General features: G+C 40.2%; 1 protein-coding gene across 1 annotated transcript; it reads right to left on the bottom strand.

Annotated features, from left to right (window-relative positions):
* Nucleotides 1–10,599: 10,599 nt before the first annotated feature.
* On the bottom strand, nt 10,600–93,705 carry FAM171A1 (family with sequence similarity 171 member A1). The gene is made up of 8 exons (XM_075211865.1): nt 93,363–93,705; nt 50,659–50,886; nt 48,414–48,506; nt 39,653–39,811; nt 37,120–37,296; nt 15,688–15,804; nt 15,053–15,167; nt 10,600–13,283 (listed from the first exon to the last, which is right to left on the bottom strand). The coding sequence occupies exons 1-8, from the start codon at nt 93,460–93,462 to the stop codon at nt 11,711–11,713; spliced, it is 2,562 nt and encodes an 853-aa protein (XP_075067966.1). The 5' UTR covers nt 93,463–93,705; the 3' UTR covers nt 10,600–11,710.
* Between the last annotated feature and the right edge of the window lie 28,302 nt (nt 93,706–122,007).

Raw genomic sequence — 122,007 nt, 5'->3', positions numbered from 1 at the left:
AAACCATTATTCATATCTGAGTCAGTTATTTTACAGTGAACCTAAATCCATATATTGCCACTTCCCAATTAAGAAGTTAACAAACATTTCTTAAATATTATACTAGAGTTTTGTTAGAGAAAGTCCTTATGTTGGTTTAAAAAAATAAATACATCACGCCCTACTGAAACTCTAGCCCCTAAGTTGAAAATACGGTCTGCTTTTATGTCCTAGACTTTCTGTGAGAAATAGTGATGTGTTTAAACACAACTAGAAGATGGTCCAATGTTGTCCCTTGTCCTCTCCTCTTCATGTCATCTCCCCTCCAAACAAAATAACTGGTAGGCAAATATTTTCATCTGCGGTATGGAGTGGTGTGGTGTGGATATATATAACTCCACAAGTTAACCCGTGCATGATACTCATGCATTCTAGTAAAATCAAGCTACTTAAGGTGTTAAAAAGGTTCTTGTCATGCATTTGGGCCATAGCCCAGGCCTCAACCACCAACCACTCCCCACTGTCACCCCCGGCAACCACCAACCACTCCCCACTGTCACTTCTCCTTCAAGAAATATATATATATTTTTTAAATCTTTATAAACACTTTTAACAATTAACAAATTAAATGAACAAATTAAAAACATCTTAGTATACCAAATTTCAGCCCTTTCTGATTTTTTTTCCCACACACACTAAGAATTTAGTAGGTCAGTGTATAACTCTGCCCAGCAGGTGGCGCTGCAGCTTGGTTTTATTTTTTCCACACACAGACAGACTAACACACGCCACTAGACATTTATATTATAGATTAGAGAAATAATTGTTTTTCTTTTTACAACCCTCAAAACGCACATAAGAGACAAGTGGAAAATCTGAGCACAGTGCATTGGTCCTTGAAAAGAGAAAGCCTCAGAAGATGACATTTTAGTGGGGAACACTTGGGTAAAGGGACCGACACCAGAACACTCACCAACGAATGATAGTGACAACACCTTGTTGATCATTCGTTATCTTTCTGCCATTTTTGAGAGAGAGATATTTCCCACGGTTAAGCTCTAGGTTATGGAGATAGTCGTTGCATCACCCACTAGGTACTGAAGAATTTGAAAGATCTCCTGAACCAGATTCGGTCTGTGGATTAACGATTCGGTCTGTGGATTAACGATGAAACCCGCTGAGAAGGTAAGAGCAAGTTAACTGCTTAAGAAATACTATAATAAAGATGGTCTTTTGTAGAGCTAAGCTGGTTGTCCAACCATACTTTAGCCGGACTTCTGGAAGTCTTTCTCGTCTTGTGATAATATCTTGACCCGGAACTTAGTGCCCTCTGGAGCAGGCTGCATTTCTCTCTGAAAAGGTGGTGCCCAGGGTGACCATAACTCTTTTGCAGACACAGTACCAGTGTCAGCATAAAACATGGTTAAACATAAACCATTCATAAGGTATGGTTACAACAGACAATATGCCTAATTTACAATATGTTGGGGAACATATACTGGGGGTATCTAAGGGGAGGGAGTTGCAGCGGGTTTAACCTTTATTGATGGTGCTGGTATTTGACTCTTCTGTAATCTAGGAATCTGGAGGAGAGCAAGGGTTAAAAAGTATAATAAACAGATTTCAAACTGTGGAAACAAGGCACAATACTAGCAATGGTAGATGTATCCCTTATTTTGTCACAGAACTCTTAATCTTCTCCTGAATTTAATGGCTTCCAATGACCCCTCCACTCTCCTCCAATTTACTTATCTTGCTTAGAACTTAGAGCATTCTATCCCCCCATTCATCTTTCATCAAGAGCTAGGAGAGTTCCTCCTATCACAAATCATAGGTTTAATCTTCCTTATCAAAAATGGAGGCCCTTTGAAAGGACTGGTGGATTAAATAAAAACCTCAATTCAGGGTTTTCCTCTAAATTCAACTATGGCAAGGCTAGACAAATATAATAAGCCACCAAGATCACAATCCTGAAATATCAGCACAAAGAAAGAATGACAGACACAGAAAAATATATAGGAAAATCATTTACTTAACTTCGATAATAAGGTTGTCACAAAAAAATAATTTTTCCTGGATATATGCATGGGGACTCAACTTCAAGCCTGCTGTCCTTCCGGTTGAATCGTTCATCCTGGAATCTTCATGAAATAGAAGGGACACACTTTTCTTTGACCCATCAGAAACAAAATAATTTCTCACTTTGCACTTTATATAGAGCTTCTTCAGTCTGAACTGAAATAATTGATTCATGATTGATGCGCAAGTCTCAGAAATCAATATTAACTTTGGACAGTAGATGGCAGTAATACTCTAAGTATAAAATGAGAACTGCTTCATCATCATCATCATCATCATCAGCTATTTATATAGCACCATTAATTCTGCAGCGCTGTACAGAGAACACACTCACATCAGACGCTGCCACATTGGAGCTTACAATCTAAATTCCCTAATATACACACGCACACACTAGGATCAATTTAATAGCAGCCAATAAACCTACTAGTATGATTTTGGAGTGTGGGAGGAAGCTGGAGCACCTGGAAGAAGCCCACGCAAATACAGTGGGAAAATACAAACTATACACAGGTAAGGCCAATCAGTGTTTGTGAATTGAACTCATGACCCCAGTGCTGTGAGGTGGAAGTGCTACTGCTAACCACTAAGCCACCGTGCAGCCCATATGGGCATGTGCTATTTTCTTAGCATTATTTAATAGATTTATAGTGAACTATAACAGAACAAATGACAATGCATAGAATGTTTCAGTCTATTTCTAAGTAGTCCTGTACCATTTTTAATCTGATATACGTCTAACATCGTGGTCTGGGAATGTACAGGCATGGCTCGCTTAGAAGTATAAGTATATCAATGTATATGTACAGTGTTTTATAAGACATGAAAATGTGCACTTTAAAGCTTTCATAACTTTATTACACATATAACTTAATATCACTCCTGTGTTTCATATATAAATTTAATCTCATTTTAGTCAGTCATACATTACTATGAATTTTGACAAGGAAAAGAGAGAATATTGTGCTTGTAGGTCTCACATATACACAGAGATTGTATCGCAGTCCAGAACTCAGGCAAGATCCTAGCTCACAGTGTAGATTAACAGGATAATATAGCAGACTATATTTATTTTGGGTAATCCTTTTAAATATCTGTTCTCTGTTGTCTTGATAACTACATCAATGTGACAGTACAAGCTTACTCTGTCATCCTGTCTGTGTGGAGTTTGTATGTCCCCCCCCGTATTTGCGTGGGTTTCCTCCGGGTGCTCCGGTTTCCTCCCCACATTCCAAAAAAACGTACTAGTAGGTTAATTGGCTGCTATCAAAGTGTGTGTGTGTGTGTGTATTTAGACTGTAGGCCCCAATGGGGCAGCGACTGATGTGAATGAGTTCTCTGTACAGCGCTGCGGAATCAGTGGCACTATATAAATGAATGATGATGATGGAGTTGGTTTATAGATTTGTATTGGGGTTCCTATTATTGGCAGGAACCTGCAGTTACTGACCACTCCCGATAGTGTTACTTGGCCACCAGACCCTCATTATGTCAACTGCACACCAGTTGTAGGGTAGAGTAGTTGACACCACCAGGTTCCTTCACCAATGCCTGGAACTGCTTACTTCTGGATAGTGTATGTAGATGCTGCAGCACCTCTTTGCCAGTGACCGAATACTTAGGATCAGGACTGCAGGGTCCCACTCAGAGTGATGATTCAGGCATTGTGTTCAACATAGGACAGCCAGGGGCAGATTAGTGTTAGCTCTTATCTGTAGGTCACAGGAAATCAGAAGATAGTATTTATTGCTCAAGGAAGAGAGATGCAACGGTGATGCACCTACAGAATGCCCAAAAACTCTCTACTTTATATGGGGCTTTGCTTGTTAAACAGCTTCTACATAAAGGGGGTATTCCAGCTGTTTAGCCAGTCCGTGTGTGTGTGTGTGTAAGTGAGTGTGTGTGTGTGTGAGGTGTTTTCTCCCCCTCCCGTCCAGGCACTGCCAGGGTAAGGGGGGTCTAGGACTGAGGCTGATGCTAGCTGCCACTGCTTTGCATTTCCACTGGACCACCAGTGATGTGGTGAACTCTCAGGCACCACTGCAATCCTGTTCCTGGGAGCAACAGTGCAACACTGCCGGATGTGCTACCATCCCCACTGGACCACCGGCTTAAACAACATTTTTATTAAAATGATTTAAATTGTACGTAATGTTGGAAATATATTTAAATGTGCACATTAGGCACCATGTACAGGGAGTGGAGGCCAGGCCACAATTAGTGTATATAGTTATGTATCTGTACTACGCCTGTTACAATGTCCCACCTCGGTCTGAGTATACAGCAGTGACTGCAGGACCAGGAACTACAATGCAGCACTCTACAACTCCCCCTACTGGGCGTTACATATTCCTGCATCTGCTGTAGTGTATTATACTGTGCACACACAGTCTACTATGCAGCCCGTCCACTAAACCTCCCCGTGAGTTTTCACTGGAGGTCAGAGGCTGAACCCCCAATATGGGAAGAGCTTGATCAGATATCTTGAGTCTTCCCCCAGCTCTGGGAGGGACCTGTCATGTAGGGATGAATTAAAATATGACGAGTTCTCTGACTTTACACGCAGCAATTTGCTATACAAATTCCTTAGGTTGTTTGATATGAATTAAATATCCATCTTCCAATGAATAATAAAATTATTGGCAAATAATGTTTTAAAATAAAACTATAGAAAGGTTTTATTTATAAATATCTCATCTGCTAGATAATCTAATCAACCCTTGTGAAGGTAGATTACACTTTGGTCTGTCCATACTACAAAATAGCACTTTTATAAAAGGCCGCTGTATTTTAGGCAAAAAAAGAAAATCACAAAAAAGATTGACAAGTAGCACAGTCTATCACTTCTCTGTAATGCTCCTCACGTGTCCTCATACTTAGGACATGTCTGCCCAGCTGAAAAGTTTCCTGGAAATTGCATTCAAATGTCAGTAATTATGTCCCTCCTGGAAACAGCAGCGAGCACCTGCAAATCAACTCGTACAGCAAAACTACATTGTATCCATTTATTCTTGTGAGTGTGTGATCAGTAGTGATGGCAACATCATAGTGTTTGCATAGATAATGGTCTTTATTCTTATACTTTGTTTACGCATCCAATATAAAATACTTTTACTAACCTACAAGGCCATCAACAAAGCTGCACCAACATACATCTCCTCTCTTGTCTCAAAATATCTCCCAACTCGGTAACTCCGTTCTACACAAGATCTGCGTCTCTCATCCACACTCATTACATCCTCCCATTCCTGGTTACAGGACTTTTTTCGGGCTGCACCCACTCTGTGGAATTCTCTCCCTCGCACAGTAAGACTCTCCTCTGGTCTACAAACTTTCAAGCGTTCTCTGAAAACCCACTTCAGACAAGCTTATAATATTCCTCAACCACCCTCTTAACCTCACTACATTACCCTATTACCACCCGTTATACAACTACCCCTTGACCAACATTGTTGTGTGCCAGGATCATTTAGATTATGAGTTACTTTTACCTTTGCAGTCTGGCTGGGCCAACTGCAGATGTAGACTTAACCTCATGTGTCAATCTCCCATTGTCCAATAGATTGTAAGCTTGCGAGCAGGGCCTTCTCACCTTTGTCTGTTTTACCCAGTTTGTTTATTAGTTTACTATGTTTGTCCCCAATTGTAAAGCGCTACGGAATATGTTGGCACTATATAAATAAATGATGATGTAAATCATTTTGTATCTTTGCAGGGTCAGTTTTCTCTTGGAAATGAGGTTCATGTTTATTTACGAAGCACAGAACACAAGACAACGTTTCAGGGGCTATCCCCCCTTCTTCAGGTGTTGAAAATTTCTTTCTTGCTTATTTTTAGAGGACATGCAGAAATGTGTGAGAGGTGATCGATGTCAGGGTGATGGAACCTCAGTCATCCTGCTACTAATCCACCTTTCTATACAACCCCCTCATGGACTATATCTCTTACTGACCTCCATATCATCAGAAATTATACCTCCAAGGTCCCTCTCCCCTCTGTTGTTATTATATAAAGTGAATATAAAGACACAGTTCCTTCAAGTTCAACCATTTATCATTTTTTTATTCGTTGATCCAGAGGAAGGCAAAACAAAACCCCAAGGGTGAGAGACTGGGGAAGGAAAAAGGTTTCCCTTCCTGACCCCTAAAATTGCAGCCTGAAACTCCCTGGATCAAAAATATTAAAATTGCCATTACCCTTTCATGTGGTGAGGAATTCCTCATATTAACTACCCTTACAGTAAAGAAGCCTTCCTACGCTCATGGTGCAAAAGTCTTACTTACATTTGCATTGTCCTCTGTAGGATAGTTGGTATGAAAAGTTTGTTAGAAAACATGTGTCTGACCTAAAATGAATTTATACATTTTACCTAAAGTAAACAAACCTAGAAACTAAAAGCCCAAATAGGGATTCACAGCGCATGTGCCAGTGGGGTAGACAGGCAACTGGACCAGCGTCACTAGAGCCCCCTTCCCCACCAAATTTTGTGATAAGGCTTTGTGAGATAGCATTTCGCTCCTGATGGACACCTTGCAACCTGGCCTGTCTACAAGGTCATTAATTGGGGGGTGGGGGGGGGGGAACGGACGGACTAAAATGGATGGGCTCCAATTCTGATCCATACTCATGTACATACTCACTCCCCGAGACCCAGCACTTGACTGTACCAGACACTTCTGTAAGACAGCATCAAATGCTTTTGCAAAATCCAAATCGTTCACATCGATATCATTACCAAGATCCAGTTTGAAATATATTTTGTCATAGAAAAAAAACTAAGTATTTATTATTAAGCACAACTGATCCTCTACGAAAATATACCGACTCTTATCGCATTATTTTCTACAATATATTTCAGACTCACACCCCTTGGAAACCCTTCAAATAATTTACCCATGACAGAAGTCAGACTCACAGGTCTATAATTTCCAGATTCTGATTTTGTTCAGTTATTAAAGACTGGTATCACATCAACTTTCTGTCAATCTGATGGCACTGACCTGGGAATGATGTATTTCATCAATATAAAAAATAATGGTCTATTAATTACAGAACTGGAGTTTTTAATGGGTAGGCCAGGTATGTTATCATCCTAATCTTGTAGAAGCGCAAGTACCTCCCTCCTGAGTTACATATAATGGTGTATATAGCCCAGGCTAGGCTAACCTGTGACACTCCAGGTGTTTGGGAAACTACAAGTCCCAGCATACCCTTCCAGCAATAAGCTGCTATATATTGGCAAAGCATGCTGGGGCTTGTAGTTTCACAACACCTGGAGTGCCACAGGTTAGCCAAGCCTGATAAAGGCTATTGCTACACACTACATTTCCTGGTAATTTTTCATACTTTGTTAATATAGATAGAAAACACACTTTAAATATCTGTTCTGCACAGTTAGTTGTCATTTTAGGCATAAATGCAGATTTTCAGTTTTCTGAATTAATTTATTACAGCATAACATATCAGATACATTGCTAAAATAAATGTATCCACTGACAGATACTGATCTATCACTTTAGTGACAGACATAAAATTACCCACTAGATGATCTTCCAGTCTCAAATCCAGGCTGCCTCGGATCTTGGAATTTGTTTAACCCTAAATAGTTAACACCGGTCATATTTATCCTTACTGGCTTTGTGTAGTGGAATTGTCCAATCACAGTTGAGTGTTAGGAGACCGACCAAACTCCTCTTGGCACAATATTGCTAAATGTAATTTGGATCTTCGGAACTCCCTTATCACACATTACACAGGAACTGACCCACAGCCAAAATGAGTCTGGTGCTTGGCAACAATGACAAAATATAAACTTTGAACATGGGACAAGTTTTTAGTAGAGTTACGAAATATTAGAGCCTCTACCAATATGTGGTGGGTTGAGCCATAATTTGTATGGTAGAGTGTCCCTTCTTCTCTGGAACTCTGGTCCTGGCTCCATTAGACTGTTATCCAGCTTCTGAACCTTTAAGCAGTGATATAAAAAAAGCTTACAGACAGCAAACACGACCTGACCAATGATCTGAGTGCAATTCTATAACTCTTCATAAACACAGGAAACGACCCCTTAACTCTATTACACTCGGAAAAGGTGTAGTAATGTTATGATATATGTCCTATATTTTTCAATCATAGACTAATCACAATACAATTCTCCATGTAGACATAGGACAATATACCTAACAAACATGACCTGATCATAATACAATTACACTGTATACAGACATAGGACACTATACTCCCAACAGGACTTGACCACTGGACATGATCTCAGTAGTTTTATTACGCCCTATAGAGATAGACCCAATATAATTTGACTACTTGACAAGATCTTCACACATTTCTATTCTGTTCTAAATTTTAAATACATTTAAAAATTATACACCATACAGGTACCAGAGACACTTGCAGGGATATCTCATCAAAATCGGTCACTGTCCCTGGAAGTCAGGACCAGATGGCATATTTTTGGTATTTGGAGGTCACCTTAATTCCAAGTTACCTGCACGCTCTGTACGGCGGAGTTTATTGAAGCCAGGATGGGGGAAGATCTGAGCATTACAACCCCCCCTTCTTCTTATTCTCCTTAACATTTTCTATAGTGTAGGGTGTTCTTGTCAGGTCACGTGACAATAACTACTAATGGGGCACCCAATTTGAAGGAAGTGACTCCCCTCTTTCCAACAATGGTGCCCTTATGCCTGTTCGTGTTCTACTTCACCCCCTGGCTCTTCATTATATTTCTGTAGCCAATGGGTGGAGGCATTGGGTGGCATCAGCACATGTTGGCATGATTACATCATTTAGCCCCGCCTCCTCCAAGACAGACAGGGATTAGCTGTAGGGGACAGGTAAATAAATGTAGTTTGAACTTCATTGAAAAGGTCCCTTGTGTGCCAATGAAGGGCCCAACTCATCCTCAGCGCTGAAGGGGTTAAAAGAGAGAACAAATGACAAGGTTTTGTGCATGCAACAGAGGTTTTTCAATGCCCAAGTGTATGAGCCCTAAGGAACTAAACAGATTACCCAGACAACCATTGGATCTTAATCATTTTGCTACATGATTCCCATATGAATTCATGTTGTGTCTCTGTGCAGGCTACGAAGAATCATAGGGAGTGATGTATGTTCCTCTATTTGCTCTACTAAAATGTTGAACCTTTGTGGACCAGGCCGTGGACACTCCATCATTCCCCACCCCTATCTTGCCATGAGGCCACAAAATATTGTATTGAGGGTAGATTACCCTCAATTAGATTGGCAGCAGGGCTTTAGGAGTAGATAAACAATGGCTGTCTAATGAATAGCGAGTTCGACAGGCAGACTAAGGGATCGTACACATGTGGGCTCAATGTGTGCCTAACGCATGCCAACAAGCACGCGCTGACACCCTGGTGTCAAAAAAATAATTTAATCAAGTGGATCTCTACATACAAGTTATCGCATCTGGTCACCGTCAACGTGGCCTTGGCTGTTCACATCATTAAGTCTCAGTAAAATACAACGGTATTCTATGCTCATTTACTGGCTATGAAAGCACATTTGTACACTACATTTTTTAGGAGTAAGGGGAGGAATACTGGGTAACGCTTCCTTTTTGTTGGGAGAGGGAGAGAATGTTTTTGGAGTGTGAGAGGAAACCGGAGCACCCGGAGGTCTGTGTTATATTCTGGTCTGTCTTGAGTTGTTTACGCTGTTACAGACTACCGTTCACCTCAACAAGAACGCAGGCGTGAATGTCCATTTCACACATGACAAATGCACGTTGTCCGCCTGTGTACCCGACTTGTAACAAATGTCCCCAACATTAAAAACATCCTTAAAAATAAAATGGTGAATTAAAAACTATACTTATACTTTGCATACAGGTTTGATTTAAAACTGTGAAGCGCAACAAGGTGAACACTGTTCATGTACATGAATCAATAACTGTGGCCAAACCTCCGTCCCACCACCAGAAGTACAAACAATGGTTTGAAGGATTTCCTCACTAGTGTACAAGATACATTAAGCTGTATCCCACAGCAACCAATCACGTTACAGCTGCCATTTCTCGAGCACAAATTAGAAAACAAAAGCTAGCATCTGATTGGATGCTGTGCGTTACAGCACACTGCACGATATTATTAAATAAGTGCAATAATGAAAATTTCAGGTAGAACAAATGCCTAATTTATTTGCTGGTGTCCCATCCTCATGCATGTAAATATTAAATATTTAGCAAATACATTGCATTATCCGATTGGCTTCCTTTCAGCCATAATACATTTATGTCATCAGGCAGAGTATTTGTAGTTTATTTTTAAAGTCCCTGCTCGGTCATCTACATCGGATGTAATTCATCCAAAGTTTTTTAGGAAACTTGTAACAGGCTACAATTTGGTCTATCTCCATGACGCCTAGGATTTGCTATAGGGTGGTTGTCGAAACTTCAAAGTGCTGACACACGGACATAATCCCAACATACACGCTCACACAAATTCAATAGGCGCCACCATTCCCACTGAAGCGGCCTAAAAATTGGGCACCAACAAGTAACCAAACATTTTTTAAAGGTTTTATTTTAATAATTCTTGTATAACCAAGCAGTTCTTTAAAGAGAATGCACAGAGAAGTAATTCCAGCACTTAATAATATTCTCACATTCTCTGCTCACCAAGTCTACAGGGAGCAGCTGAATCAACTACAAAAGTAACAGAAACCATATTTACATAAATATTATGCTTGTGACACTAAAACGGGGTCTAGATGACTTCTAGTTCAGCTACATTGATCTCTACAGTACACAATGGCATTTAGAGCATACATTATACTGAAATGGCGAAGAGTGAGCAGTAGACTTCTGGTGCATGCAAAAATAAAAATATAAATAAAATGATGGGTCATTCAAATGGATGAAGTAATTTGGGAAGCTATTAAAAAAGGCACTTGGAGAATAGAGATCAAATTCTATGGACACAAAAACGGGCAATGCATTTTTCTTAAAGTTTTGTTTGTTTAGAAAAAAAAAAAAAAAAAAAACCAAAGCAAAACCTTTTAATACCAAAAAGAGATCAATCTCACAGATTTTGTGTAGAAATCCATTACAAAATAATGAAAGTTAAGATGATAAAAGCAGGTTATAATGAAAACCAAAAGTATATATTTTTACAGCCTCGTAATAAAAAAAAAGAAAGAAAAGAAAAAGCAGCGCCTAGGTAAAAATGTCAGTTGGTGTACAAGCAGCAATGCATAGCCTTATTCAATAATGTCTACATGGTGACAATGTCCTTCCTTCTGTAGAATGTTAGATGCACAGTAAACTTTGTGATTCAATTGGTTTCAGAACTACAACTTGTCACATGCTCCCCTTACAAGGAGGTTAGTGGTCAGAACCTAGCAAGAAACAGTCAAGTTATTAAATCCTTAGCAACCAGTAAAAAAAAGGCTGGAATAGTGCTACACTTAATCCATTTCTTACTAACAGTAAAAGATCCCATAAAATCCATTCCAAGTTTCTTTTTACTTTTCCTTAAAACCATTTCTGAGTAAAATGCCGGATAGTTTATCACTGGTCTGTTTATATTTCACAGAGAGACCCCACCCTATAAATGAAATATTCCCGAAGAAAGAATATTTGGCAATTTTGGACTCCACTTTGTGGTACAGCAACTTATTTCATATTGAAAGCCAGGAGCGGTCGCTCCTCTCGTTTTTGCCAAGGACTTTTTTTATTCTCTCCCTGGTCATCAGAACCGTCGTCATGAATGGAGTATTCTCGGTCGGGGCTGTTTAATGGCACTGGTGAGGAATCTTCAGTTCGTTTAAAAGTTTCTTCCTGAAGGCTGGGTAACTGGCCACCGCTCCTCCTTGCCGATACCTCGCTGAAAGGTCTATTATCCTCTGGGCTACACACGGCTGTTCCACACTCACTACCGCTTTGGTCCATATCCTCCAAATAAACAAGCTGTGTGTAGGCCGTGCTGTCCGACACCTTCTGTTCGTGCTGATGGTGCTCCTGTAGAGTTGGACGCTGAAGCATTGAAAATTTTTCACCTCTTCCTTTCCGACCAGATTTTGGTTCATTCATGTCAACGCCAGAATCCAAACTGGCATCGTTGCTCCCGTTTTTTCCTGCTCTTTGGAGATCAATGTACGAATGTCTAATATGTGCGTTTGTCCGGCCATCTAAAGACACAAACCAGGCACGGGGATGGGGCATTGGTCGTCCTCCGCCAAGTTCCATCAAAGCTTTCTCCGTCAGGAGCTGCACTTCACCGTTAATTTGAGCAATGGCAGCATCATTCAGAGAAGCTGGGATAGAAACCGATTCGGACATCACAGTGTTTTGTGCGTTCCATTCAATGCCATCTCCGTCTTGCAAATGTTGCTGCGAAACAGCTTGAGAAGCTAACTGTGAAGACTGCATCTGCTGAGGATGTTGAGGGTGAGATTTGGAAAGCTCGGCTTGGAGCCGTTCCAATTCAAACTGCTGCTCGGCGGACACGATCAGCTGTTGGCTGACGAAAGGATGTTCTCCTTGCAGTTTCATGTAGTGAGCTGGAATTACCAGGGTAGGCAAGACATTTCTGTAAACACTGTCATTCACTTGATCCACAGAATTGTAGCATATAAGTTGACCCGGACGAGGGAAGGAGGTTGGTCTTTCGAGATGATCTACAGACCTAGACATCATACATTCATTGGGCCGTCGGTCTATGACCTGCTCTGGTTCAGGAGCAGAGGGCACTAGGTGACTTTGTTCCTGATTGTTTGGCTTACTTCCTGCCGTGACATGGTTTGTTGATGACTGATCTTTGTTTTCAAATAAAGGCTGACAGATCACCGAGTTGTAACTCCGGCGGTATTCATCATTCATGGGAGACACATAACCATCGGAGATTTCTGTTGACTTCCTTGACTTTAATAGGAATTGATCCAAAGATTTATTGTAGACCTGTCTCAAAGTTCCACTCGGAGTCAGGTTATCCAAAGACATTCGACTCTTCTCGTCTTGATGAGAAAGCAGCTCTTCCCTTGAGCTAAATTCCCGTGAGGTATTATATGAAGGTTTAAGCATTGGTGTATGTATATCTGCCTCACCACTAGAGGACAGCATCTCCATGTGGACAGGGCTGATTAAATTAATGTGTGACATCGACGTTGCCTGATCTTTCTTGGAAGACTCCAGAGCACATGTGAGCTGAAGCTTTCGGTGATGTTGACGCGGCTTTAAACATTTCCTCCTAACAAATCAAAAACAGAGGAAAAGATCTTATTAATGGTATAAAAATGCAACACTTTAGCTCACTGACAAAATGTCTAAACACGCACACTTTAAGGGTACTCAATGCCACTGACTTACAGGAAGAGTCTCTACTAAAAATAAAACCCAAGAGACCTAGAACACTGAATAACTACACAGCAAGAGTTTTAGATCAAGAAGAAAAGCTCTATATAAAACATGTTTTTTTAATTCATATTAAAAAGGAATTTTTGTTTACATTTTGCTTGGACACATTCACGAAATTGCAATGGTTAAGTTCACTTTTTAAGAAAAAGCATAAACTGGTATGGAATTTCTAATTATATTTTAAGGCTTAGTGCCCCAAATCATAGAAAAAGAAACCTTATCTGGAAAATTAAGTCCCAACCATTCTGGATAGCAGATCCCATACCTTTGTATTTGAAATAATTACACACAAAGAATCATTCCAGTAATAGAAATTGTTTTTACAGTTGATGAATTTCTGTTCAGGTGAAATCTTTTAGAGAGTTTAACAGGAAAGGAACCCGTGTCATTTATGTGATGTCACTGGGAGGTTTGAACAGCCAGTTTAAATGAAATCAGGAGAATGACCAGATGCGTTAATTCACTGTTAAACCATCTTTCAGTAGAGACACTCTATTAAAAAGCGTACCTAACCATTATTCACCACAGGTGTCTTTCCATAACAGAAAGGTTTAAAAAGTTTAGACCCTAAGGGTCCTAAAACTTCAACAAAAAAGAAAAGGATGAAAAAGAATGGACATTGTCTAACAGGATTTTTTTAAAAAAAAAACAAAACATTTTGACACTTAGTAATTAGAAACTATGAAAAACATTAAATGAAAAATTGCTGCACTAACATGAGCAGAGATCACCTACTTTACAATCAATGAAGAGAACAGCTCCAAAAGGTACTGAGAGGCAGGGAAGTACAGAAGTATCATCATCTCTAAAGCTGTTTTACCACATTTTATTATCATTTATTTATATAGCGCCACTAATTCCGCAGCGCTGTACAGAGAACTCACATCAGTCCCTGCCCCATTGGAGCTTACAGTCTAAATTCCCTAATATAGACACACACACAGACACAGACTAGGGTCAATTTAATAGCAGCTAATTAACCTACTAGTATGTTTTTGGAGTGTGGCAGGATAGAGGAGCACCTGGAGGAAACCCACGCAAACACGGGGAGAACATACAAACTCCACACAGATAAGGCCATGGTCGGGAATCAAACTCGTGAACCCAGCGCTGTGAGGCAGAAGTGCTAACCACTGAGCCACCGTGCTGCCCAAATTAGACATTGTACTCCAAATTATGGAAACATAAAAACACTGTTCTGGATGGGAAATGTTATAACAGTTTATACTCTGTGCATAGAAATGTAAACACTAATAAAAATCTGATATTTAGCAGGGAATGTCCCTAGACATGATCTCCAAGGTCCGCAATCAAATAATGTAAATCCCTTAAAATGAACAGTGTCTGCACATAACTTACAGAACAAACCCCTAGACAAATATCAAAGTAAAATAAATTAAGGAGAGATCAAAACAGTAGACACACTAATTGCATAGGGAATGATTTAATTAATACAGCAGTTGTTGCCCTAAATAATACAAATCTCTAGTAGAAGAGACACATTGTATATCATCGCACATTGCGAACTATACCGATGTTTCTCCCATCTATACAGTTCTATCGTCAGGATTTAGATTTTTAGAAGGTTACACGTCGTCTTACCTGCAGTAGTAGAGCAGTAGACAGAACAAGACCAGCAGGATGAACATAATCCCTCCTAATATGGCTAAGAGGAACAGGGTGTGATAGCTTGTGATGTCCTGTGTCACTACTGGATCTGAAAACCGAAGAGGAACAGCAGTGAGACGACTGAATTAATCAATATAAACCGCCCAAACATCAAGCTAAGAAAATGATCACCTCCTACGTAAACAAACGCATAACACAGTAGTAGCACTAGTCTGCTTGCAGAATACTTTATCAAGCGTGCGCGGTGGCATGTTCTAAAGCCACAATGTGCACATCTCTGCTCTGGATGATAACTCCAGGGCTACCTGTAAAAGTAATACACCTTAGAGAGGTTTGCAGGATGAGCTGCATGTTTACAAGCGTTGTTTTATTGAACCATTTTTATTACTGTATGGCTAATCACGATCACATGACGCCATGCTGCAAGTGGGCGGGGCCTGCTTATTAAGTGCATACAAGGCGAGTAGAACGGCTGGTTCTTGCCTTAGGTCAAAAAGTACCCACAAACGTTTCACAGTCCTGACAGTCTATTGTTAAAACAGAGTTTGTATTTCAAAGGGCGATTCTATAGGACAGTCAGTGCCACCAACCACCCTACATCTTCATACCTGGGTGTGAAGGAGACATGGCAGCGACCCAGTAGCCCATCTGCGGTGCAATGTACGTCCAGGACAGCTGGCTCCCCTCCTGCTGGATGATCCCAATGCTACTTTTCACCCATGTTCCTGTTATGGGACAGACATGACGGGTTCATGTTAACAGAAGGCAGAGTAGGAGATGGTGAACAGCGAATGGAGAGACTTATGTACAGCACAGACACAGGAGGTAAATTGTCATCACATAAACACTAACATAACAGTTCATCTGATGAAACAGACAGATATCAGATGACACCCTCATCTATGATTACTTTATATTCATTTTTTTATTTTTTGGGGTGGTCAAAAAACGCTATGTTCAAGACAAAAAGCATCACATTATATAGTACAATCCCCACGTGTTACCAATGTAAACCTTTGGGTACAATCATCATCATCACCACCATTTATTTATATAGCGCCACTGATTCCGCAGCGCTGTACAGAGAACTCACTCACATCAGTCCCTGCCCCATTGGGGCCTACAGTCTAAATTTCCTAATATACAAACAGACAGAGAGGGAGAGCCTAGGGTCAATTTTGATAGCAGCCAATTAACCTACCAGTATGTTTTTGGAGTGTGGGAGGAAACCGGAGAGTACAATGACTATTTACTTCATAAAATGATAAATGTATAGGAAAAAGGTTGCAATAAACAAAATAAATATACTGTAACCATTTAGCCATCATCAAATGTCCACAATTAAGAATCAGTATTAATTACTATCCATTAAGAAACCTGCTTTAGTACAATGCTACTATATAGTCTGTTGGCCGTTTTTTGCTCATCTCAAATAATATATGTCTAAGTGTGTTTTGCCTAAACCATTTACTGAACAATCACTCAGTACTAGGCTTTGGACCAAGCTAGAATGTACAATTAGAGCAGTAACTAATATGTTGTATATACACCTACTGACCGCTGGGCGGTACACACTTCACACTTATATTGTTTTGCTTTTTATACCATATTGGAGGAATGTGCGTCAGAGATCATTCTGATTTTTCTACCCTGCTCATTTTCCCTAAGAAAATTTTACTTCTCTAATTAATCCGGGTATATATTTTGTCTCGAGAATCCCTGTCGTGTCAGGCACCACAATATCTTGTGCTCAGTTCCTATGTTTGCTGCAGCCATAGCGAGAAGGAATGTCAGCCCACCCTTTACTCTGAATAATCCACCCAGGATCCCATAATAGTATTATGCAACAACTTTACAAACCCCTCTTGCTCTCTGGGACTTTTGATTTCCCACATGTTGGGGTAAAGGCTGCACAATATTTTCTAAAGCACTGACACTGCATTATTGCATACTAATGACAGCAACAGTCTTCATGTGTCCACTAGGTGGAGCAGTTCGCTTAAAAACCTATAGCACCATGTCTATGCCAAATCATTGGATAAGTATTATATCTTTCCGCCTCATATATTAGTACTAGTGACATAACATTAGGAGGCGGAGAGGGACTGCAAGAATTACAGTTATAAGGAGGCTCCAAAAATGTATAATCATATATTGCCAATCTTCTTTGATCAATATAAGCATATATATATTGAACCCTTCTTTTTACATTACAAGAAATAATGAAATTCATCTCCAATCATGCTGTCCCTACTTGGTTGTATATCTTGCTACCATCAGCCCTATCACTGGCATTATATGCAATAGCACACAGAAACCAATGTAGCATAGAACGAAGTATTAGCAAATTTGGAGGTTAATTATAGCATTGAAGCCATATTTTATCAAGTAAGCTAATTAGTTTTCAATTATGTGTCACGGTGTGCCCACTGCCAACTCAGAGAAGGCCGCCAGTAAGTCAGCTGGACATTCATTATAATGTAGCCTATCAGTTCACTAAGAAGTCAGATCACTGAGGTATGAGGTAAGAACCCATTCACTAGGTCCTAGTGACTGGATAGGCTGCATCCTCAAACACTGGTCCAACCCACAAAATGGCTGCCTTCGTTATGTTAGTCACAGTGTACAAAATGCAGCAATTACAAACAAAACGTATGCACCTATTTACAGCCTAATACTAATGTGCGGTCTTTGTTTAATGAAGACGGATGAACGCCCGATTTAAAAAGCACAACAACATTTTCTACATAACGCTTTTATACATTCTATTTTTTTTCCCTGAATCAAACCAAAATGCTTGTTATGCTGACACGGTCGGTAATCCAACACCAATTTCTGGTCTGCAATTTACATCCTGCGGACTCCAGCATTCCGCAGTATTGTGTCACGGAGAAAATCGTGGCGCCATTAGACGACAGCTCTGCAGAATTACTTTTAACACATGATAATGCTTACATTTTTATTTTTAAAGTAAGAAATCCTAGTCAACAGATTTATACATTAAAGTAGAGGATCTAAATATCCCCATTGCTGGAGTAAAATACAGGACACGGCCCAGAGGAGCCATTAAACACTTCGGCCTCCAAGCAGATGTTTAATCCTCTCCAATGATTTACTCTCCGTATGGATCACATTCATACTGGCCAGAGCCTCTTAACCTACTTGCGTCGTACAGGGAACACTACCGGACACGTCGGCACGCAGTTCAGTGACTATTGTGTGCTTACAGAATAGAATACTGCAGTAGAAATACCCCCATTTCCCCCCCTTGGTTTCCACAACTGCCGCTGAGGTTTCCCGTCCATAATCTATTTATCTGCCTGACAACAGGACAATTCACTACATTAAAAGGCCAAACGTTTGAGGAGTTAAAAGGAAAATGCTGCAAACACATCAGTTAAAAAATTTATTTATTTATTTTATTCGTCTTCTCTCCATACCCATCAAATATAACAAAAGAGGAGTTAATACGAGTTATATTATTTTCACAGAATGGTAACAATATTGTATACCTATACACCCATTTTTGTTTAATCAAAATGCAATATGACAGCGTAAAGCCATAGCCTCGCTTTATTCATACCTATTCTTAAAAATTGCAAGTTTACACTAATTTTACTTAAAAATACGTTGAAGTGCAATCTAATTTTTTTATGATCGAATTCTTAAGATTATTTTTTTTTATTTTAGTTTTTTAAACACCAGTTTTTGTTAATCCCCTTAATACATATCCGCCTATTTAGATGCACAATTCCTGGCAGAATCCATTCGCACAACTGCTCAGTAATTGTGAATATTTAATCATCCTGAGCGAGTTAAATACTCGCTCCTTTGACATGACAACTGTTCCATTGTATAATTCAACTGTCCCTGTATGCCATCTGACATCTAAGGAATTGTCATGTTAATATTCATTCCGGTGTCAGATGGAACAAGAATTCATTTCATCTTTACATTTGGCAAATAACCTGCAAATCTTAGAAAAAAAAAAATGAGCATATCTTACATATCGTAGATTGTTTGCTTTACCCAAGATGTTTAGATTGTCTTGTTGTTTAAATAAAAGAAAAAAAGAAAAACACGACAAGGAAACACTTAGTACCAGCAGGATCACTTTGTAGTGTAAATCCGCAAAAATGCTGAAAAACAGCCTTTCCAAAACTATGACATCCGAGTCGTTTGGAACGTATTAATATTTAATTAGGAATGAATATCTTATTCCGTATAGAAAGCATGAAACTGAAATCATCCCATTCATGCCATACAAAATATGCACAAGTCAGCAACTCTTAAATATCAGCGAGCCCCAAAAGGGTGGGAAGACCTTTTGAATATTTAAAGAGGATGAAGCAGGGAAGAGAAGACGACGCATTTCACGTTGCAAAAGGCAGCAGGTGAGCCAAATTGTCACTGTCGTAGTAATGTTAACCCTTTGTTTGTAACAATAAAGGAGGGGTCCTTTTATAGAAAAAAAAACAAAAACAACAGCAATAACTTTAAGGGGTATATTTACTAAACTCTGGGTTTGAAAAAGAGGAGATGTTGCCTATAGCAACCAATTAGATTCTAGCTATCATTTTATAGAATGTACTAAATAAATAACTAGAATCTGATTGGTTGCTATAGGCAACATCTCCACTTTTTCAAACCCGCATTTTAATAAATATATCCCTAACTCTGGTATAGAACAGCCACTCCCACATTAATTCTGTCAGCCAATCAGACAGTTTTAGAGTTAAACAGTCCGCAACTGGCAGCGTATGAAACTGAAAGGCTGCAAATGTCAGTAGAGATAAGATGAGCATCAGAATAGATCAGTACAGATGATCAATCCAGTTTAACAATGATCTTGATTGTGCTCCAACGATCCCCTGTCGCGTATACCCATTGAATGGCAGGATCCACATGTGTATAGACAAATCTGACAGATGCAGCCGCTCCGCCCTACCACCCGTGTAGGGCGTGTTCTCCTGATCCGCATAGACCCCCGATGCCGTCAATAGCCGCCTGCCTGATTTATTTATCAGCACAGAATAGGAAGCACGCAGGAGAGGGGCATAAACAGCAGTGTGTCAGTCAGGACGATGGTATTAGAGTAGAACAGAGTTGAACAGTTGAAGTCTGATCACGAGAAAGGTGCAACGATTAAGTAAAACTCAGGATCTAATGTTAACAGCCGCTGCATTTATAATGTATCTCAGATTTGAGATTACCTGTACTATTGAAACCTATAATGAACACACTGCTTGAATGTATTATTTACTTTAATACAATACAAAATGCTACAATAGAACACACAATCACTGCGGATAAACCCTGCCCTTATACATCTGGTAAATGTGAAGAAAAATAAGACATGGCAAACGGAGAGGCCTCACTTTGTATAATAAATAGCAGCTAGTGTGACATCTGTTCCAGCATTTAATGAGCTATGGGGGTGAGGCACAGGATTAGCTGATTGACAAGACAAACACTGACAGACTCCAATACGGGTGGAGAAAAAAAAATATGGAATTTTAAATGTGTCAGTTTGAGTTTGATCAGTCACTAGAACAATTTATGTGCCGCTTCTGAACATTAGGGTTGCATATAATGAGGGTATTCTCTAATAAAGTATTATATGAAATATTTGAACCTTTTTTTTATTTTTATTTTTAAGTACTACAGCAGGCTTCTTTCTTAGCTAGATATGTATGTCATAAAAATGTGCCTAATTTAAATGAGACCAATTAACTCATTTAAAATAGTTTCAATTGTCAGACATTTTTGAGGTTGCCAATCAACAGTGGCTCCCTGTTGTGAGGTCACAAGCTCCCCAATGCTGGCCAATACTAGTGGCTCAGCGAGTATAGTCTGGATTGAACACAATGTACTTTTACAAGTAAGCATGCAGAAACCAACCGAAAAAAATAAATAAAAAAAATTGTCCTTTAATATAAAAGGTTTTCACAAAGTCTGGTTACTTTCAGTGGTTAAATGAGCTTGTACAAGACTCCGTCAAATCCCTGATGTTCATACATGTCTGCTGCACATGACTCACCATGAACGTGTTTAACAGGGACATTCACCTGTGTACTTGCTGACCTGTTAAACTATGTGCGAGGTGCATGCTCCAATCACATTGTGCTGTGCAGTGCTTGGGCCCCTTAAGGGAAAGGGCCTTTGCCCTCTGCCACGAGGTTCAAGAGGGCCCCTTTCTCCCCAAGTTCAGCTGAAGCTGACTTGGGGACAGAGCTTCCCTTAAGGGTCACACCTATACCCCTCAAAAACAAACAACTGACCCAATTCTTCGTGCATGAGCTCCAATATCTTATAGCAGAACGAACCGCTGAAGAGAGAGACTAAGGACAGCACGAGTCACCTTTTTTGTTTTTCTATAACTCATGTTGCTATTTTCTAGCGGGTCTTGATGATGTTTGGTTTATGCCCAATACCTGGATTATTGGGAGTTGGTACCTGAATCTGGGTTAATCATCTTAAACAAATTAAATAAAAACAAAATAAAACCAAGGCTTTAACAGCTACAGAGATTTGTAAATGAATCCAATTAGTATCAAATATCTCCCTCAGGATTACTTAGGATTTAGCTAAACAGGAAAAACTCTTTCTAAAACTATATTTGTTTATTTGCAGGACATGGAAGTATATATAGAGAGGAGTATATTGCTGTACCAAATTCAAAATTTGGTCAAATTTAACGTTACACAATAGAGAAGGAGTCTCAGCGGACAGGTAATCACCACGTGGGAACCAGCAGTAACTTTGAAACAACTTCTTTCTTGTAAACTTTTAGAACCGAAAGTGTGGTCAGGACCACAGCCGGACAGGTTAGTACACGGTTTAAAAAGTGTAGAGGAAACAAGTACCACCTAAGACGGCGGTTCCCAAAGTGTGCGCTGCGGCTCCCAGGGGTGCCGCGGGCCAGCCATAGAAAAAACAAACACAAAAACTTACCAATCCATGCGGCGCCGGGACTCAGCATCCTCCTCTCTCACGCAGCTCGTCACTGAATGTCGATATTCAGTGACAAGCTGCGTGAGAGAGCAGGATGCTGGGTCCCCGCGCGGATTGGTACGTTTTTGTGTTTGTTTTTTCTATGGCTGGCACTCGTCAGAGGAGGGGGGACAGCGCGACAGAGGGCATAGTGTCTGGGGGGCAGAGGGGCCAAAGTGTCTGGGGGGCAGAGGGGGCATTTTTGCATACAACTAAGTATTTGTGTCCTGACCTAAATACTTATTACAATTTTTTGACCCAACTACTTCTAAAACAGGACTGCTCAGTAATTATTTTGGAGGGGTGCCATGAAAAAAAATTATGGAGACTCTAAGGGTGCCGCGAACTGCAAAAGTTTGGGAACCACTGACCTAAGATAATACTATGATGCAATGCTAAGCATGGACTATTAAGCTCTATTTATAAGTGTGTTTTTTTGCAGTTTTTTTTAGATTTAAATTTTAAATACTTTCATTTTGGAGTTGAGCAGAACACAAAGCTGGCTTAAAGTTACATATAGATATACATAAACACGTGTATATATATATATATATATATATATATATATATATATATATATATATATATATATATATATATATACATATATATATACATATATACACACATATATACACACACACACACACATATATATACACACATATATATACTAGGGATGTGCACCGGCGACTTTTGAGGTCTCGTGTTTTGGATCCGGATTTTCATTATTTTTGGGGTTCGGATTTGTCTCGCAAAACACTTGAAGAAAGGTCTCGGTTCGGATTTAAGGTTTTGGATTTGGATTTTTTTTGAAAAAAACATAAAAAGTTTAAAAATCAAGTTTTTGGGCTTATTTTCACTCCTACGCTATTAACCTCAATAACATTCAATAACAAGCATTTCCACTAATTTACAGTGTATTCTGAACACCTCAAAATATAGTTATTAGTCCAAAACGTTGCAACGAGGTATCTTTCTGGACTGCGTAGTGGAGTGGTCCCCACAATATATATTAAAAACCCTGAACTTGTATGATTCGCACCAATAAATGTACCTGGACTGCGTAGAGGAGTGGGTCACCACAATATATATTAAAAACCCTGAACTTGTATGATTCGCACCAATAAATGTATCTGGACTGCGAAGAGGAGTGGGTCACCACAATATATATTATTAATAAGAAAAGACTCAAGCTTTCAAGTGTAGTGTTTATAAAATATAAACAACAATACAGTAGTTTTAGTCAGAGCACGTCAATACCTCTTGTTTTAAATTATGACAGGGCATTTTACTTTTGGTTTAATTTCTTGAATTTGTTTAAATTTGGTTTTACTTTTTGAACATGGCAAACGACTGTTGAATGGTCACATAATGCAAAAAAAAAAGTTCCAAGATGGAATTGTCCTTGGGCCCTCACACCCACCCTTATGTTGTTGAAATAGGACATGCACACTTTAACAAACCAATCATTTCAGCGGACAATCTCCTGACCAGCAGGTCTTTGCACCGCTGTAGACTTGTGTCCGCCGGAAACAGAGACACAACATACGCTTTAAACCGAGGATCGAGCACGGTGGCCAGAATGTATTCCTCTGACTTTAAAAGAGTGACCACCCTCTGATCCTGGCAAAGCGTACGAAGGGCTACATCCACAAGAGCTACATGCTTGGTGTAATCGCAATGGCTTACCAGCTCCTCCCTCACTTTCTCCAGCTGCTTCTGCAACAGCCTGATCAGGGGAATGACCTGACTCAAGCTGGCAGTGTCGGAACGGACTTCTCGTGTGGCAAGTTCAAATGGCTGCAGAACCTTGCACAACACGGAAATCAGTCTCCACTGCGCTTGACTGAGGCGCATCCCCACTCCTTTGCCTATGTCGTAGGTGGCTGTGTAGGCCTGAATGGCCTTTTGCTGCTCTTCCATCATCTGCAGCATATAGAGGGTGGAGTTCCAGCGTGTCACAACCTCTTGTTTGAGGTGATGGCAGGGCAGGTTCATGCTTTTTTGATGTGCCTCTAGTCTGCGGTAGGCACTGGCTGAATGCCGAAAGTGTCCAGCAATTTTGCGCGCCACCACAAGCATCTCCTGCACACCCCTATCACTCTTGAGATAATGCTGCACCACCAAATTAATGGTGTAGGCAAAACATGGGACATGCTGGAAATTGCCCATATTTAATGCCTGCACAATGTTACTGGCATTGTCTGACACCACAAATCCCCATGAGAGTCTAAGTGGGGTAAGCCACTGGGAGATAATTTCCCTCAGTTTCTCTAATATGTTGTCAGCGTTGTGCCTCTTATTAAAGCCTGTAATCCACAATGTTGCCTGCCTTTGCACGAGCAGCCATTTTGTAGATGCTGCTACTGATGCAGCTGTTGCTGCGGAAGGGGATGCATCTACCCAGTGGGCTGTCACAGTCATATAGTCCTTCGTTTGCCCAGAACCACTTGTCCACATGTCCGTGGTTAAGTGGACAGTGGGTACAACCGCATTTTTTAGAGCACTGAGGACACTTGATCGTACTTCTCTGTACATTTTTGGTATCGCCTGCCTAGTGAAGTGGAATCTCGACGGGATTTGGTACCGGGGACACAATACCTCCATCAACCCTCTAAATCCCACTCCACTGATGGCGGACACCGGGCGCACGTCTAACACCAACATTGCAGTTACAGCCGCAGTTATACGCTTTGCAATAGGGTGACTACTATCGTATTTGGTGGTCATGGCAAACGACTGTTGGACGGTCAATTGTTTTGTGAAAGACTTAGCAGTCTTACGACTTCCCCTCTGGGAAGATGACCGACTAACAGCAGCAACAGCAGCAGTGGCAGTAGTAGGCGTACCGCTGCAGGATTCCTCGGATGAATCCCATATTGAGGAGGACTCAGTCTGGCTGCTGACTTGGGCTGCAGGACTGAATCTGATGGAGATTGTGGAGGAAGTTGACGAGGAGGGTGTTGCTGGTGTGTATCCAACTGGACCACGGGATTTAGGTGTCCCTGTACCGATGAGGGTCCTAGCCCCAGTTGCTGAACTAACCACTGAACTATGAAGGTTATTCAGGTGACGTATAAGGGAGGATGTTCCTAGGTGGGCAAGATCCTTACCCCTGCTTATTTGAGCTTTACATAAGCTACATATGGCCATACATTGGTTGTCTGGATTTGGATAAAAATAACTCCAGACCGAAGAGGTGCATTTTTTGGTCTTCTAACCAGGCATGACGATGGGCTTTTTCATCCCATGGACATCAGCTGTTTCCCCCCCTGGTGCCTCATTTACAATAACCACATCACCATCCTCATCATCAAGTTCCTCCACAGCGCCAGCTACATCATCAATAGGCTCCTCCCGAGCCACCTCTTCCCGTACAGTGATGGGAAGGTCAGGCTTGACAACCACCAACACCCTTGGACTCGCCTTGAGGATTTGTGATAATTTCTCTTTAGAAGGCAGAGTTGTTCGCTGTTTTGTTGCTGACAGCATAACTCTCTTCAATTCTTTGGAGGGGGGGGGGGGAGGAGGAGGAGGGATAAGATCCGTGGGTGAAGCTGAACCACTAGTCATGAACACGGGCCGGGGCCTAAGCCGTTCCTTGCCACTCCGTGTCGTAAATGGCATATTGGCAACTTTACGTTTCTCCTCAGATGATTTTAAGTTTTTCTTTTTGCTACTTTTTCTTAACTTGGGCTTTTTGGATTTTACATGCCCGGTACTACGAGATTGGGCATCAGGCTTGGAAGACGACGTTGATGGCATTTCATCGTCTATGTCATGACTAGTGGCAGCAGCTTCAGCATTAGGAGGAAGTGGGTCTTGATCTTTCCCTACTTTATCCTCCAAATTTTTGGTCTGCATTATATGTAGCACAAGATACTGCAGAATGTGTAAACTTGGTAATATTGCAGTACCAATGGACTTATACTGCTGGATTGGTTTTGCAAATTTGGTTATAATTACTTTTTTTTTTAATTTTTTATTTTAATATTTTTTTTATAAATTTTTTTTTAATTTTTAAAAACTTGGGAATAATGGGGAAATAACTATGCCCTTAGAAGCACAGAGCACAGGACACAGCACCAATGGACTGATACTGCAGAACACAGCACAGCACAGCACAGCACAGCACAGCACAGAACTAAACAGCACAGCACGAGATCTACCAGGACAGAGGACCACCTAACACACCCTCCCTCTACCCTGATCAATGCCCGAGTGAAGATGGCGGCGACTAGCGGGGAATTTATAGGATCAGAGTATCGCGAGATCCGACAACGGGATTATGAGTCAGAGCCTCAGTTTCAGATTTGAATTTGGCGCCAATACCCGGATCTGTCTCGGATCGGCAACGTTCGGGTGGGCTCTGGATTTCAGAAATCCGAGTGCGCTCATCTCTAATATATACACACACATACATATATATATACACACACACACACACACACACATACATATACACACACACACATATACATATACACACCAATAGTATTAAGAAAACAAAAAAATGCATTATGGTGCTCAGACAAAACTGGAAAAAAAAAAATACAGCTGATGGATTCACACAAAGAGCACAAAAGTCTCGAAAATGGAAGAGATAATGGTATAGTAAATATAACAAAGTCATATAAACCATGTATGACATGCAATAGATATGTAATGTATGCTAAAAACTATATACGAAAATCAATAAAGCAATTAGTAAGATAACATAACTATCAAATAAATCTGAAACTAATAACGAAATCAAGAACATTGAAATAGATCAACTCACTTTTACACCATAAAAATATTCTAGAACAGGTCTGACCAACCTGTGTCTCTCCAGGTGTTGTGAAACTACAAGTCACTAGAATAACACATTAAATAACGAGATATAGAACAAAATGTATTAAAATTTACCCATAACGGACATATTTTAACACCTGCTTGGTGACAGAATCAGCCGATATCCATTGCTCTATTGATCACATAAGGATAAAAAAGGAACAGAATTAACATACAAAGAGTTACCAGTCAAACAACACAAATTCATACAGAGAGGTTTTGGCCTTGAAGATACCGCTCCATTGTCTGGTGCGAACCAAGGCTGCTCGGTACATATTGTGACAGTAAAAGCTAAACGATCTGGAGCCGTCTTGTTAGCAGTGAGTATCAAAGTTAACAAGGTTTACAAATATGATAGCAGAGATCCTACCGGGCAATTAGTGGCTCAGGAGCTTCCTACATCTCAGTGCACCAGCAATTACAGAAGTGTACCGTATGCAGACAATTCACCATCTATTTAAACTAAGCACAACCAATCAAAGATCATCACCAAGGTCATTCATTAAATATGCAAATGTGAAACACTGAAGGGAGTTGATCTACAGCAAGGAGGATATAGAAAAAAAAAAATATATATATATATATATATATATATATATATATATATATATATATATATATATATATATATATATATATATATATATATATATATATACACACATATATACACATATATACACACACACACATATACATATATACACACACACACACACACACACACACACACACACACACACATAAACATATACATACAGGCAAGACGGGGAAAAAGTTGATACAAAATAAAGACAACAGACTGTGTTCGTATCAGGCTCACATCATGTAAATGTGATTTAAATCAAGAAATTCATTTAGTCCATCTGGATAAAGCGACGCAAAATTACAAATCCAGTCTGCCTCTCTCGGATATGGCCTGCTGTACCTACGTCCCCCACAACTAATCGGTGAACTGAATTCTAGTCCCAGTCAATCTGAGACATTCTGGGCTACTTCAAGGATAAGACGAAAAAGTGTTTGGAGAACATAAATTATTAAGAATATCTTTCCTATGTTTGGGAAACATACGTCTAAGAGGACATAAAGTGTAGCCCACATTAGATGCAAGTTCCTTCTTAAAACAGATAGATTACATATGCATACATACGAGTCTAGATGGTAGCCAAGTCTTTGTGTATGTATGTAAAACTACCAACACCACACACACACATATATATATATATATATTTATTTCCAGATTCATAGATTTATTCATACTTGCCGACTTGTCAAACTGGGAGATCATGTGACAAGGGTTAGGAGGCGGCATGGTGATGCCATAGTTTGCCCCTTCTAGGAAATGGCAAAAACCACAGCATTTCATAGAAGGGGCAGGGTTTAATGACGCGGAATCACGTCATTAAGCTACGCCTCCATCAAATGCAGAAGGATGTCTACACTCAGAACAAGGTGCTGTCCCAATCTACAAAAATGTCTCATTCTTGATCAATCTGGAGGACCCACCGAACTTAGAAGATGAAGACCAAGGATCTATCCAGCCCCGAATCATGGTCCTCGAGTTCTTATTTAACATCAAGTCCCTATCCAATTTGAAGCTGTCCACCAAAGCCTCTTTTGGCAACTTAGGGAATTATCCTCTTTGTTGAAACACTTAAAACATCTAATTTGCCTGCTCAAAAAAAAAAAACCCAAAACAAACAAACAAAAAAAAAATAAAAAAAAAATCAGAATTCTTAGAACAATCTCTCCTGATTCTTCTTAACAGACCCTGAGGTACGTTGGAGACCTAGGGGTAGGTTTACTGAACAGAGTTATTGCCTATAGCAATCAGATTCTAACTTTCATTTACTTAGTACATTCTACAAAATGACAACTAGAATCTGATTGGTTGCTATAGGCAACATCTCCACTTTTTCAAACCCACAGTTTAGTAAATATACACCTTTAGGGTCTATGATGCCGGCAGGGACAATGGAAGTAATTGTTAGCATTCACTGACATTCAAAGGCTTTAGTATGGATACTGTTCTCTTAAACTGACAGACCGATGTCCACATAATTTATCTCTTGTGTGTTAAATGTGAAAGTGAATTTCGAAGTAAAGAGTTAAAATAATTCACAATGTGATTATTAAGAGAACCATCAACATTCCATGCAAACAAATGGTCTATGTAATGGCCGTAGAATATACACACACACACCTTTAATTACATCAAAGAATGCTTTGTCTATATGCATGCCATTCACGTGTGCAGAGGGCTATTAAGAGACTATGTGCTCACATGACGAATAACCATTAAACAAAACATTGTACAATGGAGTGCATGAAGGATGTTCCTTCACCTTTGACCCCGACCCTTCAGCCAGCCCCAGGCCCTGAACTGTATTAAAATAATAGGACACAAACCCCTGAATCTGAGCTACAAACTATTTTATCAATCACATCCCATTGATGTATCTAAGAGTCCTCCACCCAGAGACATCTGGGGACCTCCAGCAATAGAATCTGATGCCCACTATAAAGGTAAAGGCGTAATAATGACACTATATAGGTCATTGGTACGACCTCATCTAGAATACTGTGTTCAGTTCTGGAGGCCATATCTCCAGAAGGATATAAATACGTTACAAATGGGCAACTAAAATGGTGCATGGCCTACAGCACAAAACTTACCCAGAAAGACTCAAAAGATCTAAATATGTATAGTTTGGAGCAAAGAAGGGAAAGGGGGGACATGATAGAAACTTTCATATATTACAGTATTAGCTTTATAAAGATCTAAGGATGAAATAAGAGTTTGAGGTTACCATAGGTTAAAAAATGGGCAGACTGGATGGTTCTAAGTGCTTCTCATCTGCCGTCAAATTCTATGTATATTAGTTTTGTTTAAGGTCCTTCCCTCTGACTGAATCTACAGAAGCAGGAGCAGTCTTCTTTATAAACCAGGAGAATACAAACTGGAGAGTTCTCCTTCATCTGGCATCCATTGAAAACCAGCGAGACAAGAAATCATTTTCTTTCACTGAATAGTTACTAAGAAACCATAGTAAAAAATGGTGTTAATGGAAAATCTCTCCTGTGGTGTTGGCGACATGTGTTGACCCCTGTGTAATCTCAATTTAACAGCTTCCTAACTGGTTAGGGTTTTAGAAAGTTGAACTGAACGAAATGGCAACCGAGGCTACGCTACAATTCAGCGCAGGCCATATAAATGTATAAAGGACAGGACAGGTTGAGTATGTAAATATTTTTTTCTAAGTAGCATCCCTAGAAATTGAAAATACAGTAAGTATAAGGTTTTAGGTTAAGTCTATATCTCTTCCTCCTTTTCAGAGCCGCAGCCTATGAAGGAGACCGGTCTCCAGAACTTTAATAACCATGAAAATGGGGACAGAATAGTTAACCAAGCCCAGGTTAACTCTACTTGTGTCTGCATTTTCGTGGTTAGCTAATTGGACATATAGTGTTGGACCAACAACAAAATCAAAGCAATATAGAATGCAGACACTTTGAAGAGAGTCTAATAAGAAAATCTCTTGGTATTTCTGAAATTTAATTTCCCCTCACACATTGTCTATGAATTTCTTACATGTTAAATATTCATGCAAAGGTGAACATTGATTTCTTTAAATTAATTTAAATATCTCGAGACAAGTATTTATGATAAAAGGTTATGGTTAGTGAACTTCAAAACAAACATGGGTTTTCTCCCAAAGGCCTCTGGGACATTAACATAATACTTAGGTTTTAGTGGTCCATTAATTGAGTGGAAGCTGCCATATTGTGTTCTCAAAGGCAAAATATGCTATAACCCATACACTCCAATAGATCTGTGCCCTATGCAGAAATTGCGGGTTATTTACTAAAATTGCTCACCTTTACACAAAAACAAAAAAGCACAGCTAAATCAGACATTTGCTTTCGTTACCCAAGTTGCAATAGTTAGACAATAGCTAATTGCTACGTGATTTTTGAGCACTGGAAATAACTCATTACCGCTAAAGTATTCAACTAGTTTTTGTTTTTTACCACCACGTAACATTTGCTCAAAGCATTTCTCAAATATGCGTGTTACATTAAACGACTCGGTCATATCGGCCAAAACATACTGTTTCCTAAATAATTTATTTTATTACTCTTTAAAACCATCTCAAAACATTAAAACTAATATCTGTATTAGAACAATTTTTTTTTTGTTTGGTCATTGTTTAATACCTCAGAAGGAAACAGTTTGATAAACATTCCTATACTCACAGTATAAAACAAGGGTACACACTTATGCAATAATACTAATACAGGATGCAAATGTCTCTAAATAGTTTCACCAACAATTTAAAGTCCCCATGAGCATGTTGATTCTTGTGTACACACCTACACAATTTGTCTTCAGATCTGTGATCTCTCATACCACCTGCTAAAAAGTCATGGTTCCATTGTTGATCGTAATTTTTAAGAAGTTTTATAAATCCAAATCAACAGATGCGAGGTGTTTTGGTACAATAAAACATAATCACTAGAGTGTACATACTCTTGTGATATCTGACCAAACAATTGTGAATCGTGTGATCTGTACGATATTAGCACAGGTGTGTACCCAACTTAATACAAGTCTATCGCCAGTTATGCTGTGAGTATACAAGTTTTAACCAAACTCTGATTAATATTTTGTTCTTTTGGGATACTAAACCACATTATAAAATATTTATTTTGCTGCAATATGCCATCACTACATTTTAAGGCGTTTTTGAACAGAGTCTGAGCCCCTTATTGTATTTAATATTCATTTCCTGCTGTCTGTGTGTACCCTGTTCATTATCCAATCAGATTGCTGGATTGCTCACAGCAGCATCGGCTGGGAGGCAGTGTCCACTTGTGCGATTGGGTTAGTGAGGACAGGGCTGCATGTGACGGGGGCAGAGTGTCATGATGTGAGGAGGGGAGTACAGGTCAAAGGGACGCTTACAGACAAAGATAGTGGAAGGAGCAGAGTCTCCCAGCAGCACAGAGTAATGACCAGAGGCTCCTTCCACAATGATGCTGGATGATTGTGTTGTGAAACAGCTCTGGAAGAAATAAAGTCTATACATTCTACTAGTTACATTTTGTGACAGTTGTGACATATTTCAGTCCTTGATGTTCAATGTCTTTATCAAAATCAACTACAAAGAAAAACAAACTTTTTTTTTTATATCTTAAAGTCTACTCCTTATAATGTGGATGTTTTGTAACAAGGCAAATCTATAAGTAAAAACGGAACAGAATCATCTTTGTGGAGCAATGTTCATGTGATCTGCACCTCTCGTAGCCTTAAGCGGTTTTTCCCCCCTTCTTAAATTAGAAAGAAATTTGGTCAAGTGAGCTCAGTAATATGCTTGGCTTTGGAAACTTGTAAAGAAAAGAAAAAGGAATCAGACTGTTGCTCAGCTGCAGACCTACAACAAAGCTTTGGTTTGTTTGCAACATTAACTGGAAGATGTGTTTTTCTTGTAAAGGGGAAATAACTCCCAAACGCCCCATAAAAATTACAGATTATGTTCCAGTAAGCGGCTAACCAACCCTATTCTTCCTTCCACTTTGTATAAATACGTCTGAATGCCGATCTTACCGCTAGCTAGAGAGCCGCTGTTTTTCCCCGATCCCATAATCCCTGTATTGCCTCCCTGAGCGCTCCTGTCAATCTTATTCATGTTAAACTGTCTTCATTACCTGTGGCCATGACCTTGTGGCCGGAACCAGGTCTAAAATTGTTAGGTCGGATCAGGCCCGGACACAGCGAAGATGACAAAGTGCAGGCAAAGGGGAAGCAGAAAGACACCCCCATTGTCTCAGCCTGTACAAAGCGATAACAAAGCTACGTCTAGCAAGAATAGTTAATGGAAAAAAGCAAAACAGTGTTATGTGGTCAGGACTACTTGGCTCATTCTTCCATAGGAGTCTATGGCCTACGATGGATTTGATCTCTGCTGAATAAGCATCCTCAGTTCTGCTGCACCGAGAACCGTATCTATCTGCTAACTTGTATTATAGATGCTTTCCTTAAAGCCCAGAATATAACTTTGTGCTGCCTATGGGGAATACATAGTAAAACAGCTTGGAAAATAGTCCATAGGCAGTGTATAATATGTGGGTGTAGGTGGAATACCTCTTTAATAACTGGTGTTCATATGGTTCACCAGCTTATAGAAAATAAAATAACAGAATTATATTATGCTCTGGTCACCAATGAGATAATGATCTATCATGGCTTCAGTACGCTGTCAGTTTAAAATGTACTGTAGTAGTCAAACTGAACGGTGCCTAACCCTATACATTAACTGCATATTCAAATTCTTAGGGGAAGATTTACTAAAAATTTCTAAAAACTAAAAGTGGAGGTGTTGCTTGTAGCAACCAATCAGATTCCAGCTATCATTTATCTGGAAAATGATAGCTAGAATCTGATTGGTTGCTATGGGCAATACCTCCAATTTTCTTTTTAGAAGTTTGAGTAAATCTAACCCTTACAATGACAATATCTAGGGGTATATTTACTAAACTGCGGGTTTGAAAAAGTGGAGATGTTGCCTATAGCAACCAATCAGATTCTAGGTCTCATTTATTTAATACAGTCTACAAAAATGACAGCTAGGGGGGTATTCAATTGTTTCTTTTAACGCGCTAAAACAAAAAAAAACGAGCGCTCTAAAAAAACTTCATATTATACGGTAATTTTGCGCGCGTAAACAGTTAATACGGTACTTACTCGCTGCCAGCGGGCTGAATTTCAGCTCGCTGCTCAGGGAGCTGCGAGATGAAATTTAGCGAGTAATTACCGTATTAACGGTAATATTTTTAGAGTGCTCGTTTTTTTTTGTTTTAGCGCGTTAAAAGAAACAATTGAATACCCCCCCTAGAATCTGATTGGTTGCTATAGGCAACATCTCCAATTTTTCAATCCCGCAGTTTATTAAATATACCCCCTAGGTCTAGGGGGCTATCAAGAATCACATGGGAAACAGACTGACCAGGTCCTTCTCTCCTAAAAACCCTGTGTACTCATTAAGCATAAACAAAAGCATAGTCTTCATTTCCTCCTAGCAAGAGGTTTTGTCCAGGCTCCATCACAGCAGAAGGTGGCTAAGAGCCAATAGTATTAGCCAAGGGTCATTCCTGCAAAATATGAAAGTTTATTCTGCAAATCTTAAGCTGTTTTGCACATCAATTTCCAGAGCTATTCATCTGGAGAGGTTTTCAAATGTCAAACAGAGGTGAGGAGCGCTCTTCCAAAGAGTACATTAAATGGAACGATATATGGGACAGCATTTTAAAAAAATAATATATGTCTTTTATAGCGCTTTATATCCGCAGAAAGAAGATCATGAAAGGTTTTCTTAAAATCATTATTAATATCCCGAAATACTCTACTGCTACCTATCGCTATAAACAGCATTAGTCTTCATATCAGCTGGCATAGGACATGCGCTTAGACTTCACTTTAGGATACAACAGTGCGTTTACCTGTGGTAAATACAAACAGATAGAATATAGTGCGTTCCAAAAAACAGACCGCTACTGCAATGTTTGTAGAAATGGAAAAGCGTATAGCGATACTAGAAACAATGGTTTCTAGCGTCAGACCTGTTTACATGCAATAAACATCAGCAGATATGAGCCCTTAAATATACAGCATAAGTATTCTTCTGGGCTCTGAAACAAGGACATCTTTACCGATTTAGTGCATATATTAACCTACATACAGACCTGCACAACAGGGAAGGGTTCTGCAAATTCAATTTGTCTAGGATTAGCACAGCCTTTTCCCCTTTGCATTGTCAAAAGGAGAATGGTAATATCACTTGTGGTAAGACAGGAACCAAAGTCAGGGTGATGGCATCAGTAATGGAATTAATACACTTTAATACAAGCTTGCCAAATAAACACGGCTGCAAATCAGCAAGGGTGGCGTTAAACGTGGCATTATAAACGTGGCAGTATAAAGAGGGAGCACTGTACGCCTCTATTAAACACTTCACCTGACCTCAGTTGTTTATCAGCGTCTGTCTGGTTTGCTCGGCACACACACACACACACACACACACACACACCATGTTATTAATGATCTATCACCGGTACAGTTTCCTTAGTGACCGACTAAATAAACACAGTTTGAAGGTGACCGGTGTAGGACGCAGAAATCTGAATGGACGGTGTTGACATAGTGTATAATAACTGGAGATTGTTGGTTACGGTTACTTTATCCATTAACGGGCGTGTGGTAAAACACACACAAGTAATCTACATCTGTCACGTTATCGCAGAGCATTATGTAAACACACATGTGATGGACTATACGTATTAAGCTGGGTACACACTACAGAAAAGTACAGCAGGTGCGATTTCTAACGCTTTTACCAACAACCGAAAGTCCCGATGAGCGTGCAGGTTTAGGTCTACACACCTACACGATTTACCTTTCTCATAACCATCAGCTAAAAAGATTGTGGGGTAAATGTGTTAAAGAGCGACTTTTAAACTAAATTTAAAAGGGCAATGTGTTTAAAGGCAAATCTTGCCTTTATTCACTTTGCAGTTTTAAATTTAGCTGTCAAAGTTGCAGAACGACGGTGATTTACAAAAATCACTAACATATTTAACCTTGTGACTAGAAACTCTACGGAGATCGGCCTACATTGGTTGGGAGTACATACACACTTCTGAACTTGCCCGACATCGTTCATATTGATATTTAGTCAGTTTCTAAAACCAAACTATACAACATACTCTCCCTAAATGTCAGGGAGACTCCCTGAAATAGGGGTGATCTCCCTCACTCCCTGAAGAGTCTGGCATTCTCCCTGATGCTGAGCCAGTACAGGACGTGGTTGGCTTCTCCATCTATGGCATGATGACACTGTTCAGAAATTGAGTCCTATGTCCATGTATTGATGCCTATGGAGGTGGCCATTTTCATGGAGACCAAGTTTTAACCAAAGACTGACAGGTAAGACAACATGACTTTACTAATGGAGACAGAAAAGTAAAAGACACTTCAGTCTCTAGAGATCCATTAGCTGCTTTTCTTTAACGCATAGTTGCCTACGCTCATGGAATGTCTGGGAGACTCCCGCATTTCCGGGAGACCTCCCGGGAGAGCAGGGCAACCTCCTGGTTCTCGCCCCCGCAATAGATAAGTGGCAGACGGGGTTTAATGACGCAAATACTGTGTCATCTTCGCCCCACCCCTACTGTAATTAGCCAAAATTGTGATAATTGTTTAGGGGCGGGGCCAAAATGATGCTATTCGTCAAGCCCCGGCCCCCCACCGGGATCTCCCAGAAGCCAACAAGGAACAAGTTGTCAACTATGCTATACAATGTGCATTGGAACAATAAAACATGATCGTGAGGCAGAACAGTCGTGAATTGTGTGATTGGCTCTATAATCGATTGAAAAACCTGTAGTTTGTACCCAGCTATAATTATACTTTTACTACAGCAATTTCAGTTGTAACATTATACAATATTTAGACATCATAAGCATTTAATGAGTATTCCTCACACATCGGAGGCAGTGGTTTTGTGGGCTGAACCAATTTGAAGCCTAATAATTTCTTTTGTGCCTCGGTGTTGTCACCAACTCCAACTTAACTTATAGGCTGCACCCATGTGACTATTGGTATGGCCCACAAAATGGTGACCTTCACTGTGAGTAGGTGACTGGTACCTTTTAAGTGTTTTAAAAAAAAATGCTAAAGAATTAAAACTAAATAATTAAACTGTGTTAATACAAAACAAAGGGAGGATATAGACAGGGAGGGCTGTCCAATTCAAAAAGTATAAACTGTGAAATAAAGGAAAACCTTTTATAAACACAACTAACTTTGCTCTGTTGTCAACGACACAAAACCAGTTTGAAAAAACAAAGAGGATTAAGGTCACGACTGAAGGGATAGATTTCCTGTAGGAAAAAGTAATGCTTGAATTATTTTTCAACAACTAAGTTCTAGGTAAACCATATCCTGTCATGTGACAGGAATTACCACTATTACTGTATAATCACTACATACATATAATGTCCTGGGTTCCCTTGGCATACAGACAAATAGAGATGGTTGGTATGGTTAGGATCCAAGAGGATAAGATAGGGAGCTTAGCCCAGTGCTGAACATAAACGATGCAATAAAAACAATAAGCGATATATTCTACAAAGCAGGCAATAGACCTTCTTACCATGATTTTGGTCGAATCTCCAGGCAGGCACATGTGCATTATGCTTCAGGTTGCTATGGCCTGCCAGCGGCACAGTCACATAGATTGGTCCTTGAACCAAGATGTCCGTCTTATCGCTACTGAGTAAATGAATGCTGACTGCAGTGACCGGGGTGAGGTCAAATCTACTGCTGTTCCCTGTGAAATATACAGGACCATAAAATACCATAATTACATTTTTATTTTTTTGAAAATAAACAGTTTTCTACACCTTTCCCTGTTACACATTTGCTCTTTTACAGAACGTCCAAACAAACCAGATGTACGATTCAAAAGTCGCAGTACACCCTTTTATTTCAAAAACTCTACAGGAATTGGGCCGATTTTCCGATTTCAAGATGGCGCACATGTTTGGTACATACCGTAACAATTCCGGGAGGCTCCCAAACTTCGAGGAGTCCTCCAGGAAGAGTAGGCACCCTCCCAGTTGTGTTGGAGGTGGGGATTAATTATGCGATTTCACATAAAGCCCTGCCCTTGCTATGAAATGCTTTGAATTTTGCCATTTCCTAGCAGGGGGCAGAGCTACGATTACATAATGACATCACAACGTCCCCTCCTACCTCCTGTCACATGACTTCTCTTCCGGGATCTTCCAGAGAAGTTTGAAAAGTAGGCAATCATGCTTTATAAAGGGACCCCACGTACGGTGGTCACAATAATAAGAATCTGCCAGCAGAGCGCCTGCTCCTGGACAGACTTCCTAGCATTCCCTGTTGTGCCAGGCCAGACGAGAGCATAGCACAAAGTGTGGCATTAGTGGCGGAACTAACGCCGCTACAGGGCTACCGCTGCTACTGAGCCCGGCACTACCAGACCACCCTCCCAGAGCCTACACGATGCAACATCCGAAATAACAAAAATCCTCTTACAGGAAGAAGTTCTATTTACTATTTTTATGTCCAGGTGAATAATCTCTCTATCTGCTGCTAATCTATGACTGGGGAGGATAGGGAGTATATAGTAGCATAAATATTCATAGGTCTGTGGGGTCTCTATGCAGTCTCCTAGGTAATGGAAGTGCTACGTGTAATACAATGACAGTCTGGTATTTTTCATCCCCATCATCAGTCTTTTGATCATCGCCTGTTTGACGAGGGAAGTTTCACTTTTCAACTACTGAGCTATTCTATAAAAGTACCCGAAGTAAAAATAAAACCCCACAAGTGTAAGAACCGGAAACCGCTCTTCGAACTGTATTACATGAACAGCCATACAATACACAACATATTCTATTAAAAAGCCTTTATACAGGATGAAAAATATACTTTATTTCTTAATAAGTCACTTTCTGCTATGCTTTATTAATACAAATGAGATATTATGTAGATCACTGTTCTCTTCCAACAGGATAATTTCCTTATTTAATGCAGTGAGCTAATTCAGCCAGGAACAACAAGAAAGTCAAAAAACGACAACATAACAGATCTTCTATTAAAGTGACTGTTTATTGTGGTGTTGATAAGACCACAGCTGACTTTTTAACGCATTAGCATAATAAGAGGTGGTAGCGGCTGAAATGCAACGTTCTAGATTTTTTAGCATAAAAAAGGATGATACAAGGCAATGCTTCCGTTCCTCTTTGTTTATAAAATATCGCTCACTGGATCTAGTTGTTCTTTATAAAAGCATTCTCCCCGCAGGACCAGGAATGGTCAGTGTTGCGTTACAGACAGACATGGGCAGGATCGTTACTTGTCCCAGTCATGGAATTAATGGCAGGGCTGGCACACCTGCCGCATGCGAGAATGAACCTAATATGACATCGGACTTCCTCGTCTGGCCAAATCTCATTCAGCAGCACAATTGGAAACGTCAGCTTCCTTACGCACTTAATTCCTTAAGCTACCAAACATACCCTGGCCATTTCTGGTTTGGCCTGTCCTTACTGGCAGCCTAGTATTACATGCAGCGCTTCCAAGTAACAGTTCCCAATCCTCAGTCTCTTCTCTCTTACAAACGCAACCTGGGCAAAACACTCATTCCATCTGGATTAAGAGACCCAAACTAGGTTTAAAGCAGAGGCTGGGACCAGAACACATACTGGGGGCGCGGATAACCATTCTGTATAACATTTCCACATTTTGAGTAAGCCGCTTTTTAATTATCACACAAGACGTGAATTGGGCTAGGTACTGTACCCCATGGAAGGGGGTTAGGAACATACAAACACAAACATTTAAAAATTAATATTACTTAAAAATAGAACAAAAAAAAAGTTAGATCATATTTATTTTAAAGACTTTTCCTCCACTTTTAGGAAACCGAATAGAGAAGGATTCAGTATTATTTGGCTCTAATAGCAGAAAGGAGGTGCACACATGAGCGCAAATCCATTACATTTTGATTTTGTGGGTTATTAAAGATATAATAATAAAATAAATGTGTTGCAATTTGATTTGCAGTAATAAAAATAAATAAAAATAAAAATGTAGCTAGATCTAGACTGGATGGGAAAATAAAGCACATATATGAACTAGTGCACTTGACTCACCTGATGAGTTTCCATCTGATCCTTGCAAGTAGGGAAAGTTGTCCACCTCTGAAGACGTGCTGACGGCGGTCAGGAAAGCCGCCAGGTCCTTGTAGGTGGCATTATCGGGCAGGTCCAGGGCACTCCGTGCAAAGTGGACTCGTGGCTGAAGTCTTGACCCTGTGTGAACCACAAATCCCCACAACAGCAATGTGAGAACTGAAGACATACATGACGAAATGTATAAACTTTATGCTCCTAACCAGAGACAACCTCGTCAGAATGGGACAGATGATATTTGTACTAGTCTAAATGTCAACATTAAAATCCTCCCAGAACACCCAACTCCTGCCTTCAGCATCTGCAAAACATGACATTGTGGGGGTCACGGTGGCTATTTGGTTGTCAAAAAATAAACACATAAATAGTACCCTTGGCAACAGTGGTGTCATTAACGCATTTAATTAACAGTCAATTCATGGGCAACATTCGGATGAATATAGTACAGCCCAAATATCGGGTGACTAATTTTTGCAAATGAGGTCCAAAACTCACTAAAAACATAGTTTAAAGGGTTTAATAAAAAATCTTGTTATAAGCCATTATATTTTGAATTGCTTTATTTGCCAAATCCTAACTTTGTCCTTCTAGTGTACTTTGAATATCAGTGGATAGCTGTGACTAATAAGGACGCTACTCTCTGCCCCCCACCCATACTGCCCCCTCCCTTTCCCAATTCCTTCACCTATTCCTGTCAACACTAATTTTTCAAGTAACCAACAGAAATCACTAGTATCATCATTATTTATGTATATAGCATCACCAATTCCACAGCACTGTATTTGTCATTCACATCAATCCCTGCCCCATTGAAGCTTACAGCTTCAGCTTAACACATGAGGTGGTAAGTAATACGACTAAGGGCAAGTGTAGAGACTTTGGCGAATACCCTGAAAATAGCTTTCATATGGAGGGAGGGTCAAAATTATGGACACTTTTTGAAGTTACGGGACAATACTCTGAAGGTTACCCTTAGAACCACAGCGAGTAAGTGCAGAGAGAAGGACAAGAAGTACAACTTGTGGGCATACAATTGCTGAACAGGGGATAAATATATGTGCACATAGAGCTCCCTAGGATATTTGGTGGCAATGTTGCTTTAAATGTCTATTGGGATTCTTTTTGGCTTAGGCTGGGTACACACTACAGAAAATTTCTCCCGATCTAAAATCGTTAACGATTTTACCAATGACAAAGTCCCGATCAGCATGCCGATTCATGTGTACACAATTTACCTGCAGATCTGAGTTCTTCATCTGTCATAACCATCTGCTGAAAACAATGCTACTCTGTAAACTCTATAGAGATCTGCCTACGCTGCTTGGAGTGTACACACTAATGCGATATAGGTCGTTTATCGCATGATTGGCACAATAATCAGGTGGAAACCCTGTAGTGTGTACCCAGCCTATTTCCAGCACAACAGCCCATAAATGAATCTATACAAAAGTTTAAATTCGAGGAAACGTAGATGCATAGCGAGTTTCTAAGAAAGTCACAAAAACGCACCGTCAACTGGTATGACATGGATAATTGTGTTGCTACACAACAGGCTACTCCTGTGTTAGAGATTATGGGGTCTATTTAGCAAAGGGTGAAGCTGCATCACAACCGATAAAATGAATGGAGGTACTGAATATAACAATACAAAACTCTCTCGCTCTTCCGGAAGATAAATCCCAAACTATCAGAAGTGCAGTATTCGTCTTCAGTGTCCTAGAATCACTTTGTAAGTGGAGCATGTAAATACCACACACTGTGGTTCACATTCAAAAAAAATCACCCAGCACTGCGTTTGGGGAGTAGAAACCACAAACCACTTATTTAGGGCCATAAACCAAAAGCCAAGTAGACTAAGAATAATAGTTGAGCTCACTGCTGTCAAAGTGCCTACCAAATGGTGTTTTTCTTTTATTGCTAGTTCCAATTTGCTGCAGTAACCAAAAAAAAACTCAACTCAGCCGTCCTCCCCCCAACCCACATGCAGAACGTCTGAATCTATTCTGCATTGTGCTTTCCATGAAGCATCAGCAATATTAAACTGTGCATACAGATTTACCGAGTGGGACGACTTGCCAGCACAATTAAGCTTGCACTACAATACACAGTCCATCTGGGACAAAAACACAGTCTGCAAAACACATCAAGAACCAAGTAGCAGGCAGGTTTCCCAGACTTCCCGTAGTCGTCTCCTTCTTAATAAGATCTTTTTATTGCTCTAGTAACTCAGACTGAATACCTCATTACACGTTTTCAATAGGCTTCCATGGTACAAACTGGCCATGTGCTCTTATTACAAAATGTAGGCAAACAAATGAAATAAAAAAAAAAAAAAAAAGTCACGACACTGGGGCACTTCACATGCACGGTGTAGATCACATGTGCTTTTCATTACTATAAAAACAATAAAAAACACATAAAATGCCTTCTAGGTCAAACAGCTGAAATATTCCCAGGAAATTGGCCCGGCCAATGATTAGCGGCGTTCTGGCTGTATCCGAGAGCCAACACGTGCTTTAATTAAAAATGTGCTACTTGGAAACTTTCAAGATATAGCGTTTCCTGTATGACAATTAGGTCACGAGATAACTTGGAAACGTAGATGAACTCTGTGGGCAGCACGGTGGCTAAGTGGTTAGCACTTCTGCCTCACAGCACTGCGGTCATGAGTTTGATTGCCGACCATGGCCTTATCTGTGTGGAGTTTGTATGTTCTCCACGTGCTTGCGTGGATTTCCTACGGGTGCTCCGGTTTCCTCCCACATCCAAAAAAAACACACTTGTAAGTTAATTGCCTCAATTGTTCAGTTGGAGGTATATTTACTAAGCTGCGAGTTTGAAAAAGTGGAGATGTTGCCTATAGCAACCAACCAGATTCTAATTACCATTTATTTAGTACATTCTACAAAATGACAGCTAGAATCTGATTGGTTGCTATAGGCAACATCTCCACTTTTTCAAACCCGCAGTTTAGTAAATATACTCCCTGATCTATGGCCAACGTGGGCACACAAGTGAAGAAAGAGGTTTTGGGGGCTGATAACTAGACACAGTGGAAAACGCAGTCATTGCTGGTAGGGTTTGTTGACCTGAAGAATTACAATTACTTCCAATTTTAATTGTTCAAGGTGATCATTTTGGGTTCACAAACATATAAAGGGGTCTATGTATTGACGCAAATATGGAGGCTAAAGCAGCGTATTTCCATTATCCTTCCCTCGATGTTTGAATCCTCTCGGCCTTTATGCAGCCAAACACTGGGAATGAGGGCGAGACAGGAGGGGGATAGGGCACAAAAACATGGCAATGGGATTAATCACTACCATGAGAACAGGGGAAAGCTGCCCAATTCTAGGCTGGGAGAACGAGACTCGGCCCAGCAGCCTATTGGGAACATTTACAAGAGAAAACAAGTGTAGGTGGCCCACTACCCTGGCCCAAGGCAGTCCAGTATGGGACCGGCTCAGGGAGCACATGCCCACCAGGCCACGCATCTCCCTCCGCAGAGATGTCATATGTAGAAACTAAACATTACCTATAGTGCCGCTCCACTTTAAATACAGAAGACTTTAAAACAACCAGGAACATCGTATAAAAGATAAATTTACTAAAGCATTAAGTTCCAGACATGGGACTACAGCTGACAGTCCTGCATAGAGCCAGATTCTCCCTCTGTGGGGAAGAGGGGTTTTAAAAATAGGATAATACTGCAACAAATGATATTACAAATAATTCTCTACCACAATTCTAAACACACATTGTGCAGGTTTGTTACCAAGTGAACGAGCACAGTGTAAGAACACAGGGGAGAAAGGTAACAAAAAGTGCTCCGATTAGTGCAATATGAACGATTATAAATAAATATTAAATGCACAGGGCCCAAACACACACATTTCCCAATGTGACAAAAAAACGTTGACCTTTAGTTTAGAAGATCCAAAAACGTCTGGTCTCATGTAGAGTAATATCATTTAGTTTGGTTGCTCCGGATAAAAAAAAAAACCCCCACTGTTATAAAATCTTGGGATGATTTGGCCTTCCCACACTATAACCGTACTTTGGAAAAACAAACAAACCCAGAAAATTGCTACTATGATTCATATAAGAGTCTAATAAAGAATTAATAGGGTCACAATATTTTTTTAGATTAAAAAATAAATATTTTTTTTTTTTACTGGGCATTATTAGCTTTACAGATATTATTTAAAGATGGAATCTAAAATCAGACACATTTAGATGTACCCGTCACACACGTTTGTTTTTTTACACTTCTTCACAAAACTTATGTCAAACAAAAGGCTGGGCATATGGCTGACCACAAGAACGGGCTTGAGAGCTGAAAGCACAGAGATTGGTAATCGGTCTCAGAAGGGTTAATGCACCAAACTCTATTAATGAGAAGACCAGGGCTCCCAGAAATTTCTTTTTTAGACTGTAGTCTGTCTCATTACTGTGCTGTATTGGTCACAGCGAGTCCTTTCTGTGTGCCGCCATTGTGGCGGCACACAGTTAAGCCGTTAACCATTAAAAAAAAAATAAACATCCAAAAAGGACAGACTAGGGGGTATAATTACCAAGCTGTGGGTTTGTAAAAGTGGGGATGTTGCCTATAGCAACCAATCATATTCTAGCTGTCATTTTGTAGAATGTACTAAATAAATGACAGCTAGAATCTGATTGGTTGCTCTGGGCAACATCCCCACTTTTACAAACCCGCAGCTTAGTAAATCTAGCCCCAAGCCTTGGTACACACAGGCTGTAATTTTATTTTAAGTGTTTAAATGCCCACCCTTTGCCGATGACAGACCTAACAATAAAGTGAACCGATCAGTGTACACACCCATTTGCGATGTTGCCTGCAGCGCTTAGAAGCATTAATGTTAAGTGAAATACAATCCATATACCCAAACACAGGCACTCTAGGGTTTAAATTTGCCAAAAGCCAAATAACCTACCAGTGTGTTTAGATTGTGGGAAGAACCGGAAAAGCCGGGAGAAGGTACCAACTCCACGCGGATAGGGGCCCTGGTCGGAATCGAACACATGACCCCAAGCTGGTGAATCAGCAATGCTAACCACTGTGCTGCCCTGCACACACTGTAAAATTCCCTTTTCAAAAACACATTGAAAAATTCCCAAGCTACGTGACACACAGCAATTCTGCTAAATATTTGCTAAACTACATCAGATAATCACAATTTGCATTTGTGTTCTATTAGATCAGCGACGCCTCAAGCCTCAACATGCCAGAAATTCTACAAACGCCGCCCCAGTAACTGTCAACCAGTATCACCATCTGGCCCCTCCACAGTACGGACGCGGCCTATTTAAAAACGCAACGATGGGGAGACTCTGAATTAAAGCGATTGCAGTAACACTGACACTAGACATCATCCTACTGGACTATATTTATCCACATGACGGGATGCTCCGTGAGGTCTGATTAGTGAAGTCAATATAAGTATGGAATGCGCTTTTATTTTTAGCCCTTTGCTCTAGAATATGCGTCTTCAGAAAACCTGGAGCAGGGGGCGTTCCAGCGTCTGCTCCCTGAAGTTCCAACACTTCCTGTGCTTGTGGCTTCTCATTTAAACCCCAACCGTATTTTAAACAAAATGTGCTGAGTGTCTGTCGGCTTATTGTGGTCACAAAGGAAAACGCCACCATAAACAGATGGTGGAGCTCGGGAAATGGTGGCTAAACATTACTCAGCCATTTTTAACCCTTCTATGATCTTCCTACAACGCTGGCTTGGGCACACAGATCGTTTGATAGGTTAATTGCGCTCCAGACGATTTAATAATGAAAAGCACATGAAGCATAAACTGGGCTTCCTGATACACATGGCATATATAGATTTGCAGGTTACAAAACAGACCATGGACCCAAATACAGGATCCATAAGTAGACAGAATAATGGAGACATCCATGAAATAAAAATACCATTACATGTCTGAAAGACGATTTGTTTACACAGTTATGGGATCAATAGATCAACCCTTAACGCAGGTGTCCTTAGGCGAGCTCAAGGACGACAATAATCCAGAATGTTTTCAGCTTTGTGGATAAGATTTCCATAATTAGGAGCACAGTCTTTCTGCACTCTGCCCCTGACATTCCCCTCTTCACTGAATAGTTTAGCAGTGCTCCTCAAAGTGACTGTTGGAGGAGGAGTTCCAAGTCAGTTACAGAATTTTCACCAAACTGCAGTAATTATTTACTTTCATTTTGTTCTTTTTTGGAGCTTCTTCAATAATGTATCACTATATAAAAGATTCCATGCTTGTCCTTTTACAAGCAAACAGGTAGAGAATTCATGTATGCTGTGCTAAGGTAAACCATATTAATATGGACTGATTTCCCTTTAAATAGATGTATACAGTGATATACAGCTGTATACAGCATCTCATCATATTATGTTGCTTTTCTTTTAGAGGTGTAGATATAGGGCACGGTCTTATCAGTGTTAAAGCAATCGCACCTCTCTTTTAGCGATTTGGAATCACTGTATGATAATCCATTGTATTTCTACCGGGGCAGCTATGTCTTATAAGTTATCTGTTGCCCAGTTCACTTATGTAGCCAGGTCCTCAGGCTAAACCTCAGCTATGTGACAATATATAGCAACTATTGCTTGCAGCATGGTGAAAAGTGACCACCAGCTACAATAATGGAGACATCTCCATTGACTGATAAAAGCAACATACAAAAAAAAACAAAATTGTTGCAGCTACAACAGTAAAAAGAAAACAAAACCAAAATTGAGAATTTGTTACAGCTACAGAAAAAACAGAACTATAATCTAACAGTTTTGCTTAAACATCAATGTAACATTACTCAGTGTTGAGGATTATGTCCCTAAAATCACACGGTCATAGAAAATAAACAAATAGATGTGTATTTTGTGCCACCTCCAGTTTAGAGAAGATTATGTACCAGAATTCAGTTTCCTACATTACCACTTCAAACAACTCCACCGTGTTTAATAAATAAACAATTTTTTAGACTTGCTTCATTTCACTCAAATTCAATCGAAAACTCTAACGTCAAAAGAAAACTCATGGGGTCCGAGACTTTTAACTGCATATTTAATGCTGGTGGATCCTCACTGTGCTGAATCATTGCAGTCTTGTCTAGTGGTGAATTCTGAGCAGTGTGTGATAAATCATTAATCAGCTCTTACAGTTGATCAACTTCATTATTACAGTCCAATATTGGAAACATTACATAAACACGGCTAACTGTTACCGTTAATGATAAGGAACTTTGAAGTTGACTACATCCTCCTCACCTTACAAGAAGTTAATGAATCAACCTATAAACATGTAATATCCAGAACCCCATAAAGTAATTGCAATTTTACGAGAGGGCCCTTGACCATGTATTTATCGAGAATTAAGGTAAATACATCCCTATTCTTTTCTTAGGAAACTAATGAATTTCATCTTTGTTCCGCCCTATGTGCATCACAATCATTTTGGAACTGGATACAGTCAATGTAGGTCAGATAGGAACAAAGTTATATTTTCGAATAGTAAATTCCATGTTTATATTTTTGAAAATAAAATGAAAAGTGAGACAGTCTCCATTGTAAAGATTCAAACACCGACAAAAAGACATCAAGTACAGAGTATTACCGTTGCACATATATGAATGATTTGATTAACGGTACAAACCACACCTATATAGTTATCTGTGCATTGAGAGGATCAGGATACAAACATACAGTGACGTGGAAGAGAAGGCAATCATGGCCCAGACCACAAGAGCTTACAATCTACGAGCTGTGAGACAATACATAAGGTAGAGGAATAACAAGTTTAGCTGGTGAGGAGTGGAAAGTGTGAGAGTCTACTACAAGGCAGCAGTATTATCAGCCACCAGTATTATAGCAACAGTCAGCGACTGCCATAACTGTGCAGCTACCGCTGGTGTCAGAATCTGGAAGGTGGAGACATGTAAGATTAACCAATCATTGTAGAAATAAGACAGTGAGCTGTCGTCAACCCTGCCTGTCCTTCACTTATCTCCACTGAACGGCCTTCCTCTCCTGGGGTACCTCTTTGGTAAGTTAGCTCTCAATTTAAAAACACATATGTATGACCCAAATATATGGGACTCTCACTGTTTAGAGTTAGGACCACCCTATTGGCAAAAGCGCCGTGGAGTGGCGGGTGGCTTTAACATACATTTTCAAATGGGTGCAACTAAGACTTTTGCATTTTTATCTACAGTAGAAATGGCAGATCTTTTGCTGGCTATAGCAGTGTGCTGGGGGATATTTATGTGTGTTTGTTCCTTTTATGATAACCCCACCCTTTCAAGCACCTGCTACGAGCCTATAAATATGATTGAGCAACATCCACTTCTGTATCTATAAATATTGAACAATGGGTACCAAAATCAAAGGCTGCCATAAATTTTTAATCAAAAGCAACGGTTGTCCACATTAAGCATGTCATGCCATCTGCTTCAAAAACATTTTTATTTACTTGCATAATCTCAGTCCCCATCGCCTCTGTATGGCATGCAAATGAGAGGAAGGAGACAGATTCAGCTGCAATTTGGTAGTTTAAAAAATGCCATCCTATCACTACAGCTTAAAGAAATAATGAACATGGACTACAAGAAGCTTACTTATCTAACATAAATGTGGTTTCACGTAAGAGGGCAGGTCACCTGGTTTTCCCAACAGTATTTTTTTGATCTAAGATTTACCCACCTTGAAATCCTGAGACTATCTGTACAACATCATCATAGACCATTAGTGTGGCTGACCGCTCAGGCAGCAAACCGAGACTCAGAGAGGAGAACACTGCAAGAAATAAATAAATAGCAGTCAAGGCGATGTACAGAGACGGAGCATTGCAGTCCCGACAACCAAATGGTTTCCCCGACAGCTTAACAGGTTCAGATCACAAGAGGTCCGAGTTTCTAAAGAATATAGATCAACAGCAAATTGTGGTGAAAATGCATAATAAAAGCATTACAAGACTTGTGTACCCTACAAGTTCATTGTCTTTGCTGGCACTTATGTGAACTTGAATGGGTATTATAGTATTAGATTGCTATCTTCAAAGTTGCAAGTTCTATTGTCTATAGCAGCCTGTAGAAGGTCAGCTGGCGGAAGTCGCTGAAGATTAAAGATATAAACTGGTAGACACAGCAGCTCGAGAACAGACAGGAATTCCGTGATTTATACATGAACCTGAAGAATAAATACTACCATGGACTACACACAAAAGACAGCAAAGAAATAAAAAAGTTAGAGGGGTAAGTTATACAAAAATGCTGACACCATATAATGTGTATAGCAATGAAAATTTATAACAATTAGTTTATTTATTTTAAATCAAAGGCAATGGTTGTCCCCATAAATGGCTATCCTGCCTGTATGTATAGTAAATAGGCCGGCTTTCTCCCTGTTTAAACCTTATTTTGGGACATTAAGGAAAAAGAACATGGGTTTTATGGTCTCTGCAAATGTCAGGAGTGTCCCACATTTTATTAGTCCAAAATTACAGGAGCGCTAATCCTGCCAAACTGAAGAGGAAGGATTGCGGTATCAAATGCACCTCAATAGACACCGTTCATCTTTTGGGGAGTACAGACATTAAAGAGTTTTGCTACCGTAAGAAAACAGACAATTTCGAGTATACACTGAAGACCACCAACTGTTAAACCACCATGGCAGCTCCAAGTCAGTTTACATTAAGACTGCAAAACAAATATATGCAAATCTGTATTCCTTACCAAACTATCACTGGCATGCAGCATTGAAGGACATCAGGTTGCCCAACGCTGCTCTAAACTGTACAGGAATTCCCAGCCTTTCTGGGATCAGTGCAGTCAGTGTCTCCTGTAAACTCTGCACATACTGCTGACATTTAAAGAGCAGACACCCCGGAGCTATTAGATTCTTCTATTAGCATCGTTAACAATGACCTATGGAAGTGACCTTTCCCCCCTACACGGCACAGCCGGCAGCACAGAGTGTGAACCACATGACTATAATCGTTATGTACTGAACGTAATGTTCCCAATGGGCCACATATTAATTTCCCAATTAAGTTAAAACAAAATGAACAAATAGTGTCATATCTGTAAGGTCTATAGCGGAGCTGTCCGGAGACATTTTTTGTGCATTTTCGTTTCCGGGTCTTCTGCAGTAGGCAGAGAGATCCTCCCCCCCCCCCCCCCCCCCCCAAAAAAAAGCATCCCCGACATCTCGTAGGGCAACGCTGTCTTTCCAGCCCACTCCGTTACGCCTCTACTCCAGACCAGTGATCAATGAGCTACACGATGGGATCTCCAGGCTAAGCACAGAGTGCAGGGACGTGGATGCAAAAGAGTTAAACATGAAATGATTTTATTGCTCATTTGGCATTAATCATTTACCGACATGAACGCTATTCCCAAAGAGGAAATGGAATCAATCTGTCGCTTTGTTTATCTTCCCGATATATGTGCTGTTCTTGAGAAAATGTAACAAATCTTGTCTACTTATCGAACAATGAGATGTAACCTATGCAATATAAATCCTTGTAACAGGCTGCACCATGTTCAGAGTTTCAAGGATGACACATATCACCACCACCCAATATAAACATTTGTCTTTACGTTAAAGCAATGGGAAAAGAAAAAAAAAAAAAAACTCACAACATTATGTGAGCCTATTAAGCAGTCCATTTTAATTAAAATAAAGCAATATAACTTCAAACAAAAGGCAATTCCATGAATGCAATTTTTTAAAAATGTATTCAAGTTTCTTTTTTTGAAAGTGGGTAGCATCCATTAACATGTATGCAGACACCATCCGGTATGCTCACCGATGGTGTCTGCCATTTGTAAAGCCAAATTCATCATCATTTATTTATATAGCGCCAACATATTCCGTAGCGCTTAAAATTTTAAAGAGAGGGAATTAAAAGGCCCTTGTAGAAACGATACTTACAAACTTAACTTACCTGGTAACCTGCGGGGTCTCCATGGTGCGGAATTTGGCACATAGGCATGTTTGGTGGCCGAGACAATTAACTGACTTCCCAACTTATACTGGAGCTTGATCAAGGCAGTCCCATCAGCTGCAGTGGTCCCCGACGCAGTAGAAACTTGGTTGGCGAAAATCTTTATGATGGCATTGCTGAGCGGCTGGTGAGTGCTGACATCGCTGACCTGGACTTTTAATGTCACCTCTGTAGAGACAGAAAACCCATTAAGCCTTCAGAAGAGCAACTCAGCTTTGCAACAAAATACACAACGCATTTCGGGAACAAAAGATAAAGGGTCGACCAAATTCGATCAGTGGGAGATCTAAAGTTATGTTTGGCCAACTAACTTTTCTACAGCAAAACAAAGCAAGAAACTAACAGTATCAGGGAGCAAAAGAGAGTATCATCAGCGAGTAAAATGCGTGTAGGTATGGGCATATGCAATATATTTAATCCAAGTCTATTGGATCAGAGGTGATAGTGGGCGTTTCACACAAACACCATGTGCGGGATCAACGGAGATGTTTACTTGCTTAAACCGTGACCCTTTTCTTCAACTTATCAAGGCTTGAAAGCTGACCAGCCGAAACCAGTTATCGGACTTGGTTATTAAAATTTGAGATCAATATTTGTACTGTTCCTGTAAATATATGCATGCAACCTGCGACATCAGAGATCGCCATTATAAAGTAACTTGAATTTTAGGTCTAATGGTTCTTTAAAACATGCATCCCAAACGTTTTTTTAAATCACAAGGAACTGTATCCGGTACATAAACATAAAGGGGTATATTTACTAAACTGTGGGTTTGAAAAAGTGGGGATGTTGCCTATAGCAACCAATCAGATTATAGCTTTCATTTATTTAGTTCTTTCTGCAAAATGACAGCTAGAATCTGATTGGTTGCTACAGGCAACATCTCCACTTTTTCAAACCCGCAGTTTAGTAAATCTAGCCCAAAGTCTTTGCTTGTAGGCACAGGTCAGTTATGGTAGTAGTATAAAATAAGACTTGTCACCAACTATATGTAGGAATGAAGACACTATTTTAAATGTAAATACTGTCCAAGTCATAAACAGGTTATAGTGTACATGATATATACGCCTTTTCAAGGTCGCATCAATTTTCCATAGAAGATATAAAAAAAAACAAAAAAACAAAAAACCCCAAAACCACAGGTCTAGTAATGCACACGTTGTGTTCCTAAATAATATGGGTGAGGATCACCCCAGCTGGGTGGCTAAGAGATAGCCTGTGACTCTTGTAGTTATCAGCAGTCTGCAGTAAGACAACAGCTGGAACTTTAAATGGCTGGTGTACAGACGTCCAAAAATTCCCTCCCAGGAAAAACATTCCTAAAATGACCTGAAACAGCTGTTTCACACTTTACCAGGAAAATAAAAGGGTAACCACCAAAATTCTGTTTGACTGACTGCTTTACATAGACTTTAACAGATAATTCCTACAAAATAAAAAACATCCTCCCAAACAGTACGTGTTCGCTAGAAGCCACAGCAATAATCACCGCCTGTGGTCTCCTGCACATTTCTATAAGAAGGGTTGGTTCCTTTTCAGAAGCAGGACTGGTTTATACCATTTGGCATTGTACGTAATCTTATCCCAAGACTTAACTGGAACAATGCTCCAGAGATAATAACGCAACGGAAACTGTAGGACATATACACTGATCAGCCACAACATTAAAACCACTGACAAGTGAAGTGTATAACATTGATTATCTTGTTACAATGATACCTGTCAAGGGGTTAGCTATATAAGGCAGCTAATGAACAGTCAGTTCTTGAAGTTGATGTGTTGAAAGCAGGAAAAATGGGCAAGCGTAAGGATATGAGTGACTTTGACAAGGGCCAAATTGTGATGGCTAGACGACTGGGTCAGATCATCTCCAAAACGGCAGGTGTTGTGGGGTGTTCGCAGTATACAGTGGTTAGTACCTACCAAAAGTGGTCCAAGGAAAGCCAACTGGTGAACTGGCGACAGGGTCATGGGCACCCAAGGCTCATTGATGTGTGTGGGGAGCGTAGGCTAGCTCAGTCTTGTCCAATCCCACAGAAGAGCTTCTGTAGCAGAAACCGCTGAAAAAGTTAATGCTGGCTATGATAGAAAGGTGCCGCAGACCGGTCAGAGCGCCCAATGCTGACCCCTGTCCACCACTGAAAGCACCTACAATGGGCACGTGAGCGCCAGAGCTGGACATAGAGCAATGCAAGAAGGTGGCCTGGTCTGATAAATCACATTTTCATTTATATCATGTGGATGGCCAAGTGCATGTGCGTCGTTTACCTGGGGAAGAGATGGCACCAGGATGTACTATGGTAAAAAAGGCAAGCCGGTGGAGGCAGTGTGATGCTGGGAAACCTTCGATCCTGGCATTCATGTGGATGTTACTTTGACACATACCACCTACCTAAACATTGCTGCAGACCAAGTACACCCCTTCATGACAACGGTATTCCCTGAAGGCAGTGGCCTCTTTCAGTAGAATTATGCACCCTGCCACACTCATGTTTTTCAAACCATTCCTGAACAATTTCTGCAGAGTTCAACGCGTTGACTTGGCCTCCAAACACCCCAGCTTTCAAGCCAATCGAGCATCTGTGGGACGTGCTGGAAAAACAAGTCCAAGCCATAGAGGCCCCACCTCACAACTTACAGAACTTAAGGGTCTGTTGCGAACGTCTTGGTGCCAGATACCACAGGACACCATCACAGGTTTTGTGGAGTACATGCCTCGAGGGGTCAAAGCTTTGGTGGCACGAGGTGGACCTAAACAATATTAGGCAGGCGGTTTTAATGTTGAGGCCGATCAGTGTATATAAGCGATAACCTTTGAATCAAATCCATAGGAGTGGCCTTCCTGTACCAAGCATACAAGATTGTACTGCAGAAAGATTCTCCACAGGCCGCTTCAATTCAAGGGTAATTGTAGTACAAACATTTCCCCTCACATGATAAAATATACAGAAAACAGGCTCAAGTGAATCTACCACCCCCACAAAACTATATGGACTAGATACTTTTAAATTATATAAAGATGTGTGCATTTACTGCACAGTATACATCTGTATATTTATACTACTAGAACTACCAACTCTCCTTTCACACAAGCCACTGGCATATTTTGCAGCTTGTCAACCTATTGACAAATGTCCAGCTCAAAAAGTAAAACAATTTACAAACCATTAAACCTTCTGAAGTGTCATTTTAAATTTTAATTTTTTTTAGCTTGATGCAGTAATAAATGATAGGCGAATTAAACTTTCTGAAAATAGAACTACGAAACCCCCCAAAAAAAAAAAAAAAAAAATCACACGTAGTTCAGTGAATAGCGATTGACTCATCTCCAGTGTGGGGGTAGATAGATATAAAGAAATAAGTTGACTGTATGAAGTTTGTGGTTTCAAACACACCAAAGCTTTGATAGAACCAATACCCTATTACTCTATACTGCTGGCGGACCCTGCTCCTCCCACTAATACTGGGCATTACTACTACTGGTTTATAATATAGCAGAATTTAAATTTTGCTGCTGAATTTATTAGTGGGCATTACATCTATTGGTAGCTTATTAATGGCATACCACTATGCAATACGGCTGCATCTGCCTCTACTGGTATGCATACCGCATCAGCTGACCCTATAGGACATCTCCACTATTGCTGGCATACAGAGCACTACCGATGTCGTCTGCTTGTATACAAGTGCCCTAGGAAGAGCCTCAGTGCTAGGTTACTCATAGGACCTATTGCACCACATTGCAGATTCCCAATAAATTGCAAATGAAACAAATAAAAAAATAAAATATATTCTTTATATTTATCATGCAAAAATTTATTTTTAAAAAGTAATATGTAGTACTTCTGAGAACGGCTGCTTTAAGCTTGCATGGGAAGCACCCAAAAATGTAGGTTGCTCACCACCAATTTCTCAGTCTGCGGCTTCCCCCTCTGGTCTCCTTATCTCTCCTCACATCATCACACTGCCCTTGTGACATGCAGCCCCCTCCTCACTTACTCAACCACGAGGGAACAGGTCACCGCCTTCAGCAATGTCAGTAGGCATTTAATGCAATGTGTGCTGCTGTGAGCAATCAGATTATCTGATTGGCTACAGGTTGCTTCATCTCCCACCCACTTCAAAACTGGGAGCAGACAAAGGAAAAGGGGGAAGAATGATCAGACAGTTGTTTAACTCTTAACTAAACTCATAACAAAAACAGCAGTTAAAAAAGTAAAACATTTCTGGAACAAATCAAAATCCTGACATATAGGTAGTTTGGAGTAAGAAAAAAAAAAAAATTCTCCTGTCAGCAATTTATGTCGACAGGAGAACTTTAATTGGCCAATACCTTCTTGTTAACAGTAAGCAAAACTCCCTGAGGCTGCCAACAAACTATGAAAACTGCTGCTTTAGGTTTGCAAATTACCATTATAACATATTCAAATTTAAATGTAAATGTACGGATTATATGAACGGCAAATACATAAAATTCCAGTCCACACACCTTAGGTGCGTGCTGAAGAAGGAGAGTCTGAGGATTAGATTTACTAAACTGCAGGTTTGAAAAAGTGGGGATGTTGCCTATAGCAACCAGATTCTTTTTATTTATATAGTACATTCTACAAAATGACAGCTAGAATCTGAATGGTTGCTATAGGCAACATCCCCACTTTTTCAAACCTGCAGTTTAGTAAATATAGATCTGCACTCCAGACAGGCATGTGTATCTAAAGCCAGCATCTCCTTTATGCTATGCGGTAAGGGACAGGAATGTCAGCTAGGTTAGGGGACACCCTCGGCACTGGACTGGAAACAATCTGGAAATGACTGAGGAGTGGCTCACAGATGGTGCTGCTGAATTCGCACTGATGCTGAGTGACACAATGCAGTTAGGGGAAACCCACATAAAGCCCAGTGACCGCTATGCTCCCATATAGAATGATGATACACAGCTTTGTAATCTCTGCATCCGGCAACAATCACAGTCTTCCAGGATATATTACCTCACACTGCAGTTTCCAATCGCTAAACACTGAACTAAAGAAACAGCTAGAGAACTCCGTACATAAAACCTAAATATTAAACGGGTGATCCAGCTCCCAGAACACACAAGCTTCTTTTCACAACTTAATACAAAAGAAAATAAAGAGAAGATCATGCATGGGCAGGATGGTGGCATAGAGGTTAGCACTTCTGCCTCACAGCACTGGGGTCACAAAGTTTAGGAGGACCCTACAAATGCTTTCTGACAAGTGTTCGCTTCACTGTGTAAATTTCAACATTGTCTGCAGCGTTAACACTTGGTTAATTATACAATGGCTTTCTACAGTAGCGCTCATTAAGTACATCGTACACTATGCTGCAAGGAGGCTTTGAGAACCTGCTTTGAATGCTCTGTTAAAAGGGATGACAATGTACAAGGTTTTCTCTATGGTTTGAACAGGGGTATTTCAACGCCTGTGTGTACGAGCCCTTAGGCTATTTTGATTTTCAATGCTGCTCTGTTTATTGCCTTAACAGAGATCTGAAAACACAAATTCTTTACCCCTATGGAAAGCTTTGATTATAAAACAAACAGCAACAAAAATAAGTCAGAGGAAGTGATGAAAGTTTTTCAGCTGGCCAGGAAGCAGTTTTCCGTCATGGATACACTTACAAAGAAAGTTGTGCAGTACAAAAACAATAACATAAAATATAAAATATATTGGATAGGATTGCTCAGAATTAAAAATTAAGTTGGCCGATAACCTCTGTTGATAATTGAGCAAGATCATCTCCCACCTTGGAAGTAGTGCCACCTATATTTTGTCATCCAATGGAACCTTTGCAATTTGGTGCTTCATTCCTGTGACAAAATTGTATACAGAGCCAGTTGTAAGGGTATAAGGCCAAATAATCAAGTTGCATTAGGTGTACGTAGATCTATTAACAAGCATATGGGCACATTTCTATTAATTTACTGAATCATTTATTTATATAGCACCACCAATTACAAATAAGCTTTACAGAGACTATTTGTCATTTACATAAGTCCCTGTAAAACTAAAGCATTAGAAGTTACAGCATACTTGCCAACTCTCCCAGAATGCCCAGGAGACTCCCACATCCCGGGTAGGTCTCCCGGGAGAGTATGGCAGCCTCCCGCATCTGCCCACTTCCTAGTGAAGTGGGCAGAATTAGATCCAAAATGCCGCGATTCTCGGGAGAATTGCGGCATTTGGCCATGACCCCCCCCTCGCTGTAAAATGATGCGACTGCGTCATTACATCACGGGGTGGGGCCAAAATGGTGTGATTTGCATAGCCCTGCCCCCAACAAGCCCACCTCCCCAGGGGAATCGAACTCATGACCCCAACGATGTGAGGCAGAAATACTAACCACTGAGCCACCGTGCAACCCAACATCCGTATCTATCCCATGTACGGGGAGACAAAAATCTGCTGTGTGTGATGTCCGTACTCAACTAAAAAAAGGATTGTATTTTAGCTATAAAATTTACATGACAGTATTACAGAACTCGCATTGTCCATGTATCAATCTAAATGACATTTCATCCAATTGAAAATTCTTCACATTTAAAAGGGTGTCCTGCACTTCATTCTTGTCAACGATCACCTGAGGTTACTGATGTTAAGTACCAAGTGTTATTGGTTTCGAAATATTACGTTACTTTCAAATACGAGAAAAACAAAACAAAAAAACTTGAAAAAAAGACAGCAGTTTTAGAACGCACCAGAAAAGGAGCAGGGAGGGGGATATAGACCTTGCCAAACACACAGTAAACAGATGTTTTAGATTCAAGACAGATGTCTCGGCCTTTCCGTAAAAGCAGGAAAAATATATAATCCAAGTCCAAAAATATTTCAACTGCACCCATAGAAATTTCCATTGTTTGTTTTTTTAGCAATACAGTTTATAATTAATTTTGTTCAAGTTTTCAAACAAAAGTTTTAATAAGCATAATTACCAATTCCTTTATTTGACTTCCAAGACAATTGGCTTAAAAAAATGGGAGAAAAAAAAAAAAAAAAACCACAACAAAGAAACAAAAACCCAAAACCTAAAATATAGGAGGTTTTGATAAGGATTACCGAAAAATTACACCAACAAATAAACCACACTACAAACTCACATATTGCTGAGGTGTCATGCTGAGGCAGCACTGTAAGACGTACGTGATCCACAGATCGAGATATATAGACCGCCCTCGCATTTATTTGTTGGAGCTAGGGGGGCAGAATTTTTTTTTACACCAAGTCTAGCAGGTATGATGAAAGCCTTGGTGAAGAGGATTTGTAGTTTAATAGTACAAGGATTTTAATGTGCCCCAATTAACTACACACTGAGGAGGCAGCCTGTTCTTCAATGTACCGGAAACCAGCGCATTATGATATTAGTTGTGAGCGCTTCAGTGATGTCACAGGCTCCTAGAGATCAGACATAAGTACGACTCTTATTGAGACGTTGAATCACAAGATGTGCGCCAAAATCGAGCTCTGCACCTGTAAATTAACCCTTATATGAACTATCAAGGAAGATGCAATATTAGGCTTTAGACACAAGAAATTAAATTACTTATGTTTGCAGCACAACCTCCACCGTACATCCCAAGTCCAATCCCCCCCCCCCCAGTTCCTCAGTTTGCCTCCTTAAAGAACTACACTATGGAAAAACAAAATAACCCAGACATGAGAGTACCACTGTTTTAATATAAACTTATACAAATCAGATGCGATTTGACAGGACAAAGCAGCAGTTCTGTCAAATTTAAATGAATAAAGATATCAATTTACATTACAAATAAAATGCATGAATGCTCCACCAGGAAGAATTAATGATGCAGAAAGAGGAACTTGATGTAGTTTACAGCGGATTACAACAGATATCTCAGGGAGTGCTGGAGTTTATTCACCATTAATGGCGAGGGTCTGTCCCATTGAAGGTTCTGGAGGATTTTTCGGAAATGTTTCTACTTCATACAATAAGGAATATACGTTTATCTGTAAACACAGACTACCTACAACTTGTAAGCTACAGTACACCTGTAATACCCCGCGTGATGTTATTTAGAGTAATACGTTGAAATTGCACCAGAGAGGTAAGGAGATTTATCCAGAGATTTAAAATGACACAAATGTATTCTTAACTTACTTCCTTTTATTAATAAGAACTTCTGTGTTATTTTTAAACATTATCTTATCACTTTGAAACTATTTACAATTGATAAACCTTTACATTTACCATACTAATAATTTATTGGAATTCTATGTTTATGGATGTTTCTGCCAGAGCAAATTATTAATCTTCACATATATACACATACATACATATACACACACACACACACACACACACACACACATATACACACAAGTTAACCCGTGCATGATACTCATGCATTCTAGTCAAATCAAGCTACTTAAGGTCTTAAAAAGGTTCTTGTCATGCATTTGGGCCTAGCCCAGGCCTCCTCAGGGGGAAGAGCGTTACTTCCCGACGCAAGCGCCCTTTTTTAACATGGTTTTGTCCCTATTTTTCTCTCTCAGTCTATCCAGACACAGGGATCTCTCTCAGCGGTCCTGAGTATCACACTCCTCTCTCCTGTTACCCCCGGCAACCACCAACCACTCCCCACTGTCACCCCCGGCAACCACCAACCACTCCCAACTGTCACTTCTTCCTCAGGAATTCTTTTTTTTTTTAAATCTTTATAAACACTTATAACAATTAACAAAGTAAATTAAAAACATATAGATACACCCAAGGTACTCAGGTTTTGGGGTATCTCACACCTCCTACAGACAATATGCAAACAAGTCCTGAAAAGGAGAAGAGTAGTTCATGATATTTGCACACGGGTAAACATTGCAATGCAGTTTTTTAAAGAGCCATCATCAAAAACAACGTTCTAGATTAGTGCTGTGGTTCCCGAATTGTGCTCCCTGCGGTGCCGCGGCAATCTCACGGGGGGGGGGGGGGGGGGGGGTGTCGCGGCAATTACCACACACAGACACAATGTATTATGTAAAACATATTGAGGAGGTGACTAGTCACAATTTAACAATGTTCCTTGTCTGCATATCCTGTTTGTTTGTCCCTGACCTTAACCTGAACCGAATTATCCCATGACTTGGTACTCTCCTTCTATTTTGGTCTGTATGTCATGAACTCTGCATTGATGGCATAAAAGGTTTGGGTTAGGAAGGTGTGAAAGAAAGATTGAAAGTTACATATAAAAACAAGACAATTTTGAGAATCTGCACACAAAAAAAATCAAACATAAAAAAAACAAAACACTTTAGGCTAGATTTACTAAGCTGCGGGTTTGAAAAAGTGGGGATGTTGCCTATAGCAACCAATCAGATTCTAGCTTTCATTTATTTAGTACATTCTACAACATAACAGCTAGAATCTGATTGGTTGCTATAGGCAACATCTCCACTTTTTCAAACCCGCAGCTTAGTAAATCTAGCCCTTTAAGTTCAACCATTTCTACCGAAATATACACCAGGTTGATACAGAATAAAGCCTAAATTACAACAATAAGATGGCATTGTCCCTCACGGCCAAGTAGTAACATTGACAATGGTACATGTAAAACTCTAAATACATTGTTTGTAATTGAAAATAAAAAATTAAGCTCTAATAATTATTAACAGCTTATTCCACTAAAAAGTGAAAACATCAAGTTTTCAGCTATTCAGAAGATGTTTTTTCCCACTATTACAAGCTGCACTCTAGTGTACCATACAGATTTTTTTTTTCCCCTTTTAAAGGTTAGCGTTACCTCCTCAGTGTTATGCCCTTGTTATACTAATAGGTGCCATCTGCATGGGGGGGTTGTAGGCCTTCCTCGTGTGCGCCAGTTTCCTGTTTCTCACCAACATACGTGCAAGTATACCCAGGGAATGAAGACTGGATGCTCCATTGGGGTAGGGACTAATGTGGATGAATAAATATTCTTGAATTGTAAAGCTCTGTGTAATATGTTGGTGCGCTATAAAGGGTAATAACTCCTTTGATCCCTTCATGAGCTGCAGCCAGTGTACTGGGGAAAACTAATTGTAAGAAGCACTCAGCCCCGCAGCCTGGAGAAAGGTCATTGAAATACTCATGTTAATACCTTTCATCATTACACACTTATACCTTTCAGTTAACCTTCTTATCTAAACATAACAACACGGACACCAGATATAATTTTGGCAAAAGGGGTCACAGTTTATTTAGTGGGAAATTTTATTTAAAACTCTGACGGCGACGAGAGCGAAGCAGTCAGCTAACAACCAATCTTTAAACCAATACCGCGTAAGGTGAATCTCAATACCGCTGTCCCAAGACTTTACGAATCCCAAGTCTTTACCATTGGACGATACTAAACTTGGCGTCGTCGCAACTGCCCCCATCTGGGCTCATATTGCCGTCTACGACAGGATATCCTCCGCCCCAGAGGACCAAGAGTCAGGTTACTGCAAAAGGGGCAGTGACGTGCGGCCAATTCAACGGTAGCACCTTCGATTAGTTGCTGACTGCATTGCTCTCCTACCCACTGCACCTTGTCTTGAGACAAGATTTTTCCATAACCAAACCTATGCAGGGCGGGAGGGCAGTATCTGAAATCCAGGAACCAAGAGATCCAGCCCACCAAGCCAAGTTAATTTATCACCTCCTGCAAAACCACTCCCCACAAAGTGATTGGCTGGCTGCAAAAAATGTTTAACCCCTAATGGTCAGTGCTGATGAAGTAGAACACAATATTTTAATTGCCCTCTGCTTATGGCTTCACTTAAACTTAGGAGGAGGATGTGAGGTCACAGATGGACTTATCATACACAAAACCTCATGGTTATACTTCCGGTGTAACCTTCTACTCTATATAGAGTAATATTAGTTTAAGTTAAGCCATAAACTGAGGGCAATCAAAATATTGTGTTATACTTTTATCAGCACTGACCATTGAGGGTTAACTGTTATTTGCACCCAGCCAAATACACTGTGGGGTGGTTTTGATTGATGTTATAAATTATCCTGAAACAGTGGGCTGGCCCTCTTGGTTCCAGGATCTTCGGATACCTCCCTCCCGCCCTGCATAGGTTTGGTTATGAATTAATCATTTTCTTGTTTCAGTCAAGGCGCAGTAGGTAGGACTGGAATGCAGTTAGCGACTAATCGAAGGTGCTACCGTTGAATTGGCCGCAGGTCACTGCCCCTTTTGCAGTAACCCGACTCATGGTCCTCTTGGGTGGAGGGTCCCTTGGCGTGCCTTTGGGCAGGCGCTTCCACGCGAGTCCAGAAGGGGGCAGTCGCAATGACCCCAAGTTTAGTACCAACCAATGGCTTGGGTGTCGTAAAGTCTTGGGACAGTGATATTGAGATTTAATTTACCCTGTATTGGTTTCAAGATTGATTGTTAGCTGACTACTTTGCTCTCGCCGCCATCAGAGTTTAAGTAATATGTTATATTAAATAAACTGCGACCTTTTTGCCAAAATTATATCTTGTGTCCGTGTGGTTATCAAGTTTAACACAAAAGGTATAGGTGCAACGATAAAAGGTATTAACACTGAGCATTTTAAACAATCTAAACCACTACTGGTGCTGGGACAATTCAGAGAAGCTAAATAGGCAGCATTAAAGTAAACCGGTCAATTGCATATGGTAGTGGCAGCATAATAATTCCTTACAAACTAGTGACATCACTGAGACATGAGGCACAAACTGTGTCCTGCCTCAGTAATGTCACTAGATGTCGTCATCTGTACTTCATGCACCTCCCTGTGAACAGGTTGCCACAGAACTTTCCTTATAGGCCATTAACATACAGCATCATATATTCCCTTATCCCCTTTTTAGGGGTAGATTTACTAAAGCTTCTAAAAAAAGGAAAACTGGAGATGTTGCCCATAGCAACCAATCAGATTCTGCCTATCATTAATCTAGTACATTCGACAAAATGAGCAGTTGAATCTGATTGGCCGCTAGGGGCAACACCTCCACTTTTGCTTTTTAGAAGGTTTAGTAAATCAACCCCTTTGTCTTCTCTTCTCCAGCGAAAATAAATCATGTCAGACAAACCTTTCCTTTTAACCCAAATCTTCCATATCCGTTTACGTGTCCTTTTCTGCACCCTTTCCATTTTGTGAACTGGTGCTCAAAACTGAATCTTATATATCATGCGAGACTTCACCAGCACCTTAGAAAAAGGAAAAGTTATACTTCTCTCGTCTGTTTAGGGCGTATTTTATACATGATAATATTCTGCAGGCGCTGGATGTCTATCACAAAGTCCATCATCAATATAGAAAGTTCCATGGAAGTTTGTCAAGTCTTAATACAAGTTTCCAACCAATGATACATGAAAGATGAGCAGAGAGGTCATTTAAAGTTTTGCTTACAAGAAAGAGACCAAAAAAATTACAGCATGACGGTCTCACGGGAAAAAGCTTAAACTGCCAAACGGGCAAAGTGCAACGTAAACTGTACGATCTTCAATTTCTCTTGAAAGAACAGGCTCGTTAACAGATCCCACGGGAATTTAAACTAATACTGCTAATTTATACTACTCCTACAGGGCCAAGAAGAACAACAAGCTTATAACTCAGGTCCAAACACTTGTAAAACAATCCGTACATTTGTTTCCCCAACAATGATCTCGCGGCCTTTGATAGGTCATTGTTTGGGCTGTTCAGCGCTACAACACATGAAATAATCAATAGTTACAAAAAAATATAAAAAATGTTTAGCAGAATGTTCTCCATCTCACTCAGATACCATTAGGAACATAGAACGGCTGTTGTGGACTTAACTCTCGTAATGAAAAGTGCTTTATATGATCACATTATGTTAAAGGCCACCTTTTGTTATACCATATGCCAGATGTCATTACCAGGGATTAGTACAACTGTGCAGACTATTTAAGCCTGTTAGAGTTTGCCATTGTCAATTATTGATATTGCTCTGTTCCAGGACAATCAATCTGTTAAAGCCTGTGGCACCTAATGAATTTATTACATTTCTATGTGGTTTTGACATCAGGAATTAGCCGTTTTATGTTTAGTGAAACATCGTTATTAAAAAATGTACCTGTCACATATATACAGTGGTAGCATCCACATCGTGGGCTGGACCAAAATGTGTCCCGTTTCCGTGCACAAAACAGGAGAAGCTAAATCATACTTGCCAACGCTTCCATTCTCCCCTCCGGGATCTCACAAATGGCAGTGGCCCCAGACACCGGGCCCTTATAATTACGCTAGTTTAGAGAAGGGCATAGGCAAACCGAGGAGGGGGGGGTTCTAGTGCCTGGAAACCCCCCCTCCAAGCCTGGGGCTCTGTATAATTGGGGCTGCTGGACCCTGCCCCCACTTCACACGGCTCTGCTTGAACAGGGAGATCTGCGTGCACCTAACAGTAGTGCACGCAGCATTGCCCATGAATATTATGGGGATAGGAAGAGTTGGAGAAAAGCCAAGCACAGTCTAAAATTATAGCCACACCCCCATGCATGCTGGTCACGCCCCACTGGCGGCATGGTGTGGAAACCCCCCCTCTATAAATTCTGCAGTTTGCCGGTGACGTTTTTATTGTTCTACTAATATGTGGATTCTGTTACTTAAATCACCCTCCTAAAGCCAGTAGAGTGGAGGACTGCAATCAAAGTGCAGTCTCACTGGTACACGGAGACCGGTCCATCATTTTAATCCCTTTACTTTTTTATTTTTTTAAAGCAACAATGCATGCATGTCATATCGATCATCCACGTAGTGGCGTACAAAACGTGTAACCAGCAGACTAATACATCCCAAACACAGTAGAACCGTTAAAAACTAATAGTAACAGAGAATTGAATTGCTAGTGATCTAACAAGAGAGTTATTTTTATAGGGAGTGGAGGGACAGGTAGAGAAGAGGTCAGACTTGGGGCCTCTGGTGGTCTGCAAAAGTCTTACAAAGACATATATGACTTGCATCTAATTTGACACAATTTGGTAGATGTTAAACATCATTACCGTAACCCGTGACTTCCATTTGCACGTTACGTAGCAATGGTCACCAGCAGTATCTACATTATGGAGCGTGAATTCTTACATTGCTCCTGCCTCATTTGCAAAGCCTCTGCAGATCACAGAGAAAGGGCCAATCAGCCATTACCGAACAACTAGGGGCATGGCGAAATAACGCCTTTTTAGGAAGTATTTGCATACCAAAAATGGAATGTAATACAATTAAGCCAATAGTAAAAAAAAAAAAAAAAAAAAATACTGTCGGCAATTAAAATGAACATATAATCCATAGATCACAACTTAAAACAAGTAAAATAAATGTACAAAACACAAGGTGGATGTTTTAGATTGAATTTATGATCCAGAATTTAATTTTTTTTTTGAGCCAGATGGTGAGATTACCCACACAGGTCTACACATAAAACGCAAAAAAAGGATAATTTACAAGATAAAAGAAATGGTCGGAATTTGGGGAAACAGATAAAAAAAAAAAATGAATAAAAATTCATTGGAAGGTAGGTCATCCTTAACTTTACATACATATCACAGCTGTCACAATATGTTGCATGTGAAACAATCATTCTTCTATTCGCATTACTTCTGCAATCTTATCACGCTAAAGAATTTTCCCCCAGCAACGGTTAGAAATGAGTGACGTCAACTAGTTAGTTAATGTTATCTCACTACGAAAATATTTGGTGCCGACAAGGAAATACAATATCTGTATTCTAGTTTGTAGCATAGCGTAGCCCAGCCAGAACACAAGGTGACCTTTGCTATACAAGCCACAAGTTACCTAGGCTTGATCCAGGCCAGGTTATCTGCAAGCCCTGTTCAACCAAATTAACCACAGGTTCCAGTTGCATGCCCAAAGCATCCAATCAAAGCCTAATGCCGGAAAATGTAGACTGCTACAATATTGTTGGTTGCAGTCGGTCATTTGCCAAATCGCACTGACTGAGCCCTATATGATCGGGTTGTTTATCCACCACCAACAGGACCTGACCAATATGCTCACCAACGTGTCATCCTTACTGTTGGCACTTAGACCAAACAATTGGATCTTAATATATATCAGCAACTGAATGTCATGCAGAAAAGAACAGAACGGTTACAATTTTTTCGTGACATGACACATTTGATATAAAAGACATTTTAGACGCATTGACTTTTGCAGACAACAAAGCAGGACTCAGTGTGCAGAGATCCACATTTCAACCAGTGGAACGAAACAGAACATATAAATTCAAGGGGTTATAAACTGCATACAGCAGATTTCCCTTATTATTGCACCATGCCTTAAGAATTGTTTATTTCATAGATAAGATTTTAGAGTCTTAAAGTTAACCAAACACACTGACAACTTGATTTTGGAAAAACAAAAAGGACACAGTTTATTAAATTATAAATTGTGGCGGCGAGAGCCATACAATCAGCTAACGACTAATAGCACAACCCAACAGCGTATGGCCCACAGGCCGTAACCACTGGTCCCAGGACCTAGTCCTTTACGATCAGCCGATGCGAACCCTGGCGTCATCGTGACGACTCCCCTCTGGGCTCAAGAACATACGCGCACTGCAGAGGTTGAGGGGCCCTTGCACAGATGTACCACGAGCCAGGGTGCTTCGAAAGGAGCAGTGACGTGCAGCCAATCAGCGGTAGCACCATTTGAATTAGCCGCTGATTGCAAAAGCTTTCCCGCCTACTGTGTTTCCTTCAACATAGTAAAATACATATAAGTAACTAAAATTCCAGGACCGAGAAGGGATTCCTGAAGTCAAGGCACTAATAAAATATATATATATATATATATATATATATATATATATATATATATATATATATATATATATATATATATATATATATATATATATATATATATATATATATATATATATATATATATATATATCCTCCACTGTGTGCAGTATAAGGGTGACCTTTAGCTGACCCCCACAATACATTAGGCTACTTATAGAAATGCTGCCTATTGTTCTCCCATACTAGAAGGACAACCCAGCAAGTTAGACGCCACCAAGTGGATCTCGTTCAGTGACTTAGAAGGGTTACTGACAGGAATACCAAGCTCAGTGCATTACATGCCAGTCATTAAGGAAGGCTCAGACACGCAGAAGAGAATACAGACCAAGCCCTGACAGGGGTGCAGTCTGCAGCTATGCACAAATCAGCCGCTTTATATTCTCAGAATTCTGTACGTCGCTGCTCGTGTGCAGACAGCTGCTTCGCATATGTTACCACTTAAAATGTTTTAAGAATTTTTAGAAATCTGGCGCTTTTTCCCCCCCTCTCCCACATTCATAAGCTACGACACAGAGAGCCAACTTCATTAAGAGGCACATTACAATACAGCAGAATAATGTTTAGGCAGAGAACAGGTGCAGTCTGCCGACATATTGCCGTTGTCCGGATTAGATCATAAAGGCTTCTCGCTGAATTATGTACGGCGTGTACTGTCTAATAGACCATGTAGAAGCATCAATGTTACTGTTGTTCACTCCTCATACCCACTGGTGCCAATTGTGGGTGTTGCTTTAGCTTTCTTAATCCTAGCAGTATGCATATAGCTGGGTCTAAAAATGGAAACCACTGTTCCAATGACCCCATATGAACTTGCATTGTTAGAATCATCCACTATGAAAAAACAAATCAATAATAAAGGGGGCACTTCCATGGTGTAATCAGTCTCTGGTGAAACGCGTCGAGTGTTTCAGTTCCCCATCGGTCATTGTACGTATGCTGCTACATGTGGAAAGAACGAACGGAGATGACGTTCAGCTTTTGCCGTTATATGTTCACATACAATTGATTTTTAGTAGGTGTTGAATCTTTGCATTTTTTCTTAATGAAAAAGGTTTTAATGATGTTACACCATGGAAGTCTCCCCTTATTATTGAATTTTTTTAGATTGTTATTTTCAATATTCAAGATTTAAAAATGTGCATATCATCTTAAAATAAGGAATTAAAACATTTTGGTGAGAAAAAGGGGATAAATATCACACACAAAAAGCTAACCTGACTAACATTAGGATTCACAAGAAAAAACAAAAAAAAAAAATAAAAAAAAAAATACTGCGATAATATAATGGATCATGAAGGCATTTATTTCCTAAATTACCCATCACCTAGACATAGTTGAAGCAGCCACTTTGTGGTTTGAATCAATATTCGTGAGAAGGCAAACGATTGAGGTCTGCTTTGTATTACTATTTACCAGAATGAACAGCTTTGCGTAATAACCAACAGAGGTGTCTTGTTGCCATAAATATAGACTTTAATTTGTATACTAGCCACCAGACAGGAATCTGTAGTCACTGTAGGGCATATCTGAACCAAGGGCAGTCCTCACCATGGCATTAAGAGTCTGTTCAGACTTAAATAAAGATGTTCAAAGCAAAAGTCCCTCGGGAACGATTGTGTCGTAAAAAAAAAGATAAAAATTCAATTTTATGTCGCCTCTCTGGTCTTCATTTGTTTGTGTATTGACAGAATTTTATATTTACCAGGCTCTCTAAAAAATAAAATAAATATCCCATTAACGCAGTAGAACTCATTCATTAGCTCCCAATACCAAGGTCCCACAAGAACTATTTTTGTGCTTTTCATGAAGCTCGTAAAAATAAAATTAAGAAAATAAACACTGCAATTATAAAACAGGAAAATAAGAACACTACAATATTCCAGCAGATTTCAGATACTAGAAGCTGTTCCTCCTGATGGGATTGTGATCCAGCAAACCAGGAATAACACGCAGACAACACGCGATAGATCAGTTTTAAGCCACACTGGGGACTGCAGGAATTTCCTGACCTACAAATTACAATGCACTGTTGGCAAAGGCAGACATGTAAAATACAGATGTTTGGCTTCATAGATTCACTTTTATTCTCGTGGGGTTAAATAAGACACAATCCCCATTCTCAAACAGTAACATAACGGTGCTTCATAGAAAATTACAAGATAAACCATCAATTCTATCTGGAACTACTAGGAGTTCGGCCATGTTGGACTGACCACCTCCAGGGTTCACAGACGCCATACATGTGCCAAAGATAGATCCATGTTTTTAACAAGTGCACATTTTCAAAGATTCAGATTTTTAATAGGGTGTAGTACTGTAAATGTTGCATTTCACACTCACAAATTGGGCAAAGGGTGACCCTTAGGGCTGTTTTATGCATTCTGCTGCTCTTATTTGCCAACTCTCCCGGAATGTCCGGGAGACTTCCAAAATTTGGGTCGGTCTCACAGACCCCCGGGAAAGCAGGCAAATCTCCCGCATCCCGCAATCCTAAAATGACAATTTGTTGTGAATCGCGTCATTTTGGCCCCGCCCCCGCGACAAAATGGCCTGTTTGTCGCATGGCGGGGCTAAAATGACATGATTGCCCCGCCCTCTCCAGTCACGCCCCTCTCCGGGAAAGAACTTGCCCAAAGTAGGCAAGTATGCCATTGCTTCAATCATGGGCCTAAAACTGGCAGTATGCCTCATCAACCAGGCTGGCACAGAATCCCAGGCATTGTGGGAATTGCACCTGTAAATACTGTTCTCAGTATCATCCACACAGAAAATCGTGCAACTTACAGAAACAAGTGCTTTTTGCATAGACATTTTTGAAACCATGACCATATACAATTAGTAATCTTCTCTAAATCCTGTTCTATTATTAATCTGTACTATAGGAGAAATTCACTACAGTGTGCTAGAGAACCAACTCCACTTCTTATTTCTACCTGTTAATTTCACCTTTCATAAATAAGTTTCACGTGTAAAAATACAAAATGCTGACTTATTACCTCATGTTCCCCAGAGAGCTTTAAAATATGGTATATTTTATGATCATCATCTTTTCCCAACAGATACAAATACACAAATAAATGCTCTCACATCTTCAATTACAAAAAAACTACAGACTATATTTTAAAGATTTTAATTGTAGGTAAACATATTATTGTCCTTTGGAATGTATTTGATACATAATCATACTAGCAGAAGGTACTTCTACTTTACTCTTAATATTTAAGATGCACGTTATTCCGCAGACCCATATTTCTACCCATACTGCATTTAAAAATACCAACGACGGCCATATTTGTTATTTTGCTCAGGAAAATGGGACCAATCCATTGACAAATAATTAAAAAAAAAAAAGTGCAACAACAAACCAAAAATGAACTTGTATGAGGTGACCCTCCTATTTAGGTGTGTGTTCATTGATGGTTACACATTCCATCATAGAACAAGATTAAAATGAGTTCAGTGAGCAGAGACGGTCTGAAATACAAACTACTGAGCCTGTCGGCGCAAAACACCTCTCACTTTTGTTTTAAAGCCGAAAAACATAACAGTATAAAGAGAGGGTTGTCCGTTCCACCTAAGGGGGGGGGGGAGGGGGGGATTCCTGCAGTTATATTCATGTGGATTACTATATAGCTGAATAGTACGTTATATAAAAGTGTATGTACTGTAAGATAACAATATGTACATATTTTCTAAAACAATTACCTTTCACATTATTTGGGTAAGATTTAGCTTGGAGAATTCAACCGCGTTCAATGCAGCGTTAATTATATTACCTTTAGTACGGTAATTTTAAACTTTATTTCTGCTCGCGGCTCCCTGTGCGTCGAGCAAAAACTAGCGTTATAGATTACCGTACGAACGGTAATTATGCGCACTATTACCGTTACTACGTTAAGACAATACATTTAAATCAAGAAAGAAACACCTATCTGTAATAACATATCAGCAGGTATTTTACCAGCTATAACAAACAAATCTGACAAAGCAGAAAGGAGCTGGGGGCCGCAGGTGTAGTCTTGGAGGGCCGCATGCGGCCCTAGAGCTGCCTGTTGACCATCACTGGACTACAACAAACAAGTGTCTAGGAGTTGTGTGCACTTTAAAGACATATTGCAATTTTAAAGCATTATTAGATAAGCCACCAATGTAAATACAGCTGGTTTAAGCTTTAGCATTAAAAATAAATAAATGAAAATATGGTGTTTTGTTAATTACATTCAGTAGCTAAATCATTACCAAACTTACTGTCTGACATAGAGGCAGCGGTTCCCTCATTATACATCACTGGCTATATACATATAATGAAGATAATGTACCTGCTATTTGAACAAACCCACCTAACAAGAACAATGCATTTGAAGGTAGTGGATTATTTGCATAATTGTTAGTGCCATGTCCTATAGAGAAAAGCAGATAACTCAGATCACCACCATGCTTTGTTCTCCGCCATAATGAAAGGGAACTTCTTACAACACATAACCAGTGCACATAAGGTGCATAAAACAGAGTAGGTGTCACTATGATAATTAAATCACACTGTATGCTTTCATTGGGCATCTATCACAGCACATCTCTGGCTTTAAGAACCACACTGACATTTTCTGCAATATGTTGTTGTATAAAACTGACCTTTTTATTATATATAAAGCTTTCTATTGTGTGACACTGTGCAAGACACAGCTGTTTATCAGAGATCTCAGGGGAGAGCAGAGAGCACTTTCCCATAGAGTGCAAGCCCCAGCAGAGACGGGAAACAGGACCCCGACTCTGCTGCATTGTTCCAGGATAATAACAGACACCTGCTCTCTGCTATAAGTGGTGACAGAGAGCCGATACATTCAGTGACACTTCAATGACCGCACTCCGGCCGCAAGTACTAAACCATCACGTCAGGTTTATTTGTTTGGGTTTTTTTTTTTTTTTTTTTAAGATGCGCAGACAAAAGAAGATTCCACATCACTAGGACTGCAGATTCTTCAATAACCGTGTAGTCATTCTACCACATTACTAGAAGGTTGGCACTACAGGAACGCAGGAATGCCACGCTACTCTGGCTGGAAAAATGGAATGTTCAACAATACCTGGGCGCCTTAGTAAATGGATTGGCTAAGAGCACTTTCTTGCCTCTACTGTTGGCTGCTGCCCTCCAAACAGCCCCATCATTTATTTATAACTGGTAGTGATGACCCCCAAACCAGGTGCAAAATCTGAACCCAGACCCTAAACTTGCCTGCACGCCTTTAAGGCTGTAATATAGAATGGGTAATGGAAGCTGCATTGTACAAAGACCCCAGTGGCACAGATAAGCCCCCATTTTTGCACACTTTGTACAGAAACACCCTACTTGCACAGAGATCCCCCCCCCCACTAATCTTTTCCAGCAGTGTCATGGCTTCCTCTGGACCTTAGCATGGCACTAGCAAGTGTAGAGAGGAGGGCCATGGAACAGGCGCGCGGCCTGTGACCTGCAAGTACTGTTATAGGTGTTGTTACAGGTAAGCAATTAGTTATAACATGCATAAAGCCCTTCTAGAAAAAAAAAATACCACTTGGGTAAAGCGACACAAGTATAATAGAAGATTAAAAAAAAAAAAAAAAAAACTTGGAATGCAAAAGCAACATAAAATAATAAAAACAAATGTTACATTACAACCGATGAGTAATACATTTCTGTAAAGTGAATGAAGTCTTGAGATATCTAAACCACAACACTTTAATGCTATCCTTTAGAATAACATTGTTTCCTTAACCTACCCAAAATAAATATGGGAGGTAAACACTTGGCTAATAGAATCCCAGTTCCCTTTGAACAAACAGCGAAGCGAGCCAAGTTTTTACCAAGGAGATTCCACTGGGAGGGTAAAACCAACATCATGCAGAAAATGTGGTTATCGATATCCGATCACACTTCCTCTAAGTGGCAGGCGGAATATTTTGCAGATTTGCAGCTCACGATGTAAGATTCCATTGAAATGACTGGACACGGGCGAAGGGGACTCAAAGCATAATCTGCATAGTCAACCCTACTGGGAATGCAGCGTAGTGACAAACAATTATGTCTTCACTACTCATGAGCCAAATACTGTGTTATATTTATAGAGCAATTTGTGCTGTCAACCCCACCTCTTGTATGAAATGGAAATTCTCCAATCTTCCTGTGCCATTGCTGCTTCCACTATCCAACGCTGCGGCAACTTGACTGTCTCCGTTCCTCCCCCTCCCTACATCATGACACTGTCCCCTTCATGTACAGCTCTGCCATCACTTAGTCATATGGATGGACATACTCTATGATATACTCTGGGCTGCTGTCTGACCGATTGGCTGGTGCACTGGGTACATTATGGAATAGCAGGCGATGAATATAACAAGGTTCTCTGAACCGAATTAAATGCACCTCAAAAACAATCAATTTAAAAATCGAAAAAAATATATAGACGTAACCCCTTCCCAACCACCCTGTTGTACAGTGATGGCTAATCTGTGGCACTGCTGGTGTTGTGAAACTACAAGTCCCAGCACGCTTTGCCAAAATATAGCAGCTTATTGCTAGGACTTGTAGTTTCACAACACCTAGAGTGTCACAGGTTACCCATCACTGCTATAGCAGATCTAAGTCCTGTTGTGCTGAACTTGGCACAACAGACATAAATCCAAGTCCTGCACAGTCAGAGGGCATAGTACTCCCCCAGCGGTCACAGACAGCCTTCGGTTCCAGCAGTGGTGCCTGCCAACTATTTCAGTTGGGATGGGGGCACACAGTAAAACAAAGTGCTTAATATGAGCCATTTGGAAGTATTGGGAATGCAATGACCTTTATAAAAGCAGTCAAACAATAAGAAATCATTTGATATAATGATCGAATGCCTGGGCTCACCAACGTTGGGAGATTTTATGAAGTATAGAAAAAAAAAAATACTTTCCAAAATTAAACTGGCGTTTCTCCCAAACCCCCCATTTTTTTGAACTGCCCAAAAATAAAATAAATTAAAACTAAGACTCTGCTGTACCTATCCAGAGTGAAAGAAAACAAAATAACTGTCTAATATAAGTTAAAGGCTGAATATCAGGGGAAAAGGCTAATGTTCTTAGTAACAATGGTATAGGACCATGTACAATCCAATACTTGTCGGACAGGGAAAGCCACTTTAATTTTCAGAAGCCATCATTCTCTTCATATGTGCATTTGACAGTACAATCACCAAGCTGGACAGCAGGAAGCAACATGTTGTCTGGTGACTTCCAAAAACTGGGTTTTTAAAAAAACAAAAATTATATATTTTTAACAGTTATTGAAGTTTAACGTTTATTCCTCAGACAGTTACAAAAGTGGACAGCGAAGACTAAGGTTCTTCGCTTCCTATTCAGAAGTATCCCAATTAGAGCAGTGACTGCATTATGTCGCTGGGGATTTATCAGACCCTGGAGCTCTGGAATCCTATAGGTTAGCTACACATCAGTGAGCAGGTCAATAGAACACAGCGGCTTCCCTGAAACGGACAAGCAGTTCCATAAAGCAATTTTATTTTTCATGCAAGGGGGTCCTCCCAAACCAAGGAGCGTAATGTTCAGAGATTTAAACCAATTATATTTTTTAAAAGGTACACCCTGTAATTCACAATACACTACCCTTACAAAAAGTCAAAAGCCAACTGATGAGGGGGATGAAGCACAACATATACATAAAGATAAGTATTACAGATTTGGACATGTTAGATATACAAGTAATGTAATTGCTAGTGTTCATGGCACAACAAGCTGGGTGCTGTATAACTACCGTATTTTTCGCTCCATAAGACGCACCTGACTATAAGACGCACCTAGTTTTTAGAGGAAGAAAACAGGAAAAAAAGTACACACTATAGCCACCGTGAAACACATACACTACAGCCACCGGGAAACACATACACTATAGCCACCGGGAAACACATACACTACAGCCACCGGGAAACACATACACTACAGCCACCGGGAAACACATACACTACAGCCACCGGGAAACACATACACTACAGCCACCGGGAAACACATACACTATAGCCACCGGGAAACACATACACTATAGCCACCGGGAAACACATACACTATAGCCTCCAGGACTCCAGCCTCCCATAAATTACCTTACTCCCGCCGCGCAAGATCGGTACTTCTCCGCCTATCTGTGAGGACCTAGGTATCACATGGGACGTGCACCATGACTGGTGCCGTCCCATGTGATACCTAGGTCCTCACAGATAGGCAGGGGGGACGGACAGTTCAGGAGGATCCGCAGGACCGCGCAGTCCACCAGCACTGGTGTCTTCTCTTCAGCCCGCTGGACCCGTAAGTTTACCCGCTCTCCTTTCTTGCTGGCTTGCAGTATTCACTCCATAAGACGCACACACTTTTTCCCCCACTTTTTTGGGGGGAAAAAGTGCGCCTTATGGAGCGAAAAATATGGTAAATGATAACATATTGTATCCTTAATCTGAATGGCCTCAACATTTGTTAATGACTGAGCTAAACACCTTATGTCACAATGGGGTATATTTACTAAACTGCTGGTTTGAAAAAGTGGAGATGTTGCCTATAGCAACCAATCAGATTCTAGTTGTCATTTTGTAGAATGTGCTAAATAAATAACTAGAATGTGATTGGTTGCTATAGGCAACATCTCCACTTTTTCAAACCAGCAGTTTATTAAATTTAGCCCAATGTCTCCGACCATTTAAGATTGAAGATTGAATCACACAAGAGACCTCACTTTCCCCCCCATCACACAGTAAACCTGTTGCTTCCATCTTGTACAGATCTTTCTTTTGTCCAATCACCAGAAAATGGTAATTGTAACATACTATTTACTGGACTACCAGAACATTGTTTTTAACTTATTTTGATAACAACTTTACATTTCATATTACAAATGAACCTCACCTTTGTCTCCCACCACAGTGGCCTAATCTCCTGGAATGTATGCAGGATACCCCCAAACCAGAGGGGTCATAAATATCAGCAGAAATGGACAAGAACACAAACGCCAATAAGAGATGGATGGGGGTGGATAAAACGGCACATTTCATATTGCTATATTCCTAATATGTCCTAATTTAAGCAATAAAAAATGTGCAAACACAGAACATGTTAGTTTACATGAGCAATGAGGGGGAAAGAGTGGGTTGCCCATAGCTCTTTAAATGCATATAGTAAAATTTCAGGTAACATGCCAATAATATATACAGAGACACATCCCTCACAACAGTCAGGATTCTGTCAGGACAGTCCCAATACGAGGAGGCTGTATCGCCTTCAGCATGTTCGTCCCTTCTCACAGATAGTTGGGGACGTCGTTCCACGGTGAGCAGGCGCTGTGCGCACCAGATACCGGTGTCATTGGCGCGTGTGCCAATTGTAGGGTTGTTTCTAGGGGAATGAGGATGGACGACGGCCTAGTGCTTCAGAAGCATTAGATTGGGTCTGGCCAACCTGTAGCTATCCAGGTGTGGCGAGACTACAAGTCCCAGCATGCTCTGCCAGCAGATCACCAGCCGATAGTTGGCAGGGTATGTTGGGAATTGTAGTTTCACAAGACTTGCAGAGCTACAGGATGGCCAAGACTGCACTAGGTAAACCCCAGCGGGCACCCCCCTACCCTCATCATGACGCAACTAAGCCCCGGTTTTGGAAGAGCCATAAGTGTCCCAATTTAAGGATTTCAATTATCAGGAGGTATGTATACTTCAGATGTTTAATCTCAAACTCAGCTGACAGATGTTGTCACTATGATCTCTCTCAAAGTAGGCGATCCCGAGATGCCCAAAAAAAATAAATATATAGCACACACACATATACATAAATACATATACACACACAGGCCAAAAATAAGCAACACAAAAAAAAAAAAAAAAAAAAAAATTGTTGGGTAAACAAATCTGTCCTGACATCAAATGTTAAAACCGCATCATTTACACCATATGACTTGCAAAAATAAAATCAATATACAAAAATTCCTTTTTTTTTAAAATATGATAATAGTCAACACCAGCTCCAATTCTTCCACAAACACTTCTGCCAATTTATGAAGTTTTAGCATCTGTCCATGTCAGCCATTTTCATCGACCGTAACGCTGGGGTCAGAATTTATCAACATTCTAAGAAAACTTGGTTTAAGAATAAAATTACAGTATATGACTGAAACCAGCTGTCTGACACACTAGGAAAATAGAAAACCTGTCCAACTATTTAGTATACAGTATGTGTCAATTAGAATGTGTTTCCTATAGTGTGATCTCAGTCCAGTAGGAGCATCCAGCAGCCCTCTCCAAATATCCTGACTACAGTTTCCATTACTCCCAGCCAGCCCATAGGAAAGATCTGGCCAACACATGTGGGTGCATGCTGCAACTCTTACCTAGACGGAGCAATCTTATCTACAGTAAGTGCAGGGTTGTACGGGTACACCCTTACAATAGAGGCTATGAATGGTCCGAAGGTAAACTGGGCGACTCACACAGTTATGATTGCGATAGAGATGACAAGTGTGCCACAGATATAAAATGTATTTAAACGTCGCACATCGACAATCATATTCCTACACAAAATTACATTTACGAGCAGCACGGTGGCTCAGTGGTTAGCACTTCTACCTCACAGCACTGGGGTCATGAGTACTATTCCCGACCATGGCCTTCTCTGTGTGGAGTTTGTATGTTCTACCCATGTTTGTGTGGGTTTCTTCCGGGTGCTCCGGTTTCCTCCCACACTCCAAAAAACATACTAGTAGGTTAATTGGCTAGTTTCAAACGTGTGTGTGTGTGTGTGTGAATTTAGACTAAGCTCCAATGGGGCAGGAACTGATGCGAGTTCTCTGCACAGCGCTGCTGAATTTGTGGCGCTATATAAAATGACTGATGATGATTTCATGAAGTTAAAGAGTTGTCTACTGTACATCTACCTTGTAATTTTTAAAAAGTGGTGGACAAAACAGTCATGTATAATTCAGTGGACAGCCAAAAGCAGCCATTCTTCCCAAGCAGTCTTGTGTGATTAGCTTGCAGTCTCCTTGGTAACAACTTATTTCTTGATTGCAGATTGGGTGTATGAATCCACATTGCATTGCTGCTAGCGAGATTACATTCTCATCTACATACGTAGCACACACCTGCCTGCATGCTTTATATGTGACAATTTCCATTGTTTGACTTCAACTGTCCTCTAACTACAATGCCATGCCCAGATTGCCTGCCTATTCTTGGGTGTGTGACATTGAAGTGGTCCAGCCAATTTGCTAGTGTTCAAAAACTAGGAAACAGATGTAATTAGAGAAATGATAAAGGACAATATAGGCAGCGGGGTTGAGAAGGGCGAATGTCCGTTGTCCTCAGCTGCTGCGCTGGTGGCTTGCACAAAGAATAGCAGCATTGTTCTCATTTATAAATGAAAATAAATTAACTTCCCACAATTGAAAAGATTCACATCGTCTCTGTCCACTTCCACAATAATAAAACATTAATCTATGTGATTGTAGCAACACTGGGCTCTTTCAGAGTGGAAAAGGTCTACTGTTAAACAACCCTATATTGCATGGATTCTCCTGAAGATTCCGGCCAGCGGTAAACTGGTAAACATCTACACACACATGCCCAAAACCTGCAGATACAAGCTGTAAAATCCCATAGGTATATAAAGGTTTATACAACACCATCATATTACTCACTGTGGATAATCATTCACATCAGTCCCTGATCCATTGGAGCTTACAATCTAAATTGCCTAACCCAAACATACAGACTACAGTTCATTTTGTCATAAGTCAATTAACCTAGTATGGTTTTGAACTGTGGGAGGAAACTGGAGCATCAGGACCAACCCCACAAACACGGGTAGAACATAAAATCAAACATACAAATGGTGCCTGGTCGGAATCGAGTAGAAAAACAGCTATGGTCACACAGCCTGCCATATAAGGTTAGTAACTCAACTACTGGGGTGTGTGGTCATCTTCTAACCACTCTGAAGTGACCCACTGACATCGGAAGTGATCTGAAAAGCTGAATCTTGTCCAGTTTGTTTCCCACGCTTCCTCACGGGTCGTGCGGCAGCGTTGCATAAGATAGCCTGTCAGGGTCATAGGAACCCCCCCCCCCCTCCCCCCTCCAAGCCTGGGGCACTGTATAATTGAGGTGGCTGGACCCTGCTCCCGCTTCACACGGCTCTGCTTGAAAAGGGAGAGCTGCGTGCACCTAACAGTAGTCCACGCAGCATTGTCAAGTATATTATGGGGATAGGAAGAGTTGGAGAGCAGCCAAGTGCTGTCTAATATTATAGCCACGCCCCCATGCATGCTGGTCCCGCCCACTGGCGGCGTGGTGTGGAAACCCACCTCTGCAAATCCTGCATTTGCCCCTGCGGGTGGACCCCAATTAAAGGCACACTAACCCAATGGTTTGTTCTTTAAATCCCATATCATGTATCCAATGGAACCATTCAAAATATTTGAACAGAAATGCTTCTACACACCCAGTGCATGCTACAAGCATTTAGAGCGTACAGGATGTGAGGGAGAGGGGAGCGGTTTATCAACAGTGATGGTCTCCCGTGGTAATGTTCTTATCCAGACAAAACATTTATTTTCCTGCATAAAGAAAGACAACACCTTGAGGTTAGAGCACTTATAAAATTGTTATTTTTATCCTTTTTTCAAAACACAAAAACTACTCATATCTGATAAGAGCACTGAACTGATCGTTACTCCCAAAGTAGTGTGGAGATTCTCCAGCGACCTAATGGCCAATCTGTTTTCGTTTATGCAGATATGAATATGAATAGGTATTTGAGCTACACAAGGAGCATTTTGCTGGCAACTTTGATAAATAGGTCTAATATGATTACATCTAATCAAGCATAAACGGCTTTGGGGAGTGCGAGGATTGTCCAGACACATTCATTAGCCAGATGGTTCCGTGTCTCCTATTCAGACTCCATAAAAAGAGCCAGCCAGTCTATAGGCTTGTTTACTATGCAAAATATGCTGATTGCAGTGTAAATCATTAACAAATAAGGCTTTAGCTCATTAACATAATTACCTTTATCCCGGCACTACTGAGAGCTAATGGCATTACGGAGCACAGATTTGCTATATTCTCACATGGAAAGTAAAAAAAGCCCAATAACCATATCTTATTAACTGGAAAGAAATAACCACGTTTTGCCATGAAGACCCCAAATACTTCAATAACAAGTGCTCTTTGTTCAAGGTTTTCTTCCCCCCATATACAATAATGTTTAATGAAAATCACCAGACTGTTATAAAAATCACATGACAAGGAAATCTTTAGATTCATTTACAGAAATCAGTGTTGTGAACTGGCTTGCAACATGCTGCAGCTAATAGACATGTTAATTAACACATATTGCTTTAAAAAGAAAAAAAAAAAAAAAACACAAGTACAATAACCGATGATCAGGACCAAGACATGCCAATCCGAAAATGGTGGAGAATGCAGGATGGTTAGAGGAGTAAATAATTAAATATATCTTAAAATTTATTTATAATACAAAACAAACAAATACAACAACAAAAACCAACAAAAAAAACACATACTGACACGCTAGTATTGGCAGATAATAGTACAAAATACAAGTAGTAATTAAACCAGAAACCTCCAAATTATTAATACTGAGCCAGCTGATACAAGTTCATCAATCATGTGAACCCAGTTAAAATGTGTTTATATTCCAAACATTCAAAGAACGTATCCAAAACCAGATTATGTTGCATAATTATATTTTTATCATCTCTGTGCAGATCCACATAAAGGTTGATCCAATCATACATAGGATTCACAGTTCTAATGTGGTTACTATACGACTGTACAGTCGTCATCCGACTTCACCAATCTGGGTAATTGGACCGAGCGAAAACTGACCGGCTCTTTCCAATTTGTTCATAAATGTGTGCTCCAAAATGGAACATGGATCCAGCGTCCGAATCTGCCCACGTATACACATTGTAGCCATTTATATCCTTGGAACCAGCATCCTAGTCCGCCTGTGTACACGCCTTGTAGCCATCTAAATACTTTGATTTTAATTGTATTATATTTAGCATGTCTATGGTGCCAACATATCGGCCTTAAGCTGGGTACACACTACAGAAATTTCGACCAACTTTTTATGCCGAGCGATTTTACATGCGATCGATGGTCCGATCGCTCGGTCCATGGACTGCATACACACTAGCTTTGTTTAGGATGATAAAGGGAAGAGCGGATGTCCCTTTAGCGACTATTTACAGCCATGTTATCGTGAGCAATGACTGTAATTTCATACTCACTGTTGTGGATCGGTCGGCAATTTATACACACTACACAGCGGAAACGAGATTGGAACGAAAATATTAAACGGTACAACCAACCAAATGAGGCGACAATCGTCCATTTGGGCAGACTTTCGACCATCGTGTCACTGCACACACTGACCCGACTTTTGAACGAGCGGTCGTATGTCGGCTGATTTAGCCGATTATTGGTTGAAAACTGTGTAGTGTGTACCCAGCTTTAGAAGATATAGGCTTCACAACTGTAAACAAAGATTAGTCACATAGGAAGGAAAGAATGTAAAAGTGGAGATAAAGGAAAGTTATATATAGAACAGTGTCAAATTTGCGTTATTTCGGACACAAGCTTTCAGACATAACCACCCAAACAGCTGATAGCATGAGACCTGTACAGGGGAAAGTACATGCTACATACAGCTTATGGTTATGCATTGGTACAGGCCATTAATCAACTCAAGACTTGTCTGCCACCTCTCCGTCATAGTTGAACCTTTCTGGACTTGGCTCATGCCCAAAGAGGTCATTAGGCTATGCCTGCATACTATTGTCTAGATATAACCAGTCTGACTAGCCGGAGAGAAGGAAACAAAATAAAATGCTAAAAATAGAACAATTATAAAAAACTAAGTGTAGTCCTGCAAGAAGTACATTTTATACATTCAACCCTAAATATTTACATTAGACAAATACAAAAATAAAATAGTAAAGCTAGAGAGTGGACATGTCCTTAATTTTTTTTTAAATGGAGTCTAGTTAGCTAATGCTAAATTGTTGCAACTGATATTAGGGAACTGGGCCAATGCTGCTGCGGGTATAGTCCGAGAAGGAACATCATGCCGGATAGGATCCTATAGGCACTGGAAGATCATTACTGGGAAGGTTTATAAAGGGGGCTTGCTAGATGGAAGACAGCTGGTTCCAAGTGTCAAGGGGCCAGAGTACACGTAGGTGGCTTAATTGGCGATTAATGCGAATCGCCAGGTTTCAGGTAGTGTGGCAGTATTGGCCAATCTGTAGCAGATGCAAGTCAAATATGGACACTTCTCCCACAGATTTGAAATGTAAAGCCGGTTATACAGTAGCTGAATAGTCAACGGTAGATGTGTTCAAAGGCCGGAGAGCCCCTGATTAATTCTATTCATTTGATAACTAAGCCCATCGACTGGATGATAAAAGGCCTCATGTATTCTTTCCAATCGTATATTGATCAAGAAGAACAGAACGATTGTGGGCGGTTGTTTCACCGCAACACGGAAACGGCTCCGGCCACTGCGGTCGGAAAAAAAAGCCCAAACCACCAACTTTAGCCACGTGCATTTCAACCTAACCTTGTATCCAAAAACAGTTTCTCAGCAGTATCCAAGAAACAGAATTATTTCAAATAACATGAATAAGACCTTCTAAGATGTACAATCAAATGTTAAACATCAAAAGTTTGTAATCATCCGAAATCTGCTCAAACTGACCTGTTATCCGTCATTTATCATCAATAACGTTAAACAGTTTCTGGATTGGGTTTTTTTTCCTCTCTTACCTAAAATATTAAGTAACATTTAACATTGCCCCCTTTCCCCACACTGACTTTCCCATACTTATTAAATTAATTATTAAATTGTGCAGCAGTGCTCCTCACGGTGACGGTAGGAAGAAACTTTACAACTCCCCACAAAATGCAGTTTTCCAAAAGTGCATGGTTAATGCCAACATTACCCAGTATCAGAGATATACAAATGGAAATTAGTATGCATTGAAAAATAATGTAAATGAAGAATGTCAATGACATTTTCCAGTACTGTCACATTTCCTATGAAATAAATATTAATATATCCCAAAGCAGCATAATCACCTGTCAAGTTATCAAGATGAATATGTCACCAGCAAAACCACTCGCATTAGGAATGAACAATTAAAACAGGGGGGGGGGGGGGTTCGGTCTTCTTAAAACCCTCTCAATCAGCACTTTCAGTTATACAATATGCATGTTTAAATTCTCATCCTGGAGTTTGTATGTTCTCCCCGTGTTTGCGTGGGTTTCCTCCAGGTGCTCCGGTTTTCTCCCACACTCCAAAAACATACTGGTAGGTTAATTGGCGGCTATCAAAAAATTGTCCCTAGTCTCTCTCTGTCTATGTGTGTATGTTGGGGAATTTAGACTGTAAGCTCCAATGGGGCATGGACTGATGCGAGCGAGTTCTCTGTACAGCACTGCGGAATCAGTGGCGCTATATAAATAAATAGTGATGATGATGAAGTAGCAGGCAGACTAGCAGGCTCTTGGAGAAACGACCAGGACAATTTTACAAAGTGTACAAAACAGGAATGAGCATTTTATAATAACGACAAATCAATGTACATTTTTCTTCTCAACTTCATCTTAATGTTTTGGGCATTTTTTTTGGGGTTAATTTTCCATGTCACCTAAATTTTTGCTTCTGGTTAATTTCTAAATATTATTTTGTAAGCCCCGATTTCCCTGGAGTGCAATTTGGTTCCCCTAGCGGAACTCCAGGCCTCATTTGAAAACCTTCTACATGAAAATAACGTTTTATTTAGATGTAGCACTGTACATTATTATTATTTTAGACAACATGGGGGCGATTTACTAGTGCAGAAAAGCAAATGTGCACCAATAACCAATAGAAGCCTGTCATCAATAAGCTTTGATCAGTCTCCTACATGTCAGACTAATGAAAGGAATTGTCTGGATGTTATGGATTGCTGCAGTTTTGCATCAGGCTAATTAATCACTGCCATAGTCTGAATACATTGCTTGTTTAATAAAAAACAAAACAAAAACAAAAACAGCCTTTGCGTCTGGTTCTGGAAAAAAGTTTATTAATATTATTTTATAAAGAGTGAAGTGTAAAAATAATATATATATTTTTTTTAAATTACAACACAGATCCAACTGACCAGTAAACCATTCAGAGACTTATTTCGGATCACCGAAATACCAAGCAGCACCGATAGGCAAATGAGTCCTCCTGGGTAAACAGAATCCAGCCACAAAACAGACAGAGGGCAGGGGATCAGCGTTAAAAGTTCCCCTCTGTAGACTGTTGGTTCTGTAGACCAACTGGATCTGCAGTAACAATTGAGATGTCTACTGAAAATAAGCAGCATTATAACAAAAACATTAAAACCCAAAAATGTAATTTCAAATTTTCATCTAATGTATAAAAATACAGTTTTTCTTTTTACATTGCGGTCTAGTAAGGTCCTATGAACATAAAAAGCCTTTGCTTCTCATAAAATAGCGGAATAAAATTTTGAAGGTTATGCGGAAAGTTAGTTTTCCACATTTCAGACGACACCTTCCTATCAGCTCCTTCGCACGGAGATTAAACGGATACTTCTGTCAAATAAACCAACCTGTCCGGTCATGGAAGATCAGAATAATAGCAGAAGACAGGACTTTTGTATCGCAGAAACTCACTGGAAAGTATTACTCAGATCTGACATGTGCAAACACAGAAGGGGCATTAATTAAAGAGTGTGTGTGTGGGGGGGTCAAAGACTTTTTGTGTGTACTCCTTCAAATAATTGTGTACCTCTGCTCAAAGATCAAGCAAACAAACTACAGAAGATATACTTGTAAAGCGCTATGTGCACACTATACAAATTCTATCAGGACGGAAAGCAAGGCTGTTTTGTGGTAGGATCATCCATGTCCGGTATACCTCAAAACTAAGTGATTGTGGGGGCATAAATTACTGGGTCATATAGCATAATTATGCAATGCCACTCCCCCTCTGGATCATACCACACACAAAAAAGGTAACAAAGCTGCCATGTTTAAATAATGCCCACCCCCCCCAACATGGACTCTTTTTTTTATGTATTATCTGTTCCAATACTACATTTTCACCCACTGGAAATGCAATCACAACAATGGGAGAACTGTATTTTTGGGGAATCATAAGCAATAACATAAAAGGACAATATAATATTTTTAAGTATTTTTTGTGTTTTATAATGGCGACCCACAAAAATATATGTTTGGAGAATGCTATTTACAGTTATCTGGCTTTGTAGCTTTTCAATAAATCACCTCAGAGGAGGACAGTCTGTGTCACACATATATAGATAAGGGCACAATGATGTGAGCATACTCCTCCATGGGCTCCAAGCAATACAGGGCGAGTGAGAGGCCTGAGCATTAGGCACTGCGGCCGTGCACTGAGAGACTGTCCATGCATGCAAAGTCCAGCACAAACTTTCCCGGGTGGCCAATTCCCCCCCCACCCGTGGCCAAACTAGCTTAGCCCTGGGATCCTGCATGCATGCCCCCAACAGCAGCACAAAGCACCATCTGTCTCCCCTATGACATCATCACCAGGCTGCCATTAGCCTGGCTGCATACACTAATGATGCATCCTGGACAGAGCTAAGGACTGCAGAGAAGGTAACACAAAATGGAAGTTTGAAGTGGCAGGAAGGCCAGAGAGATGCAAGGCTGCATAACAGTGTTCGTTACCCACAGCAACCAACCTAAGCAGACTTGAGCTTCCCTCAATTTAATTAAGATAGCCTACATTAAAAAACAAAACAAGAAAAAAAACAAAAAAACAAAATCAAACACACAACTAAAACATGGCAGACTGTTTCTAATGCCACAACAGCTAAATAACATTATATTGTCAAAGAGTGGCTCTATCATTTAAATAGTAAAAATAATAAACAAAAACTTAAATAGCAAATATTGTCACTTTAAATTATGTGTAGACATCTTTAAGTACATGACTGTAGATAATAACATGTGTACAACATACAATGGGATTCTCCAGCACCAGATGCTGCCAATTCATTAATTCAGGGTCCATTCACAAGTTAATAAACACATAGTAACCACATTAATATAACAAAAAAAAAAAAAAAAAGAACAAATAGGCCATTCCCACCACTGCGTTCTAAACAATACGTCCTACTCCTCATGCATTGACGTAGTCTGAATTGTCAAAAGTGCAACGCGTAGAAAGCCTGTGTTAGTTTTTAGGCATTGTCACTCATTTCCCAGTGCACGTGTGTGAAGGAGCCCTCACCGTACCAGCTTACTGCATCAGACACAAAAGGTTATGAGAGTAAGCTGAAATATGAGCACAACACTGGCGGTGCATTGCTGAGCATCTACCCTGATCCGAATTTCCAGAGCTACTCCAAAGCCATTTATCAATGTCTCCAGAATTCTGCAAAAACACTGCGGTACACTGACTTACATCCGATATGAAAGAGGATTTATGATGCAACACTTATTTCTAATGATTAATAAAACATAATCTGTCTACAGTTAGCAATAAATTTATTCTTACAAGTTTTTTTGTTTGCTCGTTTAAAGTAAATGTTCAATAACTATTGTGTAAAAATAAATTCGTTGGTAATGCTGTGGGAAGATGACGGCTATGGACGGGTTATTTTCAAACCTCCGTAACAGGCCCCAGAGACACCAAAAGTGATCAGAGCTCCAAATAGCCCAATTCAGTCACTTACACGTTGGGTGAATCAGACAGTGATCCAGTCCCTCAGCTTTCAGGCGCTAATTACATGTGTTTTACTAGCATTGAAATGATTGTTTCTAGGGTCACCAAATCCGCTACTCCCGGTACTGGTATTTGCTTGAGTTGCATTTGTGTTCTAATCTCCAATGCAGATATGGAGCGGGATTACAACCTGCTCTCCTATAGCGGCTGGGGTCAAATAATTAGAGTTGCGTGTATCGACTCCATCAGGCAGCAAAACTGGTACATTTAAGGGGCCTCACAAATGGTCCTTGGTACTACTAGAAGATGTATATTACCTTGGCAAAGGAGCAGTCCATTAGATTACAGAACCAGAGCAGCAGCACAGAGTACTCAAACAGTAGTTAGCATGAGGCTGGGTAGTCCGGCTGTTGATGAGAAACCTGTGATCATAGAATAACCTGATATATAGACTGCGAATGCACCACACTCACTGTTATATGAATTACTAGAAAGAAGTGACTCTGGTAAGGACTGGAGGGTTGTATGTGAACCAAATACTGACCTATACGAGATAGACAACTCTTTCATTGGACCTTGCTCAAGGATCACAACAATCCTTTCACCAGTCATAGCTTGGATACAAACAGGCCATCTATAATCATGGGTTAGGGACACAGACACCTTAGTGACTAGTGTCAACATTACTCATTTAACCATTAGTTCCCTCCTAAAAGCATCAACAATCCAGGAAACAGCTCTCACTGCGCTCTAAGTTCCTCCTCCTGGTCTACTTGTGTTTTTGTTTTTTTTTACAGCTTCCTGGTGTGTACAAAAAAAGTTACCCCCCTCTCGCCAACTGTTTAATTACAGCATAGCACTATTTTCCGTAGCCGCAGGCACCTAATCATTTTTTGCACGGAGCGCTAGGTACAACGTTACTTTCCACACAAATCCCCTTTTAGCATTAACTTACTTTTTGAATTAATTAACCTGGACTCAATAAAAGGAATCGATGAATAGAAAGCCTTTTACATCAACTTGTTGTTTGAGCCAAAGTTTTCAGTCCAAAACAAATGCCCTTTCATTTAATGTAGTTGACCTCCTTTGATGAATGCTCTCCACCGAAGATCCCTCTACTGCGATGTTCTCCCCTTAGGCTAGAATAGCTAAACTGCAGTTTTAGGGGGATTTAGGGGGATCTTCATAGGCCCCTTAGGCTGGAAGTCTAGATAGCCCGCCTTCCTAAACAGGACACATGGAAGACTTTCTCTATGTCCCTTTTTACTTGAACCAATACTTTCTAATCTTTAAAACAAAAAAGCTACTAGAGGGGGCAATAACTTGAACTTGGAAACAGGACGAGCAGGAGGCAAGTCTAGTAGCTTCATTATGTCCTGACCACAGTACCATGTCCGCCCTTTACTTGCGTTACAGAAAAAGTGTCACGGCTCAGCTCTCGTGGGGTTATCAACCTCATCTTTGCTAAAAGAAGGTCTCAGGAGCATTCTATTACTAGAGGGTTGAAAGAGAATGTGATGGTGTCTTCAGAAATTTTACTTTTACTAACTAATCCAAACTGGGATAAAGTATTTAGATGAGAAAGAAAAATAAAGGATAAATCAGAGAAGGCAAAGTCAACCCAGGAAAAGTTACAAACGTTCAATATTATTAGTCCCTTATTCCAACAAAGGACCTATCCGATAGGTGCACTGCAGTATTCTACAGTCAGGTGTAGAACACTCGGCCAGAGTGGAATCCTGGAGATAAGGAGGTAATCTACTTTCAGAGAATTATATTGCTCAAGCAGACTTCTTGTTGTTACTTAAGCTAGGTACACACTACAGGGTTTTCGTCCAATAATCGGCTCAACCAGCCGACATACGACCGCTCGTTCAAAAGTCGGGTCAGTGTGTGTAGTGACACGATGGTTGAAAGTCTGTCCAAATGGACGATTGTCGCCTCATTTGGTTGGTCGTACCAATATTTTCATTCCAATCTCGTTTCCGTTGTGTAGTGTGTATAAGTTTCTGACCGACATGGGAGTACGAAATTACAGTCATTGCTCACGACAACATAGATGTAAAAAGTCGCTAACGGGACAGCTGCTATTCCCTTTAGCGTCTAAAACAAGGCTAGTGTGTATGTAGTCCACGGACCGAGCGATCGGACCATCGATTGGATGTAAAATCGATCAGCATAGAAAGTTGGTGAAAAATTCTGTAGTGTGTACCCAGCTTTAGCTCTAGGTATGACAATCAGCTACTCTATCTGTTGTATCCAACAAGCAAATCTTCCTATATATAAAAGTAGAGATCACCCATGCAGGCAAGTGTGAATGGATCATGTATTTCATATATGGCCACTATAGGGTTCTACAAACACTATAGAAGATCAGTATTTAATGTGGATTATGCTCTGTCTTGCTTTTTTTTTTTTTTTTAACTGCATATTTGACAGTAGACAGGAGGGGTGGTATCAATACATAAATATTGCTGTATTATGAAGCACTATTGATTCCTGATATTTACTTTATAGCATCACAAATATACTATTTTTGGTTTCACATATAAATTGAGAAAATCCATTTCTCCAGAATAGAAAAGTTGACTACGCTACACACCCAAAGCGTTATTACGGTTATACTGGAAATCAGGCCAGTCAGCTATAGTTCATTTAAATCAATACTGTATTACAGGTTCCTTCCCTGCAGACAGCTCAGCACAGATATTTCCACACAAGTACAGCTTGCAAGTGATGATTAACGCTCTTTTAATAAATATTTTGTTGACTCATAAATCTCTGTTTCCAGAATGATTAGACAATTATATACACTGACCAGCCACAACATTAAAACCACCTGCCTAGTATTGTGTAGGTCCCTCTTGAGCCGTCAAAACAGCTCTGACCCGTTGAGGCATGGACTTCACAAGACCTCTGAAGGTGTCCAGTGGTGTCTGGCACCAAGATGTTAGCAGCAGAACCTTTAAGTCCTGTAAGTTGCTATGCGGACCCTCCATGGCTCGGACTCGTTTTTAGAGCACATCCCACAGATGCTCGATCGGATTGAGATCTGGAGAATTTGGAGGCCAAGTCAACAACTTGAACTCTTTATCATGGTTCTCAAACCATTCCTGAACAATTTTTGCAGTGTGGAAGGGCACATTATCCTGCTGAAAGAGGCCACTGCCATGAAGGGGTGCACTTGGTCTGCAACAATGTTTGGGTAGGTGGTACCTGTCAAAGTGACATCCACATGATTGCCAGGTCCCAAGGTTTCCCGACAGAACATTGCCCAGAGCATCACACTGCCTCCACCAGCTTGCCTTCTTCCATAGTGCATCCTGGTGCTATTTTTTCACCAGGTAAACGATGTACATACACCCGGCCGTCCACATGATGTAAAAGAAAACGTGATTCAGACCAGGCCACCTTCTTCCATTGCTCTATGGTCCAGTTCTGGTACCAACATGCCCATTGTAGGCACTTTCGGCTGTGGACAGGAGTCAGCAAGATCACTCCGACCCGTCTGCGACTAGGCAACAACATGCGATGCACGGTGTGGTTTGACACCTTTCTATCACAGCCAGCATTAACCTTTTCAGCAATTTCTGCTTCAGTAGCTTCTCTGTGGGATTGTACAACACGGAGTAGCCTTCACTCCATCCCCCCACATCAATGAGCCTCATGCCCCATAACCCTGTCGCCAGTTGTCCTTCCTAGGACCCCTTTTGGTAGGTACTAACCACTGCATACCAGGAACACCCCACACCTGTCGTTTTGGAGATGCTCTGACCCAGTCGTCTAGCCATCACAATTTGGACCTTGTCAAAGTCGCTCAGATCTTTACACTTCCCTATTCCAACACATCAACTTCAAGAACTGAGTGCTCACTTGCTCCCTAATATATTCCACCCCTTGACAGGTGTCATTGTAACAAGATAATCAATGTTGTTCACTTTACTTGTCAGTGGTTTTAATGTTGTAGCTATATCTATCTATATGAAATAATAAATTAACTTGCACAATATCCACTGTAAACCTCAGCCTTGATGGTGGCCGATACATCTTCTATACCAATTCAACCCCTTAAGATTTTTAAATATTGTCTTTCAGAGGGGCCCGTGTTCCTGTATTATTACAGGTCAATGTCACTTACAAAATAAATGCACAACTAAACTTCTCAAGCAAAAGAGTGGCACACTCAGTCATGTGTACTCCATTGTTCTACGTAGAATTCCTCAGCATTCTACTGTAGCATTTTGAAATGGCAACACATAAACTAGCCATTGTTGACCGCCAACAATGTAAAACACAGACTAACGGAAGACAATTATAGATTTATTGGGACCAGCATAAAACAGAAAAAAAAAAAAGTTCTTTATCCTGAATGTTTTATTATCCAGAATGTCTGGGATATTCACTATAGTAACTGCAACTCACGCCACAGCTATCTGCCTCTGTATTTTCAACTTTTGTCACCAACCACAGACAGAGGCATTGAGCAAGTGTCCTACTACATAACATCTTCAGCAACAGCATTAAATGCACACATATGCAATACATCCTTAGTTTTTGATTATTCAATAAATCCTGACGATATGTTTCTGCAGACAACAAAATGCTCATTGAATAACATGCTGCAAACGGCAACTGTGCTGTAACCCATAGCAACCAGATGTCAGCAATTAGTAGTGAAATCTGAACTTAAAACCTCTACCTGATGGATTCTTTTTGGTTATTGTATTCAGTTAGGTGCAGGACTGTATGCAATGCTGCTCATCTTCCCTGCAGCAAAAACAAGTGCATTATACACCCATCATATGGCTACAATATCGCTCAGTACAAGTGCTTCCATCCAGAGAAATTGTGAGCTATAAGGTGACCAATCACGAACTGTCTCTCATGTTCAGATTTTATTTTTAGAAGTTATTGAAAAGTTAACAATCTTTAAAGCAGAGTTGGCCAGTGGTTCTCTGCTGTTGTGCACTCAACATACCCTGGCTGGCATGGCATGCTTGAACTTGCAGTTCCATAGCACTTGGAAAGCTATACATTGCCTTCCCCTGATTTAATGAGTACTGTACATTGATTTGACCCCCCATAACCTGTCAGTGTCACAAGAACGACAGCTGTTGAGCGATTTGTTAGCATACTGACTGCAATGCAAAGATTCTCCACATACTGAACTGTTGTCAAAGTGAACTTAAGTCAGCTTATGTAACCTGGAAATTATGCCAGAAATTCTATATTGATCAGTATTGTGATTGAGCAGTACCTCCGCGTTGCCTATTGTCAGAAGTGGCCATATTGATTTTGTTATTAGCAGTTTAGGCAACCAATCACCATATATCCCCTGTGTTTAACCAGATGTGTGCTCGCCTCTAATCTCAAGAGATAAGACCAGAGATAGATAGATTATATATATATATATATATATATATATATATAAAAAAATGATGAATGTAGCCCTGGGCTATAACTTCTAAACTATTCACATTCATGTACAAGTTTAACTGTCCACTGGTGGATCGTTCATTCAAAAAAAGTTTCAAACTTATTGAGATCTGGTTCCAACTTCTTGATTTTGTTGCAAATGTAGAATTTAAAATATTTGTTTCAGTAAAGGCCCCAAAGTATTCACTGCAACATTATTATTCTTATTCTAAGAGCCCTTCTGTCACAAGAAACAGGATTAACCTCTCACAGTCAGACATGAATTTGCCCGGTCCAATCAAACCTCAATGTAGTGAGACATTATGATCAGCAATCAAGAGCTTTATAAAAACAAAATGCAAATATGTGGCACTAAAGATCTAATGGAACTGTAACGATTCTAGAACATTCTATATGAGATCATAAAGCTATGTCAATACACAGGAGAGAGTGGGATGTATGCCAGATTCATACAGAGCTTAAAAGGAGAAAAAAAAAGAGGAAGCCTGAAATAATTAAAAGATCAAGAGTGCTGGAAACAGGAAGGACAGATGCCACCAACATGGAAAAAGCCCACAAAGAACTTTACAGTTGCATTAATGAATAACAAAGCAAACTCATGGGGAGGCAGATCATATCACCAACATTATTTACATACATTAGCAGTCTGTATTGTTTGGTCTACAATTACACTGACTTAAAGTAAAAGGTGCACAACCTGTAGGTTGGGACCCCTGAATGATTATATACAATCCCCCAGTTGTCAGACATTCTATTGAGAACTGTTTATTGGTTCTTTTATGAGGAGCCACTATACAGATATTGTGAGTAGCAACTTCAACCAATGACTTGCATTGCAATAGTAAATTGGGATACTAATTATATATATATATATATATATATATATATATATATATATATATATATATATATATATATATATATATATATATATATATATATTACATACACACACACACTCCAGATACAATCACAAATCTTGCAGATCCTTCTAAAACAGGGTAATTTCCTTCCCCCCCCATATCTGAAATCAAGTTTAGGGCCCCCTCCCTTTTGTTGATAGGGAACAGGGAGGGAGGGGTGAGGGCTCAGGGGCATTTTGAAAAAAAAACTATTTTCATTTTAACGACTTATAAGAAGGGGGGCATAGCAGGCTCTCAGATTTCCATACACAAACACAGATTGAAAAGCGCCAAAGTTTCCTGACCAAATGACACTGGAACAATGGAAGGAAACAGTAGATATGACTGAGCTCCCTTTCCTATGTCGGATAAAATAATGATAAAGAAAAAAAAAAAAATAGAATCCTTTGAAAGGTTCTGTGGAACGTTCGGAATCCTCTGATCATTCCCCCTCCCTGGCTGCAGTCTGCCCCTGGTAGATGAAGGGTTAGACACATGGATGACAAGGGGATTGCTGCAAAATGCCATTTTAATTCAGCGTTTATCAGCAGCATCATAACCTATCCAGTGGCAGATATAAACGCAGTGCTACACTCCCTCTCAGGAGGACATGCATGTGATTCTCCCCCCATTGTGTGTGAATAGGAGAGGGGGGGGGGGGGTGCAGGAGCTGTGGGGTGTCCCCACCAGGACCCACCGACCTTGAGTTGCTGCATTGTGCTCCTGCAGGGTTTTGCTGACGGCTTTCCACACGTTGCAGCTCAGCAGGCAGAGGAGAAGCGCCGCCGCAGATCTGATCATGTCCTTTCTTCTATCCCTTGAGGTGCCTGCAAGGATCCCGGGGAGACAGGGGCACACAAGAGCATACAACCGATGCCAGCACCCGGGGAGGGTGATCACAATGGTGCATCAGGGTCAGGCACAAGCCTCCATGTTGCTTTTTTTCTTGTGCAGCAGTGAGAGTAGCAATCCTCCTTCAGTGTGTATTGTGTTACGCTGCTCGCATCCCTCGTCCAGTCTCTCTCCTCCTCCCTGAACAATTGCTAATTTTCCACCAACAGCTTTTAACTCTTCAGCAACCTTCCTTGCCAAATGGGGTGAGCTCGGGTGCCATCTGCTGGCCATGCCACTAACTGCAGCACCGTGCCTCTGTCTATCCTGATCATCGCTAATTATAAAGTATATAATCATTCCTTGCAGGCATTTTACTACTGGCTAAAGTGTCCACATGTGCTGAGAAACTGCATGTTTAACACTTTAGTGCCCTTACTGAGCAAAACATTTTCACAATTTTGCAATGTGTGGGAAACTAAAAGAAATTGTATATTTTATTTGAATATTTGTGGACAGCTGGGGATTGTTGGAATACATCATTTGTTTGTATATTGAACATAGAGCAAATCAGAAGTTATACATTTCAGTGTGAAATAAAGCACTCAGTAACAAGGCAGTGGTTTCTTGTCACCAGATCTCATTCACTCCTCATTGTAAATACAACATGAGAATGGGGCGTGACTGGACTCATGTACAACACTGATTGCCAGAATTAGTGTTGGATTATTGAGCAACTGTTCCTATAACAACTTCAGCTGTAACTCTTGTATTTAGCGAGCCAGGAATTGACTTCATGTTTCTTCTATACTGTCAATGGAGCACTGAGAAAGGCTCCCTTTGGCCATACTTTCCCAGAAACTCTCCTCCTTTCACCTGTGTTAGTTATAACTGCACAAAGCTTTTGGGTACCAACCTACTTGGCTTCTCTGTGCCCCATTTTTCCTGCAACAATGTCTCTCAAGTATCAGGCAAGGATCTACTCATAGACCCCCCCCCCCTTCCAGCAGAGCCCCCCCCCCCCTCATAAAAAGGTAGAACCATATAGTAAAATATACTTGTGAATAATTTGGCCCCCATGGTCACTTTAATGATCTAGAGATTGGGACACTTTAGGCAACACATGCTTGGCGCCTAGTTCGTCACGTTAGTTATATGGCATAGAATGCTGCTTTGTTTTCAGTGTGGGTGGCACTGTTATTTAAAGAACATTATACTTAAGAGAGTTCTAACCCAATGGTCATTGACATGATCAGCGGGACATCATAATGTAGACAGTAGGACCTAATATGCAATCTCTATATGCTGAATGCATAGCAGATTTCTTATTTAGCCAATTGCATCACTTTGGTGCAAAATTTATATTTAAATTATTTTCATGCACAAGTATGGGATCTCTTATCTGGAATGCTTGAGACTTACGAGTTTTACGGATAAAGGCTTTTTCCATAATTTGGAGCACCATACTTAAAACATATACTACATTTGAGTCAAATATTATCCGCACTCCAGTTATATTAAAGCTTCTGTTGGCCGCACTGTCTTATCATCGCTTTCCGTACTAAGTCGCTGTCTCCCCAGTCACTGCTGTGCAGGTTTGAAAGTGTTACGTAAGTTCATTTGTGACTGCAGTGCAAGAAAAATGGCTTCCCCACTTGTGATCTGTATAAAAGAAGAGCAGCGTGCAGCGATTCGTTTTCTGTGGTCTGAGGGTGTGTCTGGTGCCGATATTAATCAAAGACTTTGTGCACAGTATGGAGAAAGTGTTTTGTCGGCCATGTAGAAGGAGCCGAACGGCCGTACACGACTGATGAGAACATTGAGCATGCATGTGAACTGATTCTGCTGGATAGACCAGTGACAGTGGATCATGTTGTAAATCAGTCATGGCTCTGCGTATCCAAAAATCCACGACAGACTTGGGTTTTGAACATTTGTGTGAGATTGGAGCTGAATAAACTTATAGAAGAGCACAGCCAGAAGCATCTGGACATCTGCAAACAAAATTTGGACCGAAACTCTAAGGAAGATGAAAGTTTCTTAAAAAGAATCATTACTGGCGAGGAGACATGGATTCATCACTACGAGGTTGAAAGTAAACAGCAGAGTTTCATAAAAGAAAAAGTTCCAAAGTTAACCATCAAGTGGAAAATTGATGCTTACAGTTTTCTAGCATTCTCCAGAACCGTTATTGGAACATGATCAGGAAAAAAGTTGAACAATCAACAGTGCTCGTTACAGTGAGATGCTCACTGAAGAGCTCAAGCCTAAAATTCAAACAAAAAGCAGAGGACTGATATTCAGGGGTGTTTTGTTATTGCATGACAATACACGTCTGCATACCGCTGCTCATACTGTCCACACTCTCCAAAAACATTGTTTTGAGGCGATAAAGCATCCTCCCTGTATTCCTGATTCTGGCTCATTGGATATCACCTGTTTGGTCCCCTGAAAGAAGCCCTAAGAGGAGGAAGATTCACGTCTGATGAAGAAGTGAAGACAGCGGTGTATTCGTGGCGCGCAGCTCAGCCTAAAACATGTTTTAATGAGGAAATACAGAAGATTGTTGACAGATAAACAATAATAATAAAAATGTTTTTGTCTTTTCTGAAAGTTGATTAAAATAAATCCTACAACCAGAGTGCGGATAATTTTTGACTTACCCTCGTAAAATTAACTCATATCTTTCCCACCTTATCCCTGGAATTCCTTTCCTCATTAAATTGTTTAGCAGTGACTGTAGAAGGGAATTCTTCATGATCACGTCTGTGTGAATGATGTTATTACTGAAAATCAGCAGTTATTTAGGTTATTTTTTTTCTCTTTCTGGTTCTTGCAACATGTAGGATAATGGGTTTCAGGATAAAAAAAAATCTCTTGATTTGTATGAGAACATTTTAAAGGCATACAGTAGCTGGAAGTGATCTGACCATTTGCTCCAAGCACCTAATGGCCACATCCAGGCCAATCAGACCACCTGTATGTGTTACTGACACGCGGCCCTCAGGCTGAGTGGCAGGAGTGCCCTGTGTATAGATAACATTTGGAATGCCCAAATTGGGACATGACCATCCCTTCTCTAACATGGGGGCCTGTCAGTGCCATCTTAACAACATTATGGGCCCCCGGGCAAAGCAGTGCACTAGCGCCCCTACGAACTCAACTACTCACAGTAATAAAAATGTAAATTATTGATAAAATTAAGTTTATATTTATTATTATCAGTGTTTAAACATTAAAAAAAAAACCATGCTGTACTACAGAGATTAATCCATATAAACATGTTTTTCTGTTTGCCCCCCTTTATCCTGGTTCTGCTCTCCCCTATATCAGACACTGTGCCATCCATTATTCTCCTATTTGCTCCCTTCATCAGTCTTCTGGTCTCCCCCTGCCCCTGCATCAGATACTGTGTCCTCCATTATTCTGCTCTTTGTCCCCCTTCACTTACCTTTTTATCGCCTTCTTCTCTTTTTTCTATCTTCTTTCTTCCTCGCTTGCTTGTCCGTCACGTCGTGGCTTTACTCGGTGCGCTCCTCACTGAAAATGGCGGTGTGATGACGTCATTATGCCCAACATTCAGTGCGTGCGCAGCAGGGAGGAGAAGAAGGGAGATTGATCCCTGTCGCATGACAGCAAAAGGTAAGTTTTTGGGGGGTTTTTGTTCTTAATTACATCAGAGCCTGGGCTATGGTGCCCCTATGCACATGGGGCCCCCAGGCAGTTGCCCAGGGTGCCCAATGGGAAAGGGGGCCTGTCTGTCAAATTAGGTCACATGTAAATGACAGAGTGGGGATGACCACACCGCCAGAGGGTGTGTGAAGGATTTCTTAAGTGCTAGGCCACCTCCAATACTCCTCTCCTCGCCATAAGAAATGCAGCAGGTACCGGAAGCAGCTGCCACCATGGTGAGCAGAATGTACCGACCAATTTCCCATGAGTCGGGACAAATGTGCCGATGGCCGGACACTCCCATCAAACCAGAACGGTCCCACTGAAATCAGGACAGTTGGGAGGTATATTACAGTGATACTGGTTAGATTACAAGTCCACTCCACCCAAAAGAAGATTATTACAGTACTTTATTTTTTCAGATTTTTTTCATGCATGTAGGAAAAATGGTGCCCACGATAGTGTGTGGAACACAGCAACTGGGCAGCTTTATTTTAACATTGCAGTTTTAGCTGAGCTGGGATGCACCCCTTTCTCAAATCTAAATCTGGCTGCATATTTAGAGTTTGCCTTTTCCAGTAGAACAACATGGATTTGCAAAATTGCACTTTCTGGTTTGATTTACTCTTAAGGCTGTGTACACACTACAGAAAATTTCTTAACGATTTTACCAACGACTGAAAAAAAAGTCCCCATCAGCATGCCGATTCATGTGTACCCACTATGCATGATTTCCCTTCAGATCTGTGCTCTTCATCTGTCATAACTATCGGCTGAAAAGATCCTGACTCTGCACACCCCATAGAGCTCTATGGACACTGCCGATCCTGAGTGCATCCACACTGCAGAATCGGAACAACATTGTCCCGTCAATGAACAACATTTTAGGTTCGGTTTAAAAATCAACTGAAACTATACAATGTGCTTTGGAACAATAATCGTTCATCATTGGAGCGTACACACTAATGTGATATCAGGCTGAGCGGTTGTTTGTCGTGTGATTGGCCCAATAGTTGGCTGAAAATCCTGTAGTGTGCACCCAGCCTAACTCTAAATCATGCCCTAAGACTTGCAAGGGGTAATACGAATTCTTCCTGACCTCAAAGTCAATTTTAGAAATTCCCTAGAGCAATTATCCGCCCCTTCCCCATATAGTTTAATTATAATTATAGCTTTATAGGAACGTCAATCAATACATTTTGAACTTTTGTTAATACATTTGCCATCACCACTGTATTAACTACCCTACACTAAAGAAACCGTTTCCATGTTGATGGTTAAACCTTCTTTCTTCCAAATACAACTGATGACCCCTTGCCTTCTGGGTGGTCCTTGGTACAAAAAGTTATTTACACAAATCTTTGTATTCAAACTGGTTTATTTATAAAGGCACCTGATTACCAAAGTGAATAACCCTAATTTTCCTAACCTTTTTATAATTTACTTATTTAGTTCCCTTTATTAATCATGTTTCCCGTCTCCAAACCCTCTCTAGTTTTCCTATGTCCCTCTTACAAAGAGATACCTAAAACGATATCCCATTTTCAAGATGTGTTCTAATTAAAAAGTTATTTATTAATAATAATAGTAATAATAATTAATATGTGTGCATCATATACATTTATACACCAGGCCATCTGCAAGGTCATTGATAAACAGATTGGAATGACAGGGCCAAATACTGATCCCTATGGTAAGCCAAAAATAATTTTAACCCAGTTTGAATATGTTCCATTTAAAACTACCATTATCTGCTGTGCTTTAACCAGTTCTCTAACCATGTACAAACTTTGTCCCCTGTAGCTAGTACTCTCTTATTATGTGTCAGCCTGTTATATGTCTAATGCACAACAACTAAATATATAACAATCAATTTCATTACGGAGATACAGTTTCAAACTTACCTCCTCAGAAAAACATATTTGTTAGACAACACCAGTCATTAATGAAACCATTCTAAGAGCGTGTAATCAAATTATTTTCTCCATTTGATTTCAGAATCACATCCCTCAGAATCCCTTCAAATAGTTTACTCATGACTGAAGTCAGACTAACCTGTCTATAATTTCCTGGTTCTGATTTTGTTTCCTTTGATTCTCGTGGCACTGACCTGGTAACGAGTAAATCCATAAATGTAAAAGATTAATGTTTACCAAATACTGAACTTAGTTCCCTTGGCACACATGGGTGTATGCTATCTGGGCATCTGCTTTATCTGTCTTAATATTGTATAGATGTAATTGCATATCTTCCCGTGTTAGACAACTAACATTTAATGTTGTGCATAGGATATTGTTGTACAACCTATTTCCTGGAATGGTTCCTCCTTTGTTTGTTTGTTTTTTACACTGTATTCACACATCTAAATGATCAGATTTTCCTTTATCTTCTACAATTATTTTTCTTACCTGATCTTTTAATGGCTCAATATTATCAGTTTTATTTTTTCTATTGGTTTATGTATTTGAAAACTGTTTTGGTATCAGAACATTTTTAGTTTTTTTTTGCTTTTTGTTTTTTTTGTAAAACTAACGTTTTATTTCAAGATTACAATGCCAAAACATGATAGACCTAATTGCAATACTGTAAACACAACAAAATAAATCCAATCCTAAGGCATATTTAAATAATTAGACTTTATGGGGAAAAAATATATAACATTTTATATTACTTTAAGGGATAGGATGAAAAAAAGAGATATGGAAAGATAAATGGGACAAGACAGGGTTTTTTTGTATCTTATGTATGGAAGCCCTTGCTAGTGTCATCAAAACCAATCCGGATATTAGTGGAGTACGGGTTGGGGAACCAGACTGGCTATTATCACAAATCCAGTGGTCTTTTTGCCCAACTTGTCTTCTGAATTTCCAAAGGTTGGTTGGTTATCAAACTTTAACATTAAGGGGCATATTCAATTCTTGGCGGAAACGCCAAAAATCTTGCTGTGCGTGCACTATTACCGTACCGTTATTACGGTAATAGTGCGCTTAAAAACCGTTATTATGGTAGTTTTCTCGCTAGATTTGAGCTCGCAGCTCCCTGAGCCGTGAGCTGAAATCCAGCTTACTATAACCATAATAACGGTATTAGTTTTAACGCCGCGGAAAACTGCGAGAATTGAATGTGTCCCTAAATACTCAAAATAAGTATCTTTTAATCAAACTGCTCCAGAACAAATGATGAACAGCTTACACCATGAGTTTTTATGTAAACCACTCTCAGATTCAGTACATAAACTTTACCACGGATAAAGGAAACTTATACAAAATTAGCTTTGAGATGATATTAGAGAATATAGGCACAGATGTCAAGATTTGTAAATCTAAAAACTTTTCATACCTTGGCAGAGTCAGTACAATTAACATGAATGTCCTCCCCAAAATATTATATTATTTACAGGTGCTTCCCATTTCAATCCCATTGAAATTCATTAAAGAGCTTAAATAAATCATCAGAGACTTTGGGGTGGAAGGAAGCCAAGATTTAAGCATTAAATACTTTACAGATGCAAACACTTAGGGGGATTAAAATTACTATTTTTTTGGGTATATCAACATTCAGTTCACTTAAATATAATAATGGAATGGAAATGTCCAAGAAAAGTGGATTTTAATAGAGTTAGCCTCTTGGACACAGGTTCTACCAAGTATAGAACATAGTTGCCTATTCTCCCAGAATGTCCAGAAGAATCCCAAACTTCTGGGAGTACTCCCGGGAGAGCAGGGCAACCTCCCGCATCCTGCCCACTTCGTTAGTGAAGTTGATGGAGGCGGGGCTTAGAAAGCGAATCGTGTCATCATAGCCCCGCTCTCTGCTGTAATAGGCTGATAACACGGGTCTGCAACCAAAAAGCTGTTTTCATAATTTTATCTGATTCTTATGTTTTTTGGTGCGCTGAATTCGAAAATGACCACCGTTTTTTCCTGGGACGTCAGGTTTTTTCACTATCGAAATGTGCCTTGGTCAAACAAGTAGCTGGAAATCGCTAAATTTCAAATTCATCATACTTGGGGAAAAAAACTGAACATGGAAAAACAAACTTATTTTCACTGCCAGTGCTCCCAAAAACATGAAAATGCATGTTTATAGGTCCTGATAGTGATTTAGAGGGGTTGATGGCTCAGTTCCACATTCAGTATGATTCTTCTGAATGGAGGCTTTTCATTGACTCTTCAAAAAGAAGCTTAAAAGCAGTTTACTTCACAATAGTGGCCTTTATGCGTCCATTCCTGTTGCTCATTCGGTGTACTTGAAGGAGACTTATGAGAACTTGGAGTTGGTACTCAAGAAAGTGGGTTATCAAAACCAAAACTGGTTGGTATGTGGGGATTTAAAAGTATTGTGTATGCTGCTGGGACAACAGGCTGGGTACACCAAATACACTTGTTTACTATGTTTATGGGACAGTAGAGAGATACATTGGTACCCCCTGAGAAGGTTTTATTACCACCACTCCATATAAAATTAGGATTAATGAAGCAATTTGTTCAGGCGCTTCCCAAAGATAGCGAATGCTTCAAGTACTTGGGATCCAAGTTTCCAGGTTTAACGGAGGCAAAACTGAAAGAGGGGGTTTTTGTTGGCCCGGATATTAGAAAACTCATATCCGACAAAGACTTCATCAGTTCAATGACTCCAACTCAAAAAGAAGCGTGGGTTGCCTTTACTGTGGTCATAAAATACTTTTTGGGAAACCAAAAGGACCCAAATTAAAAGGAAATGGTGGAAACAATGTTGAAAGCGTTCCACAAGCTTGGTTGCTCCATGAGCTTAAAAGTCCATTTTCTCAACTCATACTTTGACTATTTTCCTGAAAATTTGGGAGCAGTGAGTGAAGAGCAGGGAGAACGTTTCCATCAAGATATAAAAGAAATGGAAAGAAGGTATCAAGGGAAATGGAGTGTTACGATGATGGCTGACTACTGCTGGATGTTGTACAGGGATCTTCCGGAAGCCACCTACAAGAGGAAAAGCTCAAAAAGAAGTTTAGAGTTTAAAAAAAGACGATTTCACAAGCAATCTACTTGAGTGGGGTGTTAATTTTGTCGTCACCTGTGCAAATGAGTTAATATTTTTCATGTAAATAAAATAAGATTTTTTTAAACGATGACCATCCGTTTGTTCGAAAACCTGACGTCCCAGGACAAAACTGCTGTCATTTTTGGATTCAGCGCACCAAAAAACGTAAGAATCAGTCAACTAAACCAAAACAGCTTTCCAAAAATTTTTTTTGCAGACCTGTGTAATGGCAATGTCCCACTGAGGGGGCAGGGCCAAATAACGTGCTTCATGTGGTCATATACAAACATATATAGCTGATTACCTCACCAAGCAGAGATAAATATATCACAGAGGTCCAAACAACATATAACCAAACTGATGTATAGTCATATGTGGATCAAAGGAGAGGGTAGTCAGATGTCTAATCACCATATAAAATATACAATATAAGGTTGGCCTCTAGATGGAAGTACTTCAAAGGAAACCATTCCATGGGTTGGTCTTGTTGAGGCTCCTAGGACAGTGTTGGCTAACCTGTGACACTCCAGGTGTTGTGAAACTACAAGCCCCAGCATGCTTTGCCAGCTATCAGCTAGTTATCTACTGGCAAAGCATGCTGGGGCTTGTAGTTTTACAACACCTGGAGTATCACAAGTTAGCCATCACTGTCCTAGGGGCTCCTGTATTAAGTCTGTGTATCCAACTAGCCTCTGTCAGGACTGTCTTTCCCATTGGGCACGCTGGGCAACTGCCCGGGGGACCTATGTGCATAGGGGCCCCATAGCTCAGGCTAAGAAGAAATAAACCCCAAAAACTTACCTTTTGCTGTCATGTGACAGGGATCCAGCTCCCTTCTTTTCCTCCTCCCTGCTGCGCTCTCACTGAATGTTGGGCATGATGACATCATCACGCCCGCCATTTTCAGTGAGGAGCGCACCGAGCAAAGCCACAACGTGACGGACAAGCAAGCGCGGAAGAAAGAAGATAGAAAAAAGAAAAGAAGGTGATAGAAAGGTAAGTGAAGGGGGTCAAAGAGGAGAATAATGGAGGGCACATGATCTGATGCAGGGGCAGGGGGAGACCAGAAGACTGATGAATGGAGCAAATAGGAGGATAATGGAGGGCACAGTGTCTGATATAGGGGGGAGCAGAACCAGGATAAAGGGGGGCAAACAGAAAAACATGTTTATATGGATTAATCTCTGTAGTACAGCATGTTTTGTATTGTTTAATCACTGACTTTTTAAGCTGGTAACAATAAATATAAACTTAATTTTATCGATAGTGCACTGCTTTGCCCGAGGCCCATAATGTTGTTAAGATGGCCCGGCCTCTGTTCATATTAGTAGATTAGCACAATCACCACCTCTTTTATGTATTCTAATATAAAATTGTACACTACATCACAGTGTAGTGGGATACAAACACTTAATTTTGCCCAAGACACAAAAATACCTAGTTACATCTCTGTGTCTTATCTATTGGTACAATCGCTAAAATGCCCCCTCCCCCTTATAGAAAAGTGACTTACAAGAAAATGTTCCATATAATAAGATATATACATCCAGCCATATTTACACTCTGTCTACTCTCATTAGAATATGAGGTGGTACATTTACTAAACTGTTGGTTTAAAAAAGTGGAGATGTTGCCTATAGCAACCAATCAGATTCTAGCTGCTATTTTGTAGACTGTACTAAATAAATGAGAGCTAGAATCGGATTGGTTGCTGTAGGCAACATCTCCACTTTTTCAACCCAACAGTTCAGTAACTATACCCCTAGGGGTATTCTAGCGTAGGAAATGCACAGTAAGGTCGTGTTCGAGCAATTGTGTATTGATTCCGACTAGGACGTTGTTGTAGATATGGTTGAAAAAATGTCTTTATTTGCTGATGGTGAGGAGCAGGTGTAAGTATTAGATGATGATGATGATGATGATGACGATGACGAACTCCCGAACTAGTGACCATTTGTGATTAGAGGTTTATGAATGATGTGCAGAGCTTTTTGAAACTTTAGTAGTTGCTTGGCCATAGATAAGGATTGTCTGATCGTGTTGTAGCAAAGCTAAAAATACTATATTTGCTAGGTTATTGAAGTGTAAATGACGCTTTAAAGCAATTGCATTTGTAACATACATGTGCGTAAGTTGGACATAAACGTCTGAGGGGTGTGTCTGTTGTCAAGCAGAAGCATCTGCTACTCATCTTCAACTGTGAACATTAAAATACGCATACACTTGTGTACAACTTTTACAATCACAATTAACGCTTACGCCTGCGTTCCACTCTGAACAGGGCCTGATCAACCAGCCTGCACATATATTTATATACATACATATATACGATATGAGTAAAAGTATTTGGGCGCATGACCATTAGACCAACAGTGACTGCAGTGACATGACATTGTATTCAGAGGTATATACTTTAATATGGTCCCCCTTTTGCAGTGATAACACCTTACACTCTTCTTGGAAGGCTTTCCACAAGATGTTAGAGTGTTTCTGTGGGAATTTGTGCCCATTCATTCTGTAGAGCATTTATGAGGTCAGGCACTGATGTTGGACGAGAAGGCCTGGCTCACAATCTCCTTTCCAGTTCATCCCAAAGGTGTTCGATGTGGTTAAGGTCAGGGCTCTGTGTGGGCCAGTCAAGTTCTTCCACACCGAACTCATCAATCCATGTCTTTGTAGTCCTTGCTTTGTGCACTGGGGCACATTCATGTTGGAATTGAAAAAGACCTTCCCAAAACTGTTGCCACAAAGTTGGCATAGTATTGTCCAAAATAACTAGGTATGCTGAAGCATTAAGGTTGCCCTTCACTGGAGATAAGGGGCCTAGCCAGTGGTGGGATTCAAATAAATTAACAACCGCTTCTCTGCCCTAATGACCGTTTTAAGTATACAAAAGATATACTGAAAGGTAGTTTAATATTTCATGCATTTAATACTCAAATAAAAACAATAAAATAGGTACACAAAACTAGATCATGTTAAAAGAAAGAGTTTTAAAATATTAATGAAAAAATATTATATAATACCTGATAAAAAACTAAAAAATATACAAAGTACCAACAATTGAAGTTACATGGCAACACATACATTGAATCACAATAAGAATTAAATTTAAATATAGGCAATAAAAGAGTACAAATTATTAAGACATTACACAGACAATAGCAAACTAATAAACAACAAATATTATAAAAGCTGCATAATGATAAATTATTTATGTCAATATCAAGAGGCAGTTATCTAGTCAAACCCAAGTGTGCCTGTGTGTAAAAATATTTCTTATTTTATGCTGCTAATATCAAGATAATAATAGTAATGAGTCATGTTAAACCCCACAGTAGTGCCCCCAGTCCATATTATGCCACAGTAATGTCCCACTTCATCACACTGTGCCATGCTGCTTTTGCCCCTCTTCATCACACTGTGCCATGCTGCTTTTGCCCCTATTCATCACACTGTGCCATGCTGCTTTTACCCCGTTCACATTGTGCCATGCTGCTTTTACCCTGTTCACACTGTGCCATGCTGCTTTTGCCCCTCTTCATCACATTGTGCCATGCTGCTTTTGCCCCTATTCATCACACTGTGCCATGCTGCTTTTGCCCCTATTCATCACACTGTGCCATGCTGCTTTTGCCCCTATTCATCACACTGTGCCATGCTGCTTTTGCCCCTATTCATCACACTGTGCCATGCTGCTTTTGCCCCTATTCATCACACTGTGCCATGCTACTTTTGCCCCCCCTTCACTTTGTGCTATGCTGCTTTTACCCCGTTCACACTGTGCCATGCTGCTTTTACCCCGTTCACATTGTGCCATGCTGCTTTACCCCGTTCACACTGTGCCATGCTGCTTTTACCCCGTTCACACTGTGCCATGCTGCTTTTGCTCCCCCTTGCTTCCGTTACTTCACTTACCTTTTCTTTCTTCTCTTCTTGTCTTCTGTCTTCTTGCTTGCTGGCTCCTCTCTGTGCCGCTCCTTACTGAATCGACTCCTCAACCGGCATTCAGTACGGAAGGAGCAGGGAGGAGGAGTGCTGATGCCGCGAACAGGTGAGTATTTTTTTTAAAAGTACCCTGCTCCCTCCCACCAACAAAGAGGATGGACTCTAAAGCAACCGGTTCACTAAACTCACCTTAAAATTAGGCATTGGTTCTGGCGAACCGGTGCGATCCGACTGAAACCCACCCACTGGGCCTAGCCCAAACCCTGAAAAACAGCCCCATACCATTATCCCTCCTCCACCAATCTTCACAGTTGGCATAATGCAGTCAGGCAGGTAATGTTCACCTGGCACCCACCAAACCCAGACTGACTGCCAAACAGAGAAACGTGATTTATCACTCCACAGAACACATTTCCACTGCTCCACAGTCCAGTGTCGGTGTGCTTTACACCCCTTCATCTGACTCTTGGCATTGGTCTTGGTGATGTGAGGCTTTCATACAGCTGCTCGGCCATTGAAACCCATTCCATTAAGCTCCCAGTGCACAGTTTTTGTGCTTACATTAATGCCAGTGGAAGTTCGGAACTCTTCAGCTATGGAATCAGCAGAGCACTGACGACTTTTACGCACTATGCGCCTTAGCAGGTGTTGAACCCGCCCTGTGATTTTACGTGGTCTTCTGCTACTTGGCTGAGTTGCTGTTGTTCTTAAATGCTTCCACTTTCTAATAATGTCACTTAAGTTGACCGTGGAATATCCATTAGGGATGAAATGTCTCGAAACGTCTTATTGCAAAGGTGGCATCCTATCACAGTACCACGCTTGAGGTCACTGAGCTCTTCAGACCGACCCATTTTGGATCACAATTGTTTGCAAATGGAGACTGCATAGCTAGCTGCTTGATTTTATGCATGTCTGGCAACAGGTTTGATTTAAACACATCAATTCAATAATTAACAGGTGTGGCCAAATATTTTTGTCCATATAATATAACTATATATATATATATATATATATATATATATATTCGTTTTTTCAAATGTCGGCTTCCTCAGGTCTCAAGGGGGCGGCCCTGATTGTCAATATCCAATGAGGCTGAGACAGGCAGCTAACAGAAAATTCGATGGTGTCAGTGTGGCTGCTGTACGCTGCTTAGTTTGGTCTCGTGAGATTATCACATCTTACATGACCAGACTATGCATACAGACCGAGCCGACACTTACAGGACAGCTTACAGCATTGCATATGCTGCCTCCTGCCTGTCAAGAAGAAAGAAGAAGTGCCGGAGCCTGGAGAGAAGAGGACCAGAAGAGAACAAGGTAAGTGCTGTTTATTAAATATCAGGGGGTGGAGGAGGTGATACATTGGTTGTGGAGTGGGGGAGATGACTTAATGACTTAAGTGGCATCCAACAATTGGTGACACTACCTACTCTTTGGGAGAGGGGTTAGCTATAACTAACTACACTAGCCTCCAATGCTTCAAATGCTCCTTGAAACCCACTTGTTCATCAAAGAATACCAGTTCCCCCCTTAACTGTACTCCCAGTGACCCAGCCTCCCTACACCCACATTCTCACTCTGTCACCCCCTCTTCTTTCAGCCTCATCCCACCCAGACTCTCCAGGGCCATCTTAACAACATTATGGGCCCCCGGGCAAAGCAGTGCACCGGGGCCCCTAGTTATAGATATAGATATATAGATGTATACAGATATAGATATAGAGATATAGACATAGAGATAGATAGATGTGCTTGCTCAGTGACCCTTGAAGGTTTTTTTTGCAGGTTTTTTTCTTTTGCAGGATTATTTATTCTTATTAACAGCCGTGCCTATGGGGCCCCCTTGCCCGTGGGGCCCCCGGGCAGCTGCCCATCATGCCCAATGGAAAAGATGGCCCTGAGACTCTCACGTCTACATCCTTGTCTCTTGCCTACTGCATGTTCTTTACAACACCTGTTATATACCCTCTGTATTACATCTTATGCGCAGTATTATATGTCTTTGTTATATGCTCTACTTCTCCACTGTACAGCTCCGCATATTTTTGTGGCCCCTTATAAAGAAATAATAAAAAATAATATCTGCTACTGTAGCACAGGAAATACAGTACATAGTCCCTGGCCTTTCATAATGAATTGGCTCTTATCCGCTATAAAAAGATAAAACACTTCTTTGACCGTCATCAAGATATTATTACTATTATTATAATTATTACAAATCTATATATGTTATATATATATATATATATATATATATATATATATATCAGATATATTGAAACTAAAAATTCATTGTGAAAATCTAAAACAGAATGATTCATACACAGATCCTATAAGTTACACAAAACACTATACAAGTTGTTACTTATCAAGCTGTGAACTCATATATTGCCATATGTAGCATTATAAAAGCTACATTTAGATGTGAGAACATATTTTACCTTCCTTGACTTTGTTCCCTTGAATTTTAAGAATGTATTATTTCTTTACAAGTTTTTACAGGCTTAGCCTAATTACCATCTGGCTGTGGATTAATGAAATATCATTATTACTTTAATCTATTAATAACCAAAATAATTCAAATGACAGATACAAATGTAATTGGAATTGCACAAAAGATTATTGAGCTGGGACATGAAGTATTCTCTGAAAAGTAAACTTCAATTAAAACATTATGTACAAATCATGTTCCTATTAACTCCCTAAAGGTCATCCATGTTGATTTTATGTTGAGTCATTGTTTAAACTGTATAAGGTGTTTAAAAAATATCACTCTATCAAGCAATACAAAAATTAATCAGTAAATATAAAAATAATGTGAAAAAATTGTATTACTTATTTTAATTTCCTAAATTTAGTGTAGCCCAGTGCCACTCCACGTACACCCAGAAGCCGTAGGGAACCACTTAGGTTCGGTAAATGATAGCGTTGGCCCTGTTTGTCGAAAACTCTTAAAAGTAATCCAAGTAATCCAACCACCTAGGGCCTCCACAGCAATAGGTAACAAGTAAGTACCTGTCCTCCAATAATGATGGGCCTGATTCATTAAGGGAAGTTGAGTAATAAAAATTGGGTAAGTAGTCTCCTGGACAAAACCATGTTACAATGCAAGGGGTGCAAATTAGTTTTCTATTTTGCACATAAGTTAAATAATGTCTGTTTTTCATGTAGCACACAAATATCAACTTTAAATTTCAGTGTACAAATAAGCTATCAAGTATCTGTGTGCTACATGAAAAAACTGTCAGTATTTAACTTATGTATTTGTCAACGCATCCTACATTGCATTCACAATATATCACACATGCAGCCTATGGGCACATAGTCATCAGCAGTTTATCATATCTCTGTGGTACAACCCCCTGTGCTCTGTATATTGGAAGGTGAGTGCTACTTGGACACTTACAAATAAAGTGACCAATAAATCACTATGATGAACGCTGCTGCTATGCTCACAGCAATTTTAGTAAATATGATAGATGTGATAAAGAAAAACATAATACTGAATGTATAACTTGTCGAAGTCATATAATTGGATGAACGAAAGTATATTGGTTAATATTGTTTTGCCGTGCGATTGTGATCCCTACGTCACGTAACACAGATCCCTACGCCACGTAACACAGATCCGTACACCACGTAACACAGATCCGTCCGCCACGTAACACAGATCCCTACGCCACGTAACACAGATCCGTACACCACGTAACACAGATCCCTACGCCACGTAACACAGATCCCTACGTCACGTAACACAGATCCCTACGCCACGTAACACAGATGCGTCCGCCACGTAACACAGATGCGTACGCCACGTAACACAGATCCCTACGCCACGTAACACAGATCCGTCCGCCACATAACACAGATCCCTACGCCACGTAACACAGATCCCTACGCCACGTAACACAGATGCGTCCGCCACGTAACACAGATGCGTACGCCACGTAACACAGATCCGTCCGCCACGTAACACAGATCCCTACGCCACGTAACACAGATCCGTCCGCCACGTAACACAGATCCCTACGCCACGTAACACAGATCCGTCCGCCACGTAACACAGATGCGTCCGCCACGTAACACAGATGCGTCCGCCACGTAACACAGATCCCTACGCCACGTAACACAGATCCCTACGCCACGTAACACAGATCCCTACGCCACGTAACACAGATGCGTCCGCCACGTAACACATGGCATGGTGCAATCGCACAGTAAAATACGCACGCACACACTCGCATTACAACATTTAGTTATTTATATAATTCATATTCATATTGGTTCCGTTACATTGTAATTTATGAGCAGATAGTATTTGGTTTATTATTAGTGTATATATATATATATATATATATAATGATTATATGTACACTTCAGTGATATTCAAGGTTCAGGTTATAAGAAAGGTATCATGCCTAGTATCATATTGAAACCCTATTCATCAGCAGCTGTCCGGTGCAGTCGGCGAAGAGATCGCACATTGCATACTTTAGTTATTGATATTAGGGAATAAACCTTTGTATGATGTTGGCTATGAAATACTAATTGCTAACTGGAGCATTGGCGGGAAGAATGGAGCTCATCCCCTGGAGAGACGACCCCCACTTTTGGATTCCTTAGATTGAATCAGCCTATGACCTGTTTAGCCTGGACCCATCTGATGTCTGGACCTATAGAAGCAAGCCACGTCATTTGCATTGTTCTCTGTAATACGGACTGTGTATATATGATCATAACTGTGCACTCAGCTCTCAGTCTTCACTGATCACAGTATTCAAAGGTGAATCACTGTCCAGGGGTGCCCGTGGGTGCGCAGTGAGCGCATGCGATAGCAGCGGTATGTATTTATCTTTTGGTATTGGCTGTACTGTACTGTATCATAATATAATAATGTATTAAATTGTTGACTATTTACATCTGCTAAAATAAATCACATTGTGCGTTAGAAACACAATACAATCGCCTATGCAATGCTTAATTTGAAAACGATAGAATTACTTTAATAAACTGACATAGTGGATCATAATGCAGCTCTTATGAGCAAATACTCTTATGTGAGCAAATATCTGTCTTCTAGACTCAGTATACATGTATGTGGGAGGACTGTGCAATCACTGTTAATAACATTACCAATTAAATGTCTTAACCATTGTGAAAACTGCCATTTCTGGAATAGCACTAGCACTTCCATTAACTCCTTTTTGTGATTGGTAGACTTTCCGAGGGCAGGCGGTTTATGTAATGTTTGCTGAGCATATATTGGGCATGATTCAATAAGGAAAGTAAAGCCAAAAAAATGAGTAACTTTGCACTGTAGCAAAACAATGTTGCATTGGAGGGGGAGGTAAATTTAAAACGTGCAAACAGATTTATAGTTGGGGTAGGGCACCGCCTAGATAAACTTGAAATGTCAGTGTAAAAATAAAGCTATCAAGTATTTGTGTGCTACATGAAAAAGCAGACAGTATTTTCCTTATGTGCAAAATAATAAACTAATATGCTTCCCTTGCATTGTAACATGGTTTGATCAGGAACAAAGTTACTAATTTTTTTCGCCTTACTTTCCCATTATATTTAGAAATTACAGAGTATCGACATTCATAGAATATGGCTATTTTGGTGAAAAGCAACACTGGATTTCACCCCAGTCAAAACATGCCCCTTGTGCAATATCTAGTGTCTGGGCTTATATGAATTCTGAGCAATTTATTGCACTTGTAAATTCTGGTAATAGAAATTCTTTGTAGTTATGCTACTACCATGTATAACTTTACAAATAAAACATAAAATCTATGAACAGCACACGTTATTGGCAGCTATGTGCTGAACCAACATTATTGCAAATGAATCAGTTCAATAGAACCCAGTGACCTGGCTGAAGTGTAAGGGATACAATAGGTCCCAATAGTAGATGACAGGTACACGTTATGTGATAGTGATTAGTGGTGCTTATGGCAGTCACTGTAATATGTGTTTTATGTTCATTTGTATCGGGAGCTGTGCCTGTATTGGCAATTTACACATGATGTCTGTGTGTCTTTGTCTAAGATGTATATATATATAAATACATATTTTACATTGATTGCTTTCCAAATAGATTCTGTCAAATTGTGGTGTAGAAAAGGTAAATTCAACCATGCAAATACATAGTGATTACCATGAGAGTGAGTATATCTGAGGAGAAGACTGTGTTTTGCATGTCTGATGTTATAGAGAAGCTTCGACTGAAACAGGGATACAAATGCTTTTCTCATTTAGTAAATTAGCATAGGGCAGGCAGAGCAAAGAGTAAACTGTAGGTAGGTATACAATGAACATTGTACAACCAAGCAGTAGAGAGCAAGTGAGCAAGTTATTATTTAAATAGTTATCATGCTTTCCTTTTTTTGGGGGTTAATAAAGTTATCTTTCCAGCAAGCCGGCTCATACATACCCAGATTGGACTCCTGTTACCGGTGCCTGTCCGTATCGCTGGGGAGCAGAGCATTGCCTAGCTGCTAGGCAGTCTATTAATAGTATATTTGATAGTCGAAGAGTTTCTATCAGTACAATAAGCAGCTATATAAAATCTTCGATATCGCCATGTGATAATAAATAGAACCTGAAGTCTACATATACGAGGTGATTAAATGTGAGTATTTCTGTAAATAGAAATGCTTGTCAGCTTCAATTTTTCACACTTTCATTATCAACCTATAAGAGGTGCTCGAACATCCCAGAGAGACTCACCTAACATGGGCATTTATTATTATTATTATTATTATCCTTTACAAGGCGCTACAAATTGTCCGCAGCGTTGTACAGAGTACAAACAATTGACCATACAAGGTATAACAGTACAGAACAATAAACAAGTACTACTAAGACTCCAAAAGCTCCAAGCATAGCTAGTACCAGTTTAACTGGAGCAGAAGGATAGGTATAGAGACAGGAGGGAAGAGGTATCCTGCTAGCAAGAGCTTGCAACCTAAAGGGAGGTGTCGAGAACATAGAGAACTTACAGTTATTTATAAGGGTTAACCCATCACATAATTGTGTGGAATAAAGCCTAAATCATAACTGCAGTGTAAATAGGTTATATCCAATGAATTCATTGATAAATTGAGCTACTAAAGTGTAAAATGTGAAGTCAGAAAGTCTTTTGTGTGACTCTGGTGACTCTACACATCCCAATGTTAGAAGATAGCAGTGTCACCTGTATCAGCTTCAAAGGGCCCCTGCGGTGAGATATATCCTGGCTTGGGATGGAGTTTTGACACCTGAATAGACTTGTAGGAACCAGTCAGCATGGTGTCTGGCTCAAAGAGACCATGTGCTGACTTGGCTATATCGAGAATAATTCAGTTTTAAAATATGCCACTTAAAATTAATAAGAGTAGTGATCGACCACAAATTCCTCAATAGCAGGATAAAGGGCAGCTCATATGTCAAATTAAGAATTCTGCCACACAGAGAAGCTGAGGAAATGAGTATAAGCTCAATTAATACCCTATACCTAGGCCTGTTTGGTATCAATAGATGGGTAGATTCATAGGGGATCTATTAATAATAAAATTTAGTCTGTGTGACGCTCCACAGAAAAATTAGGTCACATAGTAGAATTGGGTAGTAAATGCAAATGGTGATTGAAAAAAAAAGTGTCACAGACCACAACCCCTGGGGGTGGGGACAGGTGTGGAAGTGTCTTTAAAATGCTTAGACCAGTTGCAACAAATTGTCAGTCTTTTGGGAAAATCAATCCGCAATGATAAGCTGTCCATTTTCCTAGCCAATTTCTCATGGCACAGATTACACAACTCATGTAAGTTATACTCTAAATGTAACCCATTTTTTTTTAAAACTGTTTTGCTTGCGTATGTTATGTCAATTGTTTTTTTATATATATATATATATATATATATATATATATATATATATATATCTGTATGTGCGCCCTTAACAAATCCATTAGCCTGTTAAGAAGAATATAGCTCGGCCAAGTTGACCCTTTGAATGCCGGTGTGTGATTTGTTAATACATTTGACTAACAAGCCTAGTGTGTGCTTGTATTTACATTTGTGTAACAGTCTGGAAGTGCGAAGAGTTAACCCTTTGATTGCTGGGGTGGGTCTTGCTAACCTGTGGGACAGTATATTGGGGTCCTATTGCCCATATTCAATAGGTGGTGGCAAACCTAAAATGTGTGGGGGTGTAAGAGCACTGTGTGGACGCGATTCAGGAGGTCTATAACCTGTGTTATAGGTAGAGAGAGACTGCGGGTTGGAATCGTGGGTAACCTCATACAGCAAACACCCCAAAGTCACCAAAACTGGGAGCGTGTCTGAGACAGAAGGGCAAACAGACAGCAGGTACAAGGGGGTCAGTGAGCGTAATGAATAATGGAGGATAACAGAGGGTGAGGTAATCAAGCAGAGAGAGATGGATAGGTGGATGGATGGTAGGCTTTAAGAATAGGTGAGTTTTCAGTGCTCGTTTGAAGCAGCACAGACTAGGGGAGGTTCTGATAGAATGAGGGAGGTTGTTCAAGTGGAAGGGGGCAGCTCGAGACAAATCTTGGATTCAGGAGTGGGATGTGGTGATCAGAGGGGAAGAAAGGCGACTGTCATTGGCCGAACCCAGAGGACAGGAGGGAGTGTGTATGAAGATGAGGTTGAAGATATATGGAGCGGCTGAGAGGGGAGACAGAAGAAGAGCGGCGTGAAAGAAAGATAAGTCTAGCAGCTGCATTAAGCATAGAACGAAGGGGAGCAAGATGGGAGCAGGGGGAGGCCAGAGAGGAGAAAATTACAGTAGTCAATACGGGAAATGATTAGTGCATGGATAATAGCTTTGGTGGCATTCTGGGATAGAAAGGGCCAGATGCGAGCAATGTTACGTGGTTGAAAGTGACAGGATTGAGCAATAGGTTGAATGTGGGGGGTAAAGGAGAGGGAGGAGTCAAGAGTGACACTCAGGCAGCGGAGTTGGGGAACATAAGAGATCGTGGTATTGTTGACAGTGATATAGAAGTCGGAGGGGGGATGAAGATCTAGAAGAAGGGAAGACAATGAGTTTGGTTTTGGCTATATTAATTTTGAGGAAATATGAGGATTTAATAGAGTTTATTTTAAAAGTCATTCAAAATCACTGTATAAATGCTTTAACCAAGCCCAAAAGTTTTTCATTTATAAAATATGACTTGGTAATCAGCAAGCTAATTGGTTGTAATATAGATTTCCAGGAACAGTGTACTCTGCTCATGCAATCAGCACAGGTAATGCAAGATCAAATATTCCTCTTGTTCTCATATTCCAATTAATAATTAATATTAATATTTATTTCTGTCTGGAAGGTGCACAGCATCAATTCAGGATCACGTCATTTTAGAGATTTCTGGGCACAAGGGGTTAATACAATATAAAACATTCATACATAACATCTCCTGCTGTTCACTAACATTAACCCCACAGGGAGTATGAGCAGAGGTCTGAGAACTGACTTCCCGCACTTTACACACACAAAAAGAATAAAAAGGCAAAAATATAAATAAGCAACATCTGGTCAGCAGATACCAGGAAATAAAATAAGGCTCAGAGTCAGCCCATGGCAGGGGAAATGAGGACAATTATTAAATCTCGCTCTTGCAGAGTGATGTGGAGTATTGAGGTCGGATGACATATGACTAAACAACCGTGGGAGTGTTTGAGGAATTAAGTAACACCACGGTGCTGCTGAGGGGGGCATGGCAAGACAGGATGACCACTTGGTGGACGCTGTGGTTAAGGTAGAATGAGGATACCCCCATGGAGTCCTACACAAGGTTTGATGATTGTGAATTACCGATGCTTCAATTCGGAGCATCGGAGGTACGGAGCATTAACACACTTATCTATCTTTTATAATACTAGCTTGCAGGACTCCATGGGGATATCCCCCATCAAACCTTGTGCAGGACTCCATGGGGGTATCCTCATTCTACCTTAACCACATGGAGTCCTGCACAATCATCAAACCTTGTGCAACTCCATGTGGTTAAGGTAGAATGAGGATACCCCCATGGAGTCCTGCACAAGGTTTGATGATTGTGCAGGACTGCATGATGATACCCCCATGGAGTCCTGCACAATCATCAAACCTTGTGCAGGACTCCATGGGGGTATCCTCATTCTACCTTAACCACAGCTTCCACCATGGAGTCCTTGTGCTGGACTCCATGGTGGAAGCTGTGGTTAAGGTAGAATGAGGATACCCCCGTGGAGTCCTGCACAATGTTTGGTGATTGTGAATTACTGATGCTTCAATTCGGAGCATCGGAGGTACGGAGCATTAAAACATTCATCTATCTTTTATAATACTGACTTGCCAGTCGATTTTATAGATCAGTAGGGGCACTACTGCTATAGGGAAATTACTGGCTTAGAGGCAAATTGGCGAGTAGGGGAAGAGGAAACTTCTGTCAGCCAGTGCAATCCAATAATAGCTGTGGTTTATAGAAGGTCCATTTTGCGGCCTCTTCTCCTCTTCGCCACTTTCTCCAGAATAATAAAGTTTGTGGAGGAGACGGAGAAGCAGAATGAAATTTGTACTAGGGCCCTTGGCTTCTCGTAACGTCACTATTATGGAGTGCATTATTTAGAAAAGAGTTAAGCTGGCCATACATGTTAATATCCAATCTAGAGATCCAATAACTTTCAATTTGATTGCAAGTAAACAAAAACGTGTGGGTGATAATAGATCAAAGATGGTCAGATATAGATGTCTGAATCATTGGATAACATACGAACACCGTCTTGCTTTTTAACTTTGCTTTTATTGTCAGGATGATAAATTAATTTACAGCATAGAGTTCCACACTCTTTCTTGTGACCCTAACGATAGACAGACAGAGACAATCTCCCTAGCCACCGGTCACTATCTGACATCGGTCACCACCGCGCGATGAAACAGACAGGTTTTAATTTTTTACAATCCTCCCACAACCCTAACTTGGACAGATGACACTCCCACCTTGCCTTTAAAAGGGAGTTTGTTGCAGGTGCTCTGTTTGATTGTAGACACACCCTGTCAGGCTGCTGCTTGCTGTGGAAAACATGTTTTTAAAAGCAAATTCAAAATATGTAAATTAAATCAGACTCTTTACTATTATTTTGTGACACATATGTCCTCCACCTGTATCTCTTTAACTTAGGTGAATTACTGTACAAATATCTAACTCTGCTTGCAGCATTTCTCTGAAGATTGCCAGCTAAATACCTATCTACTCTTTTAGAAGCATGTTGCAAACACCTCCTTTTTTCACATGATGTTATAACACGCAAAGCAATGTTCATAACTTAGAAAATGTATCTCTATAAAGACAAATGTTCATTTTGAAAGGTGAATTTTTTTTCTGCTGTGGTCAGTCTTAAGCCTTTCGGCTATGGTGGAGCTAGCCACAGGTGGCCTAAACCTGATTTAAAACATTATGATTTAACAAAAGATTGCATTGCTTTTAACTTTTGTCCCAAATATATTTTTGTAGTAACGTGAACCATCTCAAAGTGAAATATTTTAAAGTTAAATCTTATAAGAATTTCACCTCACGATTTTCAGTGAGACTCTACCATTCCACACCATTTGTAAAATGTATCAGTGAGCTTAGTTGTAACAATATCATTTGCTTGTCTTAGAAGGAACAATGCTCTAGAGATTTGGGAAATGCCCTAAAAATGTTACGTATTATTTTGCAACTTTTCTGCCTTCAATTGACCATATGTTTCTTTTTTTTAACTTCCACTTATAGTTTCTTTGGTAACAGAAAGATAGATATATACACGTAAGGACAAATAAAGAAAACAGAACAAGCCTAAATCCAGTGGACCAGCTGGGTGGGAAAATAAGGGAGGGAAGGAGGAGTGGTGGTGGCAGTAACACAATTTTAAAGGGAGTGACATTCATGAACATCAGTATCTGGCAATCCAAGCCCACAGGAGAGAACCACTTGACTGGGGTAGCTATCAGAGAGCTATCAGAGACACACCGTGATCAACGTAACTGCTTAGTCCTTAGCGAATGGGTTGTGAGGAACAAAGCTGAAGTTGATGGTTTGGATAAGGTACAATAGTGACGGATGAAGCCAAAGTCGATGGGTTGAAAAATGTACTGTTGTGAGGGACGAAGCTGAAGGAGATAAACCGGCAAGCAAAGCAAAACTCTTTGAAGCACCAGCAGAGAAAAGACATTTAAAATTTGCTTTTTCAAAGTTTGGTAGGGGTAAGAGCCTTATAAAGGTTGCATGCAGGTGAGGTCTCTTAGTCCTAGTTGGCTTGACTAAGAGACAGTGCTGATTGCAGTAAGTGAAAAAGAATGTGCAGTTTTCACTACCACCAGTCATCTGTAGCTGACAGATCCTCAAATATTGCAGTTGTCAGTGCTGACGGCGTACTGCCACTTGTCATGTGTGGCTGGTACTGCAACGGATCCTCACATTATGTGGTTTTGCAGTGAGGTGTTCCATGGATAGAATATATTGTAATTTTTGGATGAATGCCTTAGTGAATGGTGGGTTGCTTCCAGTTAGCAGATATGAAACAGCATATGCTGCAGTAAGAATTTGGTTGAACATTCATTGTGCAGTATTTGTGATTTTAAGAGCAGGTTTTTGCCAGAACATAGGTAAATGGATGGGGTTGGGTATGATATGTCTACAATTAACATATCGACATTCAGACAAAATAGGCACCATAAGGTCGACAGTCAGAATGTCAGCATGTTATGTCAGCATGTTAATTAGGTCGACGGGGTTAAAATGTCAGCAAGGCTGTAAAGTCGATAGTCACAATGTCGGTGCTACTAAGAGATCACTTCGTGCCAGGAACTTTTTAGAGCTAGTTTAGCGTCGTGTATCAGAGTTTTTGTTTTGACAAGCAGGGATCGGGTTTTAGTTTTGCCAAGCAGGGATCGTTTGGATCTATGAACACACATGAGAGGAGGAGGAGTTTAACAGAGTATATACTAAAAATCAGACCTTGTGTCTGAGCCCAGTTCCACAAGGATTCAAAGGTGGACAACTTGGTAAATACTAAACAGTCAGAATTACTCCGGATAAAGTGTCTAATTTTAAAATATGCTCAATGCAAGTTAGGGGCTAGAGAATATGTAGCATGTAGAATTTGGAAGTCATGAAATTTATAGGAAAAATGGTTTATAACATCCGCAAAATAGCTGATATACTTTGTTACTTATTCCTAGTGGGAAAGCAAGGTGTCCGATACCTGTGATTAAAAAAGGGTATAGATTGCATATAAACCCAAGGGTTGTGATTCAAGCAATGCAAATTGACCGCAATTTGCAAGTTATTTTTTAAAATCGGACGGAAATTGCATGCATGTATTCAGGTACAAGCAGATCTCAAGAAACGTTTCCATTTGAATACGGCTATAAGTACGTTCTGGCTGTATGGCACTTGCACAGACACAATGCATATGTACAATATAAAGTCCGATCAGAACGCATGGAAAAAAATAAATAAATCCATTAACACCTGTTAATACTATAATCATTAATAAAAATACATTCAAAAATATTTTTTTTTTGCATGAAATACTTATATTAGTATGTTATTAATGCTTATTGTGCATAAAATATATTTTTAAAGTTGCCTTAAATTGCAAACACATGTTCTGGCATGTATACGTGTCAGTCATCTATCAGCTGGGTGTGTTTGCCGGATTTAAGGTTTCTCCGAATTTAACAAGCTCTGTCTGCCGGTGATAACTTTCTCCAGCTAGCATTATCGCTCGGTCCGTCCAGCCAAGTTTCCCCATACAAAGCACGAGAAGCCTATTTAACATGGATAATGGCGGTACAAATAACACAGCTGTCCTCCAATTGTTATCATCATCTTAGGAGGGGGGGGGGGACCATCAGAAAAAAATGCTTTATTATTAAAATAAAAGCTTTCAAAAAAACCTTCAGAAGCTTCTACCTATGGCAATAGGACATAGAATGACCGATGCTACAAGCAAGCCTGGGTCTTGGCGGATATATGTACACTTAGCAAACTTACATTTTTTAAGTATGATTGATAGCCTTGTGTAATTAGATTTTTCTATATACTGATGTGTTCTTACATGAGGACATCAGGTCAATGCCCAGATTAAGTGTAAACTGTGAAGGTCATCTGTAATAAGCAAAAAGGTTACTCCACAGTGCAAATATAGTTTTAGGGACGCCTTCCATTACACTGGGACTGGGAGGAGGGGGTCCCAAAATTGCTTATTAACCAATCACCAAAGTCCAGGGGGATGGGAAAGAGCCCCAGAGGCTTTCATTTGTAGCCTCTTAGAGGGAGCGCTGGTTTTTATGCCCCCCATACAGGCACTAGCCCTTCACTGACCAGTCTGGGACTGGTTTTCCATATAACAGGGTGACTCCATGCTCGTCTATTTGTTACACAGGGCACTATACATAGGAACTTACTAACAGCTTTGTTGTGTAATTTACTGTGTTCCCCATAAAGATTTATTCGCTTCTCACGCCCTGATGCACTTTCACTTTGTGGAGGCTGCTTCTGAGGTCGGAGAGGAGATCTGGACCTTAATGTGCACTGGGCAGGCCATCAAGGCATACTGGTACTAAACCAAGGTGCTTTGAGGTGTGCTTGTAAAAGTGCTCCTGTATATTACACATATTTGCACCTCTACTGCCATCTAGTGTCTCCATTATAGAAACACAGGAGAATGAACCCTATGGCATATACAAATATGTATACAAATGCTCGTTGTAATTATCTAATTTCCACTGGTCCCCATATCTTGATTATACAGATAATTTACTATATGATATGGCTGGAGTTCCTTTTGATAAGAATAATGAGTCCAAAATCTCATCGGCATTCAAGCTGAATATTTAATGTTGTAAAAAGTATGGTTTGGAGGAGTTTTCAAAACACAACACTGCCACCTACTGATGTATTGTAAGTACTGACTATGTTAAATGTTCAGTTCATGCAATAAGTTTGGAGCTTTAAGATCTTTGCCTAACATAGTTTGCTTTTTAAATCCCATGATAATGGCACCATAATGATATCCCTGCACTATATGTTGTCTGCATAGAGAGGATTCATAACTAGTATCATAGATATGATGTGATGTTATGAAAAAACATTGGTATTGATAATGCATTTAATGAATACTTTGTGGTATGGGCTACTTCTCTCAGACTGATAAAGGTTTCAGTCTGTAAAACGTCTTCCATTCACATATATGCAGCTGGTACTATAGTGTTTGCGCTATAGATCGAGCCTGTCTGACCTTAATAATGTACTAAAGAATTAACATATGAAAAAATAAAGGTATGTATTCAAAGAGGAACTCAGGGGGGAAGAGTAAAATTAAAATACAATCAAGCTTTATTAGTAATTTATTTAAAAATAATGAGTCAAACTCCTGTTTGTGGCTCGGGGATTGAAACATCAAAATTTTGGGTCCATGGCCAGGAAACTTCCCAGACCTTATTTCCATTGAGAACTTGTGATCAATCCTCAAGAGGTGGGTGGAGAAACAAAAACCCACAAATTCTGACAAACTCTATCCATTGATTAGACAAGAATGGGCGGCCATCAGTCAGTATGTGGCCCAGAAGTTGATTGACAGCATGCCAGGGCGAATTGCAGAGGTCTTCAAAAAGAAGGGTCAACACTGCAAATATTGACTCTTTGCATAAACTTAATGTAATTGTCAATAAAGTCTTTGACACTTATGTAATGCTTGTAATTTTACATCAGTATACCATAGCAACATCTGACAAAAAGATCTAAAAACGCTGAAGTAGCAAACTTTGTGAAAACCAATACTTGGGTCATTCTCAAAACTTTTGGCCATCACTGTATGACAGCAAAATGTTTAAAAAC

This window comes from Mixophyes fleayi, chromosome 5 (genome assembly GCF_038048845.1).
Source record: "Mixophyes fleayi isolate aMixFle1 chromosome 5, aMixFle1.hap1, whole genome shotgun sequence".
NCBI classification, from domain to species: domain Eukaryota; kingdom Metazoa; phylum Chordata; class Amphibia; order Anura; family Limnodynastidae; genus Mixophyes; species Mixophyes fleayi.
This window is presented reverse-complemented; position numbering and strand designations above follow the sequence as displayed.

Coding starts and splice junctions, on each gene's coding strand:
- FAM171A1 (XM_075211865.1), bottom strand. CDS start 93,462: ATGATCAGATCTGCGGCGGCGCTTCTCCTCTGCCTGCTGAGCTGCAAC. Junction 50,887..93,362: donor GCACAATGCAGCAACTCAAG/GTCGGTGGGTCC, acceptor CTGTCTCTACAG/AGGTGACATTAAAAGTCCAG. Junction 13,284..15,052: donor CTACTGCTCTACTACTGCAG/GTAAGACGACGT, acceptor TTGATTTGTTAG/GAGGAAATGTTTAAAGCCGC.